The sequence below is a fragment of the Lytechinus variegatus genome, chromosome 16, assembly GCF_018143015.1.
Source record: "Lytechinus variegatus isolate NC3 chromosome 16, Lvar_3.0, whole genome shotgun sequence".
Taxonomy (NCBI): domain Eukaryota; kingdom Metazoa; phylum Echinodermata; class Echinoidea; order Temnopleuroida; family Toxopneustidae; genus Lytechinus; species Lytechinus variegatus.
Genome location: NC_054755.1, coordinates 22845582 through 22989642, shown reverse-complemented (window position 1 = coordinate 22989642; position 144061 = coordinate 22845582). Strand labels below are relative to the sequence as shown.

The window sequence follows — 144061 nt, the reverse complement described above, 5'->3', positions numbered from 1 at the left end:
AAAAGCCTGTCATGACGTTAAAATCCTATCAAAATCGGATAAAAAAAGAAAGGCTTACAGTATGATATCTTAAGTTTTGGTTATTTTTCACCAAACATTTATCTGCTTAACTTAGTGATACTCGATCAAAAAGAAAGAGTCGGTAAGGTCACTGACTATTTATATTGTATTTAATTCCACAAATTATGAAATATTTTTATTTTCTCCTAATTGTCATGTGAAACTATTTTTTTTTATTCTCCCGTGAACATACAAAATTGCCATTATTTCAACATTGTGGGATAATCAAATGGGTCCTTATTGTCAAATCTTTATATTATTAAATTGAAATATTGTATTATTTAAACAATAAAAAGACAACAGAAATAGTGAGTAAGTGACATCGTCGACTCTTTCATATTTTGTTTATTTTCACCGAGTTGTGCATGCAGGTCCATGCACAAATTAACCTTTTCTAACAATGAAGAATACATGCTAAATTAGAATAAATCTTTTTTTTTTGTTATTTGCAATAGATAAACCGATGGAATGTTCTTCAGAGTTCTCGTATTCTCCTGGCGAACAAAACGCATCCGGACCTGTTGGTGTTAACATCTTTATAAACCTAACCGATCTCCAGGTTCCAAACTACCCGGATAAATGGCAAGGTCTAGAAGTGACCAGTTCTTCAAACGGGACCTTCAATGTTTCACATGCCTCGAGTGATGGTTCCCTAAACTCTGGTCAACCGGTTGAAATTCACTCCCCCGTTTGCATCTCTTTCAAAGCTCTTGAGAACGATTCTAATTTCACCGCATCGTGCTATCAACACTATAATCAGCATTGTAAGCATATATAGAACCACAGAATATTGTATTTTGTGCATGTTTTAGGACTCGCAGTCTAACTTTATACTGGATTAAATAGAATTTCTTGATAATCTGCTTCCCTTAGAGGGCGATGACACCTTAAGGTGTTAAGATTACACCGTAAATTTTGAACATACACCAATAGTGTTATGGTATACATCCAAGGGTCTTATAAGACAATGAGTATTGAAATAACACCACAAATAATATATATATAAAAAAAACGTAATGTACACCGGTCAGTAACACATAATCCGTGTTTTGTTTTTACTATGATTGTTCTTTGGTTTGGCTAAAACTGAGCAAAAAAAAGTGCTTTTCAATTTTTTTTTCTAATAAATTCCCTTTAACCTTTTCAAACCTATCTGTTATGGTTTTCGCCGTATTCTTAATTCCACCAAGTTGCATTGATCCATATACCAAAACTATAGAAAATCGAAAATGTTCAGATTTTACGCCTCCTGCGTTGAGTAAAATTGGCTAGAATTGAAAAAGTAATTGTAATCCAATAATGTTAAAAACAAATACCCTGAAAATCCCTACAAAAAGAGTCTGTCTCAAATATTTAGTATACGAAATAATTTTATGATGATATTTAAAGGAAATCAGCAGCTCTTTCTAACAGCCCCACCTCAAGATCGCAATAGCTGGCCAGGTTAATTACCCATAATGCAACATTTGAGCGATGTAGTCTTGTATTTATATAGGCCCATTTGAATGATAACAAATTAATTCACTATAGATACACTCATACATGTCGTAGGTCTATTGAAATGCTCCCAACACTCTGAAAATATTGGATAAAAATGCTCCATGTGGGTTACATGTGTCCAACCAACATTGGGCATTTCCTCTGACATGTCTGACATGTCTGAGCATATTTATTTATCCAGTGTGCTGACAATTTTACCTATCCTAAAGCAATTGCTGCTTATTTTGTAAACTTACTGGACAATATAATGCTTCCCGCATTGGGTAAAACACTACCCCAAATAGGTTGGACCAGAGCTCCATGGTAGGACACATAAGTACCCTCGTGCTGGTTAACATTTTACCCAGTATTCTTTTACTGTAAATAACAAAGCAGGTACTTATTTCTTCGGAAAAATATCCTTTTACAATTTCTTGATACAAATGAAATTATAGGCTAATTTATCCTCTGTAATGATGTTTTTTTTTAAATCTTTTAAGACTAGATATTTATAACACACAGTCAAAAAGAGAATCACACATTACTGGTCAGTAGCTGTTTGCCATCACTTTATTTTCCAGCACACCTAATAGCAGCTCGGTTACTTCACACTGTCACCCCTCCCCAACTTCAGCTATCGGTTAACGGCTCAGAATGGATGAACGTGTGTCATGAAGAGGACCAAGTCAACGATACAGTTATGACAAATATCTGCAAAGATTTGGGTTACCACAACGCGGCTGAATATGAATCCATGATTATGCGTGAGAGCAACAATCTCGACAGTCTAACCTTACAGTGCCAAAATGGTGAGTTGATCACAACGCAATGGTCCGTATTTCGGTGTGTTGGCTCAGTTGGTAGAGCGTCTGTCTCACAAATAACCGGGAGGTCGGGGGTTCAAACCCCGGCTGCGTCAGACCAAAAGACGTTAAAAGATAGGAGTTGCTACTATCCTGTTTGGCGTTCAACGATTAGAGGTATAGAACCTCGTCGATCTGGCGCTGCACTGCGGGGCTGCCGGGCCCACGATCAATTCGGCGATGCAAAGTTTCATGTCTATTTCGAACAATAACAAAAATAAATTTTTGGATTTTGAAGTCGAGTTTAATTTAAACTCTGATTTAAAGTTCCGATTTAACAACTATGGAAAACTAGTTGTGACAAAGATCTCAATTTAGGAAATAATTGAAAATCTATCTGAAAGTAAAAACTCAAATTCTTCTTTAAACCATGACGAATGAGAATAGCAGGCCTGAAGAAGAGTAAATATATGCAACCAAAGCTATGAAGTTTTGGCTTCCCATAATTTTCCCACAGTTAGACCATGACCTGACCTCATAATACAGGCCTCTGCATGAAACTCTTTAAAAATAGAAATTAGATAATTGCATTTTGTATCCTATGGTTTGAAATATGTAATATTTCTTACTCATTATAATGTAAACAAGTTTCGTTTCTCCCAATGTGTGCACTGGCTTGCCACTTTTATGAATAGTTTTTGTTAAATCTACAAAAATTAAATATATAATTAGAATTAAATTAAAAAAAATCAATGTTTCTCGATAATATCAATCAATTGTCAACCGTTATATCTGGAAAATACCATCCAAACTTCAATATACACACACGGTTGCCATATCTAAGATAGCATTGAATTGAAAAAAAATAGTGAATGAGTGACATTATTCACTCTCTCACTCGCATACCACGGTGCTGTACATGTGTTTTGTGAAAAATAGCACAATTTTGAAATGTAATCACTTCCTCATTTTGCATCTGATTTTGAAAAAATTTCAGGACTACGCTTGTTTCATAATTCTTTCAGTTCAAATAACTTTTTTGTCTGGGTCTACTTCCTCTTCATCATGTTCAAGTTTTTTTTTTAATTCATTAATCTTATCCTACTTTGATTTATAGGTTCGTCCAGGATAACAAACTGCACTGCTGAGATAGGAAGGTGTAAATCAGATAAAGTCATTTCTCTTACATGTAATGGTGAGTTGTGCCCTTTCATTCTACCTTTTAATTTTCCATATCTAATAATAATAACAATAATAATAATAATAATAGTAATCACAATTATAATAATAATAATAATCACAATAATGATAATACTAATAAAAATAATAGTAATAAATAATAAAATTAATAATATAAGATTTGTATAGCGCACGTATACACCTTGCTAATAGTCTAGATTCTAGACGTCGGTGTACTTGTTATTTCTCTCCATTTGCTTCATTCTCCATCCCCTGCGAGCCTTCCCCAGTGATCGCGCTATCCCCTCTTGGTAAATCGTGGGGCTGTTTTCATTTCGGGCGTAGAGGTCGAAGATTGTGTTTTTGATCAACAACGTAACGGAAAAGTAGAACAGTCCTGGCAAAGGACCATTGGCGGCGGAAGCGGGGGGGGGGGGGGACATGTAATTTGAGGGGGGGGGGACGGCCCCCCTAAATTTGTAGTTGATGACCTTTTATTACTATTATTTTTTTTTTGCTTGTCAATTTATTTGTCCAACGTCCCCCTAAAATGTTTGGGTTCAGAACCTTTTTTTTTTTTTTTTTTTTGCTTGTCAAAAATTTTTTGGTTGTCCCCTTCTAAAATATTTCTTCCGCTATCAATGCAAAGGACTACCTTGCTAAGTGCTCAAGGCGCTCCTATATTATGCCTATACCCCGGCTAAGCTAGTCTACCGATTCCGGTGCGCACAGCTTCTCGAGGAATTACTTCCTGCATGTACCCACTTACCTCACCTGGGTTGAGTGCAGCGCAATGTGGGCACATTTCTTGCTGAAGGAAAACACACCATGGATTGGAGTCGAACCCACGTCCATCAGATTGAAAGACTAGAGTCTTAACCACTAGACCACGACGTAGTCGTAGGAGTAGTAATAATAATAATGATAATAAATACAATTATAATTGAGATGCCAATTTAGGTCGAAACCGTTAATGGTAGTAAATTGAAATAGCTGTAAGAATGGTGTAATCAATTAACGTAATGATAAAAAAATGTATGAACCCTCATTGCCATTATGCGAATTAGAGAAGAAACTGTCCAATATTAGTCACACATAGGCCTAACTTTAGAAAATTAGTAATAAGCGTTTGGATAAGACCAGGGTCCCGTCTTACAAAGAGTTGCGATTGATTCGATCGATCGCAACTATTGACGGCCAGGAGTGTTAACATCTATTATGAATGTTTGTTCAAAACATTTTCTAGCAATGATGTATATCCATGCATTCATCGTTTTCTTCAAAATGCGCCGTGCTTCTTTTTGTTTACAAAAGACATTGTTCACAGTTCCTGTAGAAAACATTATGGCACTGATGGCTTTCCATAGAGATACGATTGATTGGATCAATCGTAACTCTTTGTAAGACAGGACCCTGATGGTTATTACGTGATCATAGCTATGTGGATTACCATATCCCCTAACTGTGATTGTTTATTCTTCAAGGTTATACGGGCCTAATTACAACTGTCAGTCAAAAGATATTCATTCGAGCCAACCCAGTGCATTTTCATTTTCATGTTTTTTTTAATATGATATTCTGATTTACAAAAATGAATGAATATGACTGACAATCTAACAATGATTCTAGGGCGGGTACCTACTAAACCTCCTTTTTTTAACTTGGAAAGATATATCACCACTTTGGAACTATTTTTTTTTTACTGGCGGAAGAATTAGGGCCATTTTACTCTCTCAAGTGATGACTTTGATCCTGTCAGGGGTGGTCTTCATACATGCCGATTTATTTTTAAAATGAGCCGGTCGAGGAAGCCTTTTCTGGTCAGATATGGCATGTCAGACATATATCCTATCCAATGGTAGTAAACATTCAACTTTCGAATTTCCTCCTTATTTTCATGAATATTTTAAAGTGCCACTTTAACACACTAGTCTATAAGAAATTATTTAGGCCTGTGTTAGCTCAAGTATTTTCCTGAGAAAAAATGAAGCTGGTAGCGCACTATCCTAGAATATCACTCAAGTAATGGCAATTTGCAGGAGCAATATTACAAATGTCAACCAACATGAGCATTAACAGCAATTTACTAAAAGGGTGGGGGGAGGGGGGGGGGGGGGTTGGCAACATAATTGTCTTTTTCTTCATCAATTTAATGAAAAGGGTAGTATATAGTCGAAACCCGATACCTCTTATTTATACCATTCTTTCCCTTCTTTATTCACTTTAAAAGAAAAAAAAACAGTATTATGTAAAGGGGTCACCTCTTGGCTCATATTTCGTTCGCCCCTGAGCATCAGCATATTCTCAACTATATCTCGCACGATAAGAACGATCGATAAATTTCTTTTCATAATCCATGCAGTCGTTGTTGGAGCGGTGGTGGAGCGGAGAGAAAAAAAACATCACCGCTCGCTACCGTTCACCATTTTCGATTTCGATTTTTTTTTTCGATTTTTGTTTTCGATTTTTCACCCAATTTTGTGACCGAAATTCGACCCTCTCTCCCTAGGTCGGGCGGGCCGCGCGTTTCCGTTTTACACCCTGGCGAAGGCATTTTCCGGAAAAGTAGCCAAAAAGCGACTAATGAAGAGTCTACGTCTACGTTTGTTTACATTATCAGCTGAGCGCGCGATCCAAAGTCCGCACCGAAGCACAGAGATGTATCGAAGTTATCCGCAGAACTGTACTTGCAGTTGCAAATGCAGCTGAGCTTATACTTTGCAGGTTCAATAGGAATGTTTGCCTTGCCGATTTGCTGATGTCTGTCTTTCTCTCTATCTGTCTATATATCTATCTCTCAAATTCTATCTCTATCTATCTATGTAACTGCAGTATCTATCTATCTAATAATCTTCTCTGTCTCTCTCATTCTTTATCTAACATCTATCTATCTCAAATTCTCTATCTCTCTCTATCTATCCATCCATCTGTCTGTCTTTCTCTATTTCTCTCTCTCTACATACCTATGTAACTACAGTATCTATCTGTTAATTTGTCGCTCTTCTCTCTCATTCTTGATCTATCTGACATCTATCTATCTCTCAAATTCTCTATCCATCTATCTATCCATCTGTCTGTCTTTCTCTATTCCTCTCTATCTATTTATCTATTTTTTAACTAGAGTATCTATCTATCTGTTAATTTGTTAATAATCTCTGTCTCTCATTCTTTAATTATCTATTTAATACTAGTATCTCTCTATCTATCCATCCATCTGTCTGTCTTTCTCTTATTCTCTCTATCTATTTATCTATCTATTTTTTAACTTATCTATCTGTTAATTAGTTAATATTCTTTGTCTCTCTCCCTCTTTATCTATCTAATATCTATCTATCTCTCATCTATCTATCTCTATCTATCCATCTGTCTGTCTTTCTCTATTTCTCTCTATCTATATATCTATCTATGTATCTATCTGTTAATTTGTCTATCTTCTCTGTCTCTCTCATTCTTTATCTTTCTATCTATCAACATCTATCTATCTGTCTCTCAAATTCTCTATCTCTTTCCCTCTCTAGCATAATTCTGCCTGTCTTTTTTCTCTCTTTCTCTTTGTCCGTCCATATTTCTATCTACAACATCTCTCTCTCTCTCTATCTATCTATCCTTCTCTCTCTCTTTCTCTCCCCCCTCTCCCTCTACATGTCTCTCCCCCTCTCTCTATTTATCTATCTATCCATCCATCTCTCCCTCTTTCTATCTATCTATCCACCCCCTCTCTCTCTATTTCTATCTATCTATCTATCTGTCTATCTTGTCTCTATCTATTTATCAGTCGTCTTCTATATCTATCTTTCGGCAGCTTCTAAGTGTATCAATCCATCAAACTTCAATTTGTCTTTCCATTATAAGTATCTGTTTATTTTGATTGTGTCTGTCATTCTATTCATTTAGTTAATAATTTATTTTTAGAAAAAAATCTATCATAAACAACGCGACTGCAAAAGCATGTTCGGATTTCACTCCTGACTGCCGCTCTCTCTGTACATGAAGTGCCGAGGAACTCTGTCAGTAACTGTGCAAATTGCATGCGGTGGTGGACTCGCCTGTGTCGCACGCTGCATGCAACCAGCGACGTGTGTAGACTCTTCACTAGTCGCTTTTTGGCTACTTTTCCGGAAAATGCCTTCGCCAGGGTGTAAAACGGAAACGCGCTCACGGGCCTAATCACTAGTGGCAGGCCCTAGATATTCATTCGAGCCAACCCATTGCTATTTTTTTTATTTTGATATGGCTGATTGACAAAGTGTATGCATATGATTGTCCATCTAACACTGATTCTATTTTTGGTAATTACTGAACTTCCTTTTCCCTAATTGGGAAGAAATATCACCAATTTTGGACTATATTTTGACTGGCGGAAGGATTACGGCTATTTTGCTGTTTGAGTTGATGAATCTGCTCCCCCCGACGGTGTCTTCAAACACGCCAATTTATTTTTAAAATGAGCCGGTCGAGGGACCCTTTTCTGGTCAGATATGGATTGCCAGATATAAATCCTATCCACTGGTAGTAAACATTCGACCCCCGAATTTCATCCTTATTTTTTATGAATTTTTTAAAGTGCCAATTTAACACATGAGTCTATGGGGAATGAATTAGGCCTGTGAGACCTACAGGTCTCACGGGCCTAATCACTAGTGGCAGGCCCTAGATATTCATTCGAGCCAACCCATTGCTATTTTTTTTATTTTGATATGGCTGATTGACAAAGTGTATGCATATGATTGTCCATCTAACACTGATTCTATTTTTGGTAATTACTGAACTTCCTTTTCCCTAATTGGGAAGAAAAATCACAAATTTTTGACTATATTTTGACTGGCGGAAGGATTACGGCTATTTTGCTGTTTGAGTTGATGAATCTGCTCCCCCGACGGTGTCTTCAAACACGCCAATTTATTTTTAAAATGAGCCGGTCGAGGGACCCTTTTCTGGTCAGATATGGATTGCCAGATATAAATCCTATCCACTGGTAGTAAACATTCGACCCCCGAATTTCATCCTTATTTTTTATGAATTTTTTAAAGTGCCAATTAACACATGAGCCTATGGGGAATGAATTAGGCCTGTGAGACCCCTACCTCTCCACGACTGCTCCAACAACGTTCGGGTGGTGTGACCAGGCCTTTACGTTATGAATACAATTTCCCTCTTGATTCGTCCTATCTAATTTCGTTTCGATTTCTAAGATTACTTTGGTATTTCCTTCTGTTTAAATTACATAGCCATGTAGCCATTTCCGGATAATAAAAAAGTTTTACACTCTTATGTGAAATTCTCTACTTTACTAAAATTTAGTCTTAAAAGAAAAGAAGTTCCTGCAGCAGAGTCTCGAGAACATCTGTAATCTTACCAGATTGCGTAATCTTACATTATATCATGTAAAATTACAGGAAATTGGTATTTGGTGTATGGAACCTAACAAATTTCCTTAAATAAATCACCATTTTCCCCTTTTTAAACAGACCTTTTCTTTTAAATTGCAGAAATATTCATGTTTTATGAATTTACAGAATGATTCTGTTACTGCTTTCAGCAATTTTTTTTTGTTTCAGTAAAATCAGTTTTTTTTAATAGTGTAGCTGCTCGTAAGTTATGAAAAAGTAAAAGTAGATTTTGCAGGTAATATACATGTATTATGCGACACATGGGCATTGATCGTGTTTTCTTTTCGGGAGCGAAAATCCGTCTTACCTCAACCCCATTAATAATCAGCACATGATACATCTCTCTCATGATAGGCGCTGGGATATAATAATCATAATAATAATGATAATAATAATAATAATGATAATAATAATATTAATAATAATAATAATAATAATAATAATGATAATAATAATAAAAATAATTATAATAGTAACAATAATAGCTGGATTTATAAAGCGCTTTTTGCCTGAGGAAACAAAGCGCTGCTATTATAACCCCGGCTTTAGCACGAGCCAACATCACCGGCGATCAGTGCATGCAAGGAATTCCTCCTGCCGGGTACCCATTCACCTTACCTTGGTCGAGTGCAGCACAGTGTTGATAAATTTATTTCTTAAGGGAAACACGCCATGGCTAGAATTCGAACCCACGACCCTCTGTTTCAAAGGCGAGAGTCAGAACCACTACACCACGACGTACCCACACTGTTAAAAAACCCCTGATTTTACAGAAAAATAAAAGAAGATTTTGCAGAAAGCAATACCAGAATCATTTTTTAAATTCATGAAACAGGAATTTTTCTGCAATTTAACAGAACAGGTCTGTTAGAAAAAGGGGAAAAGAGTTTTTTATTTATGGAAATTTGTAAGATTACACACACCAAATACCAATTTCCTGTAAGATTACGCAATCTGGTAAGATTACAGGTGTTCTCGAGACTCTGCTGCAGGAACTTCTTTTAGTTTAAGGATAAATTTTCTAACAGTGCATATATTGATGGGGTGGGGAAGGGGGTTAGGACCGTTGGAATGTGACGTCATTCCTTTCTAGATAAAATATTAGTGGTATTATAAAAACCTCTCTTCTATTCTCTTCTTTTTACTATTTTCGTCATCGTTTTCTCCCCCTCTGTACCTACACGATAGTGTTGGAGGGGTGCAGTGGGAGGGAATAGCATACCTGAGGCCCATTTCATAAAAAAATATTACTATAACACATAAAGATAAAAGCTACTAAAATCCCTTCTATTTGATTGACTGGATGATAAATTTGTTATAGAAATTATGCATTTGTTATCATAACAAGTCTTTAACTGAAACGGGACCTGATCCCTTTGGAACAGCCTCCGATTCCACTATAACGTCTCTTAAACTCAGAGGCTTAATGACCCCCCCCCCAAAAAAAAAATACAATAAAATAAAAATGAGGGGCACAGCATCGCGCATTTCTTTTTAGAAATGTCACCCTGGTCACGCAAAAATTTAATACATTCTTGTTTTTGTTGTTGTTGTGGGGAGGGGGGGGGGGGGAGAGCTCCTATCCTCCATCCCCTTATATGTACACCAGCAATTTAATATCAAGAACATATATTCTTCAGATGATCGACAGGAAATGTAGTTTTGAAAAGACAGCTCTTATTGTTGTGCTTAATTAACTTCTTATGTGCACACAAAATAAATTATTTATGTCAATATATCATAAATGTACTGTGTAATCACTTTTATCCAATTTCTCTGCTAGTTTTGACGAGCGGTCATTGTTTTAATTACTAATAAAATGAAAGAAACTATATCAACAAGGCAATGAATTATGTCCTCAAGCTCAGATGAAAACAATTACAATTACAAATGATGTTGAACTAATACCAACGAAACCCATGTTCGATTTATTATCTCAATCAATTAATGTATAAGTGCCAAGAATCAGAGACGGCGCAAAGGTATTTTGAAGAGGGGTGGGGAAGGAGTGCAAAACGACAAATAGGAGATATGATAAATTTCTTTTATCTCAACATAAAATAGGGGTATTGTATATTATTTACTTTAAAAAGTTCTCTCTATTTGATATTCTTATTTGTTTATTGTTTCTCCCCTGATTTCCCTCCATCCGTGTTTTATTTTTGGTACTTGTTTTCACTAACTTTTTCAAAACACACACGCATATATATATATATATATATATATATATATATATATATATATATATACATGTATATAATAATCAAACTACATGAAGAATAGTCAAAGAATGCTCAAATATTCCACTTTAACTAGTTTCGTCTTTAATTCTTCAGAAAGTGAAATATTGATTCACAACAAATCCATACAAAAATTGCGCTCTAGCGCATATATCAAGCATGTATACGCTGATGAGATGCGTTGCGTGGCAACGGAATCATTATGTTATCATCATTACGTAATTTACGTCATAATCTAAAACGCTGTGATCAAAAGACGTAATTTACGTCATAATGTGAAGCGCTATGATCAAAATATACTTTATTATTATTTACAACCATTAAAAGAATCAATGGTTAGTCCATTTCCATTTTTTTATGAATAATAATGATGTTAAGGTCTATTCAACTCCACATATATATATATATATACATATATATATAATTATATATATATATACCATATATATATATATATATATATATACTATACCATTTATGATTATATATATATATTGTAAATAAATGGATGAAGAGAACAATGGTAGACATTTCTTTGCAATATTTAAATAAAAGAGTTGCCAAAGCTGTTGTATATGTATAGCTTCACACATTTATATATATATATATATATATATATATATATATATATATATATATATATATATATATATATATATATATATATACATACATATATACATGTATATATATTAACTCCTCAAAAAAGTTTGGAAATCAAACTTTGATCGATATCCCCTCCTTGGTTTTAGTGAATATTAATGTGTGATTGATACCAAATAATGAATAGATCATTTATTTTCCTTAAAACAATACGCTACATGATATGATTGGGTTTCAACTCTATTGACGTAGACAAAAGAATCATGTTCTTTATTGACCCTTCATTAGTATTTCTGCTCGCTTTGCAGTTTTTCAATTCAGACCTCATTCAACACTTTTGAAGCCTGCATGATAACAAGAATGGTATCATTTTAAAGAAGATTTAATGATCTATTGAATAATATCAAATATGCATTGTGTGAAATCGGGAGATGGGAGAAATTAATGGCCAAACTCAGATTTCCAAACTTTTTCTAAGGGGTTTATATATACACTGTTAAAACGACCGTGATTTTACAGAAAAAAATTGTAGAAAGCAATAACAGAATCATTCTGTAAATTCATAAAACATGAATCTTTCTGCAATTATCAGAACAGGTTTTAAAAGGGAAAAAGGATGTTTATCACATTTAAGGAAGTTTGTAAGATTCCATACACCAAATACCAATTTCCTATAAGATAACGCAATTTGGTAAGATTACATGTGATCTCGAGACTCTGCTGCAGGAACTTCTTTTATTTCAAGGATAAATTTTCTAACAGTGTATATATATATATATATATATATATATATATGTATATATATATATATATGTATGTATATATATATATGTGTGTGTGTGTGTGTGTGAAGCTATACATGTACAACTGCTTTGGCAACTCCTTTATTTAAATATTGTAAAGAAATGGATGAAGAGAACAATGGTAGACGTAGCTTAAATCAAGGTTCCCCAGAGCTATCTACCCTTTGGAAAAATTGGTTATGCCGAAAAAATGTCTCTGCCGGGAATCGAACCCGGGCCCCCAGCTTTGAACGCCGGTGCCTTAACCACTACACCACAGAGACGGGTAAGTGGCTAGGGTGACCGAGATCCGATTGACCGTCAGAAAGACAGATTTTCGACACTATACCAATTACCTTTGTCGGGTGAAGGTGGGTTTTGAACAATGACAAGCCGTCATGCCTCAGCTGGATCAAAGCTATTGCTTCGATACAGTACACGTACGTGAGAAAGCATACAAATGTGTGAAGCTATACATGTACAACAGCTTTGGAAACTCTTTTATTTAAATATTGTAAAGAAATGGATGAAGAGAACAATGGTAGACGTAGCTTAAATCAAGGTTCCCCAGAGCTATCTACCCTTTGGAAAAATTGGTTATGCCGAAAAAATGTCTCTGCCGGGAATATATAAATATGTGTGTTTATATACATATATATATATATATATATATATATAAACACACATATTTATATACACACATATTTATATATTCCCGGCAGAGACATTTTTTCGGCATAACCAATTTATATACTTATATACATCCTATTTCCATTTTTTCACTCTCTCTTGCAGCTAACCCACTCGGACCGTTTGACATTTCATGGTCTGTATTCACCATATCACTAACCAGTGCCACGGGATTCCTTTTCTTCATGTTAATGGTGTCTCTTTCGGTTCATATCTGCAAATGCTGTAGGCGGAAAGGGCATTCAGAGGTATATTTTCTATTGTAAAAAAATCTCTCTAAACACCTTCTCAAGGATTGGTCAGATCAGTAGATAATAAGTGCACGAATGATCCCAAGTAGCAATCAGACGAAGACAACGAAATTTAGCTGGCCGATGACACAAAAGTACGCCCAAAATAGGAAAAAAAATGAAAAATGGAATAAATAAATGAATTGATGAGTAAAAGATGAATAAGTGAATAAAAGTGACTAATGGATTACAGAACTTATACAAAAACATTTAGAAACAGAATGAATAAAATGGAGGAAGTATTGGTAGATCTCTGGATTGTACTCCTGAGCCCATCATTCAAGTAAAAAAAAAATGCTATTTTTTATTTTCATTTAATAGTTAAAATACAAATTGAGTAAGAATGATCTTCAATACATCGATATTTCATGAATGATTGATGGAACTGGAGAAAATAAAAATTGTAATTATATTTCTATTACTTGATTCGAACAGGTACTTGTAACCTATGTCAATAAAGACAAGTCGTCTTTTCGGAGAGGTCAATCAGTTAGAAGTCGAACAGCAGACGCCGATATCTTGTCGCAACTTCCGACGATATCCTACGACGACGTCGATAAAGATAGTCCCTGCGGCGACTTCCGTCGGGAGAAAGAATTCAGGAGCTCCGCTGAAGTACTTTACATGGATATCCCGGATTGCACGTTTATTCAATCAAAGGGCAAATCTGACATGTCTGTTGATCAGATGTACCAGGTGGACGAAGAAGGATACGCGAAGCCGCGCAATGTGATTGGAGGAACGACATCGGTAAGGATACCCGAGATTGGTCCAATCACAGACGACCTTATCGGTCACGTGGACAGACCGATGAAGAAGCCAAAGCCGACACCGATTCCCCGCTCTCGGAAGGAAGGCAAATCCTCAACGGATGAGGTCGAGTGAATAAATGCCTTAGTCACACCGATGCATCGAGACGCCAAACCAACCGATAATATGCCATTGGTGTTAACGTTGTAACTTTTATCGGTCTGGAGTCGATTTCGCCAGTGTGACTGAGTGCAAGGGACATGATGTTATGGAGGATTCAAAGACATGTCTTACAACTCAAGAATCCACTTTCCAACAGTGACTTTGCAATGGTTGATTTATAGGTTGATATGGACTCTGATAGATGAAGCGCAATTTCTTGAAGAGTTATGACACTTCAATGACATTTCTTGAGATCAACCGTCTATACAGTCGGAGACCCTTGCTCAATTTGTCAAAACAACTTTTTGACCGTTAAATTGTCTTTGTAATTTCTGTATATTAAAGATACATGGGAAAAGTAGTGAATGTAGCTATTACTCACACTCACATTATTTTGGTTGTTTAATTTTAGATTGAACATGAAAACATTACAAAATTCTATTATTAAATTTGCCTTATACTCCGGATCCCGTTCTTACAACTGTCAAGACTGGATGATATCGACATCTTTTTCATATAATAGAGAAGAAAGAGAATGCATAGAGGCGATGGTTATATTAATCTTTTCGACCAGAGGATAGATATCATGTACTATACATATCTAATCACTTTTCACGCCTGCACATGCAGACCCATTTGGAAAGATTATAAGCATCTCTGGTAAGTATCATTTGAGTGTACAAACACCTTTTCTTTCACAGGCAAAGTTTTCAATCTCCTCCTTGTTTGTTACGTTATGGCAAATGTAGTGTATGGATGATATTCCCAACAGAATAAAAAAATGAAATGAGCAGTGCATATGTTTCAATACTCTTCCTAGCACTTTGAATAGTCTCCTCATCTAGATCCGTTCATGTCGCTCAGTGCAATGATTAAAAAACAAGCTTAAAACCTTTTCATTTTCTCAACAACTACATCCATTTTATATGTATGCTGTTATCAATTTGGGAGTAGAACTATTCATCGTTAGTTTACATTGTAGAACGATTCATAGATGATATTTACATAGAAAAACGCTGTAAAAATGTTACAATGTATGTATGCATGAAATCTGAAGAAATCAATAAAAGATCAAATCAAAGCAATTGTTTCAAGGAATGTTCTTTGATCACTGACCTCACGCAGAGTAATCCACAATCCTCACGCACATAAATCCACCACCCTCACGCACAAAAATCCACCATGACACACACAAATCCATCCCCCTTACGCACGTAAATTCACTACCCTCACGCATACAAATCCATCACTCTCATACACATAAACCCGACAACCCCGCGCACGTACCACCTCATATGAAATTCATATCGCCATAACCCCCACTTACCTCACACACAATTTCATATATCATCACCCTCCCAAATACACATATGATAATCAGGATCTCATTTATCATTAATCGTCAAGTGGGGCGTGTGTTTTCGGTCACATATTTGTTTTTTGTAAAGAAAATTTATAAGTCCACTAAACAGGCAATTTTCTTTTGGACATAAGTGAGCATGATAATGTTGTTTGGTGACGCCCCCAATTCCGCCCTATACAATCGCACAACTTTGGTTTAATTGGCTTAATGGAAACTCTTTACTAATCATGAGTTTATCTATGAAAATTGTAAGCATTACGATAAGATATTAATTGCCATGGCTATCCGGACTGGGGACGTCCACGGTCGTAGGAAGTCCTCGGTTGATGGGATAAAAGTACGAATGTGTACCTAGAAGTAGGTAATAATAACCCCCACACACCCACACCACTGACAAACACACATTTACACCCATCTTTATAGAGACATTTAAATACTTGCACTCTCTCTACATAGTTTGCCCCCCCCCGCTGCAAACACAAAGAATACACCATTGTACGATTATCGTTCATATAAATCATTCAAATTCATATTTTAATATAACCGTAAATCATAGTGAGAATATACCCGTACCGATATTGATTAATTACTCTATCATTCTACAAAATTTAAAAGGTCAGCTAAATGGCCCATTTCTCATTCGTGTGGGTAATATGTTGTAAACATGACCTGAATAAATTGCGCTCGAAAAAAACAACATTATTTTATTATTTTATTCTACATACATGTGTTATGATAAGAACCAGGACGAATACCTTTAAAGGGGAAGTTCACCCTGACAAAAAGTCTATTGTAAAAATAGCAGAAAAAATAATAAAAAATATTGCCGAAGGTTTGAGAAAAATTCATCAAATAATTAAAAAGTTATTAGAATGTCAATTATTTGATTTGTGACGTCATATGCGAGCAGCATTCCTACATAGCGAATGGTAAAAAATCAATGAAATGTCATTTTCTCAGAAAATTGAAAATGGTTTTCACTGTAACTTGTATATCAATAGACAAATCGTTTCACACCCGATCATGAAAAGAAAACAAAATTAAGTCATCAGGAACCATACAAAATTTGACATTCATACACTTTATATTAGATATCACATGGGGCAGCTGCTCGTTTATGACGTCACAAATCCAAAATTTTGAACTCTAATAACTTTCTTACTCTTTAACGGATTTTCCTCAAACCTTCACCAATATTTTTCATTATTTTTTCTGCTATTTTTACAACAAAGATTTTTTCAGGGTGAACTTCCCCTTTAAAGACTGCAAAATTTCATTTGTTCCTTCCTTTATGTTTTTTTAATCCATAATAACAATATTCAATACAATACACATTAAAGTTCGGTATCAAATTTTCCTTTGTAATTTCAACTATTTCTTTAAGAAAAAATGAAAATAATACGATTATAAGTACAAACAAGTTATTTAGGCTGCTTACTACAGAATCTAAATTTACCCTCTTTACAAAAACCCTGCAAAAAATAGTGATATTCCCTGTCTACTTTTAAAAGAACTCAAAAATATCCTGAACACGAAACAGATTCGGCATGCCTAATACATTTCTGAACTCTTTACATCCTTTACATGGATTAAAAAAAATATAATGAATAATGCTGCTGAATACATTCAATAACAATTCTATGCAATACTGCGTTTAATACAGTGTTCCTTTAGAGGAGCTACACTCTTAAATTATGCAGGGTCCAGCAAGGCTAATTATGATCGGGCGCTGAAGCATTCAATTATTTGTTTCCTACCGAGTACCCATAACTACACAAGAGAGTAACAAATCCAAATAACGGCCCTGCTACGGTGGGATCTGAACCGCGGGTCCTGTGGTTCACTATAAGGAGACTTATTCACTGAGTCACAAAGCAAAAAAACAGACCACTTCCTTATTAATATTAATTCATTTATTGTGTATGATAGACATAACACTTCCCTGAGAGCTAATTGGAAAATAGAGAACACCATATGTTCACCCGATCATGCCGATACCACTAAGATTAAAAAATATAAAACTAATCCATTTCACATTTCTTATTTATTTTTTTGATATTATAGTTTAAGCATAATATACAACACAAGAACTTTAATGGAATCAGTCATTTAAAAAAAGGAAGATGAAAATTCATTACCTTCCATGGCCTTCCTACTCCCTCTCTCTCAACACACACACACCCACCCACACACTCTTTCTCTCTCTCTCTCATCCTTACTCTTTATACATACAGCGACGTCACCGTCCACACACCCCTTTAACTAGCAATATATATGGAGAAGTAAACATGAAATTATAAAAAAATGAGATAAGATAATATATTAATTCGTCTGTCTTTCTGCACATCTCTTACAAGTGTGATTTCACTTTCTACAGATGCAAATCAGTTAATCATAAACTATTGTTAAAGTAGAAAAAGAAACACAGCAAATGACGAATGACGTTTTGAACGAAAGACCAGGAGAACCCCTGAAGAAGCAGGGCTTGTAAGGCTAAGGGTCTCCTTTGTGTCAAGCACATGGCTAAATAGTATTCAGTGTATACATGTTATATCCTTAAAACTAAAAGAATAAAACTAAAAATGCCAAAAACTGAATGTACAATTATTAAGAGTAATAAACTTACAACAATATTATTAAGTGATATATCATGGAAGTAGAAATAAGTTTGGATAACATGATATGAAAAAAAGAAAGAAGGTAAGAATCAATCATAAGAGCAAAGTAAAAATAAAACATGAAAAATGTAAAAGAAACACCAGAAAATAATACAAAAGGGGGAAAAGATGCGCTGACCCTCTGTAAAAGCATCCAGTTAGACAAGATACAAGATGAATAGATATTGATATATAACATTCCCCAGTCTTCTATACATTTTTATAGGCTTGAAAAGTAAAATAAAGTAGTAAATAAAAGCATATCCTAACCTACAGCAATTCACAAATAACAATTTAGAAGATAACCTTTAAGTACACGCTGAAAGGTATAAATGCTTACCAATTTTTATATTTGATTTGAGAGAGTTCCAGAACTTACAATTGTCCTAAAAGCAAAGCTTGTACGTAACTTGGGTAAGTGGAATGCAGAAGCATTTCGTGTATAATGCTTGTGTATGTCACTATTTTTCATGAAAATTGTAGCCAGAGCTAGTGGCATGATGCCTGCATTGTATGCATACATTACAGTAACAAGTTGTAATTTTAGAATTCTATGCTCATAAAAGAAGTGGGGTGTAATGCGAGCGATAGTTAACGTTACAAACAATTCTTAAAAACTCTTTTCTGAATCAAGTACACCCTTTCAAAATAGGTTTTAAGAGAATAACCCGATGCAAGGACACCGTAATTGAGATATGGGAGAATTAGTGTTGAATATATCATACAAAGAATATCAGTAGAGAAAAGGATTTCAATTTGAATATTACACCACTATTTTTTTATAATGTCTTACAGAGATGATTTACATGGGTTTTGCAAATCAGTTTTTCATCTATGTGCAACACCAGAAACATTGTCGGCTTTAATCTATCTATCAAGACATCATTAAATATAACATCACTTCGAACTTCTCTAATCGTAATGCCAAAGAGCAATTTGTTTTCTGCAAATTTAGCGATAATTTATTTTCTTGAATCCACAAAGTTTCATTCCTCAGTTCATTATTAACCGTTTTAATGGGTCTTAGGATTTCTGTGAGAAAAACACAACCATTAGCAAAAAAAAATGAAAGATAAAATATCAGAGAAATAATTACACACATTGAAATACACAATACATAATAACGGACCAAGGAGAGATCACTGGGGAACACCACAAGTGACATTCTGTAAGTCCGACTCTACCCCCTTTATCGAGACAAGTTGTTTCCTGTCAGCTAAGTAACTCTTGAACCAGTCCAATGCTGTACCCCTGATATCATAAGGTGATAACTTGCCAATAAAAGTACAATGATCTACTGGGTCAAAAGCTTTTGATTAATGAAAATTAAACCAATTGTATGCATCTTTTTGTCTATGGATTGTGATATTTTATATCAATAAAAATGTAGCAAGGTATGGGTGGTGGTATGTTTCTCGCGAAAGCCGAACCGAAATGTAGAAAATATATTACTCTTGTTGACAAATTTCAAAGCTCTAACATAAATCACTTTCTCAAGAATCTTTGAGAATGCAGTAAAAAGAGAAATAGGTATGTAAGTAGTAAGGCATGGGGGTCTCCTTCCTTGAAAATGGGCACGATTTTAGCAATTTTCATGTCAACAGGAACTTCCCCACGTGACATTGATAGATTGAAGACATGAAGTAGGGGTTTAATAATTCCTAGTATAATTTCTTTAGGCTGTTAGTAACTCCGTCATAACCAGCACTTTTCCCGTTTTTCAGAGATTTCACAATGGGAAGCAATTCTTCCCGAACTACTAGTAAGAAGAATAAACTTCTACCACTTTGTTCTGTCATAAAATCTCTGTAAGTCTGCTGAGAAAGTGTCACTGCCCGTGAAAGGTTTGGATCAATGATGCCAAAGTAATCATTAAAATTGTCTAGTACTTATAATATTCCTTTCTTTACATTAGACATTTTTTTCCTTTGACTTAAATACTTTCTTAATCACTTTCAAAGTTCCCTTGAAATCGCTTTTTGTTGCCTGAAGTTGGGTGCGATAATGACTTCTTTTGCAGTACTAAGGATTGAAGTAACCTTTTTTTTTACTCAACTTTTACGTGAAGCTTCAGTGAAACGCATTTTTTACGAATACAACTTTTGTTTGTGTGTAAATTGATCTAAGCTAAGAAGCGCTAACCCATGGCATAAGAGGAACGTTTTTGCGATTTCTTCTACTTTGCTTAAGAAATCAAGGATATTAAAGATCTACTAGGAATATCAGTAAACGTACTTGGGGGTCTCGGTGTATGACTTCTATGCATTTAATCTACAAACGTTCAATGAAATTTGCATCATATGATATTAATGCCAATCTGATTTTTTTGACGTCAAAAAAATAATAAAAAATCCCGGTGTTCTATATAAAAACAAAGATTTTTTTGTCACTGTGTCCAATGCATTTTCACTTTTAGAAAAAAAGTGATGGTTTCATTGATTAGAGCAAGACGAGTTTTTCTTTTATAAAGAGCATACATAATATATCAATTAATTCCTCAATATATTTCATTAAGTCATAAAACATACACCTATTCATCTATCTATTAATTCATTTATTCAATCTTTCATTTTTAACAGTATTGTCAATGTATTAATCAGTTTGTTCATTTAATTATTCAAACATATTCATTCAATATTTAAAGATTAGTAAGAAATTTCTTTTACCTCATGGACCTGGTAGTGTATCGTGCTACGAAATATTTTCCACTTCTATTTAGTATAATGATTTTAATCATATAAAACTCAGTTTCTATATAGTTCACCAATATAATTTAGCAGCATATAGTCAATTCATGTAATATACAAATTCAATGATATAAATGATGATGGTAATTGATATCAACAAATGAGTTTAAAAGATATGGATGACAAGACTACTTTCTCTCAAAATGTGAACTTGATTGATGTATATATACACCCAGCAAAAAAAGTTCTTGGACACTCATAAAAGTTAAAATATTCCATATAGATATTTGATTAAAGGCAAATTTTTGTATGTCAACATGACCAGACAATATTCCTCTTCCAGTATGACATGACATTTTTCATGTGAACAGTCATGCATGGATGGTTAAATGCTTTAAACAATAGCAATGTCAGTAAAAGAAAATTGCAAGAAATGGACCACTCAAATTATAATGATCCTGTAGGCATACATTTAACAATTTCAATAGGTGGTTTTCATTCGAATGAAATGCTTAGGGATGCATCATGAGCTGCATAGTGAGATGGATCATTTGGACACTCACTTTCGAGATGAAGCTTTCCAATCAAGAGCGTGCAAGGGCAATTGGAATGCATTCTGGGCTGTCATGTAGACTAGTGGCTCGATATTTCCAAGTTTCACCAACAACAATTTCAAATTTGAACCAGCGGTATTTGGCTACTGATGAAGTCAGAGACCGCCCTAGGAGTGGTCGACCTAGGATGCTTGCCTTGAGAAGGCGATTTGTCACTTCACCAACTATCGGATCTGAAATTCATTGACTAACTTTGACCTAAAATTCCAGTGGAATAGTGATGCGTCCAAGTTGGATTACTTTCTCTTCTCTTTTAGAATGATATTCGACTTTAAGTTTGCATCTATCGTGTAATGGATATTTATGGCATATAAATTTTTACAACTGAAAGAATGGCTATGATCATTTTCTTGCAATTTCCTTTTACTGACATTGCTATTGTTTAATGCCTGAAACCAGCCATGCGCTGACTGATCCATTCTTGCAATTTTCTTTTACTGACATTTCTATTGTTTAGAGCTTATAACCACCCATGCATGACTGTTTACATGAAAATGTCATGTCATACTGGAAGAGGAATATTGTCTAGCCATGATGACATACAATAATTTACCTTTAATCAAATATCTACATGGAATATTTCAAATTTTATAAGTGTCCAGGAAATTTCTTTGCTGAGTATATATATATCCAGATGTCTTAGTCTAAAGGCCTTTACTCTCCCTTTATGACGTTATTGCAATGACGTAAAATTTGGCCCCCCCCCCAAAAAAAAAAAAAAAAAATTAATAAAAAATAAAATAAAATAGAGAAAAAATTGGAAAAGGAAAAGAATTTATGATCAATATCGCAATAAAATTCTGAGGTCAGCTTTTTATACAAAAACTACCGAGGAAAGTTTTTACGATCTACCAGGGGAGGGGGAAACTTTGGCAGTCCGCAAGTATTCCCCGGATGAATAAAGGTTATTTGCTGATCGAGCAACATAACGCATTTTAACATTCTCATGGACTCTGTTCTCAACGCAATAAAAAAAATATCCTCGCTCCTCGCGCTTTCATGTGTTTATATACATACAAGAAGCCTGTTGCATAAAACTTTTTACCTGAGAAAACTGTGGTAAAAACTTAAAACTAAGGTTAGTCTGATTTCCGCCATTGACTTTAGCACAGGCCAAAAACTCCGGTAAAAACAACCTGAGTTTTCTCAGGTAAAAAGTTTTATACAACGGGCCCAAGATGTTCAGAAAACTAGATAGTCAGCAGCCGCCCCCCCCCCCCTTGCCATGAATCACGTGAGCCACTGCTTGGAGACTTACTTTTACCTTACGATTGGATCATTTATCCGTTTACTTATGACGTCAGAATATCTTCATAGTAAAAATATAACGAGGTCAGGACTTCACACTTAATCAACACTTTCTCTCATGGTGACATTTTTCAAGTCACGAAACCTTTAAAGAATTATTTAAGACGAGCACGACACTTTATCATCACATGTATTCCGACCGGGAGTTACCTGGGGCTATATAGGGGCGGAAGAAATTGCCCTTGTCGCTATTATGCCGAAAGACACCACCTTCGCGTCTTGGACTAAATGACGATAGACGAACTGGGTCATCTCTCCTCAACGCCTACGAATTAGAAACAGTGAGATAATAACAGTGAGGTGATAACAATTGCCTTCTTCCGATATTGATACCTGCATGGCTAACATTCCTAGTTTTCTTTTTTTTTAAAGTAGGAGCAGAACATAAAGAGAGAAAAAAAAATCGCCTTTAAAGAAGGCAGCTAGAAATATTACAGAGCTGTTTTATCAGCAAGATTATTACAAAACACAGCCATATTTAATCAAACTGAAACATAATTAGATTAGTGTTGGCTAAAATGTAAGAGACATTCATCATAAAAACATTAGTTGAAATGGATGAGGTTTAAGGCATAAAACCTATTCTAATTGCAATTAATTTTCATAAATTGCGTAAATTAAAACTGCAATCATTGAGTGTTAAATAAATACGCCTAACAATAGATAAACACTTCCTTTAATTGATAAATTTATATACTTACTTCCTCTTTGAAGTTCGTTCTTCTTATAGCAATGAGACAGCATAAGAAGAATACGACAACAAGAACACAGGCTCCTACAGCAAGCCCAACCAATCCGCCCACACCTAGCACGCTACCAGCGGAAGTGAATTCTGAAAATAAAATAAATCTTCCCAAAGTAATGATAATGATGATGATGATGATAATAATAATTATAATGATAACAATAAAAACAGTAATAAGAATAATGATAATAATAACAATAATAATGTATTCATTATATCCTTCTTATATTAAATTCTTTGTGCTGATTGGTTTTACTTAGCATCATGCGATCAAAGATATTTTTCACTATTTTGCGACGATGTTGAAAATGAACGCCCACTGAATAATAAACATATATATCAGGCTTTGAGAAAGTATAGTGGAATTATTCATCCGAAGTTGGTCTCGCAATTACTATGTATAATAGTACATAGTAGTAATAGTGAAAATTGTAGATTTGCCAGTCCAACCGAGGATTAATAATTTCCACTATGCTTTCGAATTAAACGCCTGATATATTTTTTTTATATCCTACTTTTAGTGATTTATAACCAAATCTATGCACTGCGCTTGCAAAGTCCGGTTACTTGTGTTGAATTACCTACTTTTCTCCGAGCCACGGCGCTCAGCGGAACGCAGATTAGTGCCTGCGCCGACGCATCACGAGAACTCGCTGGCCGGTGCGCCCCAGAATTTATCTAAATATCAAGCTTTCTGAAATAATGACGTCAGAATATTATAGCGAAAAATATATATCGAGGTCTGACGCCACACAACAGCATAGTTGAAATATATTTGTCACATGATGCTATTTGAACCAATCACTATACAGGATTTAATCTATGTAGGATATTAAATTTTCTATTCCGTGACGTCACGGATAGAATAGTGCACTATTCCATCATTGACGTCACAGATCATCACGGTGTAGGCACTACTACGCGTTAAGCGCTTCGAGTGCGTGGCTTCAAGAAAAGTAGGTTAGTCAGGGCAGCGGGTTATTTATCTTTGATTAAGATAAGTTTAGAACGACTTTAAGAACAACTGGTGATCCTTTCTTTCGGTAAATAGCATTCACCATTGTTCATTGGTTTTGCGCGGAAGAAAGATTCACCAGTCGTTCTTAAAGTCATTCTTAACTTACGAACAGCTTTATGAAACATATATTTGTATAAATATCATAATAATATATTATTACTGTTATTGCTATTCTCAAATTATTATCATTAGTTGAAGTAGTATTACACTACGCTTTTCCCAAAATGGCCCAAATATACTAAAAACATTGAAAAAAGTGAGAGAATGTGCGTGAATTGGTTCTGATCAATTTGGCAAATGCAGGAGTGCAAGTGAGGGCTAGAGAGAGTAAAGTGGGAGTGCATTAATAAGTGTGAGAAAGGAAGAGTGAGCGAGAATAAGTGGGAGAGTAAGTGTGCATGCATGAGCGTAAGTGGTGACAGAATGAGTGTTAGGGCGAGTGAGAATGAGGGTGAATGAGTGTGAGGGCGAGTGTATGAAAGTGAAAGGGTCAGTGACATTGATAGTAAGTGTGTGTAAAGGGTTTTTCAGAGTGCTTTTTGAGAATTATTGTGAGGGCGATTGAGAATGCAAGGATGTGTGAGAGTGAGTGAGAGATTACCTATGCGTGGATCTGAGTGTGGGTAAATGTGATAAAGAGTGGAAGGGCAAGTGAGAGGAAATGAGGGTGAATGAGTGTGCGTGAGCGTAGGCGAGTGAGAATGTGAGTGTAACAGGTGAGAGGGGGTGTACGTAAATGAGTGTGAGTGTGAGGTTGGTGAGAGACAACGACCCTGTTCGTGAACGAGAATTAGTTTGAATGATGGCGAGTATATAGGTCCATGGTGAGAATAAGAATGATTGAGTGTGTGTGAGTGTTGGTAGTTGAGATAAATTGAGATAAGGACAGAGCGGAGAGGAAATGTATGTGGATGAGTTTGAATATGGGTGAGTGAGAGTGAATGTGCATGGTAAAGGTGAGTGATTGAGAGGAAAGGTTCGAGTTAGGGTGAGAGAGTGAGTGAGAGCGGAAGTATTTGATAGAGTGAATGGGCAAGTGTGATGATAAATGAACGAGTTTCTTTATCTTACCACATACTCTACCGGGACCAACTCCAGTCGGTGATGAATCAGTGTGACCATAGTGACAGGTGCAGGTGTAAGACCCATCCATGTTGGTGCAGTCGGCATTTGGCGAACAATCGTTGGTTGTGGAGCTAGCACATTCATTGATATCTAATGAATATCGCAATAATGAAAACATTTTTTATCCCTTTTCTCCATAAAGGTAGGCTACTCCGCTGCATATGGAGCCCATCATATTGCAGTTTCTTGAAATTTCCTAAAGTCTTTTATAAAATGTTCAGTTTTTTAGTGTCCAGCAAATCGAATTCAAATTCGACAATATTAAATGTCTTATTGAAATACAGATTTTACCAAGTTAGCCCGATAAGTCTAGACTCTTTCATGCATGTGACGTTTCATGTTACCAGATAAATGCTGTTTAGTTTTGAAAGTTATGCCTGTCCATGTATAAAGGAAGGTAGGGGTAAGTCGAACATAGGGGCAAGTTGACCCACCACCCCAGGTCAATAATGAATGAGTCAGACATTGTGGTGTCATATATTGACGGCCCATTACATAACCCTTACCCGAAATAAGAACAATATTGTTAGTACACGTATGGATTCTCATTCTGTCATAGTCTTTTAAATGATGGATGCATATCAAATGTGTGGATATGAAAATATCGCATTAAGTTCGGTCTGGGGTAATTGAGCCAGCTAACATGGGTCAAGTTGAGCCAAGGCAATTCTTATATGGTAATGTATAATAATAAAAAATCCCTTAAAAAACATTGGTATGCAGACAGAAAGGAACAAATTCACTTGACAGTTCTTTTACTTTTAGAGGATGTTGTATTTATAGAGAATTAGCAACTAAAAAGACTTTACATTTAAAAATGACATGCTGGTTCTTCCCGGATTCATTTTGCACATAGTTTTGTGGCTTAACTTACCCAAGAAGGTGGTATAACTTACCCCAAAGATGGGGCAAGTTGAGCCATTTGACATCGTTTTTTTTAAAGGTCATGATGACTCTCAGTGTGGGGGTAGAAAGTTATATAGGTGAAAAATATTTCCCAAGAATAAGATTTAAAGGAAAGTTACTTATTTCTACATTATTACTCATATCAATTCTAACAAGCAAAATGAAAAAAGTTTAACAACTTACCCCGCCTTTTCCTAATCCTCATTTAAAATAATTGAAATTTAAGACTTATGCTTAGGAGTTTTGACCCTTTTGTTTTCTTCTGTCGTTTGTTTGAAACATGAAAACCATTTATCTAGGCGTTTTTTTTTTTTGGGGGGGGGGCAGGCCATGGCCGACGTAATTGACTATCAATTAGTTGAAAAGACTAAGGAAACAAAGGGTTTGTGCCAGAATTAATGAAAAAGTTGCAAATACATGTACACTTCTTTCATTATCATCATTACATTATTAGTTACCACGATAATGCAGTTTCCAAAATATTGAATAGATCTTGCATGTCTTTACCCCCAAGTCTGAATATTTGTGACAACTATCTTGAGCTATGGCCGAAACTTTGGCTAATACTGAGTATCACCCCCTTTTTTTGGGGGGGGGGGGGGGGGGGCATAATGTGTTGTTACCATACAAACAAATATGTGATAAATGACAAAATGTGTCTCGCAGATTATTTTAGCTCAAAACTTATGTGTTCTAAATTTAATGAGCATAGGCCTATGTCATGAAATGAAGAAGTACTTCAATTCAAAAGATGCTGTTTAGACATTTCTTTATTTCATATGTTGTTCCGATGGCAACACAGTTTCTAACACACACAAATATATGTCTTGCAGATCTTCACCTCAAAACCATCGTGTTCGCTAAATTTCATATGCAGACAGAAAGGAACAAATTCACTTGACAGTTCTTTTACTTTTAGAGGATGTTGTATTTATAGAGAATTAGCAACTAAAAAGACTTTACATTTAAAAATGACATGCTGGTTCTTCCCGGATTCATTTTGCACATAGTTTTGTGGCTTAACTTATCCAAGAAGGTGGTATAACTTACCCCAAAGATGGGGCAAGTTGAGCCATTTGACATCGTTTTTTTTAAAGGTCATGATGACTCTCAGTGTGGGGGTAGAAAGTTATATAGGTGAAAAATATTTCCCAAGAATAAGATTTAAAGGAAAGTTACTTATTTCTACATTATTACTCATATCAATTCTAACAAGCAAAATGCAAAAAGTTTCACAACTACCCCGCCTTTTCCTAATCCTCATTTAAAATAATTGAATTTAAGACTCATGCTTAGGAGTTTTGACCCTTTTGTTTTCTTCTGTCGTTTGTTTGAAACATGAAAACCATTTATCTAGGCGTTTTTTTTTTTGGGGGGGCAGGCCATGGCCGACGTAATTGACTATCAATTAGTTGAAAAGACTAAGGAAACAAAGGGTTTGTGCCAGAATTAATGAAAAAGTTGCAAATACATGTACACTTCTTTCATTATCATCATTACATTATTAGTTACCACGATAATGCAGTTTCCAAAATATTGAATAGATCTTGCATGTCTTTACCCCCAAGTCTGAATATTTGTGACAACTATCTTGAGCTATGGCCGAAACTTTGGCTAATACTGAGTATCCCCCTTTTTTTTTTGGGGGGGGAGGGGGGGGGGGCATAATGTGTTGTTACCATACAAACAAATATGTGATAAATGACAAAATGTGTCTCGCAGATTATTTTAGCTCAAAACTTATGTGTTCTAAATTTAATGAGCATAGGCCAATGTCATGAAATGAAGAAGTAGTTCAATTCAAAAGATGCTGTTTAGACATTTCTTTATTTCATATGTTGTTCCCATGGCAACACAGTTTCTAACACACACAAATATATGTCTTGCAGATCTTCACCTCAAAACCATCGTGTTCGCTAAATTTCATATGCAGACAGAAAGGAACAAATTCACTTGACAGTTCTTTTACTTTTAGAGGATGTTGTATTTATAGAGAATTAGCAACTAAAAAGACTTTACATTTAAAAATGACATGCTGGTTCTTCCCGGATTCATTTTGCACATAGTTTTGTGGCTTAACTTACCCAAGAAGGTGGTATAACTTACCCCAAAGATGGGGCAAGTTGAGCCATTTGACATCGTTTTTTTTAAAGGTCATGATGACTCTCAGTGTGGGGGTAGAAAGTTATATAGGTGAAAAATATTTCCCAAGAATAAGATTTAAAGGAAAGTTACTTATTTCTACATTATTACTCATATCAATTCTAACAAGCAAAATGCAAAAAGTTTCACAACTTACCCCGCCTTTTCCTAATCCTCATTTAAAATAATTGAATTTAAGACTCATGCTTAGGAGTTTTGACCCTTTTGTTTTCTTCTGTCGTTTGTTTGAAACATGAAAACCATTTATCTAGGCGTTTTTTTTTTTTTTTGGGGGGGGGGCAGGCCATGGCCGACGTAATTGACTATCAATTAGTTGAAAAGACTAAGGAAACAAAGGGTTTGTGCCAGAATTAATGAAAAAGTTGCAAATACATGTACACTTCTTTCATTATCATCATTACATTATTAGTTACCACGATAATGCAGTTTCCAAAATATTGAATAGGTCTTGCATGTCTTTACCCCCAAGTCTGAATATTTGTGACAACTATCTTGAGCTATGGCCGAAACTTTGGCTAATACTGAGTATCACCCCCTTTTTTTTGGGGGGGGGGGGGGGGGGGCATAATGTGTTGTTACCATACAAACAAATATGTGATAAATGACAAAATGTGTCTCGCAGATTATTTTAGCTCAAAACTTATGTGTTCTAAATTTAATGAGCATAGGCCTATGTCATGAAATGAAGAAGTAGTTCAATTCAAAAGATGCTGTTTAGACATTTCTTTATTTCATATGTTGTTCCGATGGCAACACAGTTTCTAACACACACAAATATATGTCTTGCAGATCTTCACCTCAAAACCATCGTGTTCGCTAAATTTCATATGCATTGGTTGAAAACAGATGAGGGAGTTCGAAGTACAAGATTTTCACCTAATTTTCGTTATATAATATGTTGTTACTATGGCAACACAATTTTTGACACATGCAAAAATGTGTCTTGCCCTTCTTTTCCTAAAAACCAATGTATGAGGCAACTTTCAGGAGAATTGATAGAAAACTTATGAAATATTTAAACGGCAAAATTTTGGCCATAAAATACTGTTACCATGGCAATTTCTGAAAAAGCCAAAAAATTGAAATAAATAAGTAGCTCGAAATGCAATATAGGCATAAATTTGTTGGCCATGATTTGTTGGATTTAAGCCAGGCTGAAGCATCTCCCTGCACGAGTTGATCTTTTTGAGGATTATCACACTTAGACCAGGGTTTACTCAAACCTTGTTATTGGAATACGAAACTTAAATCTAGGTTTAAATATGGCGGTTTATTACTACACTTGACTCGGGTTAATTCAAACCAGGCTATCAGAATGCGGGCCAAAATTTTTAGCTGGGGACGGAGATGTCCACCAATAAACTGGGACTGTATATCGTTAACTCATTGGATGAAACTAGCCATTTATCATAAATAAAATATAAAATAAAGAAAATGTACTAAAATATAATGAGAAGAGTCGAAACGGGATTGAGTAAACCTTGAAATATCAATTTATTAAGTGTATATAGAAGAATGGACTATCGTAAGAAAGGTGAATGATATTGTTTGAATTAGTAATGGCACCTGGTTCTATTTTTGGTTTTTTAGTCAATACCTACTAATTAAAAAGAACCCTTCTAGAAACGGAGGACATGCCCATTACAAAGAATTATAAGCCACCATTCTTACAATTTTACCCAAAAAGGTAAAAACTTACCAGATATGACTGTGTTGTTGGGAACAAAAAATATGGTGGTGGGCCCTGCCGTTGCAGATCCAGTTTGAATGGCATTCTGAATGTCTTGTTCAAGTTGAGACATCGTTGTAGAAGGCTCGGTGGTGACGTCGGCTAAAAAAATGAGACTCCCGCTCATAATCTGATTGACTTGAATATCATAAATGTTCTGGGTGTTTTCCATCATCTACAGAGTAACCATGGCAACAAGAAATGAGAAATACATAACCGTTTAGGTAGATTTGTGACTGGTCCCGCTTTGTCGAGTTTCAATTTTTCGTCTCATCCACATGGTCTAGTCCTATAGAACAGACCAAAAGTTTGGGGCCACCCTCAGATTTGATAGAAAATAATACAAAACACTACATTCTGCATTCATTCAAATGTATTAATACTTATGGGCTATCTCAATACCGTCAAATGACGCAAACAGTTTTGATAGCACTTCAGTCAAATCCCAGTCGGGTTAAAAAAAAACATATCCATATTTTACGTATACCTTTCAAGTTGAAAGGTATGCATTACATTTATATTTAAAGCATTTTTTTTTACAAACCCTAAGGTTTTCAGAGGATTATGTGATAGAGCAACAAATAATATGTCAACCTGCAGAGAGTCAACCTGTCAATCGGACAATCAACCTGCCTGAAACATTGAATCCTTACTCCCGCCTTTGCTCCTCTCTCTAACTCAAGCCAGCTTACTCTCATCTACTCAATCTTTACTCATCCCTCCAACTCAACCAGCCTCCTCCTAGCTCTAATCCTGCCTATTTCTCAAGCTTTCCACTCTTTTTGGTTTACATAATTTCCGAAAGATACTTTACTCTTTACTTTCTATCTACCACTTTCTCGCCTCTCCATTTCTCTTCTACCTCTATCCACTTTTATCCGCCCAGGGTTCCATAACACAAAGTACAGCTATGGATTGTTGCTTGATTTTTACGATTGTACATTGTAGTAAATGCAACCAATCGTGAAAATTTGTTGTACGATCACTGCTAAGCTTCTACTAAAATCCAGTTTGCATATATTATTGGTTGCTTTGTCAGAGAAACCCACAATAAACTAATTATAAAAAACCGTTGTTTTAAACATATACAAATCTTATGCACGCCTTCAAAGTTTAATGGCATGCATTCATACAATTTGAATATAATATGAAATTCATTCAAAACAGGCTGTAAACATGCTTGTATGATGTGACAGAGTTGCCATTGCCATTCAGTATGAACGCATTTGAATGAATGCAGAATGTAGTGCTTTGTATGATTTTATTTGAAATCTGAGGGTGGCCCTTCACTTTTGACGTCTACTGTACTTCTTCTACAACCTGTTCGTCTACTACTACCCATTTGGTTAAGTCTTTTACATTTCCATCTAGCAGGTCATCCATTTTCTCTACTGTGTAGATGGACTCTACCAATTTTTATTATATCATGGATCTATTTCGGTTACTCTCGAAATTCCTTAGATTGAAATATACTGCGATCAGGGACCAATCTAAATATGGATTAAAGTTTTCAATATATTTAGAATTCAATCTTATTTGATAATGCTTGAGATTTGTCCTTGACCACAGTCTAACCTTTAATGTACGGAATTTCAAGAGCAGCCGAACTGTTTAAAATCTTTAAGTGACAATGTTAGAGAATCAGGCGAAGTGGAAATTGAACTTGGCTTTAGACCAAATGAGAATTAGGCATAATGGGGCTTAGACGGTGCATATTATATATCAAACAGTAATCTAAACATCATACTTACAAGGGATTAGCCCAAAGGTATGTGGTATTAGACCACTGAGAAATTTATCAGCTGCTTGTTGACTTATTTAAAATCGACCACAAATGATTTAGCAGCATTTTTCTCTTCAGAAAGTGGAGCCTTTCGTATGGTTTTATTGGATTATATTATTTCAGGGACAGTACAACACACAGTACCCTTTGTTCTTTTTATTCATGTTTTGTCATTTATTAGATTGAATTTAAATGTTAATTATATCATTGATATAACTAATATTGATATCATCAATCTGGTTTCTTAGTTATACTGTACGCAATTTTGATGTATTCTTTGTAAATATTGCACATATGATTTCTTTTTTAAATCTCAGGGCCCTCAAGGACAAAGCGATATAATAACCGATATATGTACAGAAATGCAATTTAGAAAAAGACCCTGATAACGATTCTGAACGGATATTAAGGAACTTTGTTGATAAGATTGTAAAAAAGGCATTGTTTTTAAATAATAATAATAAAATAATATAGGATTTGCATAGCGCAACGTATCCACCTTGTTAGGTGCTCAAGGCGCTCCTATATAACCCCGGGTGAGCTACTCAACCGATTCCGGTGCGCACAGCTTTTCCAGGGATTATTTCACAGTCAATGAATCCTGAATTCCTGCAGCAAGCTGCAAGAAATTTGCCATATTTTTTAAAAGGATGTATTCCTGGCAAGTTGTTGCCTTACTTTCCATCTTACTTATTCATGGTACATCGTCAAACGCTTAATTTCTCTTGGTGTTTAGCTAAAGTGGCAAAAGCTGGACCAGCCAACCCCTGCACACACACACATAAGCATGAGGGCGCACACAGAGACAATCCCATAACGACACAAACTGACTATTGATGTTGCCCTATCATACTCTATTGGCCTAGCATCTGTATCGGTATGTCTTCAGTTATTATGTTTTGGTCTGATTGGGTCAGATCACTTAAAAAGTAGCCAAGATACTAGGTATATTAGTGCCGGCATATTTTGCGAAAATCTGGGGGAACTTGCCCGTGTAAAAATAGAAAATAAAGGAGTGAAAAGATAGAGAAAGAAAGACACAGAGGAAAAGACGCAAATAGGTCTAGACATACCACGACTATGAAGGAATTGGCGACTTCTTGGAAAGCGGGAGAATTGGGGTCATTCAACTCGGCCGAGAATTGATACTCGACGTCGTTCTCCGCGAGGGCCGTTACTTGTATTGAATACATGTTCACAGCTGCGAAAGAAAATTTCAAACAATGTTAATGGGAGCATTTATAACTGCGTTCATAATAACAATATTAACAATGATAAAGATAATGATAACAATAACAACAATGATAATAATAATAGAAATGTTATGCAATGATAAAGTAATACACACTTTCGTCTGCGCTGTAAGAGTTCCTGAACTGATGGGAAACAAAATAAGAAATTAAAATGAAAATGTTTAGATATCAACTAAAAGATCTGGAGTCTAATTCTGAATACTTCTACTGATGGGGAAATTTATATCATTGACAATGATACTAATTTAAAAAAAATGAAATAATTATCACTCTACTGAAGATTACAATGATAATGTAATGTTACAAACCTATAGAAGACATTGAATAAAATAGTGATTATGGTAATGATAATTATGAAAAAAATCACAAACATAAGCTGAGATTGATAGTAATAAATGCAAAATATGATTGAATATAAATAAATATATATATATGTATACACACACACATATACATGTATATATATATTGCTGTTTTGGGGTTCACTGAAACAATCCAGGTTCAAGCCAAGTTTAATTAATAGGTTTCCCAGCAGGACTCCAGAGGCAATTTCATTATTCAACTCTTCCTCCTCGAATTCAACAACTGCTTAAATCTTTTTAAAAATTGCATTCGTTAAAATGTAGGGTCTTTTCACACGTGACTCTTGAATCATTGTAATGATGATTGCAATTTGTCTTTAGAATCATCGGACCTTTACCCGCTCACTCGAAAACTTTGATTTGACTTCGAATTTCCGAGTGAAGTCGGTATGTGAGTACAGAACAAATGAATTATCTACGAAAGTGCTTAAACGGTCATGTGAGCCCCGCTCCCCACAGATGTCTTACAATTCAAGCCTTTCACACGCAAAATTTGTGCCGTAATTTGAGTAAATTTCATGTGATGTCGAGTAACAACAAAACATCACCATAAAACACTTCGCCATGGAAGTCATCCTATATCATCATTTTATTATTATTATAATTGTATACACGCACACGTACATAAATATACATAAGGTTACGTGAAATTGATGGAGGCCTTGAAAGGAAACGGGGGATGCTTGAAAAAAATTACATCTCACCTGTACAAGTACTGTTGGCACCGTTGAGTCGAATGAAGCCGGTTGCGCATTGGCATTCACTCTGCACACAAGTTTCTGCTTCTCCGCATTCACCATCGTTTATACACCCAGGTGGAGCTAGGCGAGATACAGTAATTAAGTCAAACGAGATTGATGAAAATAATAGCGTATATTCGCGCAATAGTGCGACATTTCGCATTCGGCGAAAGAAGGAGACATTCTATTCAGCTCGGCTACGCCTAGTTGAATATAGAGCATCTATATTTCACCTTATGCAAAGTCTTGGATAATCGCACTCATTCCCATTCGTTATTTGTATATTAAATTTATGGTAACATGTGACTAAAATATCTATTCATGTTTGAAACCTCAATAAGAGCGTATATTGTGGATGTTGTATTGGTAGTCCTGTAGATGATATGCTTCTTTGGAGATATGTGTGGAAAAGGAATAAAATGTAATAATTTATAAGATTTCATCATAAGATAATGTATAGGTGAAAAACGGGAATATTCATTGGATATTCATGATGGATAGCGTCATCGTTTAATGCTATAATTCACAATTCACTATGTGTAGCAATTTTCCCTTTTTTAAAAAACTTTTTTCCTCTTTATTCAAATCATATCCTTTCCCAGTATGCTTTCAACAGAAAGTTACCAAAAGTTGTTCGCAAATTGTTCAAATTAATAGAAATCGGGGGGGGGGGGGGGTTATAAAGATATAAGTGTAACTTGAAGTCTTGCCGATACTAAGTGGCGCGCATTCTCTGTGCATGATTTGACCAATGCGGTGATGTGTTATTTACCACACGCCACTTGAATTTGAGTGCGACTCTAAACCGGACTTAAATCTTAGTGAAACACCCCCCTTCAAATCGTAAAAGGCCCCCCTTTTTTCTCTCATGCACTTACCCGTTACCAATATAACGAAGGTACATGTTGCCACGTTCCCACTTAAATCTCGCGCTGTGTATGTGACCACCGTCTGGCCTATGGGGAATGAATCTCCGCTGTCATGACTTAAATCCAATGTCACATTTCCGGAATTATCAGATTCAATGGGCTCGGGCCAATGAACTGTTGCTGTTTCAGCTCCAACCTCTGACGTTTTAGTCTGAGCGGACGGGCAATTGGTGATGACCGGGGCCTCATTATCTTAATACAAAACATGATTGAAAGGTAGAAATAATGGAGTTGCAACAAAAATATTTTTTTTTCATGAGAAAGTCTTTAAAAATCAAGCCTTATCACCACACACACACACACACACACACACATATATGTATGTATATATATATATATATATTTAAAAAAAAATCAAGTTACACTTTGAAAAAGCCATGGGAATTACAAAATATACAACATGTGGGTATTTTTTTTCACATATAATCTTAGGTTTGGGTCTTATCTATCAAATGCAAGTAAAAGTTTTGACAGAATGTTACATTTGAGTGAGCACTGTCCATTTTTGTAAAGCTCGCAGAAATCTGTTTGCGCAGAAATGCTCGTTTCACGCTGTGTCAAGGAGAAAGGGCGAAATCAAATCTACCCTGCGAAACATTTCTCACGCATTTCCTTTGCACTTTAAATCATTGAAACATTTTGGAACAATTTTGCCACCCAAATTGAAATTTCAACACTTAGTAAGCACAACCTTTACCCTGTTTGTGCCAGCTGGATCTGAGGACACAACTAAATCTGAACAAAAGTTTATATCAGACATCTCCAGCATTTTTTCACTAAGTTTTTATCATTCAAAGTGGGTTCACATTTCATTTTTTATTTAATACTTGTTTCTCCACACCTTTTCCAAGCTTGACAATGATTTACAAAATGAAAATCAAGCTTAAGCCATTTCATGTAAATCACAGCTCAGTGTAAAGCAAATATCGTCACGATTGCCTCGGTGTTTGGGGGAGTGGGCGCGATGCAATCTTCGAAGTGTTTTGGGCAAGGAAAAAAAATTAAAATGGTAAAAGATATCTTCAAATCAATTTTACTAGCTAAATGCCACGTGTTCTTCATGATTAAGGTCTACTTTTATTCGCATAACTATTTAAAAATTCTGCGAAAATCATTTTTCACTAACTTTTCAAAAGTAAGTGGTGCTCACTCAAGCGGAAATATTTTTCGACAGTTATATCGTCATTTGCATCTGTACCAATGTTAAAATGTGGAAAAATCTTCAGGACATTACAAATTCAAGATTTTACAGGTTTTTTTCGAATTGATTTTTTATACGCACTGTATATATATATATATATATATATATATATATATATATATATATATATATATATATATATATATATGTATATATCGAGTACATCAGTGGCGGATCCATGAAAACTATAGTGAATATGCCCCCCCTTAGAAAGTTACACCAAATATTTTTTTATGGGGATACATCGTTCAAACACAAGTGAGGACCTTTATTTTGGGGTTTTTTTCATAGACGAAATAACCTTTAATTTTTGGTGAAAACCTTTTGTTTTGCCTGTAAAAATTTCCTCGGGAAAATTTGCCACCTTGGAGAATACTGGATCCACCCCTGGAGTACATTAACTTATGCTTAACTTTATGAAATCGTGATATCTAAGCTAAAAATAACAGCAGATTTTTTTTAAATCACTAAAAAAGGGAGATCAAAATGAAAAAGCATACAATAGAATGTGTACTAAAATTCCTCTGGAAAAAAAGAGCCGATATTTTGACGAAATGCTTTGCTTATTTTGCCCATTTCTCTGCCATTACACAATTTAATCTACAGCCATTTTGCACATAGGCCCTATTTTTTCCTTATACCTAGAAACACAGGTGTTATAATTTTTTAGGATTATGTTCGAACTCGTTTTGAGATTACCTCGCCTGGCATTTACTTTGAAGATTTTAGTTTTATTGAAAACATATAAATGCAGCTTGAGTTGCCTTTGACACTTAAAAATATAATAAAAGTACTCAAGATAATAACAATTAAGCAAATTTACCAAAGACAAAATCGATAATTAAAATCACTATTACATTCATTTCAAATATTCTCGTAAAATGCTAATGTAATATTGGTTCAGGAATCTACTTGGGAAGATGTGTATTTGATAGTCATTACTATTAGTTTTGCTGGAGACTGGGAAACATCGAACGGTGTTTCAATATGAAATTACAATGAATTTACATGTACATTAAAAAAACAATTAAGTAAAATAAAAGTTGTTGTAAAGAAGTTCCAATTTAAAACAAACATATGTATTGTTTTGGTAATATCAAGGTTATTTGAGGCCTTCATTCGGCTCCCATTCCATTAAAATGTTTCGCTTCATAAATTTTGAATTTTGAACCTTGGCGGTGACATGAACACACTGTGTAATTTTAATTGTATTGTATACTATACAATAATGATAGTGTAAGCTTCCTTGGTATCATTTTCAACGAATAATTCCATGCATGGACGAGCTTTCTTATCAATAGCAAACAAAAATAAAATCATCTTCACAAACTTTTCAGAGAATTTGTAAACTTAAGAAAAAACAACATACCACTGACAACAATTGAAAACATGCATGTTGCTACGTTTTCGTGGGCATCAATTGCTCTATAAGAAAGGGAAGTTATTCCCAGTGGAAAGTTGCCGCCATTTGTCCCATTCCCCTTGAATGTGAGGTTAATGTTTTGATCCAAATTATCCATCACAGTAGGTTCGTCCCATGATACCGTAGCGAAATCCTGGCCTGGATCCGTGCTAACAGACTGTGTAAGTGGGCAATCGTTTATCACAGGCTCTTCGTTATCTTGAAAACAACAAAAATGAAAGAATACATGGATTATATATGGTCCAGTGTATTAGTCTTCCCACTTTGAAACATAAGAATTATATAGGCTCGTGGGAGCGCTCCCAACCATGGCTTTGTCAAGAAAATGATTCCAGATTCTTTGTTTGGCAACATACTACCAACACAACAATTGGTTTAAAAAAAATTATCCAACTTTGGGTAGTTTTTAACCATTACTGTGTAGTTTTCACCCAAAGAACACATTATTGGGTTAAAACTACCTAGAATTGGATAAAGTTTTAAACAATTTTTGTGTGGACAGTATGTTGCCGAACATTTTTAAGAGGGGCTTGGCTTTATTCACTATAAAAAACGGTGTTTGAAATTTTAAGCACGAGCTGACGATGTTTAAACCCGTCACTCTAACAAATACTGTTCAAACCTTTTACACAAGTTGTTTAAAAAGTGTAAACAATTAAAAAACAACTTGTAAGAGTGACGGGTTTCAACAACGTGTTTCTTTTTACTGTGTAAAGACTGGGATAAACTGAAGCCTAAGAAGAGTGGGGGTAGGGCTGAATCAGCACCCACCCCTTTATCACCTCGGGTGTGGACTTCGCGATCACATTTTTTACACCCCCTTCCCCCATGTTACTGAGTTGCCCCGAATGCTATTTTTGATCCAAATTCTAGATAATTCCAGACATCGCACTATCCTGCACTCTGACGTCAGAGTGCAGGATAGGACTTTTGGTATGACGTCAGAGTTCAGGATTTTGGATGCAATAGTGCAATTCGCTGAATATCATGTGATCCGATTTGGGCCAATCAGATCACAGAACATTCTTGGGAGTTGTATCATACGCACTATGACATTTTTTGTTGCACAAATCAACAACTGACTTGAACAAACTGTATTAACTCTTCGATAGCTGGCATATAGCAAAGAAATGGATGAAGAGAACAATGGTAGGCGTAGCTTAAATCAAGGTTCCCCAGAGCTATCTACCCTTTGGAAAAATTGGTGATGCCGAAAAAATGTCTCTGCCGGGAATCGAACCCGGGCCCCCAGCTTTGAACGCCGGTGCCTTAACCACTAGACCACAGAGACGGGTTAATGGTTAGGGCGAGCCAGATCCGATTGACCGTCAGATAGACAGATTTTCGACACTATACCAATTATATTTTCCTTTGTCGGGTGAAGGTGAGTTTTGAACAATGACAAGCCGCCATGCCTCAGTTGGATCGAAGCTATTGCTTTGATACAGTACACGTATGGGAGAAGAAATACAAATGTGTAAAGCTTTACATGTACAACAGCTTTTGGCAACTTTTGTCATTGTTCAAAACTCACCTTCACCCGACAAAGGAAAATTTAATTGGTATAGTGTCGAAAATCTGTCTATCTGACGGTCAATCGGATCTGGCTCGCCCTAACCATTAACCCGTCTCTGTGGTCTAGTGGTTAAGGCACCGGCGTTCAAAGCTGGGGGCCCGGGTTCGATTCCCGGCAGAGACATTTTTTCGGCATCACCAATTTTTCCAAAGGGTAGATAGCTCTGGGGAACCTTGATTTAAGCTACGCCTACCATTGTTCTCTTCATCCATTTCTTTACAATATTTAAATAAAAAAGAGTTGCCAAAAGCTGTTGTACATGTAAAGCTTTACACACACACATATATTATATATTATAAAGAAATGGATGAAGAGAACAATGGTAGACGTAGCTTAAATCAAGGTTCCCCAGAGCTACGTCTACCAATGTTCTCTTCATCCAGATCTTTACAATATTTAAATAAAAAGAGTTGCCAAAGCTGTTGTACATGTATAGCTTCACATATTATTTATATATTATATATATATTATATATATATATATATATATATATATATATATATATATATATATATATATACAACTTAAATCTGTGTCTTTAGCAATTCACAATTAATACACTACTTTGCGAAATTGACCTGAATTTATGATGACGTTGGTTTGGGGCTATATTGAATCTGCTTATGCTTTTGGAAGATGATATTAAAGACATACATTGCTGCATGTTGAGTTGATTAGTACTGAAAACCGACAATTTCACGGTTTCAACCAGACTGGTTTGGATTATCATAATTGTTATCATTTCTATTCCCATATATACTTTGCCGTAATTGGAACTACTAATATAAATGGTATCATCACTATTTTCAATGTAATTATCGTTGTTGCCATTATCATTAATGCTTGGCAAATATCCGTTCATCCTTCAGTCAATATGGAATTAAGGGATACTTCTTGCATCAAGTATTGTCTCGACCAGCCCCTTCCCCATATCTTTCAGATGTATACATATATAAAAAAAATAGTCAAATCCCTTTCTACGGTTATCATTGATATACTTGTATTATCTCCATACCTCTTTTTTTTTAATTTGACATAGTTTCAATTTTAAAACAGACATGCATGCCTTTTTTTGACATGCTTTCCAATAAAATGTAACCTTCTTTCCCTGAATTTCGATCATTTCTTTACTGCCTCATGATCACCATGATAGTTGCCGACGCAGTGTATGTTCATTTCATTGATGCTATTATTATCATTATTGTTCTTATTATTATTAATGAAATTCAAGAATGATTTTAGTACGTATAAGATTTGCTTACCAATAACTGATACAGTGAACATGCAAGTCGCTTTATTTCCTGCTTTATCTTCAGCTGTGTATGAAAGAGATGTGATCCCTTCGGGGAAGTTGTCAGGATTTGTCCAGGCGTCGGCTTCATTGAATGTCAGTGTCACGTTATCAGAATTGTCCGTTACATTTGGTGCAGTCCAGGATACCGTAGCGTAATTCTGACCCGTTTCCATCGGAACAATCTGGGAGGATGGGCAGTTTGGGATAACTGGCTCCTCAGTATCTGCCAAAAAAAAAAGAATCATGCTTCAAATACAATGTATTTTGAATATAGTTACGTAGATAAATACCAAATGGAAATCTGGGCCCCGTCTTACAAAGAGGTGCGATTGATTCGATCAAACTTAACTATATGGAATTCCATCATTTTCATGAGTTTCCTACCAAAATTTTGCACAAAGTAATGATAATAATATAATAGGCCCTAATATATTAATAGTAATAATAGTAATAATAGCAGCGCGTTAAAAGGCGCTTTATAAATCCAGCTATAATTATAATACATTCATATCTAGAAAACATTTGGAAACAAACATAATTGTAGATGTTGACGTAGCTGGCTTGCCATAGTTGTGGTTGATCGGATCAATCGCAACTCTTTTTAAGATGGGCCCAATCATTATTTATCCGGCGTATAAAGAAGGGAGAACTCATAGGCCCGAATTGAAAACCCACGGTTGAGTCCATGGTTTATGTAGATTTTCTGTATAAATTACGCTTAATTTAGCGCGTATCGGGCGCGTGTATAAAGCATGTCCAATGCTGATGCGCGCTTTTGTCACAGTGCGCCAAAGTGACGCCTGTTACCATGGTTATATACGCTATTTTATTCATGAGTCCACTGTTTGAAGAGTAGACTCATGAATAAAAACAGTGGACTCATGAATAAAATAGCGTATCTATGGTAACAGGCGTCAATTTGGCGCACTGTGACAAAAGCGCGCATCAGCATTGGACATGTTTTATACACGCACCCGATACGCGCTAAATTAAGCGTAATTTATACACGAAATCTGCATAAACCATGGACTCAACCGTAGGTTTTCAAAACCACCTTTGTGAATTCGGGCCTTAAAGTTCTCGGAATAAATGACCTGCCACCCCCAAACCGGCAATAGGTCCCACAAAAATGAGTTATAAACTTGAAAAGGGCACATTTTACGCTTAAAAATGATATAGGGCCTAACTCTGATTGACAGTAACCCACACAAGTACCTGATTGAATGTAGAGCATATAGAGTTTAAAAATATAAAGATAACAAGGTGTAAGGTGCTTCGTTCACTCAAGCATTGAAATGTGCCCACTGTTCTAATTTTGGTGACAATTCCAAACACCACATTACTAATTTATTTTGGCTATTCACAGAGAACGTTACTGGCGACTTTGAGGGTGGTAGGTCGATTCAGGGGGCGGGTAAAATAATTTCATTCGGCTCTAAACGTTTTTTTTTAACTGGGAAAAAAAACTAAAAGGTCTGAATTCTGTCATGCATTATCTTATAAAAAAAAAATCCATTATGTAGATTCAATCAATTTGTTGACGTAATATGTCCTTTTCGTTCCAGTACAGTAGTTTTGTCTTATTTTTAATTTTTTAAAGAAATACCGATTGTTTAGAATGTCTGTTTCTGAATTTACTCAAGCAGGGAGTTACCTACATGTACTTACTTTATCTGCAAACAATTATATTGTGGCTATATGTAATATTTTTTTTCGTTCTTTTCGAATTTCACCATATAACGATGATATCATTACTTTCACATGCCATTTTGTCAAGATTATTGATATTGTATAGTCAGCCTTTGACTGTGATTAAATTTTCCTACTAAACCATTTAATTTTCAATATTTTATTCATTATAATTATCAATATTATATTTCAATTTACATCCAGTTTGTATTATATTCACATATTCGCATACCAATGACTAATATGGTGAACATGCAAGTCGCTTTGTTGCTTGAGAAATCTTCAGCCATGTAGGACAGAGGGGTGATTCCTACAGAGAAGTTGTCGGGATTATTCCAGGCGCCTGCTCCATTGAATGTTAGTATCACATTATTAGAATTGTCCATTGCAGTCGGTTCCTTCCAAGACACCGTAGCGTAATTCTGACCTGTTTCCAGGGGTACAGACATCGAAGGTGGGCAGTTACGTATAACTGGCTCCTCTTTATCTGTAGAACAAATACAAACAACAAACAAGTCTACGCTCAATCCCAAAATCAATAGTCAACCCATTTATTTAAAAAAATAAAACATACTGAAAGGAAGTCTTATTCTACATCTAAGATAAATAAATATCTCATTAGTGCACATATTATGAAGAGAGAGGGGAGAGATGATTGATATGGTGAACATGCAAGTCGCTTTGTTACTTGAGAAATCTTCAGCCATGTAGCTAGGACAGAGGGGTGATTGACAGAGAAGTGGAAGGGTGGAGAAAAAAGCTTTTCCTGTTCTCAGTAGTTATTTGCATTTTTATATCCTTTTTGATAAGTTATCTTAGTCTTCGCTGACGATACGACGACCCTGCGCTGATCGTAAGATGCCACCTGCGATGTATTTAAGGCAACGATCATATTAGGATCTTTAAATACTTTGTCACACCGAGCTTAAAGGGGAATCCAGCCTTGGCCATAGAATGTTGTGTTGGGAAGGAGAAAAATGAATTAAACAGAATGGTGAAAGTTTGAAAGAAATCGGACTAGCAATAAGAAAGTTATAGCTGCTTTAAAATTGAGATCACTAATACCATGTAGATATCAAATTGGCAACTGGGTAAGTAAATTATGACAAGGGGCAAGGACAACTTTCCCATAGGCCATGTACTTTATTATCAGGGATTTGTGGTTTTCTCTTAATTACCCATTCCCCTGGGGCAGTAATCTAAATATAACCCAGGTAGTATATTGTTTAATGTCCTCATGAAAGAAAAATACAATTTGAAATAAAACTTTTGGGGAAAATGACATTTTAGCCATAATATGTATTGAAGTACATGGAAGAGTAGTCCTTGCCTTACATCACTATGACATCACATAAGCGGCCAATTTGAAGTCTCCATAGGTATAGTGATTACCAATATTTACAAATTTTAAAAATTCATAACTTTCTTGTTATTTGTCCAATATTGTTCAAACTTTCACCTATCAACTTGTCTGATTTTTCTCTTTCTTATAAAAACAAGTTTTTATTTGGGTTGGAATCCCCTTTAACTATGTTAACAAAATCATAGTCCCCATGATAATCATGAATTCGTATAAATATCGTAGGGTCTTTGTACTCCATCTAAATGAGATCAATACAACAAAATACGATTACTCTTCGAGCATCCTCCTACGATCACGTAGACTAAATGCAAACGTACCAGAAATTAATCCCACAATGTAGACGAAGATAAGGGGACCAAGTGCATTTTACTTTCTATTTGCAGTCTAATTAAAAAAGAAGACCGGGGAAGGAACATTCACAAAAGTGCACATTGAATTCATTCTAGAGTCACAATAGAATCACTTTCACAGAAACAATCGCTAAAGGATAGAACGAATGACTTTGGGTAAGACGTGTATAGGACATACATTTAAAGAACGAAGTGGTGTATAATCGTGTTTTAATCATGATAAAACCAGTATTCAAATAATGTACCTATAACGGCTATGGTGAACATGCAGGTAGCTCTATTTCCTGCCGCATCTTCAGCTGTATAGGAAAGATGAGTTCTCCCCTCGGAAAAGTTACCGGGATTGCTCCAGCGGTCTACCTCATTGAATGTCAGTGTAACATTGTTTGAATTATCCTTTTCTTTTGGTGAAGTCCATGACACCGTAGAGTAATTCTGTCCGTTGTTTGTTGGAACAGTCACAGAGGATGGGCAGTCGTCTATAACTGGTTCCTCATTATCTAAAAAGATGATAAAATCATGATGATCATTAACCGAGTGAATCATCCTAACTGATTAAGAGTCGACAAGGCATTTTCTCCTGCGACGATTGCTCCGGTCTCAATTTCGTCTAAGATGCAGGTTAAGGTTATGGTTGCCATATGGTTCTATGTTAGGTTTAAGGTAGGGTGTAGTGTTAACCCAGAGTTGAAGTTGACCATTCGATAAGTGTGTGAAATTTAGGGCTGAGCAATTGTCGCCAGAGCAAAGGTCATGGAACCGATTACGATACTAATCGGTAGCACAGGACCCCATCAACATATAATCAGATAACATGAATGAAACAACACGATATATTTCAAGGACGAGTTAAATTGAAATGTCTGTCTTGAATCGTTAGGAAGTTTTGAAAACACCACAGAGACAATATCTGGAACGTAAAGAATCTATTATCAAAAGCCCTGCATGACAAAGCAGCCCTTATCGAAAATCGGTTAATCGAAACAGCAATGTACGTTGTCCGTGACTTTGGATAAGATACATATTTGCCATTTTATGTCAGCTCAGAAGGTTACGACGATCAGCTGTCTCGGTTCACCAGTTTTCGACAAAGACCTTCCAGCTGTTCATTGTAATGTGACGGATAATTAATAGATTTACTATGTTGTAGAATTTGTAGCATTTGCGAAAACTCCCTATTACTGACAAGTTCTAAGCTAGAGTCATTTGGTACATAATCCCTATTTTCCCCTTGTACATAGAAACACGGGGATAGTAATTTCATTGGATTCTATTCGAATTAATTTTGGGATCGGTGCCACGTCCTTCATTTACTGTACAGATTATAGTTTTATTGAAAAAATAAGTTTGCAGCTTGATAGCTGGATTTGACACTTTTTCACAAAACAGAATAAAACTACTCAAAATAATAAAAACAATATCAAAATTAAAAATAAAAAAACCAAATCGATAATTATAATCACTATTAAATACATGCAATACATTTCAAATGGTATAATGATCAGGAAATACTGGTTCAGGAAATCTCCTTTGGAAGGTGTGTATTTGATATAAATCAATCACTATCAATTTGCTGGAGACTGGGAAAATCGAACAGTGTTTCAATATGAAATTGCAATGAAATTACATGTACATTGAAAACGATTAAAATAAAAGTTGTCGTACGCGTTTCTAGATAAAAAACAAAGTTTTTAGTAATATCAAGTTTATTTGAAGCCTTCAGTTCATTCGAGTCCCATTTACGGATCAATACAAAGTGTTACGCTTCATTATTTTTGAAGAGTGATAGTGGAAGCTTCATTGATATCATTTTCAATTGATCATTCCATGCATAGACGAGCTTTCTTATAAAACAAGTGGAATGCCTCTGGCCGTCTCACCTGCATCACGCGGTTCAATATAGCAGCAGTGCTGACTTTGAATACTACTCTAACTCGCACAAGATGTTCAGTGATACATGGTTACTCTTATGTCCACTTTTAATGAACTAGACCAATAAACTTACAGAGATGTGATGGTTATTCAACAAAAACCCCCAACATGGCCAAAGTTCATTGACCTTACATGACCTTTGACCTTGATCATGTGACCTGAAACTCGAATAGGATGTTCAGTGATACTTGATTACTCTTATGTACAGGTTTCATGAATCACATCCATAAACTTTCAAAGTTATGATGGTAATTCAACAGATACACCCAATTCGGCCAAAGTTCATTGACCTTTGACCTTGGTCATGTGACCTGAAACGCGCACAGGATGTTCAGTGATACTTGATTACTCTAATGTCCAAGTTTAATGAACTAGACCAATAACCTTTCAAAGTTATGATAGTAATTCAACAGATACCCCCGATTCGGCCAAAGTTCATTGACCCTAAATGACCTTTGATCTTAATCATGAGACCTGAAACTCGCACAGAATTTTCAGTGATGCTTGATTACTATTATGTCCAAGTTTCATGAATCAGATCCATAAACTTTCAAAGTTATGATGGGAATTTAACAGATATCCCCAATTCGGCCAAAGTTCATTGACCCTAAATGACCTTTGACCTTGGTCATGTGACGTGAAACTCATGCAGGATGTTCAGTGATACTTGATTAACCTTATGTCCAAGTTTCATGAACTAGGTCCATATATTTTCTAAGTTATGATGACATTTCAAAAACTTAACCTCAGGTTAAGATTTCGATGTTGATTCCTCCAACATGGTCTAAGTTCATTGACCCTAAATGACCTTTGACCTTGGTCATGTGACATGAAACTCTAATAGGATGTTCAGTAATACTTGATTAATCTTATGGCCAAGTTTTATTAACTAGGTCCATATACTTTCTAAGTTATGACGTCATTTCAAAAACTTAACCTCAGGTTAAGATTTGATGTTGACGCCGCCGTCGCCGTCGGAAAAGCGGCGCCTATAGTCTCACTTTGCTTCGCAGGTGAGACAAAAACAAACAAAAATAGAATCATCTTCACGAACTTTTCCGAGAATTTGTAAACATAAAAAAAAAACGAACAACGTACCACTGACAACAATTGAAAACATGCATGTTGCTACGTTTCCATTGGCATCAATCGATCTATAAGAAAGGGAAGTTATTCCCAGTGGAAAGTTGCCGCCATTTGTCCCATTCCCATTGAATGTGAGGTTAATGTTTTGATCCAAGTTATCCATCACGGTAGGTTCGTCCCATGAAACCGTAGCGAAATCCTTGCCCGGATCCGTGCTAACAGACTGTGTAAGTGGGCAATCGTTTATTACAGGCTCTTCGTTATCTGGTCCGAAAATGAAAGAATTTAATTACATATGACACAGTGTCTTCTGTCATTAAAATATATTGGCCCTAATTGAACCATGGTCTAAAGTTGTGGTCTAACTATGGAAAGCCAACTGTGATATAAATCCCTAATATTAGAGGTTCCATGCATCAGCTCATATCACTCTCAAATCATCTGCCAGGAAGAATGAATAAGACAGTTGTCTTCAAAATGAAAGAATCAGGATTTTTTTTCAATCATCATCTTTATTTTATCATCATTAATATTATTTATATAATTATTATTATTTATATCACCATCGCTATTATCATTATTGTTACTATTACTACTACTACTACTACTACTACTATGGAATAATAAGCACCGACCATTTAAAATTTTAAAATGACTATAGTACGTATCAGATTCGCCTACCAATCACCGATATGGTGAACATGCAAGTTGCTTTATTTCCAGCTATATCTTCAGCTGTATATGAAAGAGAGGTAATTCCTTCAGGAAATTTGTCAGGATTTTTCCAGTCGCCTTCCTCATTGAATGTCAGTGTCACGTTATCAGAATTGTCCGTTACATTTGGTGCAGTCCAGGATACCCTAGCGAAATTCTGACCAGTTCCCATGGGAACGCTCTGGGAGGATGGGCAATTTTGTATAACCGGCTCTTCAGTATCTGCCAAAAAAAATATATATGTATTTTGAATATACGTAGAGAATATATCAAATGAAATTCTGGGCCCTGCCTTACGAAGAGTTGAGATTGATTCGATCAATCTCAACCATATGGAATTCCATTATTGTCATAATTTTCGTACTAAAAGTTTGCACAAACTTCTTTTATAAACAAAAATAAGCAAATCAAAGTGTCAAGACAATAGTGTATTAGCATACACGATATCAAGAAAACATTTTGAAACAAACATGTATTCTAGATGTTGGCGTGGCTGGCTTTCCATAGTTGTAATTGATTGGATCAATCTCAACTCTTTATTAGACAGGGCCCAGGTCTCCACAATAATCTATTATTGGACTCGTCTTTTTGTTGTGCGTATATGGGAGGAAACACTCTTCGAGTTTTTTTTTAAATTGCTTTTGACCTGCCTTCCCCCAAACCAGTAAGGGGTCCGCAAAAATGAGTTATGAGTTCGAGAAAGTACATGCGAAGTTTTACCGGTAAAGTGGTTAATAAAGTACAATTACTTGTCATAATTGTTTCTCGCAAGTACTTAATTGAATGAAGAGAAAATTGAGAGAAAAATTCAAAGATTTAGAAGAGAACGAGTTTTAAGTAGGCCTACGGGATTAACTCAAGCAATAATTTGGGCACAATGTTTAATCTCAGTGACAATCTGTCCAGAAAGAAGGTGTCAGATGACTTTTGCATCTTGTCTTTTATTAAATCTTGAATTTTGAATTTCAGATACATCAACTTCCTACTTTTTGCTTTTTGACCACCAAAATACCATCTTGGCTATTCACAGAGAACCTTTCCTGGCGACTAATATCAATGGAGCGTCTTCGCAAAGACGACGCGGTTGCTTTCTACAACGCACCAATTTCTTTGAAAATGCAAGTCAAATTACAGTAAAAAGCTGAGAGGTTTTTGTCGAAAGTTGGTGGACAGGGACAGCAGATCAACCGAAGATTTGGACAGGACGATTGCAAATATGTTGTTGTCCAGAGTCATGAGACAAAAGTCTCTTAGCTCGCCATTGTGATTTTACTTCCATGTTCAAGTGCGTTTAGAGAGTGGCCGCGTAGTGATTTCGTAAAGTCTCTATTCTTGGTTTGGGGATGACACCGGAAGTGGTCACACGGTAATTTCGCTCAACTTTTCAGGTTTGAGTCGAGAACACAAAAATGGCTGAATTCATCTCTCATTATTATTTATTATGTGGACAAGTTTTCCTACCAATAACTAATATGGTGAACATGCAGATCGCTTGGTTGTTAGAGAAATCTTCAAACGTGTAGGAAAGAGAGGTGAATCCTACAGAAAAGTTGCCAGGATTATTCAAGGGGCCATTGAATAATAGGATCAGATTATTAGAATTGTCCGTTGCATTTGGTTCGTTCCACGACACCGTAGCGTAATTCTGACCTGTTTCCATGGGTACAGAAATCGAAGGTGGGCAGTTACGTATAACTGGCTCCTCTTTATCTGTCGAAAAAAAGACAAAAAAGTTGAGAAACATATTTCTAAAGTAAAAATTGAACATAAGTTTCATTCTAGAGTCAACAATGGAGTCACTTTCATACAAACAATCCCCAAAGGGTAATATGCATGAGTTTGTGTAACACAGTAATGTGCAAACATAGACAAACAGGAAGATCAGAAAGCAATAGAACTAGACATTAAGATGACAGGAAAAGAGAGAGAAAAAAGAAATGTGAGAGGAGAGGGGGAACAGAAGGAAGAAAAAAGGAGTGAAGAAGAAAAAAAAGAGGTGGTAGCTGCTTACACAGAAACGTTGAGTTCTGGGGTTTGTACCCAAGGATAAGAATTTTCTTTAACCCTCTACTGAAGCTTGAATGTGTTGGTTTGTTACATAATGATTTAATAAGGGAGTTACAAAGTGTGATACCTGTAAAAATAAATGTTTTATTCAAGAGAATGGTTCTAGCTCTTGGTGGATGAAATAGCCCAGCGGACCTAGTAGGATAATGATGAATATCGACATTTTTAGTAAACAAATAATAATGAAAACTATTTGGAGTTCATTTTCATCTAAACTATACATGAGTTTTCCGAGATTGTATCAAAGTCACCAATCTTCAAAATATTATATTTATAGAAAAGTTCGTCAGTATGTGAACGAAAATCTGCATGATAAATAATACGTATAGCCTTTTTCTGCAAATTTAAACGAGATTCTGTTCAGGAGGCAGTCAGCACAATTCCCCCATGCTGTTAAACCATAGTTTAAATGAGGCAGGATCAAAGTTGAATACAAATTGAATAGTATATGAGTGGGGAAGAAAATTTTTACTTTGTTTATGATACTAATATTTCGCGAAATGATTTTAAAAATATGATCTACGTGTTCTTTTCAAGAAAGATCATTATCAATAGTTACCCCAGGAAATTTACTACTGCCAACTCTTTGTAAATTAGTATTTTCGAAAATGATATTACCTGGAAGTTCATCTATGATATTACAAAGGAGCATAACATTTGTTGGGTTTATTAGCTTTGATCCATTCAGAAACCTGTACCAGTTCGTGATTAATGGTGGCAAGCAAATGGCGTGGTTTTTTATGGGAGAAAAAAAATATTAGAATCGTCAGCAAACAGGATAAAGGATAAAGTATTGGAGGACTTGCAAAAATCATTTATGTATATAAGAAAAAGTAGGGGGCCCAAAATAGAGTCTTGCGGAACCCCACAAGTAACAAGTTTTGTGTCTGAGATAAAATTTTTGACGGAGACAAATTCTATTGTCTAGGTAGTTCCTGAACCACTACAAGGCCATTCACTGACTCCATAATAATAAAGTTTGTGTAATAAAATTTCATGATTAATGATATCAAAAGCCTTGGAGAAGTCCAGAAACACCCTACCAGTATGTTGAAACTTGTCGATTCCGCTGGCAATCTTAACAACTATTGTTAATAATGCATGTGTAGTATTATGATTTTCACGAAAACCAAATTTCAAGGGATAAAATAAATCATGCAAATTAAAAAAAAATCGTCGTTCGAACAAATATCAATTTTCAAGTACTTTTGACAAACGAGTCAGCAGTGATATGGGTCGAAAATTGCCTAACGCAGTACTGTCCCCTTTTATAAAAACAGGTATAACTCGAGCTAGTTTCAACGACGGGGGAACAATCCCAGTACTAGTAGACATACATAAACTATAGATATATGCCAAAGGTTTAACAATGGTATTATAATTCTTTTTTAACAAAATATTATTGATGCCATCATGCCCCGAGCTTTGCTTATTTTTAAGCCATGAATCATATCCGAAATCTCTGTCTCATCTGTAGGAGAAAAATAGATTTAATTTGGGTTGGGGTAATGAAGAAAATCTGTAAAGTGTTTTGTAGAGTCTGGAATGAATGAGTCCGGCAAGATTTGGGCCTATACTGGAAAAATAATCATTGAAAGTGTTGGTCAAAGTAAGTGAATTTTCTATAATTTCGCCAACATTTATTTTAGAAACAATATATTTTTTGAATTACCATGCAAAACCTTCTTAATTATTTTCCAGGTTTTTTGTATATAAAATCGTGTTAATCATGATAATAAAAGTATTCAAATAATCTACCTATAACGGCTATGGTGAACATGCAGGTAGCTTTATTTCCTGCCGCATCTTCAGCTGTATAGGAAAGATGAGTTCTCCCCTCGGTAAAGTTACCGGGATTGCTCCAGAGGTATTTCTCATTGAATGTCAGTGTAACATTGTTTGCATTATCAACTGCTTTTGGTGAAGTCCACGACACCGTAGAGTAACTCTGTCCGTTGTTTGTTGGAACAGTCACGGAGGATGGGCAGTCGTTTATGACTGGTTCCTCATTATCTAAAAAGATGATAGAATCATGATGATTATAAACCGAGTGAATCATCCTAATTATGAGACAAGACATTTTTTCCTGCGACGATTGCTCCGGGTTTAATTTCGTCTAAGATATAGGTTAGGGTTTCGGTTGCAATAAGGTTTTATGTTAGGTTAAAGGTCATGAAGGTAGGGTATAGTGTAAAACCCAGAGTTGAAGTGTATCATGAGTGTGTGGAATTTAGAGCGGAGCAATTGTCGCCAGAGCAAAGGTCATGGAACCGATTACGATACTAGTCGGTAACACAGGACCCCATCAGCATATAACTAGAAAACATGAATGAAACAACACGATATATTTCAAGGACGGGTTGAGATATCCGCCTTGAATCATAAAGGAGTTTTTGCAAAATCTACCCAGACGCTTTCCAGAACATAGATAATCTATTGCCTTTAAAGGTAAATGCTAGATTTGGTAACGATATCAAAATGAGTTCGTAAAGAATCCAATGAAATGACCACCAAAGTGTCTGTATAAATAAAACGCATGTGCCAAAGGATTCTGGAAGACATTGTGTAATTGCTGAGAAATCAGCAAATAAGCACAGGATTCGGGTAGAGCGTCGGGCCCGACGCTCTAAGCAATAATTATACATTGTCCCACGTGCGCTTATCTGTGTTGGGGATCTTCGGTGTGAACATTTTTCCGCGTAGATTTCAAGATTTCACAAAGTTCAGTTAATGTAACTTTACCAGATCTAGATCCTCGATGATATACTGACAATTAAGCCTTGTTTTACAGACTTCCTCATGAAATCAGTGTTTACTGCAACTCACCCTGGAATTTCTCTTTAATGACAAAGCAGTCTTTGTCGAAAATCGGTTGATTAAAATTGTGGAGTCCGTGTTTTTGGACAAAAGATATATTTGCAATTTTTCGTCGCGTTAAAATTTTACGCCGATAAACTGTCCCCGCTTACCAATTTTCGACAAAACCTCTAAGCTGTTAATGACCGGCAACTTCAATAGATTACTATGTTGTAGAATCCTATCCCGTTGCAAAAAAGGATGCGAAAACTCCCCACTATGAATATGTAACCCCCATTTCTGAGTATACCTCATAGCTAAAATGAAGAAACAAAATACGTATTCACACCACCCGCGTATGTAGAATCTTTGTCAAGGGGTTGCTCACTAACGAAAAAAGGCTCATTCGTCTCCTGACAATACATTGACAAGCATGAAAAAAAAAAAAATAAAGCATAAAATCAGCAAACTGATTCTAACTGTTAAAGTGCTCAAATTTAACATTGAAGTTTATTTTATATCGCATTCCACACTGTAGGGCACTTTATTCAGTATAGTTGTAACGTAAAGAAAAGCCCACAGTTAGAAATTTCGCTTTAAATCTATTTATAGATTAACTGCTGTTAGTATTGGCTGTTGACAACAAATCTAGGAACGACAAAACAAGCAAACCACTAGACCCCCCAAAAAATAAAAATTAATGTTGAAAGCAACCCCCATAATCCCTAATCCAAGAATGAGATTAATTTTATCACCCCAGCTTATAAACTAGGCGGAGGCAGCGTAACTTTTGTCTTTGCTTAAACGAGGTAAAATCTGTTTCGCGAAACATCAGCAATACGTCTGATGCAAAAGACTGCAAAGGAGTGATTTTCGCATCCATGGTTCGTAGTCTTCAACATCAAAAGACACAAGTTGCAATATCTTAGTAGATTATTAACTACTAACGCATTTTAGCATCCACTTCGCAGATACTTTTAGAACGTTGAGAATCTATTGAAATTGCTCATCGAATCACAATGAACGGTCAGAGGTCATTGTCGAAAATAGTGAACCGGGACAGCACATCGTCCTACAATTCTGGGCTGACGAAAAAAGGCAAAATAATTGTCCAGAGTCACGAACGGGACTGCTGTTTTTGACTCGCTGATTATCGACAATGCCTGCTTTTCATAAAGGGCTTTTCACAATAGCTTTACTACATATACGTTCCGCAAAGCACCTGCGTAGTGATTGCGGAAACTCCCTAATGTGACCCCAGATGGGGAATATTCTGGAAAGTGGAATTTTATGGCTGAAGGACGTGGATCTATGTAGAGATGGGCCCGTCTTACAAAGTGTTACCACTGATTCGATGAACCTAAACTATACGGGAATCCAACAATGTCATATCTTTTCCAGGAAATTTGCACAATGTCCTTTGTAAAAAAAAAGAGAGAAGCACACTGAATTTTCAAGAAAATTATGAATGTATGAATATACATCATGTCTAGAAAATATTTTGAATAAACACGTGTTTTGAATGTTGACGTTGCTGGATTTCTATAATTGTGGTTGATTGGACCAATCGTAACTCTTTGTAAGACGGGGCCCTAGTCAACCTACCAATAACTGATATGGCGAACATACAAGTAGCTTTATTTCCGGCGGAATCTTCTGCTGTGTAGGAAAGAGAGGTGACACCTTCAGTAAAGTTGCCAGGGTTGGTCCAGACACCCCGTTCATTGAATTCAGGTGAGATTAATTTCTCTGCATTATCACTTGCAGTTGGTGCAGTCCAAGACACTGTCGCGTAACTCTCCCCTTTGATCATGGGAACAGACATGGATTGTGGACAGTTTTGTATAATCGGCTCCTCATTATCTGGGGGAAAATCAATATGATCCATATAAAACATCAACTGAACTTAAGAAATTAAACTTCATTAATTAAACCTATGGAAATCTAAATTTTCATTATCGTCATTGTTCAAGTGATGAGGATTTAGACGGATCATAAGCCGCTCGTTTCATGTTTTACCAAACCTCGACAGTGACTGCCCACTACAGATCACGAGACTTCTGATGATCAGGTTACAAAGATATGACCTGAACGAATAATTCACGCCTGGCAAGTTCATAATTCAGACGCATTCTTCAGGACAGTTGATTAAAGCTCATGTTAATGTTATAACTGAAACTTAAATACCAGGAACCAGAAACAAATGACACTGTACATCATAATGAAGCAGAGAAGGAACTGAGTCAAGCCATCAGAACAGGATGCTCAGCTGCAAAACACCAATGTCTATTGTCTGGAAATGTTGGAAAGCAAGAGGTGAGTATCCCGAAGCCAATCTTGAAAGATAAAAAAGAAATACTATTACCAAGTTCACGAGAAAAGAAACGATCAAGTAAACGCACGCAGGGCACATAGAAAAGTACTTGAAATATGCCTCACATTTAAATTATCACAGACATGAATCACAACTGTACAATACAGCTTGTACGGTATAGAAAAGAACAAGATTGTCTGAAACAACATTACATTCACAAGGAACCTTTTGGAAAGTGGGTACAGATGTTTACACGATAACGGTAAAAATCTATGATATCATTATATCATAAGACTGTTAGTGGCAGCACCGTAGACTGGGATCTTTGAACATATAGCTAGAAGCAAAGTGATAACACACATACACACACTCTTACATGAATAATGTATTACTCAAACTCGAAAACCGACTCCGCAAAAGGGCAGGGGTGGATTCAAAGCATGGTCCAAACTGCTTGGTATTGGAATTAGCCTTAACCCGCTGGAGGAGATGCTGTCGGACAGGTGCAATAGGGCTGGACAGATAGCAACCAGATGTTCCTCATCCTCGCAGGCTGACATGCACAGGCGACAGCAGTCATCAGTTGCCATGGTTGCTCTGCCAATATTGGCGAACCTGGCTTGAGTCAGATAGAATTGGCAAGAAATCTGAGCACGGATGGTGATGGCTGACCTCAGACTTGGATTAGCAATGTGCCCAGGGTACAGGTCCTTTGCCTTTGGTTTAGGGGTTCTAGTCCATAAGGACAAGTTTGTCGGTAAGGGCGTTATGCTGTCTTGCCTTGGACACCTGAATCACTGCCGACTGATCCATTCACTTCCACAGATAGGGGGCTTCCTTACAAGCTCATCAAGTGAGGGAAGGCCGAGTTGTTGAAGATCAGCACGCCATTCTTGTATGGATTTGGTGTTGGCACAGATACCATTAAGAAGCATTCTTCGTTCTATCCTGTCCAAGTCAGTGCTAAAGAAATGTCCCAGGAGTAGGAGCTTTTCCTCGGTGACCAACAGGCTAATTGGGATTATGTCAGTAAGAAGATATATTGCTTCGTCGGCTGATGTTGGTAGACCCATAGTCCGCTTGAATAGGTGAATCTGTACTTTATCAAGACGATTCAACATTGCTCTTAAAAAGGAAATGCTAGAGCAGCCGAAGATCATCCTGGAAACACACACACAAAAAAAAAATAAACAGTTTTGCAGCGACATGGGGACTTACCCTTGCTCCTAGTGGTGAGGTTCCAACAAGGGCATAAAATGATCTGTATCCCTTTGTGATAGCATCAGCAGCATAGTCATACTGAAGATTGTCAGACCTGACGATGCCAAGGTGCTTGTGGCAGTAGACCTGTGCAATCGGTTTACCATTGATGTGCCAAGAATTATCACTGCTCTAAAGATGTTGATTAAGCACAGTAATGGCACTCTTCGAAGGGTTGATCTTGTACTTCCACTCCTGGGTATACTGAAATGTGATGTTCAACATCTGTTGTAGTACCATGGCTCATTGTTAAGGAGTGCAATGTCATCAGGAAAGTCTATAACCAACATAAAGGTTGCCGACAGAGCAACCAGGATGACACTCCCCCAGACGCTTGATAAGGTCATTGATGTAGAGAATGTACAGCATGGGGGAGGGTCCAACTTTATGCTTCCAGGGGCCCGTTGCAGAAAGAGTTGCAATCAATCGCAACTCTAAAAATCTTGCGCAACTTGATTTTCAACCAATCAACAGCGCGCATTTGGGACTTGCGATTGATTTTTTGACTTGCGTTTAAACGCAACTCTTTCTGCAACGGACCCCAGAACACCTTGCTTGAGCAGCTTTAGTACTGGATATGGATGCGTCGCTTCTATTTTCGAAAGTACACCATCTTGCCAGACCCTGTCCAATGCTTTCTGGGCGTCCAGCATAGCTATGCACAGAGTTTGGTTGAGGGACTTGTAGGATTCGATGACAAGTTCGAGTGCCTTACCTGTAAGAGTTCAGGACCTCTCTTGTTGAAAACCAAATTGTAACGGGTCTGGAATTTGGTGTTCTTGTAAGTGTTGAGCAAGTTTGGGCTTTACCAACAACTCCAACAACTTTCCTAAGATCGGAGTCAGAGTGATGCCCCTATAATTTTCTGGGTCTGTTGAGTTCTTGTTCCCGCCTTTGAAGAGAGGGATGACAAGACCATCTTTAAGGCTGAGAGAATGTGCTTCAGATTATCCAGTTCATCACGATGAGGATAAGGATCCTAGTAGTGCTATCAGTGTACATTATTTCCTCAGGAGAGATGTTGTCCGGTCCACTAGCTTTGCCAGTCCTTTAAGGGAAGAGATGGTCAAGCCCATGTGGATGATGCATCACAAGGGAGTCCATATTCTCAGGCTAAGTTTGATTCAGAGGCTGTGTAGAACTGAAGTCAGATGGGGTGGCAAGATCCTGGAAATGCCGAGTCCATTTCTGGATGAGATCGGGCCCAGAGTAGGCGAGACCTCCAAGGTTGAGTTGGTGCACATAGGAGCTAGGGCCTCGTTCTTTCACTAGTGTCTATAACAGCCTGTCATTGTGTTCGTCGTCTTCCTCAGTTCTTGACAGAAGACCATTCCTGCAAGTAACTCTTGCCGGTTTAAGCTTAGCACGGAAGGCTTTTTTTCAAATTGGCAGATAACACACCAACTAGGCTGTTTTGTCCTCTTCGGATAATTTTCCGGAATTCAAGGCACGCTTAAGCTGACGTTATCAAACCACAGGGCACTGGGAACGATTTTTTGGCTGGGTTGCTGAAGTAAATTTGAAAAAAAAGGGGAAGAATCTTGCAGATATTATTAATACAGCGTGTGTGAGTAGCGGGTTTCATGTGCTGTGTGCATTATGTACAAGGTCCAAGTATTATTGAGGGTTTAGCTTTTGCCTTCAGTCAAACTTTGATGGTGGGCTGTTGGATTACAGGCATTGATGGGGTTGGATGGAAAAGTATTTTATGTTCTGACAGTTCTTGGGAGAAAATGACTCTTCGTAGTGTTCTGTCCTCCAGTGGGGAATCGGAGCTAACGAAAAATGGCAAATTATGGTGTTTGCCCGGATTCAAGGACTAAACTGCTGTTTTGATTCACTAATTTTCGAAAAAAAAGACTTTTTGATTGTTCTTTGTCATGAAGGGCATTTTACAAAACATTTTCTCCATTCTTGACTTCTCCGTATGTTGCTGTGTGAAAAAGGAACATTAAATAATACTTCTGTGATTAACATTTTCCTAAAAATGATATAAAGGAAAGACGTGATAAATAAGAAGTGATAGACATTGATATAGATCTACCTATAAATGATATGGTAAACACGCAATTAAGATGGTGATCATGATCCGAGTAAATGATCTAATAATAATTGGAATATCATTCCTTTACACATAACCCTCATAGGTATGGTACCAAAAAAAGGTCGAAGCCGAAAATGAAATGTTGAAAGTATTCCATCCCACAATTATTTAAGAATACGATTTACACTCACTAACTCCACAGATTCGCCTTTAGGACGTCAATGAAAATATGTATTTAATCGACAAATAAGATTTAGAAATTTGAGATATTTACTTTAATTATTATCCTTGATCCACAAGCTTTGATCTAATTTAATGGTTTCATTCAAGTAAATTGTTAAGATAAAAAAAACTATCGACCATTGGTCCCGTCGTTCAAACACGATTAAACAGGATTACGGGCGTAAATACACGACGTCACACTATTCGTGTGGGGGATGCTGAAAACAATAGTTCATCCCTGAGAAATAGGTTTACTGTTCGAAGTATATCCGCGATCAACCTCAACAGTATGGATATCGATAAATGTGAATATTTCATCAGAGAATTGCGATGGCGGCCTCCTGCGTTCATTAAGTATTACTATTCTTATCATTATTATCAGCACTGAAAAGTGAAGTTTATGCTCACATCGTCATTTTGTATTCATTATGATTACGATTGCATAGTTTATATGACATGGATTATTTTGTATATTGCATATAATTGTGGCATATTTGATATTGCATTATATATTTGGAAAACAAACAGTGTCCTTTGTTTGAACACACTCAACAACCAACCGCACTGAATTTTCAAGGAAACGATGAGTGTATGAGTGTATATCATATCTACAAGAAATTATTGAACACACATGCAATTTGGATGGTGGCGTAGTCTCTTGTCAAGGCCCTGTCGGCTGCTTTCCGAGCGGACATGGCGAAAAGGGAGAGAGCGAAGCAGAGCGCCGCGATACAGGGCTTCTTGACATCTGAACCGTACTTCACCAACTTTCTTTTGTTTTTCATTGCTTTTACCAATATACCGACCAAACGCTGGTCGGTGAAAATCATCCAATGAGAGTGCGGGCTGCTATGACGTCATATTGAATATTCATGAGCTAATCTTGAATGGCGACCCGTGGATTCTTGGCGAAGAGTGACGACGAAATATTAAAAAGCATTGAATATGCCTCTAAAATCATGAAAATTGATTGATTTAAGGATTTGCATGTCGATTAAATTAAATCTGCACTGATCGAAAAGACGAGATGTTTTTGTAAATCTACCCACAGGATATGGAAAAAAATTAATGTTTCATGCGATTTCACCGGGATTCCACCTCACCCCACTATGCGTCGATTATCGATCTCCGCTGTGCAGTGAGGGAAGAGTGTGTGAGAGTTGCTTCCCCGTGACTCGAGTCTCGGTCCAGCGGCTGACAGGGTGGTGATGGGTCTGTTACGGCCAGTACTAGTAGTAGTAGCAGTTGTACGACTACTTGTAGCATTTTGCTGGTTATATCCCCTTTAGTGTCCTGCAATCAAATGAATCCCCTGCAGAATAGTGGACTACTATAGTATTCCGAACCCCAGACGAAACAGCTTTGACATTTCATTGGTTTACTAGGTGTGATATCATGACTCATGTATATTCATTAGGAAGACGTTCCTCATGAATAAATATAATTCAGCTCAGATGTCAAGAGGCCCTGGCTCGCGCCAGGCATAATTCGCTTCGTGGATTAGGAAATCCCTACCTTCGCTTGCGAAGCAGCCGCCAGGGCCTCGACAAGAGGCTAATGGTGGTGTTGCTGACTGTCCATTGTTGCATAGTTGGCCAGATAAATCGCAACTCATTGTAAGATATGGGGGTTTGATAACATATTCATGCAATGTACCTACCTATGACAGATATGGTGAACGTGCAAGTGGCGCTATTCCCTGAGGCGTCTTCGGCTGTGTAAGAAAGAGGGGTTAATCCGATGGGAAACGAGTCAGGATTCGTCCAGGTGTGTTCCTCGTTGAAAGTCAATGTAACATTATTTGAATTATCAGTTGCATTTGGTGTATCCCAAAACACTTTAGCACGAATCTTTCGGTTATCCGTGGGTACAGTCATGGATGGCGGGCAACCAGTTATAACCGGTTCCTCAGTGTCTAGAGGAAAATGATAATGTGCTGATTATTATCCAAACATTGACTATCACATGCATAATGGTCCTAATGATTATTTCCCAAGACAAGGTGAAGATGATTATAATGATAATAATTACAGCAGCAACACAGTCCAACCAGCATAATAACAATAACAACTAGAAATATCATACCTTATTCAATTATGTAAACAAAATAATTCGATTTACATACATATTCTTTGGCGCACATTACACGACCCGAAACGGCTTACTGACGGTTGGTGTATTATCACTTGGTCTGCTCTTCAGATGGGCTACCAACATTTTCGCTAAACCCACTTAGTCCAATTCTCAAAAATAGAGAAAAGTAAATAAAAATGGAAAATGGTGAAAAGAAACAGGCGACATCGAAAAAACTTATTTTTCTACTTTATACAAAACTGCAATTTCTTTCAAATATTTTGTTAGGTATTACATTCATAATCTTACATGTATGTATCGTGCGCCGAATCCATTTTAAGGAGGAGGAGGCGAAGAAGTAGAAAAAAAGAGACTGAGCGGATAAGATAAATGACTAATAACAAATATTCAAAACAAAATTTCATGTTCTAATGGCTTTGTAACTGATCGATTCCCCAAACTGCCTAAACATTTAATTCCGTCAAGTTCAATTATCTCCCGTAATGGTGCATAACAATGATTATAAAAGGGGCATAAACATTTTTACAAGATCCGCATCCATCCAATCAATTATATTATATTTTCGTTCTTTTCTTCATATTATTCTGACAAAGCATCCGCCATTCTGAGCTGTAGTCCCCAACTAATTGTTCACCTAACACTGCCCAATATTTAGAATCTGTAAATGTGCATGCGGTGATGTAATGAATATGAATACGATATATTTATCAGCATCATAGATCGATATATGCAATTACATTTAATTAGAATAATTCATTCGATGAGCGACTGTCTCGTCATGGGTATCACGGAGAGGTTTTGTGCCCGCCATCAGCCCTACCCCGGCTTTACCCCTCCGGATCCTTGCAACAAGCATTAACTGATGCATGGTGTATTCACTTATCCATAACCATATTTGTTCATTTAAGATCAAATGAATCATAATGAATGATTTTATATTAGACGAAATGGACATTTGACCAAATGTAAATTATATGACAATTAGACGAAATTGAAATAAGACCAATTGACGAGTAGCCCAACTGGTCGATAGACGATTTGGATATTAGACCAAAAAGTGGAAATTTGAACAACCGGTCATTAGACCATACAAAAATTAGACAAAATGAAATTAGACCGAGTGGAAATTGGCCGAAGTGAAAAAAATAGACCAACTGGAATTAGTCTAAATGGTTTTAGCCCAACTGTTCATCAGACGCATTGGATATTAGAACAAGTGGAAATAAGACGAATTGGATATTAGACGAAATGGTTGTAGACGAAATGGGGTTAGACTATGTGAAGTTGGACGAAGTGATATGTAGACCGAATGGTATCAGACCATTCGATGATTCATGACCCCCGATACTACCCGATTCATTTTAATAACATATGATTTGAAGTAAAATTATTTCATTTGAATGTTGGCATAAGTAGCGAGGGAAATCATTTATATAATAGTCTTAAAAGTGTTAGAGGATCACATTCTTCAATTATTTTGTTTCTTCCAACCATGCATTTTTCAAACAATGGTATACAAATCAAATGATATAGTACCTATGACATGTATTTCAAAAAAGCATGGGACGGCTTCCTGGCCTGCAGCATCTGTTGCGTTGTACTGTACGGTATATATCCCTATATTGAATTCCATGTTGTTTCCGGTATCGGACATCGATCCGTTAGGGTACAAACTGAATTCGCTATCATTTCGGTTTATGATGGGTACAACAGAAATCGGTTCAGGTGAGTTGTCCGATACCAGAGGTTCGTGCCAAGTGACGCGTGCAGTAGCTTTGCCTGGAGCAGTAATGACGGTTAAACTCAATGGACAGTAATCAAACACTGGAGGCTCGTCATCTACATGAATTGAAAAGGAGATATATTGAAAAAAGGTGAACAATCCGTTAATAATTTTCTTTTGATTTCATATCCATAGGCGGATCCAGGGGGCTGAGGGGCACGTCCCGCCTATCGGTGGAGCAAAAAAAGAAGAAAAAATGGGGGGGGGGGGGGGGGTGGGAGAGCTCCGGCCATTTACTGAATTACACACAATTTTCAACTACGAATTATGGCATCCTAAGGCCATTACCGGCCTACAAACTGCCAGTGACCGTGGCTGACAAAGTGCGCTCTAGGTGTCCAACCTCTTCGGATCCCTCTTATTCGGATTTTACAGCGTGGTATTGCCAACTTTTCCGACAAAATCTTGTCTACACTGGACAACATCAATACCGAACTTCAATCCTTTAATCGCCGCTTTACAGATGTGGGAAGTACAATTGAGGTTAATTCTTACTATCAAAATATCTGAGGTTGACCAGCTCGCATTGCCCCACTACAACACGAAATATCAAATTTAAAAGAGAAACTTCTCTTGCTGGAGATCAACAACCGAAAACCCAATTTGTTATTTACGGAATTGATGGTGAGCCTAATGAAGACATATTTTAACACACTGCTTAAAGTTGTCATCTTCCTTCGTCTTCACTCGGTAATAGCAAAAAGGGATCCAACGCATCAACGCACATCAATTACCCAGTGCCAGACGCAACCCACCCAGGACCCCAGACCCCGCGGCGCCACAGCCCGTTCCCGCGACCCGCTCCGATAATCGCTTAATTAATCAGGATGCCAGACAGAGACCTCATATTCTAACATCTTTCGAGAACCTCAGTAAGACGCCCAAAGGAAACGTCGCAACAGTTATCATGGTTACGAAAGCTACAGAAAAAAACACACAGCTGTTTACTATTTTTTATTGATTTTTTTACATCCTCGATTGTTTGCACCCCTTAAATGCTGAATTATTATAACTACTTTTGTCGAAAGCATCCTCCATTCCTGCACATTTTCTCTTTAAAAAGATACACTGTCTGATATCCCTAATTGTTCCGTTGCTTTTACATATCTAATGAATTCAAATTTGCTGCATTTTCTGTTTAAAGAATCATTGAAATTGAAAACGCAGGATTTCAAATTTTTATCATAGGTACAAAAATATTAATAGAGCGCCAGGTTCTAATTTTGATTTATTCTAAGAAAAAACAGAGCAATATCTCCATACAATATGTAGTGAAAAAAAATACTTTTATCATTGGTGAATCCCACCCTCAGTTGAAAATGACTCAAACGATTTCATGAAACTAATGTACTCAGTGGGCTTCCACTCTTTCATCAATAAATCCCCTAGAATTAACCAAAATTAATCAACTCAAATTGACAACAATTTTCTCCAACGTACATAATATAAACAACAGAATGACAGGAGGAATTCTATGCACAGAAGTTTCAGACCAAACACAGTCAAACACATCTACACGCATCCTCACGCACCCTCGCACACACACACACACACCCATACACACATGCACACACATATATATATAGCCAACTGTTTTACTAAACACATTTCACTTCATTTCATTTATTTTCATATTTCTCATTATCATCTGAATCACATAAAACATATTAACAATAGTGCAAAACTATTACATTATAAACAACTGAGAAGTATACAATATCATATTATAAGCTTTACTTTATTTTATAAGTCAAAGAAATAAGTAAATTACAAAATCATCTTTTGGAAGGAAAAATTTGGAAAATTATTTTAGGCATAGAATAGGGAAAATATATGTCTCCAAAGAAGTAAATATTTTTGCCTAGTTCTTTTTTCAGTTAGGCTAATGTCAATATGAAACAGTAACTTACCAAAGACAGTAACGAAGAAGTTACATTGTGCTGCCCTGCCGCCTTCATCGACAACCTCGTACGTGAGCGCAGTCATTCCGAGTTCAAAATCAGTATTGTTATCCTTCGGTCCATAGAACGTGAGGAAGGACACAGTCTCCGCGTCTGCATAGGAAGGCTCGGCCCACGAGACGCGGGCCGTCGCGAGACCGCTCTCCGTGGGGACATCCATATTGCTCGGGCAGGTGATCGAAGGAGCATGCGCATTAGCTGGCACCAAAAATAAAGCAAGAAAGAGAACAATATATGAGAAAGGTAAGTAATATCAATAAATTTAAAAATGAAAAAAATATTCGAAGTTTGTTATGATATAAACAGGAACGGTGCTATTTTTTTTTCAAGTAGAGAAAAAATGGAAGAAAGTAAAAAAAAGGAGAGGCAACGGAAGAAAAATACAAATGAGTATCACAAAAGAAGTTTGATATGTCTAAGTCTATACTTAGCCTGCTTTTTAATTCGGAACAAATGACGTCCCCTCGAAGTCTTCATCGCCCCCCCTCGCCCCAAGCCCCCGAAATAGTCTGGCGCCCCCCAAGTGAAACCGACATTTCTGTATACATATATTTTGTACTGAGAAGGAAGCAAGATGTGACGGAAGCACGACGTATCAAAGCGATGGTCCAGATTGAGAAATGTATAACTCAATAAATAGAGTAAAACTCACAAAGCAAAATGCTGAAAATTCGATCAAAATCGGATAACAAATAACGAAGTTATTGAATTTTAAAGATTTGCATTAGTCCTGTGAAACAGTTTTAGGCATGTCCTAATGAATATTCATTAGGTGGGCTGATGATGTCATATCCAACTTGTTCTTTTGTATTTCATTTTATGAAATTAGGTTTATTAAAACATTTCCTACCAATAACTAAAGCAATGGGATTGACAACCAAGTGCATAATTGGTTATTGATTGCCGCAACTTATTTCATCATAATGGAGACGCATCATAGAAGAAACATTCATGATTTCATGTAATAACAGATAATTATGAAAAGGGAAAATGGGGATGTGAGATCATCAGCCCACCTCATGAATATTCATGACGATGTGCATATAATTGTTTTAACTATTGCTTAATTTTAAAATCCAATAACTTCGCTATTTGTTATCTGATTCTGATGAAATTTTCTGCATTTTGCTCCGTAAATTTTACCCTATTTAGTTAGACATATTTTCAGCCGGGACCATCCCTTTAAACAAAATATTAGATGTAAAGCCAACTGCCCTTCACAACAAGGAAAAAAAGTCTTTGTTGAGAACTGCTGAATGAAAAAAAGGTTGTTTTATGGACAAACGACATATTGCAATGCTTCGTCGGCTTCATCGTTACGGCGAAAATGCTGATCTGGATCAGACCCCACCCTCGCAGGTGACCTTTGTCGTTTATCAGATATATTCAATACAATAGCTGTGTTCTTGATTCCGTCGTGCATCCCGGTGCAAAACCTCTCGAATATTTGAGGACGATAATTAATACGTATTCTTAATAAGGACATATACTCAGCGGACTTTACTTTTTCTCACATACCACGTGCTAGTGATATTGGATATTCTCCTCTGTTAGAATATCATATTTCGTGTAAATCAGTAAAAAATGTCCTAAACCTACTTAAAATGCAATATCAGTCGTCCAAAATCTAGTGCCTCATTTAAACGAATATTACAAAGAGGTATAGCGATTCTGGCAGTCTCGTCTGCATTGCGCGATTCAATGTAGCAGCAGTGCTGACTTTGAAAACGACTATAGAACAATCATTCTCCAAAAAAAAAAACATTCATACGAAGATAAAGTACTATGTTCACTGACACTAAATTACATTCAACATTGATCGTGTTACTAAAGTCTGTTCAAGACGATCAGTGATGTTTGATTTCCCTCATTATATATTAAAAATAATAACAGCAGTTCTTGTATAGCGCATATCACATGATGTCATAACATCCCTATGCGCTTCTAAAGGACTTGGATATCATTACCCTGGATTTAGCCCCGCAGCCTTTTACAGCGCGGTGGCATTTGAAGGAATAAATTCCTGCCAGGTACCATTCACCTCACCCGGGTTGAGTGCAGCACAATGTGGATGAATTTCTTGCAGAAGGAAATTACGATATGGCTGGGATTCGAACCCACGAACCTCTGTTTCAAAGTCAGAAGACTAGTTCACTGGGCCACAACGCTCCACACATGCATTCAATACATGTATTGCAGGAAACCGGCCGCCTTCGTAAAATCAAGTGTTTACACTACAGAGCGTACCTAATTTCCATGTTTAGTTTACATTTACAACGGCAATATCTTTCTCGTGTGTCACGCCACACCATTACAATAGAAATTTGGTGACGTAGATGATGTTATTAATGCATTAATTTCTGAGAAGGTTCGTGGCACGTGAGCGTAAGAATCAAAGCGAGGGAGACTTACATTGAAGCCGGACCCGAAACCGATCCGTGTGCCAAAACTCATGTTCGCCATCGGATGTTGCGAAGCCTGTCCTCTGCTCAATCAGGGATTTATCAGGGATGCTGATGATGGAGAGAGCGTAGTCTTTGAACTCTGTGTTGAATAGATCTTCGTGGACGAATACCAGATCCCCATACTTGGCAATGTTGAAGAGCAAAGGGTTTGAGCCGGGGGCGACGTACAAGATGGTTTTCCCCTTACCGTCGGGGCGGATGTGTCCTAGTTCCCCGAAGCCAGATGCGTAGAAAAGACGAACACCTGTAACAAAGTATACCTAAACCCTAGTCGCAGGGGCCATGGAAACAAGGGGGTTTCGCAATGGGTTGTCTTAAGCCACCCACTTATTTTTCCATTCCATACAAAACGTACAAATTATCGTCTGATTGTGATTTTTTTTTGCATGGTCAGCCCCTATCCAACTTTTGGTGCAGCCCCCACTTTCAAAACAGTTCCGCGGCCCCTGCATGCAGGCGCGGATCCATGGGGGGGGCCGAGGGGGCCTTGGCCCCCCCCCTTCGGCGAAAAAAAAAGAGAGAGGGAAAGAAAGAGAAAAAGAGGGGAAGAGGGGAAAAAAGAAGAAAAAGAAGAAAGGAAGAAAAAAAAAGAGAGGAAAAGGGGGAAAGAAAAAAGAAAAAGAGAGAGAGGAGAGGGGGAAAAGAAGAGGGGGGAGAGAGAGGAAGAGGGGGAAGGAAGAAGAGGGGGAAAAGAGAGAGGAAAGGGGGAAAGAAAGAGAAGGAAAAAGAGAGGGAAAGGAAAAGGAGAAAAAAAAAGAGAGGGGAAGAGGGGAAAGGAAGAGAAGAAAAGGAGAGAGAGGAAAAAGAGGAAAGAAAAGGAGGAAGAGAAGAAAAGAAAGGGGGAGGGAGAGGGAGGAAAGAAGAGAAGAAAAAAAAGAGGGGAAAGAAAAGAAGAAGGGAAAGAAAAAAAGAGAAAAAGAGGGGAAAGAAAGAGGAAGAGGGGGAAGGAAGAGAAGAAAAAGGGAGGGGGAGGGAAAAGAAAAAAAAGAGGAAGAGGGGGAAGAGAGAGGAAAAAGAAAAAAAGGAAAGAGAGGAAGAGGGAAGAAAGAAGAGGAAAAAAGAGAGAGAAGGGGGAAGAAAAGGGGAAAGGAAGAGAAGAAAAGGGAGGGGGAGAGAGGGGAAAAAGAGGAAGAGGGGAAAGAAAAGGAGAGAGGGGAAGAGGGAGGAAAGAAAAAAAAAAGAGAGGGGAAAGAAAAGAAGAAAAAGAAGAGGGGAAAGAAAAGAAGAAAAAAGGAGAAAAGAAGAGGGGAAAGAAAGAGAAAAAAGAGGAAGAGGGGAAAGGAAGAGAAGAAAAGGGAGGGGAGGGGGAGAAAAAAAAGAGGAAGAGGGTGAAAAGAGAGAGGAAAAGGGGAAAAAGAGGAAGAGGGAAGAAAGGAGAGAAGAAAAAAGAAAGAGAGAAAGGGGGAAAGAAGAGAAGAAAAGGGGAGACGAAGAGGGAAATGACGAGAAGAAAAAAAAGAGGAAGAGGAGGAAAGAAAATGATGTTCGAACCAAAAGGGCGCTGAAATGATGTTCGAACTGGGGGCAGAATTGATGTTTGAACGGGGGGGGGGGGCGAATTAATGTTCGACGTAGGGGCGCCAAATTGATGTTGGAACTGGGGGGGTCAAAGTGATACTCGAGCTAGGGGGGGGGGGCGAAATGGTATTCGAACTAGGGGCGCCAAATTGATGTTGGACCTACATGTAGGGGCGCCGAATCGATATTCGAACTAGGAGGGCGCCGAAATGATGTTCGAAAGGATGCCAAAATCATGTTCGAACTGGGGGCCGAATTGATGTTCGAACGGGGGGGGGGCCGAATTGATGATCGACCTACATGTAGGGGCGCCAAATTAATATTCAACTAGGGGCGCCAAATTGATGTTGGACCTACATGTAGGGGCGCCGAATTGATATTCGAACTAGGAGGGCGCCGAAATGATGTTCGAAGTGGGGGCGCCAAATTGATACTCGAACTAGGGAGGGGGGCCGAATCGATGTTCGAAGTAGGGGGCGCCAAATTGATACTCAAACTAGGGGGGCGAAATGATATTCGAACTAGGGAAGGCAAATTGAGTTCGAAGGAATGCCAAAATGATGTTCGAACTGGGGGCCGAATTGATGTTCGGAGGGCGGGGGGGGGGGGGGCAAATTGATGATCGACCTACATGTAGGGGCGCCGAACTGATATTCGAACTAGGAGGGCGCCGAAATGATGTTCGAAGTGGGGGCGCCAAATTGATACTTGAACTAGGGAGGGGGCCGAATCGATGTTCGAGGTAGGGGGCGCCAAATTGATACTCAAACTAGGGGGCGCCGAATTGATGTTCTAACTAGGGGGGCGCAAAATTAATACTCGAGCTAGGGGGGCGAAATGATATTCGAAGGGGGGGGGGCCAAATTAATGATCGACCTACATGTAGGGGCGCCGAACTGATATTCGAACTAGGAGGGCGCCAAAATGATGTTCGAAGTGGGGGCGCCAAATTGATACTCGATCTGGGGAGGGGGGCCGAATCGATGTTCGAGCTAGGGGGGCGCCTATGATACTCAAACTAGGGGGGCGCCGAATTAATGTTCAAACTAGGGGGGCGCAAAATTGATACTCGAGCTAGGGGGATGATATTCGAACTAGGGAAGGCAAATTGAATTCGAAGGGATGCCAAAATGATGTTCGAACTAGGGGCCGAAGTTATGTTCGAACGGGGGGGCGAATTGATGACCGACCTACATGTAGGGGCGCCAAATTGATGTTGGACCTAGATGTAGGGGCCCCGACTTGATATTCGAACTAGGAGGGCGCCGAAATGATGTTCGAACTGGGGGCCGAATTGATGTTCGAACGGCGGGGGGGGGGCCGAATCGATGTTCGAGGTAGGGGGCGCCAAATTGATACTCAAACTAGGGGGGCGAAATGATATTCGAACTAGGGAAGGCAAATTGAGTTCGAAGGAATGCCAAAATGAACGGGGGGGGGGGGCAAATTGATGATCGACCTACATGTAGGGGCGCCGAACTGATATTCGAACTAGGAGGGCGCCGAAATGATGTTCGAAGTGGGGGCGCCAAATTGATACTTGAACTAGGGAGGGGGCCGAATCGATGTTCGAGGTAGGGGGCGCCAAATTGATACTCAAACTAGGGGGGGGGGGGGCGCCGAATTGATGTTCTAACTAGGGGGGCGCAAAATTAATACTCGAGCTAGGGGGGCGAAATGATATTCGAAGGGGGGGGGGGGCCAAATTAATGATCGAACTAGGGGGGCGCAAAATTGATACTCGAGCTAGGGGGGATGATATTCGAACTAGGGAAGGCAAATTGAGTTCGAAGGGATGCCAAAATGATGTTCGAAGGGGGGGGGGCAAATTGATGATCGACCTACATTTGTACATGTAGGGGCGCCGAACTGATATTCGAACTGGTGCCTTGTTGTTGGCTCATTGTTCCATATATTGAAAGTTTGAAATGCCTTGGCCCTGAGGTTTTTAGGCATGGTCTTGGGGATTGATGCCTTGGTCTTGGGTATTAAAGCCTTGGCCTTGGAGGTTTGAGCCTTGACTACAACACTGATGGACATATTGATAGATATTATTTACAGAAATTTTGAAGTTTACTTGCAAGCACTAAGAAATAAATGTTCAGAATTGAACCCCGAAGGGTTGATGCAAAATCAGCACCCTATGGGTTAAAAAATTGAACCCCTGATTTGGGGTTCAAAAATTGAACCCTGCGGTTGGGGTTCATTTTTGCACCCTGCGGGTTCAAAATTGCACCCCTAGGGGTTCAATTTGAAATTTAGGGGTGCAGTTTTGAACCCGCAGGGTGCAAAAATGAACCCCAACCGCAGGGTTCAAATTTTAATCCCCAAATCAGGGGTTCAATTTTTGAACCCATTGGGTGCTGATTTTGCAAGAACCTTTCGGAGTTCAATTTTGAACCTTTATTTTTTAGTGTGCAATATGTAAAAGAATAAATGATACTTTCATTGTAATGGTGAAAGTTTCGGATGCGTTTTTTATTTTTTGACGAATCGTCAAATACTCAAATAACTGAAATAACTCTATGGTTTATATCGTTCCTATATTTTTTGTTTCATGTAGTAATGCGTATATACAGTTGATGATACGACACCTTTTCTTTTCTAACCTACAGTGGGAAATCACGTTTTATTTTTTTAAACGAATTCCACTGAAAATATTACGTGGATTTACTCAGGCCTAAACTGCATTGCTATCATTTACATTTATTGTTACATCTTGAAATAGTTGATGTATACAAGATACATGGGACCTTGGAATTCATGTTTCACTAGTATTGTATGAAAGAGAGAGATAAGAACTTATCGTCCAAAATGATGCGAACTTAAGAGCATTGTTTTCATATTTATAAAGACACTGACAATAAAGTATATTTTTACAGTAATTCATCTTTAGTATCTTATATTCTTTTTATATACACCGTTTACACGCATTTTGTTTCTTTTGAAAATCTATTTGGAGTATATAAAATTTGAGCAAGATTATAAGATGCATAACCTTTTGATACTTTATATGATTGTTGCAAGAGCGGAAGAGCCAATGTTTGCTGATTAGGATTGACAAGACAACTCACTGTTTTGAATGGAATTCAAGCAAATAACAAAAGATTATATAATATATCCAAACACTTACAGATCAAAGTAGGCAGTGCACTCCCAATTAGTAAATGCTGAGTGCTGACTACTGAATCTACCTCACCTTTATAATAAAAGACATGTAAATTTATATCTTTTTCAAGAATATCTTACCCAAAATAAAATATTAATTTTCTTTCATGCAGAATATACAATTTAGTTATTGCACAACCAGTTTTCATACGCGGCGATACAGGGGCGTCATCCCCGTAAGATTTTTCAACCCCTGAAGCAAAAAGCAGAAAAGAAAAAAATAATGGGAGTACCCACAAGAACGAAGAATGCCTACAATGCAAGAGAGGTTTCTGTGAGAAGTAACTGAACTAGACATTACCTATTCGGTAATGGGAGTCAATATTTCGGAACGATTATTACTTGACTTGAAATTAGGGCCCCCTAAGAAATCCTGGATCCGCGCCTGGATCCCGCTTACATAATTCTAGCAGGGCCTACTCTGATGAGAAGTTAAACGAATTGAAAGCATCAAATGGTTAAAATAGAAATCGCTCGAGTTTCCCGCTCGCATCGATTATTTGTTAAAGTGATATTACATTTATTCATGAACACATCATTATAAAACCATTATTCAATTGCATCTTCTTCATGCATAGGCGGATCCAGGTGGGGACCCGAGGGGCCCGGACCCCCTATTGGTAGAGCAAAAAAAGGGGGGGAGAAAGAAAAAAGAAAAGGAGGAAGACGAATGAATAAAATAAGATGAGAGGAAGACTTGGAAAAAATATTTTATGTCACTATATAAAATTTTCGCTCGCGCTTCGCGCTCGCATTGCCTGTTAAGTGATCAAAATATCTTGTTCAACACGGAGCTTGAATATCAAGTTTGGAAGTCAGTATACAAAACATATTTCTCCTTGGAAATCGAACTTTCATTAATTTTTGTGATTTACATATTGATTTTTAAAACGTGCTCTGTAAAAATGTTAGTTTTATGGTCTGAATATTAACATTTTCCAATTGCGCTGCGCGTTCGCGAATTTGATTTATCAGGTACCTATTATTTTCATTATATTATATCCCTTTTCAGGTCTGATTGTCAAAACGCATCAGCTAGCGCTGCTATGCTTGCATTTTTGATTGGCAGGTTATGTATGTCTCAATATTGATTGTATAACAAACTACTTAAAATCCCCTTTTCATGACAGTTTATCAAAAATTTCTGCTTGCGCTTTGCGCTCGCATTATTAATGTAGGAAGATCCCCTCTTACTCATCTTTTTCATGATTTAGGAAACATGAATAGAGTGTCCCGTTCTAGGTCTAAATCTAGAATTTTTCCTCTCGCACTTCGCGCTCGCATCAATTGATTTGATTTGATTTATTGTTTTCTTCTGCATCCATAACATTCGTATAATACATTTTTCACAACATAAAAAACATAATATGTTAGCACTTTTGGCATGAATCATAAATAATGAGTACTAAAAAAATAATTCCAGGCAAAAATGATTAACTATATGATATTCACAATTTGCAGGAGGATTGTCATCATAAGCAGATTGCTTGAAAAAATGACAATCCCAAACTTATACTAATTGAATTAATACATTTATAAAGCAGAATTGGCATATATTTTCAAATACGAAACATGAATTCATGCAATGTTAAAGTATGAAGATGAATATGATAAAGCTAAGGGTGACGGTGATATGATGATGATGTTGATGATGATTATGATGATGATGATGATGGCCATGGAGATGATGGTGGTCATGATGAAGATATTGGTAATGACTAAATCGAAGGAGGAATAAATTCACGATAAAAAGGATATGACACAAAAATTTTACTTCAAATATTCTGATAATAACATAGATTTAACGTTTGCCTTAAATGAGTGAAGAGACGAAGATTGTTTTACAGACTCTGCTGGTAGAGAGTTACACAAATCTGGACCTTGGTGTCTTATGGATTTCTGCGCAATAAGCAGTTTGGGGTTGATTAAATGGAAATTTGAAGTTTCGGGTAGGGTATGAATGAATAGATGTATTCAGAAAATAAAAATTGTGGAATGAAGGTAGGTGGGAGCATGTTATTTACGTACTTAAACATAAGTAGTAAACTTTGAAGTGTATTTATGTCAAATACTGCATTAGAGTCTTTAGTTTATGGAATAATGGATTTGTGTGTGATAAATATTGGGAATCAGTACAGATTCGAATTGCTTTTTCTGTAATTAAGTAAATTGTATTAAAGTTTTCCATTCTTTATGTAAAAATGTCAAAAAATTTCAGCTCGCGCTTCGCGCTCGCATTGTTTAATTGATGAAATACGTAATGTCTTCATGTCTAAATGCAAGCAGTCCTTAAAAGGCACTTTTCGATCAGTTCAAAACGTATACAAACATTTTCTGCTCGCGCTTTGCACTCGCATTACTCATCTTTTTCATGATTTAGGAAACATGAATAGAGTGTCCCGTTCTAGGTCTAAAACTAGAAATTTTCCGCTCGCACTTCGCGCTCGCATCAATTGTTTAGTTATACTGTATAGCTATCCTGTTCATTATTACAAAAACTGATTATTAATTTTTCCATTCTTTATGTAGAAATGTCAAAAATTTTCAGCTCGCGCTTCGCACTCGCATTATTTGATTAATGAAATATGTAATGTCTTCATGTCTAAATGCAAGCAGTCCTTAAAAGGCACTTTTCGATCAGTTCAAAACGTATACAAACATTTTCTGCTCGCGCTTTGCACTCGCATTACTCATCTTTTTCATGATTTAGGAAACATGAATAGAGTGTCCCGTTCTAGGTCTAAAACTACAATTTTTCCGCTCGCACTTCGCGCTCGCATCAATTGTTTAGTTATACTGTATAGCTATCCTGTTCATGATTACAAAAACTGATTAAAGTTTTCCATTCTTTATGTAGAAATGTCAAAAATTTTCAGCTCGCGCTTCGCGCTCGCATTATTTGATTAATGAAATATGTAATGTCTTCATGTCTAAATGCAAGCAGTCCTTAAAAGGCACTTTTCGATCAGTTCAAAACGTATACAAACATTTTCTGCTCGCGCTTTGCACTCGCATTACTCATCTTTTTCATGATTTAGGAAACATGAATAGAGTGTCCCATTCTAGGTCTAAAACTACAATTTTTCCGCTCGCACTTCGCGCTCGCATCAATTGTTTAGTTATACTGTATAGCTATCCTGTTCATGATTACAAAAACTGATTATTAATTTTTCCATTCTTTATGTAGAAATGTCAAAAATTTTCAGCTCGCGCTTCGCGCTCGCATTATTTGATTAATGAAATATGTAATGTCTTCATGTCTAAATGCAAGCAGCCCTTAAAAGGCACTTTTCGATCAGTTCAAAACGTAAACAAACATTTTCTGCTCGCGCTTTGCGCTCGCATTACTCATCTTTTTCATGATTTAGGAAACATGAATAGAGTGTCCCGTTCTAGGTCTAAATCTAGAATTTTTCCGCTCGCACTTCGCGCTCGCATCAATTGTTTAGTTATACTGTATAGCTATCCTGTTCATGATTACAAAAACTGATTAAAGTTTTCCATTCTTTATGTAGAAATGTCAAAAATTTTCAGCTCGCGCTTCGCACTCGCATTATTTGATTAATGAAATATGTAATGTCTTCATGTCTAAATGCAAGCAGTCCTTAAAAGGCACTTTTCGATCAGTTCAAAACGTATACAAACATTTTCTGCTCGCGCTTTGCACTCGCATTACTCATCTTTTTCATGATTTAGGAAACATGAATAGAGTGTCCCGTTCTAGGTCTAAAACTACAATTTTTCCGCTCGCACTTCGCGCTCGCATCAATTGTTTAGTTATACTGTATAGCTATCCTGTTCATGATTACAAAAACTGATTAAAGTTTTCCATTCTTTATGTAGAAATGTCAAAAATTTTCAGCTCGCGCTTCGCGCTCGCATTATTTGATTAATGAAATATGTAATGTATTCATGTCTAAATGCAAGCAATCCTTAAAAGGCACTTTTCGATCAGTTCAAAACGTATACAAACATTTTCTGTTCGCGCTTTGCGCTCGCATTACTCATCTTATTCATGATTTAGGAAACATGAATAGAGTGTCCCGTTCTAGGTCTAAATCTAGAATTTTTCCGCTCGCATCAATTGTTTAGTTATACTGTATAGCTATCCTGTTCATGATTACAAAAACTGATTAAAGTTTTCCATTCTTTATGTAGAAATGTCAAAAATTTTCAGCTCGCGCTTCGCGCTCGCATTATTTGATTGTTGAAATCTTTAACGTCTTCATGGCTAACTGTATGCAGTCTTTAACAGGACTGGTAGGCCTACCTTTCCAATCAGTTCAAAACGTTTATCAAAAAATTATACTCGCGCTTTGCGTTCGCAGTATTGCAGGCACATCTTTTTTCAGAATGTTCAAATTTTAGGAAAAAATACATACAATTTAATAAAAAAAATTGCTCGCGCTTCGCGCGGTCATTATAAAATAAGGATTATGATATTATACATTTATGTTGATTTAGAGAATAAAGCTAAGAGGTGACTTATAGGACTACCCCCTTCAAAGAAACAAACGAAAAAAAAAACATCTTCGAGCGGCCGATTGGGGAAAATGTGGCCCCTTTATTGGCGAAGGCTGAATCCGCCCCCGATTCATGTGCTTATGAAAAAAGATAATTCAACATGCATTTAAGGCACTTATGATTGCCTGGGGGGAGGGAGGGGCCGCCATTGGCGGCGGAAGCTAAAAAATGTAGGGGGTGTGCACTTGAATTTTTGGGATGGACACAGGTACAAAATTGGACAAGCGCCCCCAAAAAGGTTATCAACCTAAATTTTAGGAGTTGCTAAACCAAAAATTTTTGACAAGCAAAAAAAAAAAAAAAAAGAAAAGGCCATCAACCTAGGGGGGGGGGGGGCAACACATGTTTCAGGGGGAGTCCACGTGAATTTAGGGGGGAACCAGGAAAACAAATTGCCCAGCCAAAAAAAAAAAAAAAGTTTATCATAAACAAATTTAGGGGGGACCGTCCCCCGTCTAAAATTTAGGAGGGGACACGTCCCCCCCCCGCTTCCGCCGCCTATGGGGGCCGCCATTTTTCCGAAAAGTACACAGGGGCGCCAAAATCAGGTCGAATTTGGGCCCCCCTCCCTTCGAAATCCTGGATCCGCGCCTGGCTGCATGCACTACTCGGAGTGAGAAGATGGAGGAGTCTAGACTGCTGTGCAAACCCTTCAGTTGAGTAAAAGGGTCTGTACGTGTTCTATAGTCTTCATGGTCTTTGCGTGGAGACCCACTTGATCAAAGATTCAATCAGCATGATCAGGGTCTATGAAAGACTTGAATCAGTCCATTTGGGGGAGGACTTGCATCTCTTCAGGAGTGGATTTTGACTAAAAGTGTCTAAAAAAGATGCGCAGTTCTTTTTTTTTAGAACTAGAACGAGCTACAATGCACTCTATAAGGATGCATGCACAGTTCACTATAAATGGATTACCAGTATCACTCCGAGGAATGTGTAATTATGGACTAGATTAGAGGGTATTGCATTTAGAGAGTATAATTTTGGCAATGATCTTGATAAAACTACTCAATATGTTAGAAATTCCTGGAACCCCAAGAGGTAGTACGTGACTTCTTTGTTATTTGTTTATTGTTTTGATGTCAAATTGGTCACATACATGTACTAAATGCCATGTAGTTTAGGGCACGCACACGTTCATGGAAGTGGCTAAAATGTCCTGGGAGGGAATGGGGGTGGGGTTCAAAAGTTTTCCCCCAAATGACACTTTGTTTTATGGTCATACCAGTACGCTAGGTCTAATACATTTTGATTACCATCTTGAGGGTTCTTACAAAAAAATCTTTCTTCAAACTTTAAATTTATGTTAAAACTTTAATGAAGCACTACACAAAGGGAAATAGAACAGACGTATGCGAATATGCCGTGTTTGACCTAGGTCATGCGGGTTCGACACAGCTTTCTGTTTACTCACGAAAAAATATGCGAGGGTGACTCGGCTTGCAGGTTGAAACCCTGGGGGGGCACTCGACCAAAAAAGTGGTGGGGGTGAGCCGCGGCGAGAGAAAAAACGGGGGCCTTGGAGCGGGCTAATTGTAAAAAGGAGGGTCCTCGGAACGGGCTTCGGAACTACAAATGTTTGTAAAAACGGGGGTCCTTGGAACGAGTCGCCTGCATGTGAGTGTATATGCATCCCTATGGAACGGACATACGTGCATGCAGATAGCCGGGTGCACTAGCACACAGGCAATGGTCGGACATCGCTAAAATAAGCGGTCGCTTTTCACCAAAATTACGGCTCATTGTAGCAAATCAATGCGACCGTAACGGCGTAACGGATTTCTCTCTTCCCTTCTCACGATAAGAAGAAAATGCTATGCCTTGGAGCGGCTTTCTTTGTTCTTTTTCGCAATAAGACAAAAATGCTATGCCTTGGAACGGAAATTTTGGTGTAAATATGGGGGTCCCCTCCGCGGCACATACCCACTATGCATTATACACTGAGTGCCCCCCCCCGGGTTGAAACCTACGATTTTGGCTATAAAAGCGCCATGTTCGACACGGTTCGCGGATCCCACTGATAGCGATTAAACGGCATAAAATTGCCGTGTTGGGCACGGCTCGCGTGTCGAACCCCCGAGACAATAAACACGCGTTGTGTATCCTGTGGCCCCAAAACAGCGCGTTGTTGCTATATTATAGCGATGGTTAAAAAACACGTAAGAATATAGGCCATTGTCAAAAGTGTCAGATATGCTCACCATCAAAGTGTAAATCTCTAATAGGCATCCAATCTAACTCTGACAGTGTGATATTATCGCCCCCTATAAGATTGGTACGAATAACGTGAAATATGTCTGTCCTTGTCGATATGAAAAGGTAGCTGATGCCAGAGAAAAAGAGGGAGAAAATGTGATAATAATATCAAATAAATAATGATAATGGCAACAACAACAACAACACCAACAACAATAATGATGATGATTATTATAACAATACGCCTAATAATAATGATAATTATAACAATAATAGCAATAAAAATGATAATAACAATAATATGATTGATAATGATAATAATGTCATTTTCATCCGTCTATGGGAACCCCGATAATCCAAAACTGTTCACCCAGCGAGCCCTGCTTAACATGATAATATCATTTTTACCCTGGCTTAGCATGGCTTGATCCGGTGCTCAAGACAAAGCATTCGAGGAATTTCGTCCTAGGTGGTTATAATTTTGGCTGCGAGTCTTAAACAAGTGTTGGTCAATTAGGCAAACACATGGGGGGGGGGGTTGTTTCATCATCATTCCTATCCGACAAATCAGATCTGACAACTTTCGTTGGTTTTGATTGGCTGAGGAGTTCGTTACTATGACAACTGTCGGATAAAACAGGACTACCCAGGACCAAAATCCAGTTAAAACCAATTAGAGCAAAACCAATTGAAACCAGTTGGCCAACTGGTTTCAATAGGGAAATTGGAACAACTGGTTCCAATTGAAAACCGGTTGCCAATTGGTTCCAGTTAAAACCAATTGGGCAACTGGAACCAGTTGGCAATTTGTTTTCAATTGGTTCCAGTTGTTCCAATTTGAAAAAAATTGAAAACCAATTGGAGGTAACTGGTTTCAATTGGTTCCAGTTGAAACCAATTGGAGGCAACATGGTTTCAACTGGAACCAGTTGAAACCAGTTTCCAAATGGATCCAATTGGAAGTTCCAGTTGGAATGAACTTAATTAGTCACAAATTAATTAGCATTTTCACTAACTATTGCTCATGCCGACAGTGTATTTGTCTATTAATACCAATGTAAAGTGCATTGATAACATACAGACTTTCATATGTATATATTTATATGGGAGATCTTCAAATATATGTATTTTTATTTGATGTAATTTGGTAACAGTTAATAGTGTACTAATTACCTTTGAATCTGTTTTAATTATAATCTATAACATTTATGAACATGGCTTTCACTGCTAAGTATTCTAAACACTTATCTGAAAAAAGTGTGGTACTTCAAATTGAAAAAAAATTAAATAGATACATTGTAAATTATGATGAATCTCATAAAACATTAATCTGTGCACACTGGCAGAAAATATGCAAATTAACTGGTTTCAATTGGATCCAGTTGGGTAACTGGAAAATTTCCAATTGGAAACCAATTGGAAATCATTTCCAGTTACCCAACTGGATCCAGTTAGGATTTCCAGTTACCCAACTGGTTCCAGTTAGAAATAATTTCCAGTTGGAAGTCATTTCCAGTTGCCCAACTGGTTCCAGTTAGGATTTCCATTTACCCAACTGGATCCAGTTAGAAATCATTTCCAGTTGGAAGTCATTTCCAGTTACCCAACTGGTTCCAGTTAGGATTTCCAGTTGCCCAACTGGTTCCAGTTAGGATTTCCAGTTACCCAACTGGATCCAGTTAAAAATCATTTCCAGTTGGAAGTCATATCCAGTTACCCAACTGGTTCCAGTTAGGATTTCCAGTTGCCCAACTGGTTTTAATTGGTTTCAACTGGAAATTGTTTAGTTCCAGTTAAAACCAATTGAAACCAGTCGGAAAACCAACTGGTTTCAATTGGATTTTGGTCCTGGGTAGTCGGATAAAACATCCGTCCAGTCCTTTTATGAAACGTTCTCCAGGTTTGACAGGCTTTTTAAGGGTGTAAATTAAAATTAAATGGTTGTTCGTAGCTCAACAGTCAAATAGAGCCCTACGCCGGCCCTACGTTTCTTCATACATGTAGTCATCAGGATAACCTATTACGCACTCATCAGTTTATCAGGAGGCGAAATCATGTGTGACATAATATTGGTGGATCGAGGAAGGAGAGCATGGAGAGGGTGTTTAGGGGGCTTGCTAAACAAATTGATCGGGGATCATACTCCAACACCCCTACCCTGCTGGTAACGAGGGTCGCGCATATATATAAAGGTGAGTTTCACAATCCGTATGCCCATGAACAGACGTGTTTATCACGACTGTTTCAGAAACGGATATTGAATTCTCTTTTTTTGGTCACATCATGGGCACTGACGAAGAGTGAATGAAGAGTGTGACTTTACCTCTCATTTTTGAGAGCAATGCTCCTTTTAAAATCTACGATTTTATTTATGATTATATATATGAATATATATATATAAACAAAGGAAGAGGGCCCTTTATATATATATATATATATATATATATATATATATATATATATATATATATATATATATATATATATATATATATATATATATTTATTTATATATATATAAACGTGTGAAGTTATACATGTACAACAGCTTTGGCAACTCTTTTATTTGAATATTGTAAAGAAACGTATGAAGAGAACAATGGTAGGCGTAGCTTAAATCAAGGTTCCCCAGAGCTATCTTCCCTTTGGAAATATTGGTGATGCCGAAAAAAGGTCTCTGCTGGGAATCGAACCCGGGCCCCCAGCTTTGAACGCCGGTGCCTTAACCCCTAGACCAAAGAGACGGGTTAGTGGCTAAGGCGACCCCGATCCGATTGACCGTCAGATAGACAGATTTTCGAAACTATATAATTTCCTTTGTCGGGTGAAGGTGGGTTTTGAACAATGACAAGCCGCCATGCCTCAGCTGGATCAAAGGTATTGCTTTGATACAGTAAACGTATGGGAGAAAGTATACAAATGTGTGAAGTTATACATGTACAACAGCTTTGGCAACTCTTTTGTTTATGTTTATATATATATATATATATATATATATATATATATATATAATTGTATATATATATAGAGAGAAGGGTGCAAAATCAACTGGTTATTATAGCCTTCATCGTGAAAAAATCTTTAATCTATTCGTAATATTCATGAGGAAATTTTAGGACGAAGACGCAGAACGTATTCAAGTAAACAGTTCATGAATTGAAAATATCCTCAAATGTCTAAAAAAAAAAAAAAAACTGGGAGGGCTTTGTCAAAAATTGTTGAACCGAAATAGCATGCATTTTCGTTCTTAGTTTCGGAGCTGACGAAAAAATGGCTAATAGGTCGTTTGCCCATCAGAGTCCAGGACGAAACTGCTCTTTTGATTCGCCAATTTTCGACAAAGGCTTCTTTGTTGCCCTTTGTCATGACGGACATTTGACAATATATTTGCTATGTTATTGAAAGCGTTCTGCATTGCGATGCGAAAGCTCCGATAAATTTAAAAGTTATTGAAATTACATACTCTTTATTCTCGTCTACTTCAAGCGCAAGATACCGGGGACCTTTGGATTTGCATCCACACGTGGAGTTCCCGTCCGGCTCGTCACCCAGGCTGAACTCAATATGATTATTTCCGTCCTTATCGACGGCGTGTATAGTTCCTCTGTGTTCTACCCAGAAAACTCGTCCTTTCTTTGAGTGTAACCTCATTCCAGCCACTTGTTCTATGAAAAATAAACAACAAAGCAACACAAAACACTATTTAAGATTCATTTATTTCTAAAGCATTACCACGTTATGATGTCCAGGGACAAATCCAGCTTTCGCCAATGGGGGGGGGGGGGGGGAGAATTTTGTTTCACCTATATTTTCTCGATCAGCTGCTAAAAATTGATTTTGTTTGTTTCTTTGAATGGGTAGTCCTGACAGTCAAAAAGTTTTATTGTTTTAAACCAACATAAATATTATTTTTAAAAGCCCTATGTAAATAGTGCGAGCGCGAAGCGCGACCTATTTTTTTATTTCATGTATTATTTTCCTAAAAATTGAACATTCTGGGCAATGTTTGTGATCCTTAACAAGATGCGAGCGCAAAGCGCGAGCAGAAAGTCTTAATAAACATTCAAACCTGATCGAAAAGGGACCAATTAAGAATCGTGTTTAGTTAGCCATGAAAACAATACATATTTCAACAATAAATTAATGCAATTCTGTTTTGACATTCTGAACTAAAGAATATAATTCTAAGCACTTATTGTAATCATGAAGAGGACAGGTATATAATTAACTATTGATTCTAGCGCGAAGCGCGAGCGGAATAATGTATATGTAGACCAAAAAGGGAACACACTATTCATGCTCTGCAAATTATGAGAACTAGGCAATTGGGTATATTTTTAGATACATAATGCGACCGCAAAGCGCGAGCAGATTTTGTTTGATATTCTGATCTGAAACTGGATATTTTAAGCACGTTTTAAATAAAGAACAAGCTGCGTATCTCAATAAACATGCGTGATCGCGTTCTAGATTAAAACCTGGAATCTGGGAATTCTCCATACATTTTTATTAGGAAAATCAATAATGCGAGCGCTAAGCGCAAGCTGAAAATATTTGATATTTTGATCTGCAAAAAGGTCAATCTTAGCACTATTTCAAGCACTGTGTGGGGAAATTAGATTGAACTTGATAAATTACGCGAGCGCGATAATTTCTAAATTATTTTATTTACCTACGACCGGGACAGTCTTAAAACTTTCGTCATCGTATCAAAATAATTTTTATAATTCTATTTCATCTTTCTAAGCACGAGATAAACCTTGCCGATATTCCATTCTGAAAATGGGACACTTTATGCGCTATATAAATCATGCGAGTGCAAATCACGAGCCGAAATTTTCCATTGATAGATTGTCATGAAAAGGAGATTTTTAGTATTTTGTTAAGTAATTAATATAAAGATATACATTTGATATACCAATCAAAATCTGAGCGCGTAGCGCTGACTGATATGTTTTGACAATCATACCTGAAAAGGGGTATGTTTAGAACTTTATAGAATACACGAAAAAGACAGGTAATTGACAAATGAAATAATGCGAGCGCGAGCTGAAAATGTTGACATTCACTCTCTTTTAACTTCTATTCCTCCCTTTTTCTTACCCCCTTTACAGCATAGTGGATGCGACAACTCTGAGAGCACAACGTGTAGCGAGTACATAGATACAATAAAGAGAAACAACACAAAATTCTAAAATGATGTCTGACCATGCCATTCCATTCAGGATTAATTGGGAAATTCAAAAGGGAAGTTCGACCTGACGAAAAGTTTGTTTTCAAATACCAAAAAAAAAACAATGTTCGTGACGGTTTGAGGAAATAAATCAATCAATGATTAAGAATGTTACTTCAATACAAAATTTTTATTTGCGACGTCACAGCCGAGCATCTGCACGATGTGTTATGTAATATCAAATGCACGATGAGTGAGAGGGAGTCACAGTGGAGCCCATGCTGGTTTGCCTTGTGCTCTTGGATAGAGGTAACATCTGAGGTGTCGAGAAGGTGCTGGATAAAACGGGTGCTACTAATAAAAAGACCCCTAATTCTTCCCCACCTCTTATTCCCCCGTTAGACCATAACTTATTTTCACTTGTCTTTATCACTTAGTTATTCTCTCTTTTGGTCACAACTAGTCGTGTTCCTATTTATGTTTGTTTCTCAATTTTGTCGTTCCGTACATGCTTTTTTTTATATTGCAATACGTTTTGTTTAATTCTAGTTTCATTTTGTTTTTGTTTTGTATGTTCGTTTATTGTTATCTGTTACCAGTGAGTCTCCGTAGGCAAAGAGCAACTATCGCCTCTCTGTCTCTGTTCTCGCTCTCTGTTTTTTTTTTCTTTCAGGGAGGTTCACATTACAGAGCGTATAAAAAAAGGGACAGATTTGAAAAGTCTATTCTAATTTTGTTTCAAATTATGATGTCTATATTTTGATGCCAATAGATGAAAAATAGGAGAAAGCAAGTTTGGTTCATAATGTTGTTTTTTTATTTGAGTCACCCTACCGCTGCCCCTGCCTCGTCAATTATTTCAAGTAATTTTGGTTTACTGAAAGAATTTAAACATATCATTCAAGCTAAGCACAAAAATTTCAGTCATTCAGTGGAAGCCAATTGTCTGTCGATTTGTTGGAATAATAATAATGATAAAAATAATCCGCTTTTATAATACATCGAAGCGACGTCTCTTGGCGCTTTACAGAAATATCATTACCCGGTCATCGGATCCTGGCATGCCTGCATACAATGTATGTACCTTCTCCACTCCCTGGGAAGAATTCTAACAAGAGTTCCAAGACTCAATTGCTAGGCATACTACATAGCCTTTCGCATCCTTCTGGATACCCATTTAAAGAGGAAGTTCACCCTGAAGAAAACTTTGTTTTAAAAATAAAAGAAAAAATATTAAAATATATTGGTGAAGGTTTGAGGAAAATCCGTTAAAGAGTAAGAAAGTTATTAGTTATGAGTTCAAAATTTTGGATTTGTGACGTCATAAACGAGCAGCTGTCCCATGTGTTATGTAATATGAATTTCAAATTTTGTATGGTTCCTGATGACTTAATTTTGTTTTCTTTTCATAATCGAGTGTGAAATGATTTGTTTATTGATATACAAAAGTTCCAGTGAAAACCATTTTCAATTTTATGAGAAAATGACATTTCATTGATTTTTTAACCATTCGCTATGTAGGAATGCTGCTCGCATATGACGTCACAAATCAATGAATTGAAATTCTAATAACCTTTTTAATTATTTGATGAATTTTTATCAAACCTTCGGCAATATTTTTTTTTTCTGCTATTTGTACAATAAACTTTTGTCAGGGTGAACTTCCCCTTTAACACCTAGGTTGAGAGTGGCAAAGTATGGATTAACGCCTTACCAAAGGACGCTTGGCCATGGTGTGATTCGAATACACGACCCTCGGATGACAAAGCGAGGGTCAGAACCTCTATACCACGACGCTTCCACATTCTGCTGCCTCGTCAATCATTTCAAGCAATTTTGTACAAGTTTTACAGAAAGAATAAACAAATCTAGAGGGCTGGTGTTGGAATTATACAATGCGTCCTAGAAAAAAAAAGAGATTCAGTGTCATATTTGCTATCGTGTTAAAAAATTAAATGACGAAAAATTCGTATAACTTTTTTTTTATTCTGGGTTGGATTTTCCTCAAATCTTCGCCAATTTATTTTATTTTCTGCTAGTTTTACAACAAACTTTTGTCAGTTTGGAAGTTCCCCTTAATAATCTTGAAACATCTTCATTAAAGAATATTAGTCTTATCGTTGTTACAATAACTAATGCCCTACATTGGAGTATACATCTTTCAAAAGAATCTTAAATATAGGTCCAAATATGTTGATATCTTGTCTTAATTGATATTTATATTCCCTAGAAGCAGACCAGCAACATTAACATGTGGAGCGTTGTGGCCTAGTGGTATAGTCTTCGGACTTTGAAACAGAGGGTCGTGGGTTCGAATACCAGCCATGGCGTAATTTCCTTCAGCAAGAAACTGATCCACAATGTGCTGCACTCAACCCAGGTGAGGTAAATGGGTACCGGTAGGAAGTAATTCCTTAAAAAGCTGTGTGCGCTATGAACGCCTAGCTTACCCGGGTAATATAGGAGCGCCTTGAGCACCTAACAAGGTGGATATGTGCCCAATATAAATAACCTATATTATTATTATTTATTAAAGCCCAACTTAAAAGAGGTTGATGATTTTTTGGTTCACACGTATGCGACTCAAGAAAAGACTTTCTATTTAGGAAAGTTCTTGTATGGAATGCATGTATAATAAGCTGCATTTGATTTGGGAATCAGAATTTACCTGCCGAAAAAACTCTCCGGTCCGTACTCTGATAGCAGGTTTAATTTAACCCTAGTCTAAAGTTAACCTGGTTTAACAAATCCTCCTCTAAACCTCACCTCTGGTCTAAGTGTAGTTTAATTATTTTGGTATTCTGATAGCAAGGTTTAAATAAACCTGGGTTAAACCCGGGCTTAAAATAAGAGGTCGACATCTTTATTCTAACTTTAAGGGAAACTTTGTGTAACTTTTAAGAGTAGTCTTGGGTCTAACATTAGATCTAGCCTATGCCTAGGCCCAATTGTTTGGAGGAGAATTGAACATTGTTTTGACTTTTTTACTTTCCTGAAGCAAAACGTAGATAGTCTGGTGCCTTATGTAAGTTAGTGGAGAAACTGGGACTGAAGCTATATATTAGTCTAGCCAGCCTATAACAACATTCAGGACTTAGGCTAGGCTGGCTTAGCCTTGGGACAGGGATAGATATAGATTATTCTTATTATTCTAACCTTAGATCCGGTGGTATAGTGGATTGTCTTAGACAAAAGCTTGAGAAAGCTTTAGCATGTGTCTTGACTATTGGTTGTTCCGCTGAATTACGACAGTCTACGTTGACATCTCTCAGGCTCATAAAGGCAATGTGATATGACACTAAAATGTCAGGATTTTTAAAATAAATCCCCAGAAACAACGGCTATTCCTGTATGCAGTGTAAAATCTGAGCTGACTATCGCTGCATTGCTTGCCAAGTATAGGCCTGGCAAGATTTAGAATTAGTTCTAGACATCTCTCTACTCCTGTTTTAGGTCCATATCTGTTTCTTTGAAGAGCTTTTTTATCTAAACATTTTTGGGGACTCGTTTAGGTTTCTAGGTCCAGGACTAGAAAACAGACCTTACCCTTAGACCAACAGCTCAGTCTTGACTAGACAAGGCTTGGCGTAGATTTATGTAAAAATTTAGATCTAGGCCTAACATTAGTTTAGTCTGTGCTATCTATTCATTCTAGATTCTATTTCTAGCCTAGCCGGTAGCCATAACGTTAGGACTGGCTGATTTAGTCTACTGTATGATCTAGCTAACACTGGCCTAGATCTAGACTACAAAATAACTTAGACGAAAAGTTAGACCCTATCTAGACATTAAAACTATAATCTATATCAATCTAGGTCTAAATGTAATAGGTCTAGATCTAGAGACTTGTAGACTGTCAACATGCTCAATGTAGATTCTAAATAAAATTATAGTAAATGTAGGCTAGTCTACAGTAGATCGATCTACTCATAGGCCTTTAAAGGAAGTAGGCTAGAGATCTAACGTTGGATTATTTCTATTACTATAGATCTAAATGATCTAGATCTAGGCCTAGATCTAAAGCTAGGGACTGTAGTTCGAGATCTAGAGGTCTAGCACCCCCTTAAAACTAGAACTAAGCCTACAGCTACATGAAGTTCTCTGTGTAGCCAACAACAGTTAGCATTGATTGACCATTGTCTTAATCTTATTTTGGTGTGTGTAGTTACCATACAAACACATATTTTGATGAATGAGAAAATGTGTCTTGCAGATTATTTTACCTCAAGTCAAAATTGTTCTAAATTTTACGAGCATAGGCCTATGTTATAAAATGAAGAATTAGTTCAATCCATTAGATGTGTTTACACATTTATTAATTTAATATGCTGTCACCATGGCAACACATTTTCAACTCAAGACTAATGTGTGTGCCAAATTTTATGAGCATTGGTTGAAAAAAAGATGAAGGAGTTCGAACCACAAAATTTTCACCTTATTTTCATTATTTAATATGTTGTTACCATGGCAACACAATTTCTGATACAGGCAAAAATATGTCTTAGACATCTTCACCTCAACATTAATGTATGCGCCAAATTTTTAAGAGAATTGACCAGGAAAATGATAAAGTAGTTCAAATCACTAGATTTTCATCTTACTTTGATATTTGATTTGTTACCATGGCAACATGATTTTTTTAATTAAGTCATAAAATATATTTTGCACATCTTCACATCAAGACTAATGTTTGTGCCACATTGCATGAAAATTGGTTAAAACTGAGGAAGTAGTTGAAATTTCAAATTTTTGCCATAATATACCGTTACCATGGCAACACAATTTCCGACACATGCAAAAATGTGTCTTCCAAATCTTCACCTCAAGACTTATGTATGTGCCAAATATCATGAGAAATGGTTTAAAAATTATAAAGTAATTGAAACCACAAGTTTTTCACCTAATTTTCGATATTTAATATGTTGTTACCATGGCAACGCAATTATATACTTCAGGCATAGAATATGTTTTGCACATCTTCACAATAAGACTAATGTATGTGCCAAATTTCATGAGAATTGGTTAAAAACTGAGGAAGTATTTGGAACAGCAAGATTTATACATAGTTTTTGCCATAATATACCGTTACCATGGCAACACAATTTCCGACACATGAAAAAATGTGTCTTGCACATCTTTACCTCAAAACCAATGTGTGAGCCAACTTTCTTGAGAATTGGTCCAAAACTGATGAAAGTATTTTAAACGGCAAAATTTTGGCCATAATATACTGTTACCATGGCAACACAATTTGCGAAAAACCAAAAAAAAAATTCTTACACCTTACCTCAAGACCAATGTGTGTTCCAAATTTCAAGAGAATCGGTCAAAAACTGAGGAAGTAGCTCAAAATAAAATTTAGTCTTACATTCTAAATGTTTGTTGGCCATGATTTATTGGATAAAACCAGGCTTAAACTACCCCCTGCGCGAGTTAACTTTTGGACGATTTATTACCACACTTAGACCAGGGTTGAATTAAACCTTGCTATCGGAATACGAAACTTAAACCTAGGTTTAAATATGGCAGTTTATTACCACACTTAGACCAGGGTTAAGTTAAACCACGCTATCAGAATACGGGCCTCCCTGTTTATGGCAAATGTGTAGAAAGTATCCTTTGTATGGTTCACAAAGTGACAATCAAGAAGTCCTTAAAGTACACAACCGAAGAATCAAAAGTATTTTATAATGACTTTTTGTGGTCATCATTGTAAAGGGGAAGTATTACTAATCAGATATATAACTTCACTTTTTAAAATAGTGATTAGAGTTTGCAGAAATCAGCTCTCAAAAATGACTTATTTTCATGGCATATTTCTGCCTTCGTCCGTCCTCTGACTATAAAGACTACAATTAAAACATAAATCATCCCTTTTTTTAATTGAAAAAAAATCTGACACAAGTCCTTCCCAATTGTGCTCGGTTTTTAACCTCATATATTATTTGTGTTTATCCTCTCATCTTTTTTCTCTTTCCTGTCCGCTTATCCGCCTTCCTACCGCTTATTTATTTACGGCATCAATCACATTTTTCGCGCATTTTATTCTTTCCAGGTCATTTTATATATTTTTTTCTCCTTTTATACACATTGAATCCAGTTTGCTTGAGTCCACGATGGCATGTGTTCTACCTACGTTTAGCAGCACCCATCCATCTTCTCAGGGCATTCTCCCCTTTCTCTTTTCTTTTTTTTTTTGGGGGGGGGGTGGTAAGGGTGGATATATTTTTGGATATATTTTAGGACGGTTTGTTTTGTCCTATACAAACTATATTTTTTGATATCTTCGTATTTTATATTTTGTGAGTATTATTTCTCTCTCATTTATTTTTTTTCTCATTTGATTACATATGTCTGTATTTGTACTCTGTTAATGGTTTTGTTATCTATTTTTGAGGGGCCCACATTGTACAAGCATTGCTTTTTAGTGGGTCCCTCCATTTCCATCTTAATTTAATTTCTATTGAAAAATAGTATACTTATTTAAAACCTCCAATGTGTTGCCCAAATCGTGTAAGTTTTTTTTTTTTCACAACATATGTATTATTATTTTTGTTTCTTTGCAATGGATACAAATACTTATTTTTTATATATATGGTATACAATTTGTTTTTGTTTGATGGAAGTGAAATAAATAAAATTGAATTGAATTGAAAAGTATTTTATAATGACTTTTTGTGGTCATCATTGTAAAGGGGAAGTATTACTAATCAGATATATAACTTCACTTTTTAAAATAGTGATTAGAGTTTGCAGAAATCAGCTCTCAAAAATGACTTATTTTCATGGCATATTTCTGCCTTCGTCCGTCCTCTGGCGAGCTCCAGCTGAGTGACGTCACACCAAGAGCAGTGAGCAGCTGCTGAGCTGACAGCAGCCCATTGAAGACGATCTTTCCAATCAGCCTTTTTTGCTCTTAGAATTGTTTATTCCTCTCAAGATTGGTCTTATTACATAGATAAAAGTTTGAATTTTCTGAACAGTAAAATGAAATGCACATTTAACATATTTTGGTAACCGATATTTAGCTTAGAAAAAATTATTTGTTTTCAAGAAATATACGTGAATAAACATGATAAACACAGCATATTTTTCACTTAGAAATCATGCTTGCACCACATTGATATTATTATCAATATAAAGCATAGACATTCGTCTTCACGACTGAATAAAAATTATGAAATTTAATTACGTAGCAAGTTCAGGAACCACAAAAAAACACGGCAATATCCATCGCGAAATGATTGGAATTGCAGTTGGATTGCCGAAGCATTGCGAGGCAACAGCAGCGAACGCACTTTGTTTATATATCATTATGAACCCGGCAGAGATAGAGACACGGTCTATGGACAAATCTGTACGCACGTATGTTTTTTTTATGAGTGCGGGGATCCTGGTTCGAAACTTTTTGATTTTTTTTTAATTATATTCCTTCCCAGTTCCTACCAGCCCTTTTTTCTCTTTTTATTTTCATGTGAGATTCTATTCAGTCCTGTATTTATTAAATCTTACTTCTTAATTGCTGCTTTTGATTTTCAAGTTCTTGATTAGATTCTCTACTTATATTATTTGGGCAGCGACTCACTCACTCACTGACTGGAGTGGAGCAACACAATGACGAGTGGAGCAACACAATGACGACTGCAGTCTGATTCACGTTTGGTCTAAAGTAGAATTTACGCCATACATGTAATAAATAACCCTTCGCGCACATGACTTGAGCTTCATTAACCTGACTATAACCCCGAAGCGTGTTCTTACGGATCGTAAGCATTTCAAGAAAATAATCCTATAAACAGAATGCACAACGTTAATGTTGATAAAGATCAATCTAAATATCCTTCTGCAATCACGCAGGGTTATCGCGTCTGGTCCTGCAATCGCGTAACCCGACATTGACGAAAAGAGCATCCAAAAAATTCCCGAAGGTCTAATCCAGTTTACCCGATGCTTTGTTATAAATATATCATTCGGAATATTATGTGAATGTTGGGTCAAATGAACCCGATGTTTTGTGAAAACTACCATGACTATCAGGCAAATGTACAAAAGGTAGGATAAACTGGACTCAACCTTTTCGGAAATTCATGGGGCTCTTTTCTCAAAAGGTAGTGTTACGTGATTGGCCGACCAGAAGCTATAACATGATGTGATATGGCACAAGCCGACATACCTTGGTCGTGGGCGAAGAAAACTGCAGATCCACCCATGAAATCTACGCTAACTCCAGCGCCAAACCGTTCCATGAAGTAGAATCGGTTATTAAGAGGATCGTAGTCCACGTAGTTAGGTAGTAACTCCTCGGTATCGACAAAATCACTCAAATTGAAGCCGGAATATTCAAGGTCCATGACGTTTGAAAATGTTGTGGGGAGATCGGCAGAGTAGATAATACCGTCGGTCACGTTACAGTTCACATCCCGGCAGACTAAATATTAAGGACAGATTGATACGGAGAAGAAGGATGACGATGATGATGATTAAGAACAATAATATTTGTTTTTAATATTTTACGCAGGGTAGCCACTTTTCTTCCGAAAATTATTTTCCCAGCGATGAATAATGTTATCATTACCCTCAACTTTAATAATCATAATCTTGATGATACTAATGATGATGATGATAAAATAATGATAATAATGATAATAATAACAATAATAATAATATTCTAGAACGAAAATAATAATCTTGATGTTAGCTATATTCATATCGCGCGCTTTCCAAATGATACAAATCAGCAACTTTTTATTTTTTGACCCCGGTGTAACTCGAAGTACTATTTTATCAACAACGCTAAGCGCATTTTTAGGAATTAATCCTACGGATCCTACGGGGCGTTTCATCAACATTTCTGTCTGACAAGCCAGGTCTGAAATATTTCCATGATTCTGATTGACTGAGAAGCACTTTTATTACGGTAACTGTCGGATAGAACAGGACTTGTCGGATAAAAAGTCTGACAAGTCATTTCATGAAACACTCCACTCTTACCAATTTACCTCACCTGGGTTGAGTGCAGCACAGTGGATCAATCTCTTGCAGCAGCAATTTACACCATGACAGGCATTTACACCGCTGACCTCCTGTTTCTACACTGTTAGAAAATTTATCCTTAAAATAAAAGAAGTTCCTGCAGCAGAGTCTCGAGAACACCTGTAATCTTACCAGATTGCGTAATCTTACAGGAAATTGGTATTTGGTGTATGGCATCTTACAAATTTCCTTGAATAAAACAGTCTTTTCACCTTTTTAAACAGACCTGTTCTGTTAAATTGCAGAAAAAAATCATGTTTTATGAATTTACAGAATGATTCTGTAATTGCTTTCTGCAAAATCTTCTTTTATTTCTCTGTAAAATCACGTTTTTTTTTTAACAGTGTAAGGTCTCGATAATAATCCACTGGGCCTCAACGTTCCATATAATCTCAAAGGTAGTCGTATGTTAGACTTTATGAAAAAAATATGAACAATGCTACCGCAAATATGAAAAATTAATCAAGCGAATATTGACTCTCGGTGAAGGCTTCTGACAAAAGTCTGGGTTTGCAGAGCGGGAGTGGACGTGGTTGGAGTAGGGGAGGCTCGTCTCTTTCGAGACAACCAGCGAGGCATTCCTCTGAAAGGTGGATTGAGGGAGGAGACTATTGGTATAATTGCAACAAGTTTGTATGTTTCTTTTAAACTTTTCGGCGCTCTGCTCCATCTTAACATCTCAATGTGTGGTCCTTTATGGACTCAAACTGGTGTTAGTTTCAACACCCCCCATTTTCAAAATCAAGTTGGGGGATCATAGATACCAAGAATATGAGTACCTTCAATAAATTTCTTTGAGGGCATCAGATAACACTATCTCTTCGCAAAAAAGTGAACGGCGCCTAAAACAAACACATTGAATGGGGACATTGTCAGATTCATTTTAGAGGCGAGATTCGTTAATTTTCGTTAGCAAAGGGCAATCAAAATAAGGTATCATTATGGAGTCAAATATGTCGCAGAATTGCTTAGCACCAATCATAATCATAACTAGGCCTACTTACCGTCGACGCCGATGACAACTTTTCCTAAATATGTAACTGAATAGAGGGGGGGGGGGGGGAAATGAAAGAAAATGACGATTATAAAAATTAATGTTTTTTCAATAGAAAGTACTCGTGTTTGATCAATATTTCGAATAACAACAAAAAATGTAGAATTTATCATGCTTATTCAACGTACTTTTTAATTGGTCTGCTGTTCACAAATTTTCGATGACATCCACATCGTCTTTGTCACACACACACACTCACCCACCCATATATACACACTTACATATATACTCTATATATGTATGTGCGTGTGCGTGTTAGGGTGGGTGTGTATGTATTTGTGTGGGTGTTGTTGCGTATTTACATGCAACATTTAAGTACTTTTATGTTCATGACTACTTTTCTCTCTGTTCAGCTGTTAAATCATTGTTCGTAATTCCACTAATGTATCTTCTTTTCCAACTATATTATGTTAACAAAACAAAATTAAAAGAAACAGATCAATACATCCACTTCGATGCAGTAGGATTACCGACATTTCTTGATACATTGGTGAAAAAGAATTCATAAATAGCACCAGATGCGGACCAGTTGAGTATTCCGATCATTTAAACATTAATGGAAATAATAGTTTTACGCAAAGTTTTATCATCATCGTGTGGTAACGAGGGTTGGGAACAGTTTGCCCCGGGTGGGGGGGGGGCACTCGACCAAAAAAGTGGTAGTGGTGTGCCGTGGGTGAGACAAAAACGGGGGCTTTGGAACGGAGTTATTGTAAAAAGGAGGGTCCTCGGAACGGGCTTCGGAACTACAAACGTTTGTGAAAACGGGGGTCCTTGGAACGGATCGCCAGTGTGAGTATGCATCCCTATGGAACGGGCATGTGTTCATGATGATGCAGCTAGCGCGACCTCCACCGGGTGCGGTCGCGCAGAAGCGATGGTCGGATAGCGCTCTGCGGCCGCTTTTCACCGAAATTGCAGCTCATTGTAGCTGATCAATGCGATCGGAACGGCGTAACGAAAAATATGCGAAGCTTTGGAGCGGATTTCTTTCTTCTTTTTTCTTGATAAGAAGAACATGCCATGCTTTGGAGCGGCTTTCTTTGTTCTTGTTCTCAATAAAAAAAATACTCTGCCTTGAAACGGAAATTTTAGTGTAAAAATGGGGTCCCCTCCGCGGCACATACCCACTATACATTAAATAATGAGTGCCCCCCCCGGGAGTTTGCCCATAATTGGGTTGATATCATTGGGCATCTGATAGTAGGATAATTTTGCCAAGATCATTATTACTGTTTCTTTTGTCATACTGCAGACTATGAGAGGGTCATTTAGGCAATTTTGCTTCTGCACATTCATTATACATGTATACACACACACACACACACACATATATATATATATATATATATATATATATATATATATATATATATATATATATATATATATATATATATATATATATATATAAACATATATATCATTATAATTTTGGTGTCATAAGAGCGGGCCCTTGGTAAACATTTATAAAATCTCAATGAAATATTGCTCTTTTTCAAGAAAAGTAAAACTGTAATAAAATAATGGTCAGAAACATTTATCCACAATTATGATAACTTTCTGGGACAGATTGAACGATTATAACAAGTTAAGAAATATGCGTTCAAATGTACAAACCAGTACCACATGCAACTTATTCTCACGTTGGTCTACAAGACTGAAACACATTTATGTAGTTTGTGCCCAGGGTGTGGCCATAATATTGTAATTTTTATAATCATGTGTAGTTGTATACTCGGGTGACTAATACAAGTTTCAGTTTCACCTGGGAGATATTCAAATAAAGTTGAAACTACCAACTATTACGCAGTAATTGGAAGTTCGAACTAAACCTACTTCATGAACAATGGCAAGAAATTTCAACTTAATCTATAATTACCCAACAGTTGGATGTTTTAACTAAATCTACTACTGCCAAATTGTACGGTTTTGGAGGTGGGGGCAAAAACCTTATGTGGAAATTCAATCAGTTTTTAGGCAATTTTAGGGATGGGTAAATGCTGATTGATTACCAACGAATTGGCTGTTAGGTTTACCCCCCCCCACAAAAAAAAGTCAAACCGATTTACCCAAAATCAGTTCGACAAAGTTTAGCCGAAGAGTTATATGGCCAGTTTATTAAGCAGTGTTGGTTAAAGTTGGTTATTTATTTTCCAACTGTTTTAAGAATTTTAGGATTATATATTTGTTTGGAGAATACATCTTATTATGGGTCAATTAGTTAAGAGGGATTAATGGTAAACGGAATCGGTTGCCTACTTACCCGAACTGCTCGCTGGAATTATAAAAGAGGAGATAAAAAAGAAAAAGAAAACAAAATCAGGCTGAATCACTGCGATGATATTTAATGAAAGTGATCATTGATAAGAACAAAAAATCAATGACCTCAAATGGAGTCTTTGTCGAGGGCCGGTGAACCAAATAGCAGTTTCGTCGAACGTCGTTTGTCCAAAGCCAAGGACAAAACTGTTGTTTCGATTCATCGGCCCTCGATAATGACTTCATTGGGATTTGAGTTCCATTTTTCAAACTTACATGACTAAGGTGCGTTGCAGGATTCGTCGCTTTGCGACGCTTTGTGAAAAGTCCCTACTATCACCTGCCTCCATTAGAAGGCTGCCAATATCGCCAAAGAAAAAAAAAATATTCAATATTCATCACTTTCAAATTGTTTTACCGTGTCTGTGCGTTTTCATTTACCTACTTCTCAGTAGTTGTAAAAAAAAAACTATTTTCGGTTGTAGCAAATCGTTTCGGTTGGATTCACATTTTAACCTTTAATCACTGTATACTCTCAAAACAAATCAGTCAAAATGACTTGTTAACCAGAAAATACGTCAAAATGTGACTAGACATATCAGTTGCACCCAGCTTACTACTGATCTAGTCAATTTTTCCTGATTTGGGATGTATACATCACATACTACTCTCTCGTTAGCCTATAATCTAGGCGGAGGCTGCAGTTATTTACTTTGCTGTTATTGTAAGAAGGGGCCGATTGCACGAAAGGGTTTTTCCAAGGACCGTCTTTCGTGTCGCCCATCTTTTATGATACGCTATGGGCGGGGTGTTTCTGAAATTTATGATAAAGAATAAGATTCGTCAGTTTGCTTTTAAATCAAATTTTACACAATTTCATGATATATCACATCATTTTATAAACAAATATTTTGTTTAATTTAACGGACGAATGGAATATGTTTGCAGATGATTTATTTAAAATGCGTTTCACATGGCGCATCATAAAAGATGGGCGACACGAAAGACGGTCCTTGCAAAGACCCTTTCGTGCAATCGGCCCCTGAAGCGATACGTCTGATCTTGCAGACTACTCCACAAATGCGTAGTCTTCGCAAAATCAGCCGTATCCCCTGCGTTCAGCATAACAGCAAAGACAATAACTGCAGCCTCCGCCGAGATTATAGGCCACTCTCTCGTTTGTTGAAAAAATTACTTCGAACGTACAGCAGGTGTTTTTCTTGATCTCTCTAAGGCCTTAGATACGGAAGCTTAAGAGAGTCTCCCAGATGTTCATATGATTTTTTTTGAAACCCTGCATGGGCATTTATTATAATAATATTTCAACATTCAAAATGACATTACATGTTCAAATATTTTTTTTTCTGTAATAATAATAATAATAATAATAAGCATTATAAGGAAAACTAGTGCGCATCTGCTAGTCAGGCTTTGCACCGCTCCCTACAACACGTGAATTTTGCCTCAAAATCTAGTAGTGATCGTTATAATTCTGAAAAATCTCAAGAATGCCGTATGGTTTTACATCTGATCGGTTGAAATTTTATTCCTGGATAATTTTTCACGAAAATGAGGTCACTTTTGTTACAATTATTTGTTATAAAAGTACCGCATTTTAACATTTAAATTTGACTCAAATTTTGAAAAGGTCACTTTCTCTATGGCAGATGAAAGGATAATATATGCACTTTTTCGTTCAATCACAGGAGGGTTTTCATTTCAGAGCTCACTACTCGTATGCTTGCGAGTGGTCAATTGTGTACAAACGTCCATAGACAGATTTCGCACGCTATTCGGACGCCCTGTACTTCGGTGAACTATCGGTGCAATCTCTGGCTGCATATGGACGTTAAAGTCTATTTTTCATCCGATTGCGTGTTTTTTAAAGAATATAATGTTGCAAGTACCCATCATTAATCATTTACAGTTTATGATGACTAATAGTATTTAAAAAAAACACATTTAAAAAATGGCATTTTATTTATCTTTTTAACCTAACGATATGAGAAGGAGCCGCTCTTCCCAAATAAATTATAAAATCATATTGTAATAATCTTTAAAATCTTTGAAGAAATTTGCTCAAACCTTCACCAATATTTTGAATTAATCGCATACATTCGTAATTCCGAAACTTCGTATTTCCGAAGGTTCGTAAATCCGAAAACGAAATAAGGTTCGTAATTCCGATGGTTCGTTAATCCGAAAACGAAATGAGGTTCGTAATTCCGAAGGTTCGTTGATCCAAAAAGGAAATGAGGTTCGTAATGCCGAAGGTTCGTCAGTCCGAAAACGAAATGAGGCTCGTAATTCCGAAGGTTCGTTGATCCCAAAACAAAATGAGGTTTGTAATTCCGAAGGTTCGTCAGTACGAAAACGAAATGAGGTTCGTAATACCGAAGGTTCGTTGATCCGAAAACGAAATGAGGTTCGTAATTCCGAAGGTTCGTTAGTCCGAAAACGAAATAAGGTTCGTTAATCCGAAAATTAAATAAGGTTCGTATTTCCGAAAATGAAATTAATTCATTTTGGTAACAAAAACAGTGTTATCATAACAAGATTACACGATATTATGCAATAATAGTAAAAAACGATTGATGATACATGTGTGTGTTGTGACCAAAGCATGTACTGCATTAAGAATCGGCTTAATTTTGATTTTATCTGCGCAAATGGTTTAAGGATGCAGGGAATAAGTTTGTTGGTCGCGTAACCTCCAGATAATATGATTTGTATAGGAGGGGATGTCATTTTTAATAACAGCTTCTGCTGGTAATGAAATAATACTAATGATGATCATAATAATCCAAACGATGATCATAATACAAATGGTAATAAAGAATATAAATGTTAATAATATTTTATTGATCGTTACGCCTAGTGTTGACAATGTTAATGACGATAAAAATGATAACAGCTTAACATTGAGTGTTTTTTTAATCATTATTTATGTGAAATTTAAAAATGGAATGCATTTAAATTCGTATCCATCAAACAGTAGGCCTATGTGTGTGTATGTTGCGTGAGGGATGCTCATAAGGATATGAGTGTTGTGTGTTCGTGCATATCAGGGACGAAGCCATGATTTTCCATGAGGGGGTTCCGAATAAAAAAAAAAAGAGTGAACCCTTTGTAGTTCACGATCAGTTCCGTTACCTCACGAGGCTGATCCAGCTTTCCCCAATGCGGGCGGTGGGGGATTTTCCTTACATTTTCCCCGATAAAAAAAAACGAGTCGTGTATCTCAAGAAACAAATCAATGCAAGTGTGAAGATCGAATTGATCATTAAGGACTGTTTAACGTTAAGAAGAGGGCAATTTCTTGTTGCTAAAAATGGAGGCCGGTCGGCGGAGAGTATTTTCGTTTAGGGGGGGGGAGTAAAAAAAGGGCACTTATAATGTCAAAACCTAAGATTATCATCTGCGTGAAGTAGTTGTGTGTTTTGTATTAAAGTTGAGCAAAGCCATTTTTAGGTGATTTCTGATTGATAACATATATATTTACGAAAAAAAAAATCAAATCTGAGGTTGTGGCGCTAATTTCTTTAAAAAGGACATCCTTGTGAGATGTTGAAAGCGCGAATCGCGAGCTCAAACTATTAGACATTTCATGTGACAAGACGTGAACTTGAACATTCAACTTCCGGGGTAATAATAATAGATGGGAGAACATATTATTAACTGAAGTGGCTTTCGTTGGTAAATAATATTAATATCATTTTAATAATAATTATTTTGGGCCTACATGAAATTTCCAAAGGTTTGAGCACGAGATTCGCTCGCAGCATCTATAACACGGATGCCATGTTTAACAGTAATTGACCAAAAACTTCACATTTAATTTTTCTCCAAACCGCTTGCTCACTATACGCTCGCAAAAATAAAACCTAAATATATATCTTATCAATCAGAGATCACTTAAAAAAAACTTTGCTCAACTTAATTACCACAAAATACACAACCTCTTTACACAGATGATAATCTCATGTTGAAAATATCTGTTTGCACCAAAATGCCCCTTTTGACATATAAGTGCCCTTTTCCGCCGCCCCTGGTTGAAACATGCATCGTCTTCATGGCTAACTGCAAAAAGTCCTTAACATGTCCCTTTTAGATCAGGTCAGAGCTTATCTTTAAAATTTCTGTTCGCGCTTCTTGCTCGCAGTTATTATCTAGTTACATAGGCATCTCGTTTTGAAGATCACAAACATATTGCCCATCAAAAAAAACAAAAAACTCGCGCTTCGCGCTCGAATTATTTAAAAAAGGACTTATGATGTTGATACATATTTACTTTATTTCATAAGAATAAAGCAAATTATTGACTGCTAGGACTACCCTTTCAAAGAAACATGCAAAAATCAACTTTGAGCTGCCGATCGGGGATAATATGGGTGAAAAGTTTTTTGCCCCCCCCCCCTTTTGGCGAAAGTTGGATCCGCCGGGGAGGGGGGGGGGGCAGGGGGTACTTGTACCCCCAAAGAGAAAAAAACAAGGAAATGCTATTTTTTCCAAAATGGGAAATTCCCTTTTTAAAAAAAAATGTGCCGTGTTTCGAAATAAAATACTCTTTTTAAAGTATACATTTTTTATTAGTTTTCAGGATGGAATATTCCAAATTATTAGCTCGCACTTCGCACTCTCAATTATTCGATTGGTGAAATATGTATCCTAAAGAGGTCACTAAATGCTTTCTTTAACAAGTTCCTTTTCTGGTCAGTATTTAAGCTTGCGTTTTGCGCTTGTGTTAATTCTTCAGTTTGATGCACATCTTTTTAATGACAGCAGAAACCTGCTCGGTTTTTTTTTTCATTTCTTATTGAAATGCCCTAAAGTTTTAGCTTGTGATTCACGATCGCAATACCTCACAATATTGCCATTTTAAGAATAATTGACCCCGAAAAACAAGTTTTACAACTTGTTTCCAAGCCGCTCGATCATTTCACCATCTCGCGAAAAATAAAGCCTAAATATACACCTTTCCATAATCAGAACTCACTTCCAAAAAGCTTTTCTTTACTTAATTACCATATTAAACACACAATGACTTCACGCAGAATGATAATCTCAAGGTGAATATATCACCAAAGTGTAAATTTTGACGTATAAGTTTCATTTTTGGCCTTGACCCCCAAGCGAAAATTGATTCGGCCGCCCTTGCCTTCCCATCCTCATAACAATTGAACAGAAACGGTGTCCCCCCCTCCCCCCACTTGCCTCTGCCTCTGCTTTCCCGGTTTTCATTTTCGGATTAACGAACCTTATTTTGTTTTCGGATTAACGAAACTTTGGAACAACGAACCTTATTTCGTTTTCGGATTAACGAACCTTCGGAACATCGAACCTTATTTCGTTTTCGGAATAACGAACCTTCGGAACATCGAACCTTATTTCGTTTTCGGATTAACGAACCTTATTTCGTTTTCGGATTAACGAACCTTCGGAACAACGAACCTTATTTCGTTTTCGGAATATCGAACCTTCGGAACAACGAACCTTATTTCGTTTTCGGATTATCGAACCTTCGGAATAACGAACCGTCGGAATAACGCCACAAATTTTCGGATTAACGAACCCTTTTTCGTTTTCGGATTAACGAACATCGATGTATAGGCAATTTACGTGTTTCGGAATTACGAACCTTCGGAATAAAGAACCTTCGAAATTACGAACCTTCGTAATTACGAAGTGTAACCGAATTAATTACCGTTTTTACACGCAGCATGCGTGTAAACGTGATTGACTTGCATCGGCTCTCTGCAGACACGGTAATTTTGCACCGCCAAAATACGAGTAGTAGGATCATTAAACCGCCAGCCGGTGCAGACACGTCAATATTTCTACATGTAAATACGAAGCTGAGTCTGTACTGGCTTCATCATTTTTTGCTTACCTGTTCATTTACTATGACGTCAATGCGTACGGCGTAAAATATGCGCATATAGAATCCACTGATCTGTGTTTTTGTCCTGCGAGCCATTTCTGCTCCGCGAGCCGATGCAGCGTGTAAACACGGTAAAAATTTTGCTATCTTTACAATGAACTTTTCATCAGAGTGACTTTCCACTTCAGCTGATCTGTTCTGAGGATTAATCAAGCATTCCGTAGTGCTTTATTGTCACAGAATATGGCCTTGGTTTTTTGAACTTATTCAGGACCAAAAAGAAAACACCTATTGTGATGCACAATGCTGAAAAGAAGATAGAGCCATGGTTGAGTTCAGAGGTGATATTTGTCAATGAAGACCCTATTTCAGGTTTATAAAAAATGATGATTCAGTTGACATAATCGAGGCTACGGGAAGCCACACGCCTTTTAAAAAAAAAATTTATATAAACGAATTTGTAACTACAGTTGATAAAAGATATTGAAATCATTAGATCTGACTGGTTCATAGTAATTTCTTTAGTTATAATAAAGGACTTGTATAGCGCACGTATCCACCTTGCTAGGTGCTCAAGGCGCTCCTAGTAGAATTTGTGTATTAATGTGTTACTATAACTAGTTTTTATGAAAAAAGGCCCAGATTAACGACTTATGGGAAATGAAAACAATTGAAGCAATTAATAACAATCTACACCTTTCATGGCTTCTCGATTAATTAATTAATGCTTCTTAATTTTTTGGAAAAATTGAATAAATGAACGAATGAATGAATGAATGAATGAAAGAACAAAAAAGTAGGCCTAAACAAACTAAACTAGAAGATTATGTGGGGGAAGTCGATGAATAAAACTAACATTTCTTAATTTTCAATCATATTTTCATCCCAATGACTATCATGAAAATTTTGCCGTCGATTCCAGGTTTAGTGACTGAAAACCTGCATGGACTGCTTTAGGGATTAAAAAAAGTCAATGAAATATCATAACAGTTGATGAATTACAAAACAATTAGCCTCTTCCTCCCCACTTATCGGCTGCTCAAAGAGGTAAGAGTACTTAAAAAAAAGAAGCACCCGGGACCCGTAACACAAAGCTTAGCAAAGATTGTTCTACGATTGATTCCATTGACTACGATGTATAATCAATCGTGAAAATCAGGTAACCTTTGTGTTACGGGACCCAGGAATCCCATCAGCGTCAGACCTAAAGGCCTGGGTCGGACAAGTTGTCAGATCTGACATCTTTCTCTGATGTTGATTGGCTGATAGGCATTGTTCCTATGGTAACTGTCGGATAAAATGGGACTTGTTGGATAAAACGTCTGACAAGTCCTTTCATGAAACGCTCCCCTGGTCACACCGCCCGAGCGTTGTTGGAGCGGTCGTGGAGCGGAGAGAAAAAATCACCACCGCTCGCTACCGTTCACCATTTTCGATTTAGATTGTTTTTTTTGTCGATTTTGTGAGCGAAATCGAAAATGGTGAACGGGAGCGAGCGGTGATGATTTTTTTTCCTCTCCGCTCCACGACCGCTCCAACAACGCTCGGGCGGTGTGACCATGCCTTAAATAAATAATGCGAACGCAAAGCGGGAGCTGCTTTCCTTCATTACCTGACGCGAAATCGGAACTTTCTAGCATTATTTTCGACACAACGACTTCAAAGCGTTGCTGTTTTATGAACAGGGTCCGTTTTCCACTAAATAACTAATGCGAGCGCGAAGCGCGATATTAATTTGCTTTCAGACCTGAATTCTAAGCAATTTGTATTGTATAGACAATAATGCGAGAACGACGCGCGAGCTGATGTTGATTTTATGTTACATTAGACCTAAAAGGGACATCTTAAAATATTGAAATATTTTGTATGAAAACATCTCAACGGGTAATGCAAGCGCGGAGATCGAGCAAATTTTGAAATATTGACCACATTGCTTTCCTTACATTTCTTTCTCCATTTTCTCATTCCCCTCTTCTCTTTCTCTTCTTCTTCTACTTCTGCTACTACTCCTCTCCTAAGTCCTCTCCTTTTCATCCTCTTCCTCCTCCCATTTTTCTTCTCTTCCTCCTCTTCTTCCTCCTTCTCTTCGTCTTCTTCTTTCAAGAATGTAGACAATGTACTGTCAAAAGCCGTTCATGACAATAAAACATCATTAGGTCTTTATCGAGAATTGGTGAATCAAAATCGAAGTTTGGTCTCGGAATCTGTACAAACGAAATATTCGCAATTTCTGGTCAGCTCCGAAACTTATTCCGAAACAGCTGATCCGGTTTACCAGTTTTCGACAAAGACTGTCCACATGTTCATTGTAACTTGACACGCAATTTCGATTTATTTACTGTGTTGTTGAATTCGCTGTCACTCTAAAAAAGAGAAATATTAACTCAAAATTTGAAAGGTTGGAGGAGTGACAACATTTTCTAAATGTTGCATTTACCACCTTAAATGGTTTTACCCAACACTTAAAATGTTGGATTCAGCTTTATACAAGGTTGGATCTAAGATTTGGAAAACGTTGTCACTCCTCCAACCTTTCAAATGTTGATTTAACATTCGAATTTTTGGAGTGCTGTCTTTTGGGGCGAAAACACGCTATTGCATCAGTATTGGAGCACAATCTCTCAGTTTTGTTAATCACGACGATGTAATAGCGTCGTTGTGAACTGCACGTCAAAAGCTCAAGCCACAGAGGCGGCATAATTCATTTTCATTTATATTAATTTTGCACAAATGAAAACAGGGTGAAGTAACGCCTTTTCACTTTTTATTTTCTATTTGTTTTGTGGCAGCTGCACACTGCACATTCAATTCTAAAGGGTATGAATTAATGTGATTTAAACAAACAGGCCCGTATTCTAAAGTCGGGTTTAACTTAAACTCAGGTTAATAAAGTTGTGGTTTAAGTATGGCGAGCCAATTGTTACATAAATCACCAACAGTTGAGGTATCATACTTCAGCTCATTTGGCTCTCAAATCATTCACAATTGTCTAGGAAGTATAAAAGATTATTGGCTTCACCATCGATGAATCAGGAAAGAGACAAGTAAACATAAGAAACATACAACTTAATAACAAATCTGATACTTTCGGCTTCCCATACTTAATAAACCACAACTTTAAACCTGAGTTTAACTTAAACCCGACTTCAGAATACGGGCCACAGTGTATAAATCAGACAAACAAAAGAAATAAAAAAAATCATAAAAATCGGCCATGGAATATCAATGTTTTGTTATTTCTGTTAAAGATTTACGTTGTTTATGGAAAACAGTTCGATGGATGTCTTCATGAATGTTCAATGAACAAACAGATGACTTGCTATCTCCATTTATTCGTTTTACATGTCTTATATGAGTTTAGATTTGTCCGTCAAAAATGAAAATATTGGCTTGACAACTGATTCAATTCTTATAAGATTAATTACTGTAACTTATTTTGTTACAAGAAAATATCATACACACATGTAGCAAAATATTTTGGTCCCATGTAATAAAGGAATATACATGATGAGGTGTATATACTTGTTTTCACAAAATATACCTAAACTTTAAAATTCAATTACGTTGTTATTTGTTATCATATTTTGATAAGATTTCATCGTTTGCTCAGTGAATTTCAAATTTAATTTCTTTAGAGACGAGTACCCCTATAAAGGACAAGTCCATCTCAGCAAAATGTTGATTTGAACAGTTTAATAAAAAGAGCAAAAACAAAAGAACAGTGAGGTGGGGGCCATAATCTACTGTCTCATTTGCATGTCACTGAGTTGTGCATATTACTGTTTTGTGAAAACTAAGCGAAACTTCAAAATGTCATACCGTTTACATCCGATTTTTATGAAATTTGCAGTGTTATGCTTGTTTGATTTTCTCTATTCATTCTAATCAACATTTTTCTGGGGTGGACTTGACCTTCAATAATGTATACGTTTATCGTTTATACACACACGCGTGGACACCCATACTGACACCACAACGCACTCTCACTCACTCAAATGCCACTCACCTTTATGTGCGTTTAGCATCGTGATGATTGCGAGTATCAAAACTTTTGCAATCGAATACATCCTTGAACTGTAGCTGGGTCTACCGAACATGCCGAATATCCAGGACAATCTGGACCTGAATAATATTTTAAAAATGTCCTTTGATGAACTCAGAAGTTGTATTTTTTTCCAAATCAATTCCCAAAGCCAAATAAAGACATGCGAATTTGACGATTTAAGTAACAATCTATTGTTTATTCAAGAAGAAGCAATTAAAGGCAATGAAATTTCCAACTGGCGGTTTCCTTCAATTTAAACAAAGATATACTACGATCAACTCGTGTATCAAACCATCAGATAAGTGTCCCATGTGTGAGATCGTATGAAGAATGCACAACACAACCTGATTCAGAACTGTTGCTAATAGTCCAAGTGGTGATCTTGGATAATACACCGAACGGTCGGTGCTTACAAAGCCGAATGAAAATGAATATCGGATGCATATTTTATCGTCATTATACCAAGGTCAGTCTTTGAATCGTAATAATCAGAAAAAAAGTGTCCATAGCTGCTTGTTATTTGTTTACTGAAAGGATCAAGATGAAAACACACACCGGTACCACCCATTTGACATTGCCAATATTCACCCTCTTCAGTTTACGGGGGTTAGCTCTGCGGCTACAGTTATAAAAAAAATAATTCGACAGGATCTTGTGATGTATTTGAAATCTCCTGAAGATTTTCCCTTTTTTCTAACTTTTTAATGGTACAGGTACATGTATCTCTAAGGAAATGGCGGTATCATTGTCGACAAATCTTTCGCTGAGTATGCCAGTATAGGTCATTCTAAAAGGGTGGAGAACTTGAAGTTGTGAATTCTCCCTTTTTTCAGCTTATTTTACTCATCCATCATTCACATTTCTTTCAAGTTGGTGCATTGGGTCCCCTTATCAATCATTAATCATATCTTATATTGTATGCTTCTTGTCCTTCTGAACATGCTCAAGTTTATGTTCTGATGAGCCTGGATATGATTCGGGAAATGTCCCTGCTCAGATCCTGGATGTAAACATGGGGGTTAACATGACTGTCATAGACAATGAAGAAATGCATCAATGCTGCAAAATTGGAATGGGCTAAAATGTACCATTATTACGTAACAGAGTGAGTATTCAATCGTGAAATAAGCTTTCTACTCATAAACATTTACTTGAGAATCCTACCACATTTTAGAATTAATTCAATTGTCAGAGGGACATTTTTTTTGGGGGGGACGCGCTGTATAACTTGTTATGAATATATATCCTTTTGAAAGCAAGCAAACACTGCGTCAATCAGTTTTGACGAAACAATACTTCGAATCCATGCACCCACACTGTATTTTACTTTAGAATGACCTATACTGGCATGCATGGTTGGCGGTTTGTCACAGTAAAATTGCTGCAGTATTTTGTGTTAATATTTATAGTTGAAATACACACACAAAGCTAATAGAGAAAAACAGATAAGTATAATCACTACGATGTGTTAGGTTGTGTTGGGCAAACTGTATTTTTTTTTCATTATTTCAATTCAATTCAGTTTATTACATTCATCATTTCCATTGAAAGAAATATAAAAGAGCATTGTAGATTAAATGCCTTGCTCACGGGCAGTGGCGTACCGTGGGTCGCGGCATAGGAGGTGGGGGGGCACCAGGAAAAAAAATTGAGTCACTTAGTGAGCGCGTGAAGCTCACTCAGTTGCCAGGTATACTGACCTAATATAGACATTTTAAGGAAAGTTCCATTAAACGGAAATGTATCTCACTGATCAAATAATGCGAGCGCGAAGCGCGGGCTGAAAATTTTTGATATTCAGACCTAAAGAGGACATTATGAACAAATTTTTGTATTCGTGATACGTACCTGTCTCGCTAAACAAACAATAGGAAGCGCGAGTTGAATTTTTGTAAAGACCCCAAACAGGGACATTTTAAGAACTATATTTTAGGAATCCATTGAGCGTATACATCCCTCACCATAGTCATCTAATGCGAGTGCCAAGCGCTTGCTGATTTTTCAAGAGTAAACACATGAAGCAATTGTGGTCATTGTAATCATGATTAGCATACGCATCTCACTAATCAAATTTAAGAACATTAAGACCTGAAGAGCATTCTAAGGCTTGTTCGTAGGAATTCACTGTAAGACCACACGTATTTCACTAACCAAAGGATGCGAGTGCGAAGCGCGAGCTGAAAATTTTTGATATTCAGATCAGAAAAGGGGACACTTTTAAGGACTGATTTTAGGAATTCCTGAAGAGCAGACATATCTCACCAACTCACTAATTTTAATAAGCATCTACAGGAAATGTTTTATATCAAGACCTTAAAATGGGGCAATCACTTTAAGTAGTCATGAAAGAGAAGCAAATGACACTACATAAAACAATAATAACTCGAAGTGCGAGGAAATATATTTGGTATATATTGACTTGAAAAAGGAAGGTTTTTGTACAGGATTATATGTCTCGTTAAACAGACACTGTGAGCACCAGGAACAATGGAGATAGGCCCTGAGCAAACTATGTTTTATAAAGTTATGAAAAAAAATTCTTATGTAATATAATTATAATACTATATATTTTAACATTATAATGAACAATAAATTCTTCTTTCCCACTACGTTTCTCTCCCTTTCTCCTTTTACCGTTTTTTTTTTTTGCCAGCCCATTCCCCCCGTAGTTACGCCACTGCCTACGATTACAGGTGCAGCGGCCGGCGATCAAACCTCGGACTTGGTATTACCAGGCGTGACCATTCGGCCACAGTACCTCCACTGTTGCAATTTTACAATCGATAGATCAGTATCAGAGTACACTCCTTGCTTTAACAGACATACTAGTTAGCGATCAATCACAAAGTTACAATTAATCACAAGACGTATGATTGATTTAGGGACCGGAAATACACTTACAATTAATCGTAAGTTTCTTGCAATACCCCATTTGTGCCATTGCATAGAAGTATTCATCATGGCAATATGATGTTAAATTTATCAAGAATCTGAAAAAGGTGTAAAATGGCAGTGGTAAAAATGGCAGAGGTAAATATTGCAAAGGTAAAAATGGCAGAGGTAAAAATTGCAAAGGTAAAAATAGCAGAGGTAAGAATGGCAGGGGTAGAAATGGCCAATACAAAGATTCTACAATATGTTGCCCTCGTCTAAAGAATCGGGCCAATATTAACCAATTTCATCTCTTTCATCACATCTAGCTTAGGTCATTTGCCCTGCATGTTGTGTGGAGTAGTATTGTCCGGAGCCCCTTGAGTTAACACGACTTTTGTATTCCCTTGACTTATCAATACGTTCACACGGCCTAATATTAAGACGAAGGAACAATTTAGTTGAATGGGTCGCGGGAACCATTTGTAAGTAGATGAAAAGGCATGGTTAGGCTGAGGAAACGACATGGTAAATCAATTGAACGATGTAATAAGGAGGGGGAGAAGTCGTAAGTTGAGGGAACGACATATTTAACATGTTTATCGAAGGCAGAGGAATCGCGCAACTTATTAGGTAAGATCCCACAGTAATAATATAATAATACTAGCAAATTTTTATAAAGCGCTATTCCCAGAAGGGCCCAAAGCGCGCTACAGCATGTTATTACCCCGGTCATTGGATTCATTTCATTCAAGCACGAAAATTACACAATTTCCACTCGCTGGGGAGCATTCCTTGCATTCATCGCAGCCACATTATGGCGCCGGCAAAATCAAACATACAATATCTTTCGCATCCTACCGGGTACCAATTTAGCACCTGGGTCGAGGGTGGCACAGTGTGGAATAACGCCTTGCAAAAGGAAGCTAGACCGCAGTGGGAGTCGAACACACGACCTTCTGCTTACAAGGCGAGAGTCAGGATCACTACACCACGGCTCTCGTCTAATCATGTTGCCCTCGTCTAAAGAATTGGGCCAATATGATTATTTTGCAGGCGACATATTTTGATGCCCCCCCCAAGGCCAGTCAATATATACACAACAAAAAAGTTAGTCCCCCTTAAACAAACATCAATAATTTTCGAACCAATGCGAGTTTTAAATACATTTTTAAATGAGCGTGTAGGTAATTTCATAAGCTACTCTCTCAGTAAATATTATGGACGCATTTTACGTCATGCTTCAGTGAGCACCGTCAGAAGGCAAAAATGTCACTTTCCAAAAGTCACAAGCCAAATATCATGACTTTGATTCCATAAAATATTGGAACTAATTCCACATTCTCATCATAAAAATTATTCAGAAGGCTTGTAAAAGGTACTTTTTAAAAGACGATGCAACTTTTTGGGCTAAATTTCACGGTTGAATAAACACAAGTCCACATTTTCTATAATTGGATTTTTTTTACACATTTCTATCAATAAAAATGATAAAATATGATGACAGTTATTATTGGGAAGAGTTTCTTCAACATTATTCATCGTTTCTTTCACGGTTCAATGAACATTTATTGAAAACCAAAATACGATTTTCTAATATCATAGGCAAGTATTGTTTCATTTTGGGAACTGAAAATGATCTTTTCTCAAATTTTTCGTTATGTTCATGACCAATTAACATGTTTAAATGATTCAAAGGAATTTATTTAAATATCCACGCTTGAATGAACATGTGGAATGTGATTAGCTCTTTTTTACGTTATTGGAAAAAATTGTAACCATGGATATCTGTCACAAACCTCCTTGCATAGTTCATTTGATTTGATTTTTATGAAAATCCCGATGTTTAATGCATCAGTGAGCACACAATATTAGAAAATTATGCAAATGAGAAGAATGTTCAAGGCCTTGGCCCCACTCTGTGTCGTATCGAATGGTTATTTTGGTGTACGCGCCTTTTGGATAGTGTTACTCTGAAGCCATGTGCGAAGTTTAATGAAATAACTGTTGGCATGCAGAAGTAAGAAAAACCGTCCATGAACAAACCCTCATTCATATTTGTTAAAATTTTGACTTTGTCTCTCATAGACTTGTGTACATTATACATGTTATAGGTGCATATGTTTAAGAATAAGTAACCCCTTATTCAATATGGTGGAACTTTTTTTCCAAGGCTGCCTTTAGCAATGTCTTTTGGCAGTAATGTTTATCAACCTATGGGCAGAATTCTGTGCAAAAATGAAATCAATTTGTTTATTCATGGGTGAGTGAGCACGCATCAAAGTGGGAAAATTTGTATTCTTAATGTCACAGACTTATTTTAAAGGGTAATAAAGTGAATATTAGGGGCAAATTCTGTTTCAAATGTGACTTTAATTGCTGTTGTTTTTATCATCCATCATTTCTATCACCACACACTTTCCGAACTTTTAACATTTTCATGGTTGAGCGAGCACATTTGAAAACTTAGGAATGAATAATCTTTATACAGCATAAATGTATTCTTTTCCTAAAGCCCCCCCCCCCCGCTTCCGCGGCCCCTGCAATACACTGTGCTCACTCAACCATGAACATACGATATCAAAATGGAGTGACTAAATGATGGATAGTAAAACAGCATACCACCATAAAATTCACCTAAAGACAACTTTTGCCCAACTTTGTACTTGCACAATCTGAAAAACGACTAGTGACTTTCAAAAATTTTCATTTTTAATCAAAAATTAAATCAAAATATTTCCGTTCAAATGTTACAGCAATTTGATTTAGGGGGGACTTACTTTTTTGTTCTTATATATAAATATTTTATCTCCGCCGAAATCAGTGAGATAAAATACCATTAGAATCTCTCCAAAATGGTATTCTTAGAACAATTTTAGCTTCAGTCTGTAAGACACACCAACAAACGTAATGCTCAGCAACACTTTGCAGTATTGCTTTTAGGAAGGTACAGTCGAATAAAAGTACGGTAGGCATCAACGAACGTAGAGGGCAGCAACACACAAACATGTTTCTATTAGTATTAGGAAAGTCCGCTCAGATTTTGTGACCACTCTAAGCTCCGCCTCTTATTCGGAGAACATTGGGGTAGATTGTAGAGTTGATCTTTTTTCAATTTGTTCAATTTTATTATTTTTCGTGGACAATGAGAATCCCAATAGAGAATGTTAAGTATTATTTGTAGGATGGTAATGTATTTTGCTAAAAAAGTAAGACAAAAAGTAATCATGATTTTTGTAGTTTACACATCAATAAAAATACATGGTCTGGTGACATTGTATTTACCATTCTGCTTATAATTTCGCTGCCCCTACCAAACTGCACCAGCCAAGACTTTGATCTTCTGTCCTAACAGCGCGACGCCGAAACTCCCCGTCACATATATAGGTAAGTGCGCGTACTCGAACAAAAGTGCTGGCCGCATACTCCACGCGAATCGACCAAGCAAGATATGGACTTGGTCTGTCAATGTTGTGGCACTAAGGCAGTTGAGCAACGGTAACTGGTCAAAGTTAGAATCTTAAATTTAACTCCCAGTGTAGACTGGAGTCTAAAAATATGAATACAGTATATCCACAAATCCGACGGAGCTTTTTTCAATCCATCAAGCGGAGAACGAATACGGCAAGTACACGAGCTATAGCAAAGCCAAGCCCTAGACCTAGATCTAGTCCATTGCTAGACCTATACAATATTAGACCGAATTTATCCGGTATCGAGTATCCGGTAAAGTATCGAGCTTCAGTAGTAATTGACAGGATGTGGTATGAAATGGTTTCCTAACTACAATTTTGCTATGTTCTCTACTTATTCTACTCACCAACTGTCTGACTTGTAATAAAAAAGGCACACTTGACTTGATTTTCATAGTCCATGGATTAAGCTCCGAAGGTAATAATGGCAGTAATAAAATAGGTGTATTATTTCAAGCATCGCGAATGGCTAATACGCGTCACATGACATCCAACTTTTCTGATGCACTGCACGGCCGGCAGTGCAAAAGGTGAGCAACGAAAATTGACATTGCACGCTCAAGGAAACCAGTGCGGTAGAAGTCCCTGGAGAAGTACAACAAAAGTGTACTGTACATTTTCAAAAATTTGTTTCTGAGTTGCTATTTTATATAACAAATAATGCACTTGCTCTGTCGTGTGTAAAAGTAAATGCAGAGAAGTCTCGGTTTCTTCAGATGAAGCCCGGAGATAAGCCACGCCTTGAATTGAAATCATCGGTTGAATAAAATTTTGATGACCATGAACAAAAGCTGTCATTCGTTGATGGATTGTAAACAAAACTCGATTGGCTGTTCAGAAGTCTATAAGGCATGGACCTTTGAAATCCGCGTACATGTCAAAAGAATTATAAGCCAGGAAACATTCGTACGCTTAAAAATGTGTGAAAACATGTGATTTACAAAGGTGAATGGACTTTATAGAAAATAAAGTTCTGTATAATTGGAAGAAAATGTGAAGTTGCTACAGAGCCATGCTCTGACGGGTATCGATTATTAACTATCAAGCGACGAAGGTCTATGTCACAGGTATTATTTTCATTTTATAATTTTACACCAATTTATCATGCATACAGAATTTCAGATACCACCAACCGGTAAAACGAGCCAAACCTACCGGGACGCCGCTGGGCATGCATGCTCATATGCACGGTCAAACCACCACGGCGCTGGATTGTGTAGCTTGACGTATTGTGGTGCAGCGAAATTTAGATGAAGAATTTATCAACCTCAAATATTTTTTTGTTATCATACTTGATATGAAAAGTCAGAAAATCGTAATCATCACCACGTAACATTAAATGAAAAATACAGATAGTTCATGTTTTTAAGCATGATAGGCCCTATTTGATGCAAAAACCTTTCTAACAAAAGTGTTTAAAATGAGGAAATGAAAAGAAAACTCTACAATTCACTATAACGGTTCTCTGAGTGAGGGGTGGAGCTTAAATGTGGTCCCAAAATGAGCTTGGCGAAATCAGGGTGAAATTAGCAGATTGTTTAATGATAAAATTCATCCTGACGATTAATTAAAAGATAATGACAATGATTTAGTGATAATTTTATTTCTAAAATAAGATACATTATAATTCCATTGTTGGCATATTTTGATTTTTTCTATTATTTGAATATAGTGTTGTCATAATCTTTTCGTTTATCTCCTTTTTTTGCTATATAGTAATACCTGAGTGTGTTGTGTCGGTACGTGGTTTCGTTGGCATGCCTACTAAATTGTGCGCGCACTTCAATTGTATGCGCGTATCGAGTGGACCTTTCGAAGAGCAATACTGGAAAGTTTTGCTGCCCTCTACGTTCGTTGGTAGGCATGCTAACGAAACCACGAACCGACAAAATACGCTCAGTAATTATTACAAAAAGTTTATACGCATCGGCGGACTAAACATTTAATTAGGTAATGATGTCATATTTTCATTAACATAGAAACAATGAAAACCCGTTACTGACCGTAAATGATAAACATTCATTGACCTATTACGCGTTGACCTCATTTGCTAACAAGTATTAGCCTTGTTACACCACGCCTGCGCGGCCCGACCGTATAGCCTAGCAATACATATAGGCCGTGGGCCGAACGATCAAAAGTGCTTTAGTTTTAACTTTTGCTTCAGTTGAACCTGAGGTATTTTCGATATATTGAAAAAACGAAGAAAAATACATTGATTAGGAAATGGCTTGTTCCCGCAGTAAACCCCCTGCAGTTAGCAAAATATGTAATTTAGAACTCCGGTTTCATCATGCTACCCAGTTATTGTACGAGCCTCACATTTAGGCATGCGCACTGCAATTGCACAGCGAGGAAATGTGAGCGCTACAGTCGAATTTCGAGTCGATTTGGTCAGAAATAAACGGTATTATTATTTCTACTCTCATTACATCGTATCCCTGAAAATCTCTATGGACGTCAATCACCTACCTTTAGTTGTAAATCATCGCAATATATGAATAATCTATTGTAACATCCTCAAATTTACCAAAACAGTCGAGAAAATTGTTGCTTCGCGTGTCGAACTGAAACTGAATATACAAGCAGAAAAAAATTGCGTTGCCAATTTAGCTGTATACACACATCGCTAGTAGTGCGCTGTGCTGCGGGTCTGTATGTATTATGATGAAAATGTGTATTTATAAAGTGTTTTAATCACAACACATACTTGAAAACGGACATATAAACTAGTCTTTATAGAATTCTGGTATAGCATAACATTTCGCCGTGGACTTAAGAAATGATAGCAATTCCTTTTCAAGTGACAAGATATATTTCATTAAAGAAAAAGGCATATTGTCCTTTTTATATAAATACATTTGTTTAGTCCTGCCTCTTTGTGTTTCTGTGTATGTGTAGTTGAAGAGAGAGTGAGAAAGGAGATATTATACAGTGCGTATCAAAAAAAAGTTTACACTTTAAAAAAAGCCCTGGGAATTAAAAAATATACAACATGTGGGTAATTTTTTCACATATAATCTTGGGTTTGGGTCTCATCTATCCAATGAAAGTAAAAGTTTTGTCAGAATGTTACACTTGAGAGAGCACTGTCCATTTTTATAAAGCTCGCAGAAATCTGTTTGCGCAGAAATTCTCGTTTTCATGCTGTGTCAATGGGAAAGGGCGAAATCAAACTTACCCTGCGAAACATTTCTCATACATATCCCTTGCACTTTTAGTCAATTGAAATCAAACGGATACATTCAGGCATTTTGTAACAATTTTGCCACCCAAATTGAAATTTCAACACTTAGTAAGCACAACCTTTACCCTATTTGTGTCAGCTGGATCTGAGGACATAACTGAATCTGAAGAAAAAAGTTTATATCGGACATCACCAGCATTTTAAGTGGGTTGACATTTCATTTTTCATCAAATACTTGTTTCTACATACTTTTCCCAAGCTTAGCAATGATTAACAAAATGAAAATCAAGCTTAATTTGTGTCAGCTGGATCTGAGGACATAACTGAATCTGAACAAAAGTTTAGCTCATCGTAAAGCAAGTATCGTCGCGATGGCCTCGGTGTGTGGGGGAGTTGGGTGGGGCGAAATGCACTCTTCGAAGTGTTTTGGACAAAGAAACAAGTCAAACAAGGTAGAAGATATCTTCAAATCAGTTTTACTAGTTAATTCTGTGTGTTCTTCATGATTAAAGCTTGTGTATAGTTTTGGTAAATCCACCAAAATGCACCTATCACTATTCCAATTCATTGCTAGCTAATATGAATGGATATGCCCTACAACAGTTATGATGTGGAGGATATGAAATGAAAATGTGTTTTGCAGGATAAATTTTGCGATTTTACATGGAAATTTAACTTGATCGGGTCACCCGATCAAATTAAAATATATGTGTGTTTTTGTCTTTCAATTAAATCCTATTCCAAATCATGGAATGGGCTGAAACTTTCAAGATATGTTCTTTGTCTGTAACTTTTGGATATCTTATCACTAAATTTATAAGTGCTTGAATGCCCATTTTTTAATTTAAAACAAGCATCGCCGAGAGAGGGCGCTATATATCCAAGATTTGAATATTTAAAATTTTCTCAGAGAAGTGCAGTTGGAAAAATATCTAACGGTCTCTACGCTTCAGTAAGACTGTCATATTAGATGATATTCGATTATCAATCACATTATTGACCCTTTACCAAAGCTATACACAGGCTTTAAGGTCTACTTTTATTCGCATAACTATTTCAAAGTTCTGCGCAAATCATTTTTCACTAACTTTTCTAAAGTAAGTGGTGCTCACTCAAGCGGAAATGTTTTTCGACAGTTATACCGTCATTTGCTTTAATGGATCTGTAACAATGTTAAAATAATAATAATAATGGTATTTATTTCGAGCAAACAGATACAAAATGATTTACAAAGTACTGGATAAAATGATTAAAATACAAAACATTATTACAATAGCAGAAATTCTGAATTGAAGTAACAATGTTTACACAATAGGTGGCCTGTAACAAATTTCAAATATGTATTACAATTATTAACTATTAAGAAGTATAGGTAGAATAAGCACTTACAAAAGAGAAATAAATTGAGAGGGGAAACAAACGAATGATCGTGAAAGAGAGTCGGGAGAAAAATAATAGGAGAGGGGGGGGGGGGGGGGGGAGATGAAACAAGATGGAGTGTATGAGAAAGTGTGAGAGAGCGGGTGAATCAAATAAATAAGAAAAAAGGGTAGTCAGAGCTATACAAGGTATAAGAAGATAAAGCGAGGGAGGCAGTCAATTGCGAATAGAAAACATAATTCTCACAACTGGTAATACAATATACATGTCCATTTGATGGGTTAGCTCGTACTTAAATGGATTATTTTTTTAAAATGAAGGTCCAATTTATGGGTGAGTTAGTGAGTACATTAAAAGGATCGAGAATTGTTGGATGTATGTATATATTATTAACTGTCCAGGGGGTCTAAAGTAAGTAAAATAGTTGTAAACATTGACTTTTATATTTAACATGTTCAATTAATAAAATGCAAACAAATGACATAAATATAAATACAATTTTGCAGAATCTTAGGATTCAAAAGGAGGAGGTGGCTCAATCGAGGACAATACAGACATTGTGTTTTATAGTCAACGGACCCCTCTGTATTACTATTCAGTTCATTTTATTTTCATTCAGAATTGACACAAGGAAAGGAATTGGACTTGATCTATATCGTTCAGTGCGACATTTGAATTGTGTCAACATATTACTACTGTTATTCCGCAAATGTGGAAAAATCTTCAGGATATTACAAGTGTATAATTTTACAGGATTTTTTCAAAGTGTAAACTTTTTTTTGGATACGCACTGTATAGTGGAAAGCGAAATAGAGACAAGGAGAAAATGGAAAGATAAATGTCCCTAAAATTATTCCAGGATGAAAGGGCTGGGTCATATCTTTCAGTTTACTAAAGGATAATGAAACAATTTTGAATAATCATGATTATCGTGATGATCATAATACAATTTTGCAGAATCTTAGGATTCAAAAGGAGGAGGTGGCTCAATCGAGGACAATACAGACATTGTGTTTTATAGTCAACGGACCCCTCTGTATTACTATTCAGTTCATTTTATTTTCATTCAGAATTGACACAAGGAAAGGAATTGGACTTGATCTATATCGTTCAGTGCGACATTTGAATTGTGTCAACATATTACTACTGTTATTCCGCAAATGTGGAAAAATCTTCAGGATATTACAAGTGTATAATTTTACAGGATTTTTTCAAAGTGTAAACTTTTTTTTGGATACGCACTGTATAGTGGAAAGCGAAATAGAGACAAGGAGAAAATGGAAAGATAAATGTCCCTAAAATTATTCCAGGATGAAAGGGCTGGGTCATATCTTTCAGTTTACTAAAGGATGATGAAACAATTTTGAATAATCATGATTATCGTGATGATCATAATGATAATAGTGATGATATTTATTACAAGTTATATCATTGTGATGAATACTAAAATCCTCCAAATTTTAATCAATACATATTTATCACTATCTTTAGCAAGATTGGTTCGATCTATATATCTCTCTCACCGGCATAGGCCTGTCCAACTAATTACCAGTACAACTCTACTGCATGTCTTCCCTCCGATTAGCGTACCTACGGGGGGTACCATGCTAGGGATGTATCCCTGCTCCCCCCTGACGAGTCACAATTGATCCATGACGAGCCACAAGTGGCACGCTCCTTTATTTGAACTTGAAGAACTTTTATTTAATATTTTAATTTAAACTGCGCGGTCGGTTGGCCGCAACGCTCCTACCCTGGATCGACTGTGCGGAGCTGAGCCCTCAAGTTTTCAACTCAGACTTTGCTACGGAGCCACTTCGCGCACCCCAGTCCCGTCGGCGTGCCTCCCATCACATGGATCCCATCCATTCCCCGCATAAGCCTAGAGCAAGTCGGGACTCAACAACTCTGTCAGCCAGTGGACTTGTTTGAAGCCTTTCTCCCCAATATCCAGGTAAGACTCAGTTATCTGGGAACTTACTGCTTTATATGCACTCTGCTCACACATAAATTCTTACTCTTAGTTAAGCCAGGAGACTCAGGCTAATATTGTATGATGGTTGCCGACTATTCAGTCATGTCAGTGCAACGTATGATTATGATACCTTTTCTGTTCTTGTTGTAAAATATAATCACTTATCGTAGACTTAGCCCAAACTGCGGTCTACGTATACAACAATATGAAAGAACTCCGGCGACCAAGCCCGCGACCAAGCAGACGATGTGTGTAAGTAATCTCATCTGCATGGACAGAGTAAGTAATATTAGGTAGCATAATTGGCGTTATATTGCCAATCTCTAATTATCACGTGTATTTCTTTTCTTAAAAAAAGATAAATACATTAATATCGAGCATCGCTACTTTCTTTTGCATAAATTGGCCTATGTATAATTCATAGTTCCTAATCCGACTCCTAAATGCATAGAGTCATCGCAACCTTATTGTGATATAAATAAAACTCACCCTAGTCATGCTAGTCAAGGGGCGGTTATACGTGTAACAGAGAGGTGCATAATATACCATGGAGCTATTGAATATACTAAGTTTGTTATGTGGTTACTTGTGCAGAGGTTTGTATGATCCCATGTTAATGTTGATGTTAAGGTGCATGAAAATAAAAGAAACGGCTGAGAAGCTCACTAATCACCATGGCATGGAAAAAAATAAGACTTTCAATATTTTTTCGTTTTTCCATTATTGAATTTCGACATTGTCCCACATTTCAAGGCAGTGCACCTCGAAATGAACCATTATCGTATTATCTAGGGTATACTTTTAAAGATAATTAAATTATCTATTAATTGGTATCAATCACAGTTAATATTATCAATAGGAGGGAATATTGATCAAAGGCAGATTTCCAAACTTTTTTGAGGAGTTTATATATGTAAACGTTGTAGCCGAACCGAATTTCTTTCCTGACGAACTGGTTCGTTTCTGCTGCTTTTGACTCTTTGCTCATTATCAATAACTTAGATGATATCTTATGGATTTCTACATCTTCATCATTCCTTATCTCTATTATATCACTAATTCCAGTATTTAGTATCCCAGTAATTTCAGTACTCTCAGTATCGTTACTCATATCAGCGTTCTCAGTATTTTCAGTATCTTGGTAAAGTCAGTATTCACATGCACTCCTAATTCTAGTCAGTACCGTCCGGACACTTTCGTACTTGTGCTTTTCCGACAATACATTGCTGTAGCTCCGTACAACGAATAACGATAAGCAGGAGAGCAAAATATTAACTTCGTTTAACTTTAATAAGGAAATCATAATCATCCTGTTGCAGCACATTTCAATCTGTCAAGCCCCCCCCCAAAAAAATGAATAAACAAAAATATGCTGACGGCTTCTATTCTTTAGGTTTTATTAATGGTTTATTTTTGTGTATTTGGAAAATCTCTTTTTATGTTTATATTTGACACTGGAAAGAAAATATCAATGTGTTGAATTCATTGTTTTAAATCTATGAGGTGTCAAGGTATTTGTCAATTTGTAAAAAAATCAACCATCTATTTGTTATATGTTACGATACTGCAACAAATAACAAAGAAGATTGAATTTTTAAATTTGATTTTTCCCTTTTGTTATTACAGGAAATAAATCATGTACTTTAACAAAATTAAAACAAATTATCTTACATCAATCTCTTGAAGTGTCCGATGTAAAATCCAGGGGTGGTATTCTGGAACTCTGTCATAACTTTTGTCATAAATTTTGTCATTTCTCTCCGAGATGTGACACCGCTATGATTGTCACAAATCGGTATTCTGAACATTGTCTTTTCCCTGTCATATCTCTCAAAGTTCCCACCCAACTTTTCGGAAGCAAACCAATCAAAATCATCGTTAGTTCCCAGTGGGAGCCCTTCTAGCCAATAGGAAGGCCCCGTGGCAGGTAGGGCGTATCCCCAAAACAGTTGCTGGCATCGCGCAACTACGCGTATATTGATGCGCTTAATTACAAAGAGAGACAGGGAGCTGTGAAGGATTTTAGAGAAGTAAAAAAGTAAGGAAAACAGAGAAAAAAAGGGGGAATAAATATGTAGGGCCTAACTTATTGTAGCATGAAAAAATAATTTTGAAAATTGTCATGGATGATGAGTGAAACTAATACCACAATCTAATCTAAATAATATAATTATTTGCTTCACATTCAGTCGCCAGGGTATCGGGATATTTGGTACTAAAAGATATGACAAAATTTATGACTGCTACCCCCCTGTCATAACTTTTGTCATATCTTTTGCTTGTATAAAAGGATTACGCGCATTTAAAGCCGCGTATTTTTGCTGCGCGCTAAAGAGAAGAGACAAAATTTATGACAATTTTTGTGACAAAAGTTATGACATCCACCAGAATACCGATTTTGTCATATCTCTGAGATAAGATAAAATATGGAGAAAAGACAATGTTCAGAATACCGCCCCAAGGTTATATAGTTAATCCAAATAAACTCCCAGTTGGTTGGCGAAAATGAGTTCACAATGATGGCAATGATGAAACTGATGTTGAAGCACGATGAATAACAAGAGTCACTGTAACGAGTTGAAATGTCTATGAAGACGATGTTGATGATGATTAACAGTTAACAGTCAATTTCAGCAATCCATGGGTTGACGAGTGTTCAATAAAACAGGTTGATGATCTCGATGAGAACTGAGAATTCCTCTCTCAATATAACTGCAAACAGTTCATTGATGGCGGGCAAATAATTCCACAGAAGATAAATATTCCAGGTAGAAATAAAGTCTGGAGTGAAACTCTTAGCTCTGATCTGATCTGGTGAAGTGATCTCATATGATGTGATGTGATGATGTCCTTGTAGAAACTGCAGCTTATATATGCACAATTACAACTATTCTAGATCATTCTAAAATTCACCACTCCAGAGGCTTCTATATAGTATTCACCATTATGGAAGGTTCTAGCATTGTCTTCCAAAAGAACATTCTTCCTCTTTCAGGAGCAGTCAAATTCCAGAAGACTCTTGAATGACCTCAGTGAAATCAACACATGTCAACAAAATAGCTAAGGCTATTGTTTGGCAGTCTCTATTCATAAATAACAATAAAACTCCTTGGCCTTTAAATAGGCAAGGCCTGCATAACAAAAAGCTTTTACAAACTTGTTGTGGAATGTTCTTGATCATTCCCAAATATTCTTAAAAGGGGAAATTACTAAATAAATGAATGTAATTGCTTTTACAATTCTTCTTATATGTAACACCTCCCCCACCTGGGAAAAGAGAGCTTTACCGTAGTAAAGGTTTCTTTAAGATTAATTTTATTTTCTTTTAACTTTTCTAAGTCATCTTGATAAATTGTTTACAGTACCGTGTACAAAGATATAGTACTTAACGAACATGTTTAAATAAATGAACATCAAACACATTTTCTTCAAATGACACACTTGGTCAAAATCATGAATAATTTCACTTTCATACTCTTGAAAGGGCACTAGCAATTACATTATTCTTTCCCTTTATGTGTACAATTTTCAAAGGGAATGGTTGGAGCATTAGGCTCCATCTGTACAGTCTTTGATTCTTTGTTTTGAATTTCTCCAAAAACACAAGAGGATTGTGGTCTGTATAGACTGTAATCTCTCCATTGGTTAGATAAACATCAAACTGCTGACGGGCTAGTACGAGACTCAGTGCCTCTTTTTCAATAGTTGAATACTTCTTTTGAAACCGATTGAGTTTCTGAGAGAAGTAGCACACTGGTTTTTCAATGCCTTCTTCATCTTCTTGGAGCAATACTGCTCCTACTCCAACATCACATCCATCAATAGCTACTTTGAATGGCTTTGTGAAGTTTGGAGCTGCCAAAACAGGCTCATTCACCAAAATGGCCTTTAATTTCTCAAAAGATCTTTGACATTCGTCAGACCAAACATACTTCACTTTTGCCATCAGCAGGTTAGTCAGAGGACTAACCACTGTATTGTAATTTGGAACAAATTTCCTGTAGAAGCCACTCATACCTAATAATCTGAGCAATTCTTTCTTAGTTGTGGGAATTGGGAAGTCTAATACCCCTTTCATAGTGAGAGCCGAAGTGGAGTTAGTCCGGAGTCCAGGAGGAGTTACTCCACTTTGGAGGGCAATATGAAAATTCTGAGATTAGTTCGATCCGGATTCAAAGCGGAGTACTCAACCCACTTCGAGAAGAGGGTTACAAACAGAGTTACTCCGCACCGGAAATGCGGTATGCGCTTATCGCTGTGATCTCGCCACACGTATGGCGCGAACTCGCTTGGAAACCATGGCAACGACTGCGGATACACCGCTGCGGTGCTTGCCAATATGAAAGGGGGTTTAAAGTCGGTCCGCAGTACAAGCGTATAAACTCAATCCGGAGTTATTCCGGAGTAACTCCACTTCGCCTTCAGTATGAAAACGGTATAAGATCGCTTGTATCTTGGCTTCTCTTGGTAGCACTTGCCCTTGACCAACCACATGACCGAGATATGTGACCTTTGCCTTGGCAAATTCACTCTTCATCAGATTCACTACTAGATTGGCTTTGTCCAGCCTGTCAAACAGTGCTCTTAAATGATTCAGATGATCATTCCAAGTATCACTGTACACTAGGATGTCGTCTATGTATACGACACAATTGTCAAGTCCGGCAATCACTTGATTTGTCAACCTTTGGAAGGTTGCTGGTGCATTTTTCATTCCAAAAGGCATGACTTTGCATTGAAACAAGCCTTCAGGTGTGACAAAGGCTGGTATCTCCCTGGCTCGGTCAGTCAGTGGCACTTGCCAATATCCTTTAAGCAAGTCTATCTTTGTGATATAGGCAGAATTTCTAACTCTATCAATACAATCTTCTAACCTAGGAATTGGATACGAGTCAGTCTTAGTTACTGCATTTACCTTTCGGTAATCAATGCAAAATCTCTGAGAGCCGTCTGGCTTTGGAACCATTACAATAGGAGAACTCCAACTACTCTGACTCGGTTCGATTATGTCATTATCTAACATAAACTGTATTTCCTTATTTACCATTTCCAACTTGCTTGGATTGAGCCTATAAGGATTCTGTTTGATAGGTCTTACATCACCTACGTCTACATCATGTACAGTTAAAGGTGTACGACCTGGTTTGTCTTTACATACATTCTCATATTCTCTTAACAGGCCAGATATATCATTTCTCTGATCTTCAGGCAGGTGTTTTAATGCCTCATCCATATTTCCTAACATCTCTGAGTTAGACAACTTTACACCACATGGTTCGTTCTTAGATACATCTGTATAAGACAATTCATTATCTGTCTTTCCATAGCATTCATCTTCATGTACATCTACATGCTTTTCTTCTTTGACCTGCGTTGTACCTATTGGCTGACTAGCCTCTCGCTCAAAGTATTCTTTCAACATGTTTACATGACAAACTCTTTGAGACTTTCTTCGATCAGGGGTACTGATCACATAGTCGACATCATTCAGTTTCTTTTGACTATGTAGGGACCACTAAACCTAGCTTTCAGGGGCTCACCTTGCAAAGGCAACAACACTAACACTTTGTCTCCATGCTTGAAACTTCGCTCTTTTGCATTTTTGTCAGCTTGAGCTTTCATTTTTCCCTTTTGACTATGTAGGGACCACTAAACCTAGCTTTCAAGGGCTCACCTTGCAAAGGCAACAACACTAACACTTTGTCTCCAGGCTTGAAACTTCGCTCTTTTGCATTTTTGTCAGCTTGAGCTTTCATTTTTCCCTGCGACACTTTCAAGTGTTCCTTAGCCACATCACAAGCTTTTGAGAGCCTTTCTCTAAACTTTGACACATAGTCTAGAAGGTTTACATCATCATCCTGAACCATAAACCTCTCTTTGATCAGCTTTAGGGGACCCCTAACCTCATGACCATAGACCAATTCAAATGGACTGAAACCCGTGGACTCATTAGGGGAATCCCTAGTTGCAAACAGTAGGAATGAGATCCCTTTATCCCAGTCATCGGGATAGTCTTCACAATAAGCCCTAATCATGGTCTTCAAAGTCTGATGATAGCGTTCTAACGCTCTTTGGGACTGTGGGTGATAAGCAGAGGACTTGATCTGCTTTATTCCCAACTCTTTCATAACTTGCTGAAATATTCCTGACATGAAATTTGACCCTTGGTCAGACTGAATTTCCTTGGGCAGACCATACCGAGTGAAAAACTGCACTAACGCCTGTACCACTGTCTTTGCAGTGATACTCCTCAAGGGTATCGCCTCTGGAAAACGTGTAGACAAGTCCATAATCGTCAGGAGAAATCTGTGACCCGACCTCGTTCTGGGTAAGGGTCCAACACAATCAACAAGAACCCTAGTAAAAGGTTCATCAAATGCAGGAATGGGTATCAATGGAGCAGGCTTGATAGAAGGCTGTGCCTTGCCAATAATCTGACATGTATGACATGTCTTTAATAAACCCGACTTCAGGATACGGGCCTATGTGTCCTTCTCTGCGATTGAAGTCTACCAATTTGTCATTAAGTTATTCTTATTCATATGTAACACAGTGAAAGAGAAATAAAGGAAGAAAAAATGAGTGAAAGTTGAGTTATAATGTCTTCCTTTTCTCTTACTTTTTCTTTCTATTTTCTTGGTTTCTGTCTCTTCCCTTCTTTGTTTGAAGTTTACGGTTACTAAACAAAAGAGAACCTTGATAGCCTGCAAATCAATTGGGGGCTAAAATCACAAAACCCCGATATTTTTTTCAGATCAGTTTTTCACCATTTTTCCTTTTAAAGCGTAAATCTTTTTCAGAACAGAAAGCAGCAAAAATCGAGATATAACAATAAAAGCAGGTGCCATATTTTCTTCCATTTTTTCACTCTCTCTTTCAATTTCCAGACTCCTTGCGGAGAGCGTTTCCAAACCCTTGGTTCAAGATTTATTTGTATTGTTAAACGACCATGCAGTCTGTTTCCTAGTTCATACATGGGCTCGCTGGCATAAAAATAATATTGACTGTTTCTCGGCTAGAATAACAAAGACAATTTTTCTTTCCATCCAAAATATTTAGACACCCAAAGGGCTTTGGTTAGAGACTGAACAACCTTGAATTTAATGCAAATTCTCTTTTACGATTCAGGGTTTAATCATATATATACTTCATATTCTTAATTTATTTAAAAGTGCCATGAACAATATCCCCATTTCTACATTATATATGGGGGGAAACAAGCTTCTCAGATAGAGCGTTGACCCTCCCCTATGTAAGAGGAGTCATATGGGTGCTATATATCTTTTGTCAGGGACCTGGTAAAATTAGGCCACAGGATTCACAGGAGCAATTTGCATCATATAAAAAATTTTGAAATGAAGTATGATTGTCAGAAGCTCATTTAAACTCCCCTTTATTAGCCAGTGGAAGAGCCTATTTGGTTGAGTAACTCCTTAATTTGTTTATCAATAGACCAAACCTAACTGCTAGAGTAGGCAACCCCTCACTGTGTTTGATAGTTATTGTGTGTGTGCACTGCATAGGGCTATGCAAGCAAATGTTCAGCAGACTGCAGATAGGCAAGTATAGAAGTTTAATGACCTGCTTGACTGTACTCAGCATTTACTTTATTTTAAACTATTTGAACAACAGAAATGATATGAACTGTAGGCTTTTAATCCTCGCATGTTCTCTTCCAGACGGCCGTTTTTCTCGATGGTTTATCCACGTCTCTTGACATTACGTCTCCATGTTTCCATGTATTGCCATGGTTCTCCTCATTTAGCTACGTCCTACGTCTTGTGACGTTCACGGCCTCTTCGTCGTCTTACGACGTTCTACGATTGCTACGTTATTCACGGGAAAGTCCCGAGATCTAGGTTATCCGGTTTCTTCTAGTTTGGCAAGTTCATCACATTCGCAAGTTCATCCCATATCGTCTTCCGTTCGCACAGCTCATCCATTTCTTCAGCATCGTATGATCAACTTGGACATTGAAGCATTCGACGTCTGACGTGATGAGTGAAGACTTGAGAAACTGAACTTTCTTCATATTATTATGAAGTCGGTATACTAGATAATTGTTTTCATAAACAGAGTTTATGCTCTTTGAATAGGAATAGCAGGTCACAATACTTTATTTAGATTATACTTATTTAAGACAGGTTGTTCCAAAACTTGTTGATACTGGTTTATTGATCTTTATGTTTTGTCAGCATGTGAGCCTCGATAATGGCAGTATGGATATACATATAATAAATTCATTTTGATTGAAATGTACAATCCTATCTTATAGTTTAATTCTTGGGTGGTCAAAGAGCCTGAGTAGACTAATAAGTCAAGTTTACATCAAACACATTGTGACAATGATAGTAATTTAAGTATAATTACCACTTATATAAATTTATTGCAATTGAATATGATAAGTACTATTCATATAAAAATTATTGAGATTAAGAATGACTGTAAGTTAAGGATAAGTAGCACTTACCTTCCTCGCACATTGCCCCCTCCCATCCAAGGGTACAGGTACACATGGGGGTATCACCTACGATGTAACATGTACCCCCGTTCTCACACGGCCAATCATCACACGTCAGATCAGCCGTCTGATCTGGAGGACCCTCGCCGCCGTCCATTCCATCACCGGAACCGCTCCCTTCCACCATGTCCTCATCGTCGATGAGGATGTCGTCCGTCGTGGGCACCTCGCTGTCGATGTCGATGATTTCACCTGGATAAGGGAGAGCATATAAAGGGATTTGAGTTATCTTTGGGAATCTCATTCTTATCATGAGTTCATAAAGACTGCCATTCAGAAAGATCGTTGTCCATAATCAAATGTGAGAATATTGATACTTTATAGCCTTTGTGAATAGGAAGCAAAATACAGACAAACTTATTTGCTAATTATAAGGAAAGCATTCCTAAGGACCATGATGCATGAATTAATACAGTGGTCTTTTATGAAATATTGAGCATACCCTCTTATTGTCATAGTTTGCAAATTTTAAAACGCAAGTTGACATTACAAAATCATCAGCAAAACACTGTACAAGCGTGATCAAGGCACTACATGAATTAGTTAATATAAGACATGCATGTAATAATTCATTCAGAAACAAGCACTTATCGGAAGCATGGGATTACCAATAAATGTTACATAATATAATAATTATAATAAGCATTAATTTATATAGCGCAGCTTTTATATGGATATATTCAGCTGCGCTTGTTCAGAGCTCTTTTTACTTATTTTGGTCTACATAGCATATTTTCTTAACTAAAGAGATATGTTTTTAATTTTGATTTGAAGAGAGCCAAGGATGGAGAGTTTCTTATATCAATTGGCAGGCTATTCCACAGTTTGGGGGCAGCAAGTGCAAATGCACGATCACCGAGTGTGACTTTTGTTTTGTGAAATGGTATCTGAAACAATAATTTATCTGTGGTACTTCGCAGGCTTCGACTGTGTGATTGAGTTTTAAGTTTTAGTAATTCTGTAATGTAATGTGGGGCTTGACCGATTAATGATTTATATACAATTAACAGAATTTTGAATGAAATTCTTTGACGTACAGGCAACCAGTGGAGTTCTCTCAGAAGAGGTGTAATGGAACTGAACTTTGGGACACGGTATATAAGTCTTGCACATGAATTTTGGACTCTTTGTAACTTAGAAATAAGACTATCAGGCATTCCAAACAACAAGCTATTACAGTAATCAAGCTTACTTGTAATCAGAGCATGTGCCACAAGTTTGATACTTTCTTGATCAAAATATTTGCGAATGCGCCGAAGGTTATAGAGGAGATATGTTGATTTGCATACATTCGTGACCTGGGTTTCCATATTGAGGTTTGTATCAAAATAAACTCCTAAATTCCTTGCAGTATCAGATGGTGTGACATTGGATACTCCAATTTTTAAACAGTTGATGTTAATTTTAGAGATCTGCTGTGAGGTGCCAATCAGCAGAAATTCGCTTTTGCTATCATTTAATTTCAGATTATTATTTAGCATCCACCTACGAATGAAAAATATACATTGTTCTAGCCTTGAGACACTTGTGTCTGCAGAGGTAGAGGATGGCCTAAAAGATATATACAATTGTGTGTCGTCGGCATAACAATGACAAGAAACTTCAGGAAAATTATTCTGAGTGCTATTAATAAGGCTACTTGTGTATAAAGCAAAAAGCAAAGGACCGAGTCGTGAGCCCTGGGGCACGCCAAAAGGTACTGGGAAAGAATCTGAGACAGTACCATCAATAACAACTTTTTGATGCCGATCAGACAAGTATGACTTGATCCAGTTGAGAGCAACACCATTGATACCGAAACAATTATGCAAAATTTCCAAAAGTCTGGTGTGGTCTATAGTATCAAATGCGCTACTTAAGTCTAGTAATACTAGAAGAGTGACTTTCTGATTGTCCATTGCCATCAGAATATCACTCTTAATCCTAAGTAGCGCAGTTTCTGTACTATGATATTGTCTATATGCGGATTGGTTGGATGGAAGAAGTGAATTGCTATTGAGAAACTGTAAGATTTGTTGAGTGGCTGCACCTTCTACCAATTTTGAAATGTATTGTAAGTTGCTTACAGGTCTTAGATTACAGAATTCAGGATCCAGACCTGGCTTTTTCAACAGAGGTGAAACCAGGGCTACTTTCCATTCATTAGGAAAATGACCTGTAGACAGGGAAACATTGATCATAGACGTAAAAACAGGAAATATAACATCGATATGTTGCATAATAATATTTGTTGGAAGTGGATCAGCAGAGCAAGACTTCTTAGTGAGCTTCATCACGAGTTGCCTTACTTCTCGTTCTGATAAAAGTTTAAATTTATCAAACCTAATATTTTTGGGTGCTGGAGATAAGCCAGGTGAATCAGTATCAATACCATCATTAATCAAATTTATATTGGATTGAATATCACTGTGAATACTAAGAACTTTATCATGAAAGAATTTTCCTATATCATTCACAAATGTCATCCTATCAGTGTTACATGGCACCACTGGATGTTTGTTTGCGACATTCAGCAGAGATTTAACAACGGTGAACAAGCCTTTCACGTCATCCTTGTTGCGTGCTATCAAGTCCTTGTGATAGGTTTTGTGAGCAGCATTTAAAACATGTAATGCTGTGTTACGAGCTTTCTTATACTCGTTCAGACATTGATCGGTTCTTGTTCAATGCCATTTCTTCTCTGCTTTACGTCTCTGCCTTTTTGCTTCTCGGACCTTGTCTGTATACCATGGTACATGAGGGCGAGCAACTACCCGCTTCAAAACCAAGGGAGCATGCTTATCTAATACCGCCTAAGAGTAATGCGGATAATTCAATAAAAATTGCGTTCATAAACTCCGAAAATAAGCCGCATTATTTTTACGAGCGCCCGTTCTGAAAAAGGCGGATAATCGCCATGACAACTGGACACGCCCCCTCCGATGCGGTTGTGTTGGAAAAGGGTGACCTTGTGACCGCACCATGGCAATTATCCGCATTATTTGGAAATGCGTTCATAAACTCAAAATCTTGTCCCGATGCTGCTATTATGCGGATAATAGCAGCATCAGAGTAATGCGGATAACTCTTGTCCTCCTCCAATTTTACGACCAAATTATGCTGCTATTAGCCGCCTAATTCATTTTAATGGGGTTTATGAAAGGGGTATAAGAGATTCCTGAGTGTAATATCATACAAGTTTGCCAATTCAGAAATATCTTGTGATACATGTAAATTTCTACATAGCGTACTATCTGCAAGCTCTTTATTAAGTACTGCAGTGTTAATACGGGAGTATTTACGATACGACACATCTTGTCAGTCAAAAATGGTTTACATGTGTTGAGATGGCACATTACTGGAAAGTGATCTGAAATAAGATATTTACATGGCCATGGCTGACCAACAATTACATCGTCAGATTGGCGACAAATAAAGAGGTCAAGCGTGTGACCTTGAGAATGAGTACTAAAATTTACAAACTGAGTACAACAGTGTGATTCAAGAAGATTTTTAAATGACTTTGATTCTGTTGAGCTTACATCAACTTGGATGTTAAAATCACCAGTTATTAAGAGTGGAACATTGGACAATAGGTGATCTTGGATGTATTCGTTAAATTGAGAAAGAAACAATGCAACAGACACAGGATGAGACTCTGAATATGGGGGTCTGTACACATTAATCAATTTAAGATGAAATAATTTGCATACAATATCATACTCGGCAAACTCAAATGATTCCTTCTGACCAGCGGCAACCTGACGAGCATCGATAGGATTTTTGAAGAGAAGACCTGTACCCCCGCCACGGCGACCAGTCCTTGGTTGGTGGAGAAACCGATATCCAGCGGGAACAAACTCTTGCAATACTGCAGAGTCGTTCTCAGTCAACCAAGTCTCTGTGAGCGTAACTAAATCAGCTTTACTTTCGTTGACAAAGTCATTGATCGCAATTGTTTTGTTACGAACAGAGCGTACATTGATGGAGCAAAGTTGAAGACAGTCTAATTGTGATGAAGGTCTGCTTAATGTTTGCTTTGCATGTTGAAGACTATTCCTTTTCCTTCCTCGAGTTCCCCGCCTGATTTTCCTGTGCAACGTCTTCTGAATTCCATATGATGTGATTGCTTGGCATACATGATGGGGAAGAGGTGCGACAAAGTCTCTCCATAAACGGAGTTCAGTTGGAGTGTACTTAAAGACAGCATCGGGATGATCATGAAGACGTCTTGTAACATAGTGTCATCGCGTAGCTTGTCTGGGCCTGGGTTAGGCTGGACATCGCCAGCATGAAGCAGTTCCAACTGAAAGGAGGCATTGCCGTTACACTATATGGGATCCTCCTTTTAAGAAAATGTTTTCTAGTGAAAAGTTTACAACCAAAAGGATGTACAATGGTATGTCCACTGCAGTACACAAAGTCAATAGCATTAGCAGAGTAGCACAGAAGGATGAATAGTCCCAGATGAGCAGCCTGCATTGTGGTTGATCTCAGTCAAAGCATTCAAGTTCATTGAAGTAAACTATACACAATAGCTACACAGTAAGGTATAGTGATGCATAGAGGTGCATACAACATGGATGTTTACATATATGTAAGCATAGACAACCACCAAAAGAGTAACTTTGAAAATACACATGAAATCATCAAATAATAAACTTACAAATTAACCAGCAGATGCCATGCAACTTTCATATTCACTTAGTAACAATATAAAAGAACATATGCAAAAGAATCAAGTAATTAAGAGCTCCTAACTGGAGAGCCGCAAAAGCATGTGCACATGCTCATGCGCTCATACATTCTCATATGTAACCAGTTCAATCGAGTACCAAAGTGATGAGGTCACAAAAAAATTATTTGGCATTTCAGCATTTTTATACCATATTTTGGTGACGCATGATGAAAAAAAAACCCATTACCACATTTGGTTAGAATCAGTCCACGGAGTCCCGAGATATGACCTCATGAATACATAATTAGCCCCATTGAGGGTTCCTAACTTTTTATAACCAGGCAAATGATACATTGACTTTAATGGGACTATTTACATATTCATGAGGTCATATCTTGGGGCCCCATGGACTGATTCTCACCAAATTTGAGTTGTGGGGCTTTTTTATCATGCTCTACCAAAATATGCTATAATAAACACTGAAATGAATGAAGTGAAAATTGATGACGTCACACTTCGGTACCCTATTTTCATTGTATTGTCGAATTCTTAAAAATGCATGATACTACATTTATATAGACAAAAATCTACAGAATTTATAAGTATAGCTCAAAGTGTCCACAGAAACTTCAAAATATCTAAGAAAAAATTATGAAAAGTAAAAAAAAAATACAGACCACAACGAACGATAAAGGTACATGATAATCAAAGTTAGGAAAATTCTTTCAAAACAAAAACTTGTTTGAGAATTGAAGAAGGCCTGTTTTAAGTAGATCACTGGAAGGTTTTTTAGTTCATTGCCAGTGGCAGAGGATCTACAAGCTTGGGCTTCCATTGTCAGATATCTTGATATAAAGAACTTGCAGTTCAAGAAACCACGATGCGATGACAAACTTTCTTGCTTACACTGTTTCCATTGATCCACACCAAGACCTAGGGGTTACAATAATTTTCACTTTTTCAGAACAAAACTATCAAGTTGTTCTACAAATAACTCAGAATGGAATTTCTTTTCTTCAATTCCATATTTCATTGGAATTCACCTCTCTCGCTCTCCGGCTTGGGGTAATTATTCATTTTCACACACTGGGTTCCTGGGTTGCATGTTTCACGGCTATTCTGTGCAGATTAGGGCTCGACATGTCAAACATGTCGCATCGGTCAAAAACCACATCACGCCTAACGATTGTTTCCCTAGGATTCTGATATTGAAATTGACATCTGAAATGCGGCTCGTGTAATAGGATCGAGAGTCGGATGCATCGGGCGTGGAGACATTGGCCCGAATTCACAAAGGTGGATTCTGCAAAATCCACGGATTAATCCACGGATTTTGTTGAGTCCACAGTCCACGGATTCAAAAATCCGCGGATTTTGCAGAGTCCACCTTTGTGAATTCGGGCCATTAAGACCAGAGGGGTGGAAGGAATGCACTAACAGAAAGTAGATCATATTTTTTTAAACAAAAAGATCGTTTGGGGAATATTAAAGGGAATACGTCATCAGTGGGCTGATAAAACCTTTTATGTCAAAATAAAAAAATATAGAGGGCAGCTCAGGAAAAAGTTGTAATTTAAAAATATGCCAATGGTGAAAACCTCACATTGTCTGAACACAGTGTCCTTATTTCTTCAGAAAGATCTTTCTTGGCAAAATAGAGTTGGTACTTACATCATAAGTTTAAAATCTAGCTTCTCCTGAAATTTTAAACCTTTTCTGACCTTTTTTAAAGAATTTCTTTTGAAGAAACAAGGTTTTAAAAGCCAAGCAATATATACTTACATACTTTTATTTCAATTATAATGGACTTTTATAAGCTTCCTACATTCACATTTAGCTTTAAATCCAAATGTAAAAAGAGGGCAAGATGAGGGGAGGGGTCCAATTAGTTGTAGACAAACAGAAAGCTAGAACTTGTTCGTATTGATTTTAAACACTATTCAAACAAAACAATAAAGAAAACGTGGGGGTAGGGAAAATTTAAAAAAGTAAAAACAGATGTAGTTGTGCATTATAACACAACACACCTGAATAGTATATGAATTAAAAAACAAAGAAAATTATTTGGCTTAAACTGCTGACATAAAAATTATTACATGAATCAAGAGCATTTCTTTGTCAAACTATTCAAAATATGAGTTCAGGACTCAAACAATGACATATTTATTTATTTATTTATTTCGTTTTAATTATACAGGGTAGCCCCATCAGTAGTCATGTACTGTTTTCCAGGGGGCCCTGTAAACAAATGTTTACAATATTACAAACAAGCAAATTACATAAGGAAAAACAAACAGAACATGCAAAATAATCAGAAGTGAATACATGGAAAAAAAGATGATGGTACATAGGTACCATGTAGGGAAGTAACATTAATTCATCTAGATTTCAATCAGCATTACAATACAGGAAAAACACCCCCCCCCCTACATTTCAATTATCTAAATTAAGGTTAATCAGTGTGATCGCTACTCAATGTGAATAGTACATACGCAAATTTACTAGTGGAAACGAAAGTATGCAAATCATCAACTATTTTCCATGAAATTAACAGAGAAACTCATAATTATTTCATATGTGACAATCTTTAACATGTGTTGCATGGAGTTAAGATACATGTAATTCATACAATATTAAAAAGCCTATATATCTGTGCCCCCCGGGGGGGGGGGGCACTTCCATTCACGAGTGGATACCATGCGCGACCATGGGGTCTCGAAAAGCACCCTAAACACGTAATTCCATATTCTGAAAATGCACCCCTTAACAAGTTTTGGCGTGTGAAACCCTACCCTTAACAAGTATTGGAAACAAAAGATACTCTTGGCAAATATTCCCTGAAATGAACCCGTACTATTTTTTTTCCTTTTCACACATGCCAAATTGATATTGCTAACCCCGGATAAGGAATGCTTGCTTTTTACACACGAAACTCGATAACCCCGGACTAGTGGTTTTTGTCGATCATTTGTAGTACAAGTACTTCACTCGTACACTTTTTACACACGCTACTATTTCCTTAACCCCGTACTACAGGTGGGGCCAAATAGTACGGGGTTAAGCTTAGCCCACTTTCGTTTTAGACTAGCGATCTTAACCCCGTACTATCGCTCTTAGCACCGCAATTGGTGGGATAACCCTGCTTTTTTGCAGGGCCAAATAATCCCGTACTATAGGTGGGGTTAGCCTACTTTGCAAAAATGCTGTGTAAAAAGAAAGTGGGCTAAGCTTAACCCCGTACTATAGGTGTGGCTAAATTGCCATTTAGCCACACCTATAGTACGGGGTTATAGTCCAGGATAGGCCCTATAGAAACATGACCAAACCTTGTTTCTTTATATATACAATTTTTTTTAATGGTTTCTTGTCAATTCGAGGGTGCTGATTACGAATCTGGATGATATCACTCGTGTAACCTTGAGCATTTACCGCAAATTAGCAAAATCCAATATGGCCGCCAAAATATGCAAATTACCCATGAAAATCCTAAAATTGTCCGCACATTGGCTATGGAATGCATGAAAGCGTGTGGCAGGAGTAAAATACACTTTAAAAAAAAATCTTTGACAAAATATTTATTTTCCTCATATTCAAAATGGCCGCCATAGTCCATTGTATACTCTATTATGTACAATATGAATAGGGAAAACTAATTTTCACACAAATTAGCACTAAACCGCAAAAAAATCGCGATGTATGAACGAAGTAATATATGCAATCATCATTACTAACGAGATATATCATTTGTTATGTCATAAATGGGAACATTTCTGTATTTTGATATCTAAAATGGCCGCCACTGGCCCAAACAGTATTGCGTGCAATAGCAATGGGGGCCCAAAAAAATCACAAGAGTGATCACTGAAATGCATATTATTAAGATTAAACGAGTGGAACACTGACTAAAAACATAATTGTTAACGAAATATATTATCAATATGCCATGTATGTGATGAATGTTGTATTTTGATATTCAAAATGGCTGCCAAAGGCCCTAAAAATATCATCCACAATAAGAAAGTGGGGCAAAGAAATCACAAGAGTGATCAATAAAATGCATATATATGTGATAAATTAATGGGATACTGTTTAAAAACATATTTTCTAGCGAAATATATCATTCAGGTTTAAAGTGTGTGTTAAATACTGTATTTTACTTTCAAAATGTCCGCCAGAGACATCAACAATATTATGCTCAATGGAAAGTGGGAAACCAATATTCACAGGAGTGAGCACACTAAATGCAGGTATTCGTGATCTATGAGTAAAATATTGTCTGAAAGCATAATTTCTATTAAGAGAAATCATTTAATCTGCCAGTTAGGTGATAAATACTGTTACTGGAAAGTCAAAATGGCCGCTACAGGCCCTTATGATATTATGGACAATGTGAATGGGAACAAATTATTTTAGCAGAATTTGGCTTTGCTTAGCCAAATGGTGATGTATGAGTGTAATATCGTCTGAAAACATGATTTATAACAAAATATATCATATCATATGCAATTTAGGTGATAAGTACTGTATTTCAACATTCAAAAAGGCCACCAGTGGCATAAAGAGTATTAATATGTACAATGGCAATGGCCGGGGCAAAAAAAGTGACCAGAGTGAGCACTAAAAATGCATATTATTAAGATAAACGAGTGGAATACTGATTAAAGAAATCATTGTTAATATGCCATTTATGTGATAAATGCTGTATTTTGACATTCAAAATGGCCGCCATAATCCCTGTATTTATCATGTACAATGAGCAATGGAGAAACTAATTTTCACAAGAGTGAGAATCATTAAATGCATATGACTGTGATATACGAGTAAGAATATTGCCTTAAACATGATTTCTAGCTAAATACATCACATATTGGTTTTGGAGGTAATAAATGCTGTACTTTGAAATCCAAAATGGCTGCCATAGGTCCTAAAAGTATTATGTACATTGCAACATTGGACATATAATTTTGACATAATTTAGCTTTGTTTGACTCTAAATATTGCCTATAATTGTGAATTCTGATGCAAGGGTGAAATATTGTCTAAAACCATGGTTTCTAACGTATTTAAGGTGATAAACGCTGCATTTTTTAATTGAAAATAGCCACCATAAGCTCTTATCGTATAATATACAATTTGAGCGTAGACAAATAATGTTCACAAAAAGGGCACATGGCAGCCATTTTGAATGTTGAAATACAGTATTTATCACCTAAATTACATAAGAGATGATATATTTTGGTATAAATCATGTTTTCAGACGATATTACACTCATACATCACCATTTGGCCAAGTAAAGCCAAATTCTGTTGAAATAATTTGTTCCCATTCACATTGTGCATAATATCGAAAGGGCATGTAGCGGCCATTTTGACTTTCCAATAACAGTATTTATCACCTAACTGGCAGATTAAATGATTTCTCTTAATAGAAATTATGCTTTCAGACAACATTTTTTCTCATAGATCACTAATACTTGCATTTATGGTAATCATATTGGTTTCCCACTTTGCATTGTGCATAATACTGTTAATTCTCTGACGGCCATTTTGAAAGTAAAAATACAGTATTTAACACAAACTTTAAACCTGGATGATATATTTCGTTAGAAAATATGTTTTAAAACAGTATCCCATTAATTTATCACATATATATGCATTTTAGTGATCACTCTTGTGATTTCTTTGCCCCTCTTTCCCATTGTGCATAATACTTTAAGGGCCTTTGGCAGCCATTTTTAAAATAAAAATACAACAATCATTACATACATGGCATATTGATAATATATTTCGTTAACAATTATGTTTTTAGTCAGTATTCCACTCGTTTAATCTTAATAATATGCATTTAAGTGATCACTCTTGTGAATTTTTTGGGCCCCCATTGCCATTGTACGCAATACTGTTTGGGCCAGTCGCGGCCATTTTAGATATCAAAATACAGTAATCTTCCCATTTATGATATATCTCGTTAGTAATAATGATTTCCATATATCACTTCATTCATACATCGCGATTTTTTTTTGCATTTTAGTGCTCACTTTTGTAAAAGCTAGTTTTCCCTATGGCGGCCATTTTTAATATGAAGAAAATAAATATTTTGTCAAAACTATTTTTTCAGAGAGTATCTCACTCCTGCCACACAATTCATGCATTTCGTAGCTAATGTGCGGACAATTTTAGGATTTTCATGGGTAATTTGCATATTTTGGCGGCCATATTGGATTTTGCCAATTTGCGGAAAATGCTCAAGGTTACACGAGTGGCATCATTCAGATTCGTAATCAGCACCCTCGAATTCAATTCAATTCAATTCAATTTTATTTATTTCACTTCCATCAAACAAAAACAAATTGTATACCATATAAGTATTTGTATCTATTGCAAAGAAACAAAAATAATAATACATATGTTGTGAAAAAAAAAAATTACACGATTTGGGCAACACATTGGAGGTTTTAAATAAGTATACTAATTCTCAATAGAAATTAAATTAGGATGGAAATGGAGGGACCCACTAAAAAGCAATGCTTGTACAATGTGGGCCCCTCAAAAATAGATAACAAAACCATTAACAGAGTACAAATACAGACATATGTAATCAAATGAGAAAAAAAAATGAGAGAGAAATACTCACAAAATATAAAATACGAAGATATCAAAAAATATAGTTTGTATAGGACAAAACAAACCGTCCTAAAATATATCCAAAAATATATTCACCCTTCCCACCCCCCCAAAAAAAGAAAAAAAAAAGAGAAAGGGGAGAATGCCCTGAGAAGATGGATGGGTGCTGCTAAACGTAGGTAGAACACATGCCATCGTGGACTCAAGCAGACTGGATTCAATGTGTATAAAAGGAGAAAAAAATATATAAAATGACCTGGAAAGAATAAAATGCGCGAAAAATGTGATTGATGCCGTAAATAAATAAGCGGTAGGAAGGCGGATAAGCGGACAGAAAGAGAAAAAGATGAGAGGATAGATACAAGTAATATATGAGGTTAAAAACCGAGCACAATTGGGAAGGACTTGTGTCAGATTTTTTTTTTCAATTAAAAAAAGGGATGAATTATGTTTTATAGTCTTTATAGTAAAAATGATGACTAACCTCTTGACAGAGATGATGAATAAGATTTAATTTGAGGATACATTATAAGATTTTAATAGAGATAATTTGAATTTAGTCTTAAAAGAGTTCAACGATTTTGCAGTTCTTATATCATTATGAAGTGAGTTCCATAACTTCGGTCCCTCATATATAAATGTGTTCTGAGCCAGCAAAGTTCTTAGAAGTGGTAAATGGAATTCACCCAATCGCCTTGTTGGATAGTTATGAATGGATTGATTTTTTGGAAACATTGAATGAAATACATTTGGGAGGTTGTTATTGTTATAATTGTACATAAACTGACCGAGATTGAACAAATACAAGTCTTTAATTTTCAATATTTTATGTTCCAAAAATAATGGGTCAGTATGAGACAAATATGCTTTGTGACATATGACACGAAGAGACTTCTTTTGTAATAGGAGTAATTTGTCTAAGAGTGTTTGATGTGTGTTGCCCCACGCTAAAATTCCATAATTTGAATACGGTAATATAAGGGATGAATATAATGTAAGCAGGGACGATAATGGTAAACAAAATTTAAGCTTGTTAATTATACCAATGTTGCGTGAAATAGTTTTACATATGTTACCTACAGTGCCGGCCGCGGGAAACGTCACGCCCGAGCACGCAAACAGCCTAGGGGGCTTTCGCGTCTAACCGAGGGTATTTAAGATGTTATTTGTTTTCTTTTCTTTTATTTTTTAATTTCTGTTTCCCTTTTAATTCTTTTCCCTTATTATTTCTTTCCCTTCTTTCCTTCCCTGTTTCCTTTCCGTTTTTCTTCTGTCTTTGTTTCTTTCAAATAATGAAGGAATTATTTTTCTTTCTTTTCACCTCGGCTGGAACGTCGAAGCGATTATCGCAATGAATCTAAACTTTTCGACAAATAGATACATGCATATACTCTCGGACGAAGGCCTTCTCCGAGTCTTGACATTTTTTCAGTGCTCATTTATCATTTCTTTTCGTTGGAATAGTCACAATGATCGTTGATTACGATACAACGTTACGACGTGTTTATGACATCGGTAATGCACGAGGTCGACACATGATATTTCACCGCCTCCTTTTTGTGCCACGATCTTTCTTTGATTTCTTTAAAGGGGGTTATCGATTACGATCCGACGTTGGTGTGTTCTTTCGACATCACATCATGCACGGAAGGCAAGAGCCCCACTTATTGTCATTTTATCTCATTTCGGTATTGATATTTTATAAACCTTTATCATAATAAGCGGGGTATATAGGGGGCCGGGGGGGGAGCAAAAAAAACCCTCTCATATCGGGGAAAATTGTTCTTTCTCACATCATAAAAAGTAGACGCGCAAAAAGCGAACCCCAGCAAAACTGGTTGTGCTCATCGATTTTTTTTATTTGGTTCTTTTGTTATTGTGCAGTCTGGGAGAGTCTTGCTCCCCGTCCACGCCGACCCCTCTCCTTTGATCACATCCGCTTCCCAATTTATGACAGGATGTTCTTAGAAATGGGGGGGGGTATTAATTATCTGATGCGTCAACAACAATGAATAAGGATATTCTTTTCAATTCGGTTCAAATCGGGTCTTTAAAACCCCCACCCTGTAAAAAGTATAAATTTACCCCAATGTTGCAGATTTAACAAGTTTGTCTTTTTGCTAAAACATCTGATTACATTATCTGCTCTCGATCGCGGTGTTACATCGGTAGATATTCGGATTGGGAAGATAATAATAATTAACATAATCAAAGTAAAGATTACTTGTCCAACTTGTCCAATTTATTACGCGCAATTTTATAAAAAGTTATAGATGGGTTTAAAACGAATATTAATATCCTTGATACACTTATATGATGATCGTCGAAGTAAAGATTAACCTATCATTTTTACGAACTGCAGTTTTATATTGATAGATTAGTTGGATATCATTTATGGTCTAGACATTGTTTCAATTATTTCATTTCAGTAAAACAATATTTTCCTTCGAATATATTTTGTTATATGAATTGGAAATGATAAAACGAAATCACAAAACCAAACCACAGCTTGGTACAATACATAATTCAGTGTTATATGGAAGATAAAAATAATAATACATGAGATTTGTAAATCGCACTTTCCATCTTGATTAGATGCTCAATGTGCTCCAGAGCAGAACAACAAAACTATTTGCATATATGTAACTATGAAAAACTTTCCTAACGCATTTAGCTTAAATGCTTAAACCCAAGCAAAAGTATGTTTTTGAAAGCTACTATGACGTGTTGTATGGGATGGGTACTTAGCGAGTTAATTATCACTTGCCGACAAAGCAAGAATGGAGCTATACAAACCCTTCTTTTCTTTTATTAAGAATTTTAGCGGGTGCTCACGCAAACGCTAACTATCAAACCTAACTTCTTTTCGGGGAACAAAGGAGTTAGTCGAGCCAAGTTGAAGAATAAAAGCCCGTCCGGGTTCACCTCTATACAATATAGTCGAAAATCCCTTTAATCATCACGCTCGATATCCCCCGCTATATTTTCTCTTTCTCTCCCTTTCCCCTCCTTCCCCCCCCCCATTTATTCACTCTTTTACTTCTTGCTCCCCTTCATATTTTTCTCTTTTTCCCTCCTTCTGCTGTCCCTGTATATATTTTTTCCCTTTCCTTCTTTTTTCCCTTTCCTTTATCCCTTCTGTTCCCTCCCCCCTTCCTTTTCTGTGCCCCCTTTCACTCCTTGATTTGTTTCTCCCCTTTATTTTCTACTGCTTTCCCTTCCCCTTCTTTTGTAATACCCCCTCCGTTATATTGCGAAACAACAGTTTCTTGTATTCTATAGAAATGTATAAGTAGCTTAATTTAACATAGCATTATATGTTGGGAAGAGAGAATGAGTAGTTTTATAACTAAACGGTAAATGAAAATAAATTTGATGAAAGGTGCATATGAAAATGATGTCCACAGATAAACATCTGGAAAAGATGAGAGCTAGTGGTTGACATAGATAAAGGTAAATCAGGAAGGGGATAGAAAATTATGAAAATTAGAGAGGGGTTCCAGTATTTTGATAAGAATAGTCGTATCCTTTTCTTTCCCTTTCCTTGTTTCTTTTCTTAGTTCCTTCCCTCTCTCTTTCTCGCCTTCAGTAACTTTTATCCCCGCTATTTCATCTTTCTCAATTTTCGCTTCCTTTTTAATTTCTCACCCCTTATTCCTTCTCTTTATCCTTCTTTCTTTTATTTGCCTTCCAACTTCCCTCTTTTCTTTCTATCTCACCTTCGCTTTTTTTCATCACCTCTGTTTTCTTTCTCTCTAGGTTCTTCTTCTTGTTTTAATTTCCCCCTTTCTTATCCCTTCTCCATTTTACCTTTTCCCTCTTTCTCTTCTTCACCCCCCCCCTCCTCTATTCTCTTTCTCCCCTTTCCCCTTCTCTCAGTCCGGGCTCCCAGTTTTCTATTTCTTTTATCAGCCTCTTATTACCTTTTGCTTCCGATTTGAAAGATAGTTTTCGAAAAGTTTTAGTGTTACAGTGTTGTATTAGCAAGGTGAAGAGGATTTTTATGTGAAAAAAATAAGTTAGAGTCGTCCGCAAAGAGAATGAAAGAAAGAACATCTGATGATCTACAAAAATCATTAATATAAACTATAAACAAAATCGGGCCTAAAAGACTACCCTGTGGAACTCCACAATTATTTTTTTCCATTTGAGAATTGCATCCGTTTAAAAAGACATATTGCTTCTTATTCAAGAGGTAGCTCCTGAACCACTCCAAGGCCTTCCCACGCACTCCATAATGATGTAATTTGTTTAGTAAAATATCATGATTAATGGTGTCGAAGGCCTTGGAGAAGTCCAGGAACAAACCAATTAAATGAGAAGATTTATCGATTGAATGTGCCGCTTTTTCAATGAAACTCAATAATGCATGTGTAGTGCTATGCTTTTCCCTAAATCCAAATTGGGAATTTGAAAGTATATTATTTGATTTGAGAAAATTAATAGTTCTTTTATAAATAATCTTTTCTAGTATTTTCGACAATGTAGATAACAAAGAAATTGGGCGGTAATTATTAACATCTAATTTGTCACCCTTTTTAAACAAAGGAATGACTTTTGCTATTTTCATGCTCTCGGGAACAATGCCGTTAAGAAGTGACAGATTGAATATATGAGTTAGGGGATCCGCAATTGACGATATTACCCCCTTAAGAAGAAAATTATTGATGTCATCATGTCCTGTACTTTTTTAGAACTGAAATCAGAAACAATATTAATTATCTCCTGATTATAAGTTGGAGCGAGAAACATTGAACTAGAATTTGGAGGGCCTAAAAAATCAGAAAAGTGTTTTGCTGCGGGAGGAATATTACTTGCAAGATTTTCCCCAATTGAAGAAAAGTGATTATTCAGGATGTTACAAATTTGGCGAGAATCTTCTATCCTGGACTATTAAGGATATTCTAGCCTGTGTAAAAAGGGTATAACAGTCTCGAATATCACCTTCCGATTTCGTAATCAGGTCGCTGCTAGAACATGCAAGACAACAGCTCTCCCTGCTCGAAACTTTTATTTTTCTTTGCGATTATCGTCCTTATCTCCTCATCTGATATTAATTTAGGACCAGCTAAAGG

General features: G+C 36.8%; 3 protein-coding genes across 3 annotated transcripts in view; 1 reads left to right on the top strand and 2 right to left on the bottom strand.

The window, feature by feature from the left end:
• LOC121430290 overlaps positions 1–15565 on the top strand; it is an 18818-nt gene extending 3253 nt beyond the window's left edge. Inside the window, exons 2-6 of the mRNA XM_041627567.1 lie at positions 516–824; positions 2121–2348; positions 3460–3537; positions 13332–13474; positions 13952–15565. Of these exons, the coding sequence (XP_041483501.1) occupies positions 516–824; positions 2121–2348; positions 3460–3537; positions 13332–13474; positions 13952–14401 (1208 nt within the window). The 3' untranslated portion in view covers positions 14402–15565. The remainder of the gene's footprint in view (positions 1–515; positions 825–2120; positions 2349–3459; positions 3538–13331; positions 13475–13951) is intronic.
• Positions 15566–22866: 7301 nt separating this feature from the next.
• On the bottom strand, positions 22867–65029 carry LOC121429394 (hyalin-like). Its single transcript, XM_041626374.1, has 17 exons — positions 64929–65029; positions 62772–63074; positions 60802–61056; positions 49900–50148; positions 48406–48660; positions 47737–47988; positions 44952–45206; positions 43226–43480; positions 41273–41527; positions 38381–38632; positions 35760–36002; positions 34846–34962; positions 33600–33727; positions 30714–30918; positions 25892–26035; positions 23759–23889; positions 22867–23322 (listed from the first exon to the last, which is right to left on the bottom strand). The coding sequence occupies exons 1-17, from the start codon at positions 65002–65004 to the stop codon at positions 23182–23184; spliced, it is 3516 nt and encodes a 1171-aa protein (XP_041482308.1). The 5' UTR covers positions 65005–65029; the 3' UTR covers positions 22867–23181.
• Positions 65030–67371: 2342 nt separating this feature from the next.
• LOC121430288 lies at positions 67372–106667 on the bottom strand. The gene is made up of 5 exons (XM_041627566.1): positions 106260–106667; positions 96377–96388; positions 94061–94096; positions 92197–92451; positions 67372–67688 (listed from the first exon to the last, which is right to left on the bottom strand). The coding sequence occupies exons 1-5, from the start codon at positions 106348–106350 to the stop codon at positions 67372–67374; spliced, it is 711 nt and encodes a 236-aa protein (XP_041483500.1). The 5' UTR covers positions 106351–106667.
• Between the last annotated feature and the right edge of the window lie 37394 nt (positions 106668–144061).

Excerpts from the sequence above, each read along its gene's own strand:
- LOC121430288 (XM_041627566.1), bottom strand. The coding sequence starts at position 106,350 with ATGTTCGGTAGACCCAGCTACAGTTCAAGGATGTATTCGATTGCAAAA. Across the intron at positions 92,452-94,060 it reads AGTTGTCATCGGCGTCGACG|TCTGCCGGGATGTGAACTGT; the intron begins GTAAGTAGGCCT and ends CTTAATATTTAG. Across the intron at positions 67,689-92,196 it reads TTTCTTCGCCCACGACCAAG|GTGTTCGTCTTTTCTACGCA; the intron begins GTATGTCGGCTT and ends ACTTTGTTACAG.
- LOC121429394 (XM_041626374.1), bottom strand. The coding sequence starts at position 65,004 with ATGACTGCGCTCACGTACGAGGTTGTCGATGAAGGCGGCAGGGCAGCA. Across the intron at positions 45,207-47,736 it reads GTTTTCAATTGTTGTCAGTG|ATAATGAGGAACCAGTTATA; the intron begins GTACGTTGTTCG and ends TCATCTTTTTAG. Across the intron at positions 43,481-44,951 it reads GTTCACCATAGCCGTTATAG|ATAAAGAGGAGCCAGTTATA; the intron begins GTACATTATTTG and ends TTTGTTCTACAG.